The sequence below is a fragment of the Mizuhopecten yessoensis genome, unplaced genomic scaffold (genome assembly GCF_002113885.1).
Source record: "Mizuhopecten yessoensis strain PY_sf001 unplaced genomic scaffold, ASM211388v2 scaffold2681, whole genome shotgun sequence".
NCBI lineage: Eukaryota > Metazoa > Mollusca > Bivalvia > Pectinida > Pectinidae > Mizuhopecten > Mizuhopecten yessoensis.
In genome coordinates, this window is record NW_018404667.1 from 58452 (window position 1) to 191005 (window position 132554).

General features: G+C 35.3%; 4 protein-coding genes across 5 annotated transcripts; all 4 read right to left on the reverse strand.

Moving 5' to 3' along the window:
• Positions 1–2120: 2120 nt before the first annotated feature.
• LOC110446358 lies at positions 2121–36393 on the reverse strand. The gene is made up of 11 exons (XM_021491472.1): positions 36283–36393; positions 23995–24428; positions 21967–22350; positions 20833–21009; positions 19607–19707; positions 12110–12435; positions 10306–11188; positions 10018–10060; positions 8891–9211; positions 6792–7076; positions 2121–4514 (listed from the first exon to the last, which is right to left on the reverse strand). The coding sequence occupies exons 2-11, from the start codon at positions 24416–24418 to the stop codon at positions 4495–4497; spliced, it is 2964 nt and encodes a 987-aa protein (XP_021347147.1). The 5' UTR covers positions 24419–24428; positions 36283–36393; the 3' UTR covers positions 2121–4494.
• Positions 36394–41762: 5369 nt separating this feature from the next.
• LOC110446349 lies at positions 41763–48743 on the reverse strand. The gene is made up of 8 exons (XM_021491463.1): positions 48397–48743; positions 47980–48098; positions 46277–46626; positions 45300–46191; positions 45091–45118; positions 44414–44722; positions 43726–44030; positions 41763–43260 (listed from the first exon to the last, which is right to left on the reverse strand). Exons 1-7 carry the CDS (start codon positions 48626–48628, stop codon positions 43726–43728), a joined length of 2235 nt encoding a protein of 744 aa, XP_021347138.1. The 5' UTR covers positions 48629–48743; the 3' UTR covers positions 41763–43260.
• Positions 48744–50125: 1382 nt separating this feature from the next.
• Positions 50126–53707, reverse strand: LOC110446391 (ankyrin repeat domain-containing protein 7-like). The gene is made up of 2 exons (XM_021491523.1): positions 53630–53707; positions 50126–50530 (listed from the first exon to the last, which is right to left on the reverse strand). The coding sequence occupies exons 1-2, from the start codon at positions 53663–53665 to the stop codon at positions 50126–50128; spliced, it is 441 nt and encodes a 146-aa protein (XP_021347198.1). The 5' UTR covers positions 53666–53707.
• An 8342-nt stretch (positions 53708–62049) lies between these two features.
• LOC110446359 lies at positions 62050–117892 on the reverse strand. 2 transcript variants are annotated; one of them, XM_021491474.1, is made up of 14 exons: positions 117773–117892; positions 89334–89398; positions 85470–85848; positions 84892–84942; positions 84028–84246; positions 72053–72478; positions 70874–71146; positions 69945–70063; positions 69201–69550; positions 68202–69093; positions 67554–67581; positions 66919–67227; positions 66066–66400; positions 62050–65695 (listed from the first exon to the last, which is right to left on the reverse strand). In XM_021491474.1, the coding sequence occupies exons 2-13, from the start codon at positions 89364–89366 to the stop codon at positions 66096–66098; spliced, it is 3384 nt and encodes a 1127-aa protein (XP_021347149.1). In that variant the 5' UTR covers positions 89367–89398; positions 117773–117892; the 3' UTR covers positions 62050–65695; positions 66066–66095. The 2 variants fall into 2 exon arrangements, with proteins under 2 accessions (XP_021347149.1, XP_021347148.1); XM_021491473.1 differs by having other exon boundaries at positions 62050–66400.
• Between the last annotated feature and the right edge of the window lie 14662 nt (positions 117893–132554).

The window sequence follows — 132554 nt, forward strand, 5'->3', positions numbered from 1 at the left end:
TATTATCGGATTTAAAAGATACATTATCGTGTGTATCGTACGTTCATCTTTAAACAAAGTTTTACAGATTTCGTTGCGTTATGCCTTCTTTGTTCTTCAGTTATTTTTTTTATTGACAAAATATTTAATTTATATTTCAATGTTGCTTAAAATATTTTTTTAGCTCGTAGCTGCTGAAGCCCTGGTGGTGTTTTTCTGTTAGCGAGATGCAGATGAACATTGTATCTACGGAACTCGTGGTGGAATATATGGATCTACCAGCAGATTTTTCTTGAACAAGACAGTGTCTTGTTTACCCTGAATTATTGCGTCAATTTTGGCCTTTATCATTTAAAATCTTTAAAAAATCATCGGAATTTAGAAAGCAGTAACTGAAATTAAAAAAGAATAAAGCAAACTTTATAGATATTCTGGTTCCGTCGTAAATATGATTATATGATTATATTGTAACATATGTTAAAGTTAATTTTAGAGTGGTTGTGATGAAATAATTTCATAGAACAAGTATATAAGCCAGTGAAAAATTATGTTTGTTTAACGTCTTTATTACAAAATATAATGTAATATAAGTGAAAAAGTCCCATCCGTATAATCTGACAGGCTGAATGGGTCAGAGATGACTTTCGCCCCTCCCCCTATGTGGCCTCACGCCGGGAGTATCAATTTTGAGGGCTATACTACAAGGTACCGCCCCGGGCTGAAGCTGGTACTCAGGGGCATAGACTGTGAGGTACAGAGTGGGGAAAAGGTAAATATACAAGTATGGTATTTATCAACATATGTGCTCTGTTGTTTGACAAATTACGTAATGAGGACGCTCTGCCTCAAGGTTTGCAACAGACACCGTTCATATTTCACGTTCGTCATCATAAGATGGTTTTATTTCAATTTGATTATTAAGTTATACTTTTCGAAGTACCATTTATATATTTGTGTTATTCTAATTCTAAAAATATTTTCTTTTGCGCTGAGGTTAATGTCATTTTTCAATGGCTATTGTGAAAGAGTAGAGTACTGTGCAGGGTGATTTCGGCATGGAATGTAAGTGAGGTTGCACCCTTAATTGATCATCCGACCAGAGCTATCGCAAGGTGAAGAATACACCAAGATACCGTCGCAACACACAAACGCGCATATTTGTTAAGGTAAAGGGTACAAGTAGATTACCAATGTTGCTATTGTAAAATATTCGTTTAAGACCTTTTCAAACACACAATTCCATAGCAATCACATATTTTCATCCTTTTAACAGATCGGTATTTGTTTAAAATTTAAATAAACTTGAAAAGTGTTCAAAGCGTACACTTTACCGTTTTTACCACAGTTACCATTTTTACCACAGCATCAAAACTAGTATCCATTATATGGGTCATAAAGCATACGAAAAAAACTTGACAGACGAAGTTACTCTAAGCCAGCAAAACTCCTAAAGGTTGCCTCGTCTTCTATATTAAAGGGGGAATACTCCAAGTCAAAGAAAACTCTGAGTGAAACTATTTGCCTTAAAAACCGATGCAGTGGTAGCCTTTGCCTTAATCTTAATATGGTGCTAAAACTAATAAGACCACACTAAATGGGCGGATTAGACGAGTGGTTAACACTAGAATGGTTTCATGTATACGGGCCCAGGTAAGGTATTATATGAAGTATACACATCACTCATACTAGCATACCTGTCCAATGTGCTCAAGTCTTTACACCATTTGTACTTATTAATAGTGTGTGTACACGTATGAATATACTTCCATGTTCAGACAATCAAGAGTCGTGTGTGAGGATAGTATCTATACGCAGATAAAATGTCTCAAATATAGCAAAGAACGAGGTATGGGATAGAATTTGTGTATGGTCAGTCAACAATTAGTCTTGTGCCGTATATCGTAAAGATTCATTACACCAATATACTTGTTTGTGAAATACATACGTTGTTTCAGTCAAACGGGCTGGGAAAGTAGGGCTGCAAAATTTGTCCCTAACATGAATCTGGATTGCTTTGTAATTGACATGTTAATAAAACTATGGTAAGACAAAATAGCGCTTAGACATCGCTAACTCTCTTTTATGTAGAAAAGACGGTGAACATTGACAATAAAGAATAAAGGAATACATAATCAAATTGTTTATTAAAAAACAAATGGAATACTTATAGATAGTATAGATACATAATGAAACGTATGTCACACCAACAGTGTGTAGTTATCATAAATATTTAGACACATTGATTGCTTTTCCAATGCATAATTACACACACGTAATCAATTCCTGAAATTGTGTTTCAAAGCTAAGAACAACTTAGAAATCCGCTTGTCTCTCATTTAAAAGATGCAACAGAACAAAAACAAAGAACAATAATGTATTTTTTGTTAAATGAAAATGGTACTAAACATACATTTGTCGTTCATATTTTAGCGGGCACACTTTTTTACGTATTGTCAAATTTTGACAGATTAACGCAATGATGTTTTGGCGCACTCACAATGGATGTAATCAATTCTGTTCACAGAAATTCAATCATAATTTAGCGCGATATCCAAGGCCCGAAATGCGCTAAAATAAAAATACCGCTAAAATACATGTATGTACGTTGACAACATATGATAATATATCTTAAAAGAAAGAAGATTACATGTATACATATTTCTATACAAATCAAAAAGTAATTTATGATTGTAATTTATCAAAAAAACAATTATTTCCATTGTTTTAATAAAATCTATCATTCGAATTAAAATAAAAATAAGACAAGGAAATCTTGAATTAATGTCAAGCTCCGTTTCGATATTTTATCAAAACTCGTTGAAATCTGAATGTGTATGAATAATACAAGTAGTTTGCATATGGTAACATTTTCATATGTTTCTCTAGCCTTCCCCGAGTACCTTTGGCTTGGTATTCTTGCTGGCTGTTTGTCTACAAAGCACATTTGTGTCCGGAAGCTTACCGATCAAAGGGAATCAGTAGTCGAAATAAAGGCGTCACACTAGCTAGAGTATCAGGGACCTGGATTAATCTGTATATTGCAACTTCATGATCTGTTTTCCCTGTGTTACTCTTAATTACTGACTCAGTGCTTAATTATGATAAGATTTTTTTCAAACATCCACAGACTTTTTGTACAATAAAGATTGTGTAGATTCAATATTTTCGCGTCGAAATGATTGCTTTTATATTTAAACAAACGACGATTGGATGAATGTAGTTTCAAAAGAAATAGTCGAAGCGTCTGGTTCCATTATTTATGACTGAGACTGAGTTGTGCAAATAGAGAAGGAAAACATAACGTTTAAGATAAACAATTTTTTTTATATATTACATAAACAATTAAAACAAAGTGAAGTTAAAAAAGGGATATATATGTTTGTTTTACAACCCATGAAATTGTATTGCATTTGTTTTTGATGTTGCAGTTGTTACCTATATTTTTGGCAAATGTGTAAAATATTATGATAATGATAAAATGTTGATATGTGTTAGTCAAGCGTGTTTTGATAAATAACGTCATAAATGGAAACTGTATTAAAACATATATCCGTCAATACATTGATGAAATAAATACGTCTTAGGAAATATTTTACATTCGAATGACTTTATATTTTGATGTCCTGGAATCATAGTCTGATATGTTGATCTATATATGTGTTTATCTAATTCCAATGAAATATATATCCTGGCAAACAGTTGCCGGAATGATCAAGATACAAATGTTTGAATCCTGTACATTATTTTATTATTTTATGATAATTTTGGAAAAGTAAACGTTATACAGTATCTATAGTTTTTTTAATTATAGAACATATAACATGATATTTTTAATTTGACATTTGCCTGCAGGATTTCATAGTCACAGTAAAACACTTTCCTGAAAAAGATATATAGATTTTTTTTTATTCTAAGTATCACTACTTGATATTGTTAATATACAAAAATAATTAATTGATGACATTTTAACATACTTGTTTGATTCCCAACTTGTAATGCTGATTACATATCTAATTGACAACACTTTCTCACTGACATCATACATTTTTAACATGTCTTACTGATTACATATCTCATTTACAACCTTTCTCATTGACATAATATATTATTGATAACAAACTTGACTAATGTAATTGACATCATGTATCATTGACAACCTGTCTTTTTATTAACGAATATTCTTCATTAATCAAGGAGCACACATTTGCAAGTGAGATTGTCGTTCTTTGGTGCTACTTTACACGAACTTGTGTCAACGCTGTTAACCATCTAGTTGCTTGTCCCTGGAAAAGGAAGCTTCCTTTTTTTTTGTGTGGACATGTGCTATACTAGTAAAAATATGTCCAGGGTTTGCCATCATACAGCAACGTAAAGACACAGACGTTGGTTATGCTGAATACATTCATATTACAGACCTACGCAGATGAACTTTTTCGCAGTGGGCAATGTGCTATCGTTCATAACCCGCATGAGTTTTCTCTCAAGATGAGTCCAGGGAAGACGGTCCTTTCCATCTCATTTTGGACGCAACTTGTCTAAAGAGAAAAAATAAATAGTTTCAGCATACAAACGGGTCATTGTTTAGATTGCAAACATTTATATGTATAAGTCTTCATTGTTTTACTTTATAATTAAAGGATCCCCGTGCCTCAACTACAAAAATGAAAATCGTTGGATTATTTTCCTTGCATGATTGTAGCATTGATAGCTGCTAAGAAAACAATACCTTGGGGAACTTGAATAATAATAATAATGATGAATAAACGATAGCAATCACTGACACTATTCTAGGTTAAACGATGTCATATCAGGATTCAAACTCTGGACCTCATTATGCTGTTGCTCTATCTGACTGAGCTATCATGTCTTCGTACAGAATAAAACTACTGTGGAATTATCCAATATCATGATCGAGTGGGACAGGGATCTAGTGGTGTGAATTTCAATGTCATGACTTCATTTGTTCCTTTATGCCCAGCATTTGCATATATTGTTTAGGGGAAGGGATCTTAACCATTTCAAAGTTATTACCCAGGGGTTAATTCTGCAAGGGTTAGGCAGACCCTTGTATCAATTCTAATGTCATGACTGCATTCGTCTATTTATGCCAAGCAATTGTATATATAGTTTTGAGGAAGGGATCTCAACTGTTTCAAATATATTACTCAGGGGTTAATTCGGCAAGGGTTGGGCAGACCCCGGGGTCAATTCTAATGTAATGACTGCATTCGTCTCTTTATGCTTTGCAATTGTATATATAGTTTTGTGGATGGGATCTTAACTGTTTCAAAGTTATTACCCGGGGGTTAAGTCTCCAAGGATTGAGCAGACCCCGGGGTCATCCGGGAAATATATGTGCATTTGTCTTTTTTTTCATACTCACCAATTGTATATTTGATTATAAGTTCGGGATCTCAACGGTTTCGAAGCTAAGGCTCAGAAACAAGGTTTGGTAAGACCATATGATCAAATCTTATATCATGACTGCGTTCGTCTCTTTATGCCCAGCATTATCATAAACAGTTTTGGGGTGGGAATATTAACCGTTTCAAAGCTATGGCCCAGGGGTAAAGTTTGCAAGGGTGGGGCAGACCCCGGAACCTTCCAATAATGCATATGCGCATTCGTAGCTTTATACTATTTACATATATATAAAGGGTTGGGATCTGAACATTGTAAAGCTGAAATTCAGAAACTAGGTCCCTAGTTGTGTGGCCAGACCCCTGGTCCAGTTCTAATACCAGGACTGCATCCGCTCTTTATGTTCACCAATTGTATATAAAGTTTTGTGGTTGGGATGTCAACCGTTTCAAAGACTATATCTCCGAGGGTAGGGATAGACCGCAGGGTCATCCTGGAAGCATAAGCGCATTCATATGGTCAACCATTTCAAAGCAAGAAACTATATTTGGTCCCACTTCTTGGTCCGTGGGTCAGCCTGTCCATTTGTGCAACAGTTCATCCCACCACGAAATGATGCTTAAATATAGTTGATATCAATTGCTGAGTTCTAGAGAAGGTCGATTAAAGCAAAATAGCCAAATAACCCTTTTTGGACCCGTCCCTAAGCTTCCTTGGGGGTCAGCCTCCCCATTTCTACAATTTTGAATCCCTACCTTCCTTGAATGCTTCCGGCCAAATATGATTTATATCCAGTGCATAAATGTAGTTCTACAGAAAAGGTCGTTCATAGCAATATAGCCAAATTGACCCCGGTTCGGCTCCGCCCCTCAACCCACAGGGGGAGGGGGGGGGGAGCCCCCCATTTGTACAAATTTGAATCCCAACCACTTATAAATGCTTCCAGAATAAATTAGATAAAATTATATTGTTTGGTTAAGAAGAAGTCGTTTGAAAAATTGTTGAAGTACGGACGGACGACGGACGAACGACGGACGCCACGGTATGGCATACGCTCACCTTGGTCCTTCGAGCCCGAGAGATTACAAATAGAGTTCAAACAAAATATGTCATATTAACTTAAAACGATATGATAACGTCTGTCAACGGATGCTGACAGTTTTTCATTCAATCCGATTTCGTATCATTACGTTATGACATTCATAGTTGTATGGTTGTCAATTGAATTAGGTAGACTTGTAGAGGGACAAAGGTCATGCAACTCCATATGTGAACAAGTGACCTCACATTTAAAGATTTTCTCATAGAAGTTAAAAAAGCCGGATTACCGAAGAAAAAAGACCGTGCTTATGATCGTAGACAGTCAGACGCATTAACCATTCCGCCACTACGGTTGTTGTAAAATCAAAATGATATAATCCTATGCATACATGTAATCAATGTCAACATACCAGCTAGTTCTTTCCAGCCAATGATGTCACATTCCCGTGAAGCCATCATTATTCTATGGACGGAAGCTTCTTTACCGTTTCGCTGAAGCCATGTGTGCAGCAAGTGCATTTTCATATTTCTTGCTTCGCCATGGTGGTTTAACTCGGCCTCCCTAATTATTTCGTCTTCTAAATCAAGATGTATGAAGAAAACAACGTACATCGTTCCAATGGAACGTGCAACAATATCCACCTCGACCTCACGCAGACGTCTTTCCGGCAAACACAGATCGCATACTGACTTTTCTGTACAAATAGTCAAAAAAGAGGTACAAATTGTTGGATAATTACATAATATTTGAAGTATGCAAATTCATTAATCTGTCAGAATTAAATACAATATACCATTATCCGTACATTAAGGAGAAGTGTTGTATTTTTAAAGTGTTTTCTGTTCAATACTAAGTACCATAACTCTAATATGCATATTTTTGCACTACTTCTGCTCAATATCATCATAAAATAAAATAAAGATATCCAATGCACATGCACCTATGGCAAACAGCTTCTTTTTTCTTAATTCTGAAATGATATTCATAACTAGAAAACCACGCCAGCTGTTTTATGTTATCAAATAACTGCTGCTGTATTATATTTACACGTCTTAAAAATGTGCTCGGGTGGGGCAGCAAGGTTCGTCGAACAGCTGGGGTTGTAAGCTTAGGAGCATTTTAGAGTGGAATTTGTGCTCCTGTCCTCAAGTCCTGTCTTGTGTATTTTTTTTACTATCTCCTTGTACATACCCTCCGGTTTTCTTAAAGATCGGTTGCCTAAAGAAGACGTCATGCAATGCAACCTTACGTCTGGCCTGAAATCTGTGTTGCGGACAGTTGTAGCACTTCATTTTTGTATGAGGGGTAAGCATATCTTTTTTCTTAAAAGCCAAGACGAAGACGATACGGATGGCGTCAAACCTTCTACTAAAGTAAAGTCGAGTTCCTGACCTGATCTTTTCCTACGCTTCACTATCCTGTAGTAATCGGACTCAGAGCTGTCCGTTGCCGGGTCGGACGTAGGCCCTTTTGTTCTCGCAACAAGCACGCATGTAAGTGTAGATGACCCCTTGTCAAATTTGCAGGTACACGGTTGTGCGGCTTCTCTTTTTCTTCAATTGAATGAAAAAACTAAAACATCGGGATATTGATCAAGAAAAGGCTCTGGCCATTAAGGAAGAAGTGCAGACTATGTTTTGCCCATGCAGTAGAAGAGGTTTCAATGTCGAGAAGAACTTCGATGAATACAGGTACTTGGCGCTCGGGCTCACTACTTCACTGTTGATTTGCACATACGTGTTGCAGGTCGTCCTTTAATCGAGTCAGCGAATGACTTAACGTTCTTGTTGACTGTTGGGACAACGCCCTTCGGTGACGATATTTTGTACATGCCAGGTCCCGTCATGACTCTGTATACAGATGATTCCGTGATGTGTTAAGATGCTTGCTGGGACAGGAACGTCATAGACTTGGGAGTAGTCCATGGATCAACTCATGGAGTACAATGAACTCCGGAAGATGAAAATAGTCTTGTTGGCTGGTTTTGTAGTTTCTTCGCGAGTTTAACGATAAGATACATTTGTCTATAAAGGTTGTCTATATGCTCGTCGACCGTTACTTATATATTGAAAGCTGAAACCGTCGGTATCCAAGGCGGTTCGTGAGGGTTGGGAGCACCCTCACATGGATGTATTTGCCACAGGCGCTATGAACAGTCAGTTGTCCACACATCTCACGGTCCAACGCCATGATTTGAGGTCCTCTGATTTCCTAACTATGTTTGTGGAGGATATCGCAACCCCATCCTCGTTATCCTGTGATTTATCAGAAGGCTTTTGTTTGTAATAGAAGATAGTAGTACGCCATACCTACCGAAGCAGGTAGGACAGAAGAGTATGACAAGGGGAGTTTTTGCATACCTTTCTTTTATATTATGAAAAAAATAACAGAGTGCCTTAAATATGATGATTACGTAGCGAGTTTTAACATGATATTACCATATTAAGTATAAAATATTTAAAATCTAGATAATGGGACATTATTTGATCAAATGGTAAACAGACATACTTATCTTTTCCGCCTCTTGTGAATTTGGTGACAACTCTGACATCATTGCCGCGGAATCCATATGAGTAGCATTCATAGCATCAACAATGGCGGACAAGGTGACGTCAGACTGGGACCTACTGTTCCTCCAGGCTATCAATGTTCGTGTTATTTGTGACCGAAAATCAAGTGCGGCATTGGTTTGGCGTACTTGCGTAATGGTATTGTTCTTCATTCCCAACTCCAAGAAGAAGAGTACATAGCCATCCCCAATGTGTTTCGCTATGTGGCTCATTTGCTTCAGAGATGGTTCTCTTGTTAAATCTACCCCACTAGTATTACCTACAAATCATGGCTCGTATTGATTACTCAAAATTGAATATCTGTCTCTGTTTATGTCTGTTTTCTTCCTCATCTCTGTGTGTGTGTGTGTCTGTGTGTGTCTGTCTGTGTGTCTGTCTGTGTGTCTGTGTGTCTGTCTGTCTCTGTCTCTGTCTCTCTCTCTCTCTCTCTCTCTCTCTCTCTCTCTCTCTCTCAAATTAAACTATGTTACTTTCTGTCTGTCTGTCTCCCCCTCTATGACTCTTCATGTTTCTCCCTTTCTCTCTCCCTCTTTCTCTCTCCCTTTTTCTCCCTCACTCTGTCTGTCTGTCTGTCTCTATCTCTCTATATATATTTAAAATAATCTACTAGCATACATACAAATGATTTATAAAGAATTAAAATATATCAATTGTCAGCTATAAAAAAGTTTTGAAAACAAATATATCTAACAAACATTTCGTTACAAACACATTCACTGCCATAAACTAAGTAAACCATATACTTGTTAGATAAATATTCAAAACATAGTTTGAAATGAAAGTTAAATTTGCTAGAAAAGTACTTGCTTCGGGGTTTCACTTTATTCTTATGTATACATCAACACAATTGTAAGGTTCCTAAAACCATTTTCTTAGGTTGAAAGTTTGAAGATTTCGCTTTTGATTATAATCTAATTCGGCAATTTAGTAGCGTTATCAACTTAATTGCATCATCTGTTGCTGCCAAATGAATTGGTAAATAATTTTCTGAATAGTTTATTGTCAATTTGTTAAAAAATATACGATATAATAAATATATGTTGAATCGAAAAAAAAAAAACTAACCTGAAGATGCGTTAGCTCCTTTCCCTGCTGTTTTTGGTCTTGGCTGTAAAAGATATTAAAGAATTTGAGCAAAATTACATTAGAGCTGCCTGTTCTATGTATACTATTTTTTATCATAAATGCGCCGTATAAAACAATAAATTATTTAGCTAGGGTTTCCATCAGGATTATTGTTGACATACATATTTTTCATATTATAAACTGACACAACAAACATTAGTCTATTTAAAATGTAAAAAAAAAAAAAAATTCTTTATAAACATGTCTTGTTTTTATTGTATAATTTACCTGCATTGTAAACCAGAAGTCATAATCTGCCTTGGATAGTTTCGTTGTCCTGTCTGAGTGTAGCATTGATTTGACTTTGGATGGTTCCAAAACGTTATCCTCCTGCAGAACTTCGAAATTGTGATGTAGGTATGCCTTATAAACAAGATGCAGCTGGTCGTTTCGACGTAAAGTTGAATCCAGGAGATCTGTGACAATGCCTCTTAATTGTTTGCCGTTGGTAAATGGTTGAGGTGATGGATTTTCAGAGAAGAGGGTGATTTTGATCATTCTGTCGCGGCAATGAGCAATCATCTTCCAGTCGCCTGTCAACAGGAAGCAAGCAATACCCCGTTGTATACACAGGGACGTGGCGTCATCAACTTTAAACCTGTAAATCAAAGACGCTAGAAACTTGTCACAGACTGCTTCTGGCACAAACTTGTCCTGGAACTGAATGCAAAGCGTCGAAGATGTTTTTGCATATTTGTCCTTGAGGTACTGTCTTACCAAGTCTGGATCAGCTGGCTGCAACAGTGATGGCACGATGTATGTGTCTACATCCGTCGGGATCCCGGTTGGTACAGGCTTGACAATCAGCTCGGATCTCTCTATGAAGTAGAGAAGGGTCTCGCTATGTGACAGAAAACCTTCCTTGACGTCGTGCATTCTCCATATGCGGTCAATGAATTCTCTCTTCAGTCGACGGGTTCGTTGATATTCTATCAGCAAGGGGTCATCTTTTTCTAGATTCTGTAGGTGGAATTTGAGAGCTGTCACAATCAGACGGAATGCTCTGATCATCCAGGCAGGATCGAGGATAATCTTCATGTCCAAGGGAATGGGTTGACCTGGCTCGTCATCGGAGGGGAAGCTGAGGATAGTCCTTGACGTATGCATGTACCTAAGATATTCAACACATACAATATACAAAGGTATCGTACCGCCTTACACAAAGTTATTTCAACAGCTCCAATATGTACTTGATAACAATGATAACAATATACATTCTTTATGTAGGATAAATACATGTTTAGCCATGGGCGAATCTTTCACATGGTCCTCTTAATAAAATACATGTAATAATTATGAATTACATTATAAATAAATATATATAAGAAAAACACAATAGCATAAGATATAAAATATCATAACTTTTTAAGACACATTCACCTTAAATTGATCATCACAGCTGTCTTACGTTAAGAATGTCACAGAATGCATAATTATCATGCAAAATCGTTTCATAAATCAAATGGCACATGTCTAATTTACATGTATGCTAACATAGCAAAAACATAAAAATTGACCTACTTATACGTTAATGTAGCATAATTCAAAACAAAATTGGTTTCACTTCATTAAAAAAGCTACTTTTAAAATGTATGAAAATGTTTGACAAGTTTCTGTTTAAAATTACTAAATATATCAACATTCTTTAACTCTTCTGGAAGTCCATTCCAAAATTGAGTGCTATTAGAAAAATAGTTTTGAATAAAATGTTGTTCTGTGTTTTGGAACACAGATGTTAATTGCATCTGAAAACCTAGTACTTCTTGTATGGACATTCCTAGTTAGACAAAGCAATCAAAGGTCAAACGATCCTGCACTCGGACATATGGTGGAACGTACGACTACTTTTGCTGCCAAACTATAGTAAACAGCTAGTTATTATACTTCTTTATCGATTTAAATCCGAACTATTTAAGAGTTGGACATGTTTTAATGATAAACTGATACCAATGATAAAACTGTTTACTCAATTAATAAAACAATTGTGTTTATTTTCTATAATAACAAGTAGTCTACATTTTGCCGAACATACCGAAGAAATCCTTCGACGTCCACCACACCAAACTTCGTTGCCCGCTCTTTCAATTCCTTGAAAGTCATGACCCTTGTTGAGCTATTCCGTAAACGCATGATGTCATGTTCGAGAGATATCCAGCTTCCAGGCAGTAGTTGACCCCACTGTGCCTGGTATGGAGCACTCTTTAGGATGGCCTTCCAGATAATCTCTCGTTCTGAATCAGTCTGCGTCTTATTGCCGATGTGGAAAAATTCAATGATGTGATTCTGATAGATTTCGTCAATCTCCGGGTTATTTCTGATTATGTCAATGACAAACTTCAGAGTGTTTTTTCTATCCGCCTATTGGAAGATGTAATCGGAAATGATTTTAGTAATAAATAACTTAATGAACCCTTTATATATGTAAGTTGTTTTATCAAGCAAAGAAAGACAATAATTATTATACTTTTCTCAACCGTCTTCATGATAAACACATTCTATTCTGACAGGAAATACTAAACACCCAATAACATCTACATTAACGATAACAAGCTTTTCATTAAATATAGGCTGTCATTAAAACTGCAGATTTGTAAACAATACTTATAACTACCAGACAAAAATTCAGCAACTGTATTTTTCATCTTGTAAAGTCCACCTTTTTGTAGAGTTCTTCAACTTACTGTGAAATCAAATATTTCCGTGGGGCACAATTTCGTGGTTTCCCGAAAAAAACTACACAATTGTATTGGCACAGGAATTCGTTGATTACGAAAACCCATTCTAACAGAGAATATCTTTAAGTCAAACTTTCAACTACTTCGTGGACCTATGTAAAAGTGGCTGAAGTTTTCCCAAAACCCAACGAAATTAAAAACTCCACAAAAATTAGTTATTTTACGGTATTTTATTTTTATTTCTTCCATTGGCGAGGATAGAAATCATGTATGACCTTAAAAGAAACGACATTTGTACAGGGAATGCTTATAAATATAACGAAACAAATATAAGTAACTGTCGAACCGGAAATGGTCAACATATTGCAATCATAATTAGGACGTTGCTATGGCATGTTGCAATTACAAACATTAGGATTATCTTTCCCAGACAACTTTGGCGTTTTTATAACACCAAAAACGGTTATTAGATTCACACATTTCATGAACGTATTAGACATCTGGATATGCAACTTGACTTGACTCTGGATTTCACAAAGCTAAGGTTTATGGATCTCCCAAAATTGGGTTTATGGATCTCCCAAAATTGGGTTTATGGATCTAACAAAATTGGGTTGATGGACCTTACAAAGTTGGATTTATTGATCTAACAAAGCTAGGTTTATGGATATTACAAACATTGCTTTACGGAGCTTACAAAGTTAAGAGTATTGATCTAAAAAAGTAAGGGTTATGACTTTAATAAAACTTAAGCTATGTATCTAACAGGGTAAGGTTTAAGGATCTTACAAAGTGAGGTTTATAGATCTAACAAAGTTAGGTTAACGGATCTGACAAAATTAAGTTTATTGATTTAGCAAAGCAAGGTTTGTAAATAAAGCGTTAGTTTATGAATTTAACATATTAGGTTTATAGACCTAACACAGAAAGGAGTATGGCTCTTACAAAGCGAGTCTTATGGATCTAAAAAAATGAATTATAGATATAACAAAGTTAGGTTTATGGATTGTCTTTTCAAAGTTAAACGTGGTTTACGTTTCTGACAAACTAAGGTCTTTCGATATTACAACGTAAGGTTTATAGAACTTACAATATTAGGTTAATGAAATTACCAGAATAAGGTTTATGGATTGTTCAAGTTTGCAAAGTTAAATACGGTTTATTGAACTAGCGAAGTTAGGTTTACGGATCTGACAAACTTAGGTCTATGGATCTGGCAAATTTAGTTTAATAGATTTAATAAACTTATGTTTATGTAACTTACAAAAATAGGTTTATTGGTTTAACAAAGTGAGATTTGTGGATTTAACACACGGTTATAATAGTTGATCTAACAAAGTGAGGTTTGTCGATTTAACACATTTATAATAGTGGATCTAACAAAGTGCTGTTTGTGGATTTAACGAAGTTATAATAGTGGCTCTAACAAAGTGATGTTTGTGGATTTAACAAAGTTATAATAGTGGATCTAACAAAGTTAGTTTTGTGGATTTAACAAAGTTATAATAGTGGATTTCACAAAGTGATGTTTGCGGATTTAACACAGTTATAATAGTGGATCTAACAAAGTTAGTTTTGTGGATTTAACAAAGTTATAATAGTGGATTTAACAAAGTGATGTTTGCGGATTTAACACAGTTATAATAGTGGATCTAACAAAGTTAGTTTTGTGGATTTAACAAAGTTATAATAGTGGATCTAACAAAGTTAGTTTTGTGGATTTAACAAAGTTATAATAGTGGATTTAACAAAGTGATAATAGTGGATCTAACAAAGTTATAATAGTGGATCTAATAAAGTGAGGTTTGTGGATTTAACACAGTTATAATAGTGGATCTAACAAAGTGATGTTTGTGAATTTAACACAGTTAAAATAGTGGATCTAACAAAGTGAGGTTTATAGATCTAACAAAGTTAGGTTAACGGATCTGACAAAATTAAGTTTATTGATTTAGCAAAGCAAGGTTTGTAAATAAAGCGTTAGTTTATGGATCTAACATATTAGGTTTATAGACCTAACACAGAAAGGATTATGGCTCTTACAAAGCGAGTCTTATGGATCTAAAAAAATGAATTATAGATAGAACAAAGTTAGGTTTATGGATTGTCTTTTCAAAGTTAAACGTGGTTTACGTTTCTGACAAACTAAGGTCTTTCGATATTACAACGTAAGGTTTATAGAACTTACAATATTAGGTTAATGAAATTACCAAAATAAGGTTTATGGATTGTTCAAGTTTGCAAAGTAAAATACGGTTTATTGAACTAGCGAAGTTAGGTTTACGGATCTGACAAAGTGATGTTGGTGGATTTAACACAGTTATAATAGTGGATCTAACAAAGTGCGGTTGGTGGATTTAACACACGGTTATAATAGTTGATCTAACAAAGTGATGTTTGTGGATTTAACACAGCTATAATAGTGGATCTAACAAAGTGACGTTTGTGGATTTAACAAAGTTATAATAGTGGATCTAACAAAGTGAGGTTTGTGGATTTAACAAAGTTATAATAGTGGATCTAACAAAGTGAGGTTTGTGGATTTAACAAAGTTATAATAGTGGATCTAACAAAGTGAGGTTTGTGGATTTAACAAAGTTATAATAGTGGATCTAACAAAGTGAGGTTTGTGGATTTAACAAAGTTATAATAGTGGATCTAACAAAGTGAGGTTTGTGGATTTAACAAAGTTATAATAGTGGATCTAACAAAGTGAGGTTTGTGGATTTAACAAAGTTATAATAGTGGATCTAACAAAGTGAGGTTTGTGGATTTAACAAAGTTATAATAGTGGATCTAACAAAGTGAGGTTTGTGGATTTAACAAAGTTATAATAGTGGATCTAACAAAGTGAGGTTTGTGGATTTAACAAAGTTATAATAGTGGATCTAACAAAGTGAGGTTTGTGGATTTAACAAAGTTATAATAGTGGATCTAACAAAGTGAGGTTTGTGGATTTAACAAAGTTATAATAGTGGATCTAACAAAGTGAGGTTTGTGGATTTAACAAAGTTATAATAGTGGATCTAACAAAGTGAGGTTTGTGGATTTAACAAAGTTATAATAGTGGATCTAACAAAGTGAGGTTTGTGGATTTAACAAAGTTATAATAGTGGATCTAACAAAGTGAGGTTTGTGGATTTAACAAAGTTATAATAGTGGATCTAACAAAGTGAGGTTTGTGGATTTAACAAAGTTATAATAGTGGATCTAACAAAGTGAGGTTTGTGGATTTAACAAAGTTATAATAGTGGATCTAACAAAGTGAGGTTTGTGGATTTAACAAAGTTATAATAGTGGATCTAACAAAGTGAGGTTTGTGGATTTAACAAAGTTATAATAGTGGATCTAACAAAGTGAGGTTTGTGGATTTAACAAAGTTATAATAGTGGATCTAACAAAGTGAGGTTTGTGGATTTAACAAAGTTATAATAGTGGATCTAACAAAGTGAGGTTTGTGGATTTAACAAAGTTATAATAGTGGATCTAACAAAGTGAGGTTTGTGGATTTAACAAAGTTATAATAGTGGATCTAACAAAGTGAGGTTTGTGGATTTAACAAAGTTATAATAGTGGATCTAACAAAGTGAGGTTTGTGGATTTAACAAAGTTATAATAGTGGATCTAACAAAGTGAGGTTTGTGGATTTAACAAAGTTATAATAGTGGATCTAACAAAGTGAGGTTTGTGGATTTAACAAAGTTATAATAGTGGATCTAACAAAGTGAGGTTTGTGGATTTAACAAAGTTATAATAGTGGATCTAACAAAGTGAGGTTTGTGGATTTAACAAAGTTATAATAGTGGATCTAACAAAGTGAGGTTTGTGGATTTAACAAAGTTATAATAGTGGATCTAACAAAGTGAGGTTTGTGGATTTAACAAAGTTATAATAGTGGATCTAACAAAGTGAGGTTTGTGGATTTAACAAAGTTATAATAGTGGATCTAACAAAGTGAGGTTTGTGGATTTAACAAAGTTATAATAGTGGATCTAACAAAGTGAGGTTTGTGGATTTAACAAAGTTATAATAGTGGATCTAACAAAGTGAGGTTTGTGGATTTAACAAAGTTATAATAGTGGATCTAACAAAGTGAGGTTTGTGGATTTAACAAAGTTATAATAGTGGATCTAACAAAGTGAGGTTTGTGGATTTAACAAAGTTATAATAGTGGATCTAACAAAGTGAGGTTTGTGGATTTAACAAAGTTATAATAGTGGATCTAACAAAGTGAGGTTTGTGGATTTAACAAAGTTATAATAGTGGATCTAACAAAGTGAGGTTTGTGGATTTAACAAAGTTATAATAGTGGATCTAACAAAGTGAGGTTTGTGGATTTAACAAAGTTATAATAGTGGATCTAACAAAGTGAGGTTTGTGGATTTAACAAAGTTATAATAGTGGATCTAACAAAGTGAGGTTTGTGGATTTAACAAAGTTATAATAGTGGATCTAACAAAGTGAGGTTTGTGGATTTAACAAAGTTATAATAGTGGATCTAACAAAGTGAGGTTTGTGGATTTAACAAAGTTATAATAGTGGATCTAACAAAGTGAGGTTTGTGGATTTAACAAAGTTATAATAGTGGATCTAACAAAGTGAGGTTTGTGGATTTAACAAAGTTATAATAGTGGATCTAACAAAGTGATGTTTGTGGATTTAACAAAGTTATAATAGTGGATCTAACAAAGTGAGGTTTGTGGATTTAACAAAGTTATAATAGTGGATCTAACAAAGTGAGGTTTGTGGATTTAACAAAGTTATAATAGTGGATCTAACAAAGTGAGGTTTGTGGATTTAACAAAGTTATAATAGTGGATCTAACAAAGTGAGGTTTGTGGATTTAACAAAGTTATAATAGTGGATCTAACAAAGTGAGGTTTGTGGATTTAACAAAGTTATAATAGTGGATCTAACAAAGTGAGGTTTGTGGATTTAACAAAGTTATAATAGTGGATCTAACAAAGTGAGGTTTGTGGATTTAACAAAGTTATAATAGTGGATCTAACAAAGTGAGGTTTGTGGATTTAACAAAGTTATAATAGTGGATCTAACAAAGTGAGGTTTGTGGATTTAACAAAGTTATAATAGTGGATCTAACAAAGTGAGGTTTGTGGATTTAACAAAGTTATAATAGTGGATCTAACAAAGTGAGGTTTGTGGATTTAACAAAGTTATAATAGTGGATCTAACAAAGTGAGGTTTGTGGATTTAACAAAGTTATAATAGTGGATCTAACAAAGTGAGGTTTGTGGATTTAACAAAGTTATAATAGTGGATCTAACAAAGTGAGGTTTGTGGATTTAACAAAGTTATAATAGTGGATCTAACAAAGTGAGGTTTGTGGATTTAACAAAGTTATAATAGTGGATCTAACAAAGTGAGGTTTGTGGATTTAACAAAGTTATAATAGTGGATCTAACAAAGTGAGGTTTGTGGATTTAACAAAGTTATAATAGTGGATCTAACAAAGTGAGGTTTGTGGATTTAACAAAGTTATAATAGTGGATCTAACAAAGTGAGGTTTGTGGATTTAACAAAGTTATAATAGTGGATCTAACAAAGTGAGGTTTGTGGATTTAACAAAGTTATAATAGTGGATCTAACAAAGTGAGGTTTGTGGATTTAACAAAGTTATAATAGTGGATCTAACAAAGTGAGGTTTGTGGATTTAACAAAGTTATAATAGTGGATCTAACAAAGTGAGGTTTGTGGATTTAACAAAGTTATAATAGTGGATCTAACAAAGTGAGGTTTGTGGATTTAACAAAGTTATAATAGTGGATCTAACAAAGTGAGGTTTGTGGATTTAACAAAGTTATAATAGTGGATCTAACAAAGTGAGGTTTGTGGATTTAACAAAGTTATAATAGTGGATCTAACAAAGTGAGGTTTGTGGATTTAACAAAGTTATAATAGTGGATCTAACAAAGTGAGGTTTGTGGATTTAACAAAGTTATAATAGTGGATCTAACAAAGTGAGGTTTGTGGATTTAACAAAGTTATAATAGTGGATCTAACAAAGTGAGGTTTGTGGATTTAACAAAGTTATAATAGTGGATCTAACAAAGTGAGGTTTGTGGATTTAACAAAGTTATAATAGTGGATCTAACAAAGTGAGGTTTGTGGATTTAACAAAGTTATAATAGTGGATCTAACAAAGTGAGGTTTGTGGATTTAACAAAGTTATAATAGTGGATCTAACAAAGTGAGGTTTGTGGATTTAACAAAGTTATAATAGTGGATCTAACAAAGTGAGGTTTGTGGATTTAACAAAGTTATAATAGTGGATCTAACAAAGTGAGGTTTGTGGATTTAACAAAGTTATAATAGTGGATCTAACAAAGTGAGGTTCGTGGATTTAACACAGTTATAATAGTGGATCTAACAAAGTGATACTAGTTGATCTAACAAAATAATAACATTGGAACTAACAAAGTGGTGTTTGTGGATTTAACAGTTATAATAGTGGATCTTACAAAGTGATGTTTGTGGATTTAACACAGTTATAATAGTGGATCTAACAAAGTTATAATAGTGGATCTGACAAAGTGATGTTTGTGGATTGAACAAAGTTATAATAGTGGATCTAACAAAGTGATAATAGTGGATCTAACAAAGTTAGGTTTGTGGGTCTAACAAATTTAGTTTTTTGGATCTAACAAAGTGAGGTTTGTGAATCTAACAATGTGATGTTGATAAATTCAACAACGTCAGGTTTATTGATGTAACAAAGTTATGTTAATGGATCTGAAAATGCGAGATTTATCGATAAACTTAGGTACATTGGTTCTTACAAAATAAGGATTAAGGATCTAACAAAAGTAGGTTAAATAAGATTAAGGTTAACTTACGGGTGGAATTTTGTCCATGTGGGTTCCAACAAGAATGACCGGAGGCTTGTACTTCCCATGTGAATATGAGGCGATGAATTTCAGCCAGAAGTAGACTCTGTCTGTTCAGACACATGACTAGTGTTAATGTGCCTTGCATTATTAGTGTTTTATAGAATGGTACTTATACCTAAATTGAATGTAGACTATTAAAGAGCTCGGATCGGTAACAGGTAATACAAATCTTATTTAGACAAACAATAGTCTATAACGATCGGTAAATCGAAAACATGAATTTTGTCCAACCTCTAACGAGAAAAGAAATGCAACGGTAAACGCAATGAACCGCACCATCACCGCGCTTAACCTGTGTGGAAAAATGATGATGCTACTCTGATGACGCTGCACCGAGTGATGACGCGATACTGACACTTTCAATATTAATAGCACGTTCTTTTGCTAGCTAGGTAAATACAGGTTTTTCTCTTATGTCCCTGTGTGTAAGATAGAGCTGAGCAAGGTAAGAAAGGGGTGAAGGGGTCCAGTCCAAACGCATTTTTTTAGATTTCTAAGCTTATTCGGGTGGTTGGAATGAGAGTAAAATACTATTTTATGCCCTTGGGTAGAGCCTCGAGTTTTAACAAATTTGAAAAACCCTCGGGTGGAATTTCCCTATCCTGAATACGAAAGAGTCTTATAATGTTTTCACAAGCAGGTATATGATGGCAGCGGTGAATCTCGGGAGAAATTTGTATTCAAATGATTTTTCATTTCCTGTAAGTAATTTCTATCGAAGTGATTACTGAAAACTATATCCTGAATTTCAAGAAAGAAAAGTAGTTAATGACAAAAGTATCCACAAATAATCATAAATGAGGTCGTTGTAGTGTACACAAACTTTTAACCTAAGTATACTTCATTGCAAAGACTTCAAATGTTTTACGGATATATAATGAACTAGTGGTTTACTTAAAAAAGAAAATACAAATATACATTAGTCAAGAAAATCATCATTATATCGCAATATATGATCAAATTTAAAAGTCACTTCGATTCACGGATATAAGAGTTGTTTTGAAACGGTAAAACTATTGATCACTTTTAAGATTAAAATAATCAATTTTGCAGAAAAGAATTTTTTTTTCTTTTGTATTCGGAATGAGATTCATCAATTGGAACACAAACAGTAGTTAAATACTAGGGGGAAAAAATACTGTTTGTGGTCAATTTGTAGCTTATTTACATACCCACAATTGCCAGCTCATCAAGACAGTTGTGCAAGCTGAAGACGAGGATAAACACAGCATCATCATTCAGAAATATGTGTTGGAAGTTGGTGAACAACGATTCTCCACCGAAGTCGAAGATGTTTACGTAGGCCATATCTCCAATGAAACAGTTGTTTTCTCTCTGTGGTGGCATATCTGAGTTAAAGGAAAATCTTACTTAAATACGTACAAAGTTCACAAGGTTTATGTATGTTATCTTATTAAGCATTTACACGTGTATTGGTATGTTTCTAAGTATCAACAATTTGATATTTATGTTTATTATTATTGATTAATCATGTTAGTGATTCATTTATTGTTTTTTTTTTGTTCTATTTTATTGCTGTATATTTATTTTACTTATTTTTGATTATTTATTTTTGGCATTTTTGTAAAATTAAAGTTAAAATTGAATATTATAAAAAAGACATTTCTAGGTCCATTAACTCGGTTCTGGCATACTGTGCCCATTAGTCTCAAACCTTCAACCTTTGCAGGTTCGAATGCAGAAAATACCTGCTGTTTCCCACAGCATGCGTACCGTAAAAGGCGAATAATGTTGGGCCCCCTACATATTCTGGGGTTTTCTTCCGTGTCCTCTACCAAGGGAACATGAATGAGACCAAAAATGATATGCTGCCCTCATTGCCATACATTTGATTTTTGTCGTTTCCTTTCTTTCCTGTCTCCTATATTTTCATTTTCTTTCTGTTTCAAGCTATGTCTCCCTAGACGACCGTCCTCGTATGATTTGGTTGGTTGGTGGTGCATAGGGTTTGAACCTCCCATTAATAGCTAAAGTCGTTCAAGGACGTGCCTACATTTGTGTTGGTATATGATAGCATATGTGAATGTGTACCGGGTATGATGGTGTAATTGCCTTATTGTGAGAGTGCAGATCTGATGCCGACTTTACCCTGGCTGTTTCGAGGACGCTAAACAGAAAACAAACAAACACACAAAAACAAACTCAAACACGCAACCATGCATGCTACATATCTTTCTTGTGCAAGTAAGTAGTGTTATGTGATGGCAACTAACCCCACTATTTAGCATAGGTTGGACAACGTTACAATGATCACATGTGGAATGCTTCGAAACGACAACACGTACCTGACAATGTTAAATTCCCTACCATATCTCTGAGTCTCCTATGACAAAGGGTTCTCCCAACATCATGTTCTGGCAAAAACACTACCTCCCCTGTCGCCTTGTTGATCATCAGGTGACTAAGATTCACTTCCATGGTATCAGTTGACCCCGGCCCGCCGTCCTTGACCTTCTGACCGATCAACCAATGGCAAAGAGTTGTCTTCCCTACTCCTTCATGTCCAAGAAATATGATACGAATGTTTGCAGACTTTTCTTTTTTCTTTTTCAGTTCTTTCTCGAACCTATCTGCAAACGTGTCGTCCATGTAAGTAAAGGATCGTAGAAACTGCATGATGACGTCATTCTTCGGAGTGGACTGTTCCTCCAAGACTGCATCAGGAAGTCCTAATAACAAATGGCGGCTCAACAGTAAATTACCTTAATACAAACAAAATGAACATGTGTAATTTGTCACAATGTAGTTCAGTTATATTTCAAGCTCATGCAAATGCGATTTTTCAAGAATATATCGTAACATTGAACACATTTCTATTAAAATTGTTTTAATTGAAATATTGGTTTTGTTTAAATTTTGCTTTATCTACATTTCAGTTTTTCCATGGCAAACATCAAAATAAAAAGAGGATGTGAATCTTGGCGTCTCTAGCAACATAGGTCGGACTTTTGAATAGGACAAAGACATAATTAGAAACAATCAATATATGGGCTAAATGTAAAACAGTCGCTTATTATTTATCTGAAGTTTAAAGATATATATATATATCATACATTTTCTGGGTTATTACGGAGGGCGAAACAGGCGAAAATCAATCTACAGCGAAACTCCTCGGGTATACAGCATTTACTGAATATTTTAGTTGTCATCAATGGATTAATAATTGATTTATAATAACAAATAAAACGCGATAAAAAGGCGCTCGTTTATAAATATATACAACAATATAAAATATGGAAATCGTATCCCATATGCTACAAATTGGACACATACACACATTTATTAATTCCTGTACAAGTATTACTGCGTTTTCTTTCTTTTCAAGTTTTGTGTTACCCGAATAACCCTTACCACCCGGAAATAATTTTTCTTTTAGCTTTCTGATGTTTGTCTTTTCACCGTTCGGATATATCTCTCTCTTAACCGATCAGATATAAGTGTCTGATGTACTGTATACCGGGAAGTTTTCGCCCAGTCAAACGTTCGCCCTTCGTCGGTGAAATCCACATTCGCCCAGTGCTAGTTTCGCCCCTCACATTTAGTTACTATGAATAATATATTGTTTTCTTATATTCACTGTAGTGATACATTCGCCCTCATTACGCAAGGCGGAAAAGGCGAACATTGAGCTCCAGCGAAATTTCCGGGTAAACAGTATTCTCGCTCCTCCGACAGAGATATCCCACTTCATACCCCATGCTAGATTTATCTATCTCGTCTTATCTGTCTTGCACTTTTACGTGACATTTCGCGGAATTTTTACACTGCGATGTATTCATTCGCGCGTTAACTGCTTGAAATTGACAATTTGCATTATAAACGTTCTAGTTTGTTGTTATATGTATAGTTTTGATGTTGTTAGATATTTGGTGTTGTAGATAAAATATAGTCTACACTGTGAAATACGTTGTTATCTATGTAAGAACGGACTACATTTTTACGCGGAAGCATTCAAATGAATATTAAGTAGGGAAGAGGTCATTATCATTTGAGGCACCAGATACTTGAAGTTTTTCAGCAAAACATTTTGTTTTTCGAACTAACAGGTTCGAACATATTTTTTTTTACCTGTAACTGAGCAAGATCGGGTTATCTCAGTCTCGAGCTAAGATTCTGTAACGTCCCAACCTTAGCTTCCGCCTCGGTTGGTATTTGTTACAGAATATTAACCCTCGACTGAGATAACCCGATCTCGCTCAGTTACAGGTAATACATTTTATTAGTCTGTCTTGTCCGTTCGTAGGTAAGTGTCATTCTTAACTTTCTATTCAGATGACTGTCTATAATTTCCGTTATAAATATTTTGCACTCACCAGTCGTATGTAGCCTTCTCCAAGACAGGTAGTTGCGCGTGTTTCTGTCGGAAGTGACGTCAGTACATGACCGTCCATGTGAATCTCTGTAAAGGAGGTCTCCACCCAGCCGCACGAATGCGTCAATCAAACGAATGTCGGGAGGGATCGGCTTACAGGACATCATAAGGGGCGTGGATCCGTCATTTGCCGTTTGATGTATCAGTGTTGTGATCTGTGTGTGTTCCAGCACGATGCTTCTATAAAACGCATACTTGTTGTGATAGCCAATGTGATGAAGAATGTTCCATCCATTTTTATCTAACCCTAAAACGTTTGCGCCTTTTTTCACGCATTTGTTGAATCGCGCTACATCCCCTTTCTCCACGGCTTGCAGTATTTCGGGGGATAAATTATCTGGAGCTGGTTTCTTTCCTGTTGCCATGGCGACATGACTGCAAGACAAATGTTCACTTTATTAAAATTAGTTCCATTTATACTATGAGTATCTAGGTCTTTAAATAACACTCATTGTACATGCCAGAAAATGTAAACCAGGGAATTTTCGGTGAGTAAGACTTTCGCCAGTGGGGAACGTAGTGGGTTTCAGCCTATCCCCAGCGCCTGTATAACTGATAGCATCCACTTGCATTCCCTAAAAAGGTCGTCGCGGGAGATTTATATGATTGACTCACGCTGCTTTTTTTAGGGGATTTTAAAGAAACCATAATTGATCTGCTTTGTTTCCTTATCAACAATATGGATTAATATTCTCAAATTTCTTCTCTTTCCTTTTTGCATGGCCTCTTAAAGCTTCCTTCCTCAAGTGACCTTCATTAATGGAAAGACGTTTATAAGTTTACGTAATGTGTAGTTGTTTAAGTCCGTGGGGCTAATATTTCGCGGTTGTCCAGATCACAAATAAGTTCGCAGGAGTTACAAATAACGCATGCATGAGGGTAATTTTGTATGTTGGTGATGGGATTTATTTTTCGAGTGTTTTTTGAATATAAATTAGATAGCGAAATTGATGTTTTTCCTATTTTCATTACTCAGTAGTTATGGGAACAGATCCTTTTCTTGTATGTACATATTCACATATATTTTAATTCCCGGTATCAATCTTGGCTTGGTATTTTATTTTGCCCCATATTTGGTGGCCGCAAACATAGCGAATATAAATCCGCATCCAATATCAACTACTATACATTATGCTGCCTGTTTAATTAGCATACATATGTTATTTTTAAAAACTAAGATTTACGTATATTTCCCCTTATAACAGATTCCAATCTATCGTTTTTAACATTTAAGGGTGTGTATATCGACACATAGTAAAATATAAATAGCTGTCCAAATGTTCGCTTGTGTAGAAGTTCGCGTTGTGACCTTTAAACTGTTTGTGTCATGAGAATTTGCACGCTAGCAGTAGAGCGATACATATCATATGGCATAGTTTATAATTGAGCCTCAGTATGCACGGTGTATACCTAGTTTATAATTAAGCCTCAGTATGCACTGTGTATACCTAGTTTATAATTAAGCCTCAGTATGCACTGTGTATACCTAGTTTATAATTAAGCCTCATTATGCACTGTGTATACCTAGTTTATGATTAAACCTCTGTATGCACTATGTATACCTAGTTTATAATTAAACCTCAGTATGCACTGTGTATACCTAGTTTATGATTAAACCTCAATATGCACTGTGTATACCTAGGTTATAATTAAGCCTCAGTATGCACTGTGTATACCTAATTTATGATTAAACCTCAGTATGCACTGTGTATACCTAGTTTATGATTAAACCTCAGTAAGCACTGTGTATACCTAGTTTATGATTAAACCTCAATATGCACTGTGTATACCTAGGTTATAATTAAGCCTCAGTATGCACTGTGTATACCTAATTTATGATTAAGCCTCAGTATGCACTGTGAATACATAGTTTATAATTAAGCCTCATTATGCACTGTGTATACCTAGTTTATAATTAAGCCTCATTATGCACTGTGTATACATAGTTTATAATTAAGGCTCAGTATGCACTGTGTATACCTAGTTTATAATTAAGCCTCAGTATGCACTGTGTATACATAGTTTTGAAATACACCTAGACTTGTAGGGCGACTGTGAAGATATTTTGTGGTGGATTTTATGTTAAAGAAGTTCAACAAAAGTTTGTAAACCAGAACGAAATGTATTCTGAAGTTTTACAGTACGCATTTATATTTACTATTTGTGTACTTTCCCCCTACTACTGTCTACTACCAATCCCTAAACAAACTTGGTATCGGTCCTACAACTCATCTTATTAAGAGGAACGACAACTCCGGAAAGCGAGTGTCTTGTGACACAGTTATATATCTGTATATAATCTAATGACCAACTACGCATGTACCATTATTATTAATGATAGGTTTATGGACTTAATGGTTGGTAAGGGCTAATGACCAGCTCTGCATGTACCACAATGTAAATATGACCTAGCAATGACCTCAATTATGTACGGCTAGAGTACGCCTAGAGATGGGCTAGATATAGTATGGATATAGTACGTCTAGAGATGGGCTAGAAATAGTATGGATAGAGAACGCCTAGAAGTGGGCTAGATATAGTATGGATAGAGAACGCCTAGAGGTGGGCTAGATATGGTATGGATAGAGATAGTACGGCTGGATGACGTCTAAAGATGGGCTAAAGATAGTCCGGCTAGAGTAAGGCTAGAGATGGGCTAGCTATAGTATGGATAAATATAGTACGGCTAGATGACATCTAAAGATGGGCTAAAGATAGTACGGCTAGAGTAAGGGTAGAGATGGGCTAGATATAGTACGGCTAGAGTACGCCTAGAGAGGGGCTAGATATAGTATGGGTAGAGATAGTACGGCTAGATGACGTCTAAAGATGGGCTAAAGATAGTAGGGCTAGAGTAAGGCTAGAGATGGGCTAGATATAGTACGGCTAAAAGACGGCTAGAGATGGGCTAGATAAAGTATGGATAGAGAAAGTACGACTAGATGACATCTAAAGATGGGCTAAAGATAGTACGGCTAAAGTAAGGCTAGAGATGGGCTAGATATAGTACGGCTAGAGTACGCCTAGAGATGGGCTAGATATAGTATGGATAGAGATAGTACGGTTAGATGACGTCTAAAGATGGGCTAAAGATAGTATGGCTAGAGTAAGGCTAGAGATGGGCTAGATATAGTATGAATATAGGACGCCTAGAGATGGGCTATATATAATATGGATAGAGATAGTACGGCTAAAAGACGCCTAGAGATGGGCTAGATATAGTATGGATAGAGATAGTACGGTTAGATGACGTCTAAAGATGGGCTAAAGATAGTATGGCTAGAGTAAGGCTAGAGATGGGCTAGATATAGTACGGCTAAAAGACGGCTAGAGATGGGCTAGATAAAGTATGGATAGAGATAGTACGGCTAGATGACATCTAAAGATGGGCTAAAGATAGTATGGCTAGAGTAAGGCTAGATATGGGCTAGATATAGTATGGATATAGATAGTACGGCTAGATGACGTCTAAAGATGGGCTAAAGATAGTACGGCTAGAGTAAGGCTAGAGATGGGCTAGCTATAGTATGGATATAGATAGTACGGCTAGATGACATCTAAAGATGGGCTAAAGATTGTATGGCTAGAGTAAGGCTAGAGATGGGCTAGATATAGTACGGCTAAAAGACGGCTAGAGATGGGCTAGATAAAAAATGGATAGAGATAGTACGGCTAGATGACATCTAAAGATCGGCTAAAGATAGTATGGCTAGAGTAAGGCTAGAGATTGGCTAGATATAGTATGAATATAGGACGGCTAGAGATGGGCTAGATATAGTATGGATATAGATAGTACGGCTAGATGACGTCTAAAGATGGGCTAAAGATAGTACGGCTAGAGTAAGGCTAGAGATGTGCTAGATATAGTACGGCTAGAGAACGCCTAGAGATGGGCTAGATATAGTATAGATAGAGATAGTACGGCTAGACGACGTCTAAAGATGGGCTAAATATAGTACGGCTAGAGGAAGGCTAGAGATGGGCTAGATATAATATGGATAGAGATAGTACGGCTACAAGACGGCTCGAGATGGGTAGAGATAGTATTGCTAGAAGGCGGCTAGAGATCGGATAAAGATAGTAAGGATAGATATTGTACGGCTAGAGTAAGGCTAGAGATGTGCTAGATATAGTACGGCTAGAGAACGCCTAGCTATGGGCTAGATATAGTATGGATAGAAATAGTACGGCTGGATGACGTCTAAAGATGGGCTAAAGATAGTACGGCTAGAGTAAGGCTAGAGATGGGCTAGATATAGTACTGCTAAAAGACGGCTAGAGATGGGCTAGATAAAGTATGGATAGAGATAGTACGGTTAGATGACATCTAAAGATGGGCTAAAGATAGTATGGCTAGAGTAAGGCTAGAGATGGGCTAGATATAGTATGGATAGAGATAGTACGGCTGGATGACGTCTAAAGATGGGCTAAAGATTGTATGGCTAGAGTAAGGCTAGAGATGGGCTAGATATAGTATGAATATAGGACGGCTAGAGATGGGCTAGATATAGTATGGGTAGAGATAGTACGGCTAGATGACGTCTAAAGATGGGCTAAAGATAGTACGGCTAGAGTAAGGCTAGAGATGGGCTAGATATAGTATGGATAGAGATAGTACGGCTAGACGACGTCTAAAGATGGGCTAAATATAGTACGGCTAGAGGAAGGCTAGAGATGGGCTAGATATAATATGGATAGAGATAGTACGGCTACAAGACGGCTCGGGATGGGTAGAGATAGTATTGCTAGAGGACGGCTAGAGATCGGATAAAGATAGTAAGGATAGATATTGTACGGCTAAAGGACGGCTAGAGATTAGCTACAGATAGTAAGGCTAGAGATAGTACGGCTAGAGTAAGGCTAGAGATGGGCTCGAGATAGCACGGCTAGAGGACATCTAGAGATAGAACAGCTAGATAACGTATATAGATTGGCTAGAGATAGCACGGCTACAAGACGGCTAGAGATGGGTAGATATAGTATTGGTAGAAGACGGCTAGAGATGGGCTAGATATAGTATGGCTAGATATGGTACGGCGAGAGGACGGCTAGAGATGGGCTAGAAAACGTATGGCTAGAGAAAGTATGGCTAGGGGACGGCTAGAGATAGGCTAGAAAACGTATGGCTAGAGATAGTATGGCTAGTGCGGCTAGAGGACGGCTAGAGATCGGATACAGATAGCAAAGCTAGCTATAGTACGGCTAGATATAGTACGGCTAAAGGACGGCTAGAGATTTGCTACAGATAATAAGGCTAGAGATAGTACGGTTGGCTAGAGTAAGGCTATGGATGGGCTAGAGATAGCATGGCCAGAGGGCAGCTAGAGATGGGCTAGGTATAGTACAGCTAGAGATAGTACGAATAGAGAACTGCTATAGAGGGGCTAGATATAGTATGGCTAGAGATAGTACGACTAGAGGACGGCTAGAGATGGGCTAAACATAGTAATGCTAGAAATAGTACGGCTAGGGGACGGCTAGAGTTGGGCTAGAAACAGTACGGCTAGAGATGGGCTAGAGATGGGTTAGAGATAAGCTAGATATAGTACGGCTAGAGCACGCCTAGATATGGGCTGGATTTAGTCGTACTAACTCTAGCCCATCTCTAGCAGTGCTCTAGCTGTCCTAGATACAATTGTAGTACAGCTTGAGTACGGCTAGAGAAGGGCTAGAAATAGTACGGCTGGAGGACGGCTAGAGATGGGCTAGATGACATCTGGCTAGATATGGGCTAGAGATAGGCTAGATATAGTACGGCTAGAGTTAGTACACCTTGAGTACGGCTAGAGATGGGCTAGATATAGCAAGGCTAGAGAACGGCTAGTGATGGGCTAAACAAAGTACGACTAGAGGACGGCTAGAGATTGGCTAAAGATAGTACGGCTAGGGGACGGCTAGATATAAGCTACACATAGTACGGCTAGAGCACAGCTAGTAATGGGCTATAACTAATACGGCTAGGGGACAGCCAGAGATGGGCTAGAAATAGTACGGCTGGAGGACGGCTAGAGATGGGCTAGAAATAGTACGGCAAGAGTACGACTATATATGGGCTAGAAATAGTACACCTTGAGTACGGCTAGAGATGGGCTAGAGAGAGGACGGCTAGATATATAGATGGGCTAGAGATAGTACACATTGAGTACGGCTATAGATGGGCTACAGAGAGGACGGCTAGAGATGACCTAGATATAATACGGCTAGTTGACGGCTAGAGATAAGCTAGAGATAGTACGGCTAGAGTACGACTATATATGGCCTAGAGATAGTACACAATGAGTACGGCTAGAGATGGGCTAGAGAGAGGACGGCTATATATCTAGATGGGCTCGAGATAGTACACATTAAGTACGGCTATAGATGGGCTACAGAGAGGACGGCTAGAGGACGGCTAGATATCTAGATGGGCTAGATATATAGATGGGCTAGAGAAAGTACGGCTAGAGAACGGCTAGAGATAGTCGTGATATATCTAGCCAATCTCTAGCCGTCCTATATAGTATATCTGGAGTACGGCTAGATATTGGCTAGACATAGTACGGCTGGAGGACGGCTAGAGTTGGGCTAGAAGCAGTACGGCTAGAGATTGGCTAGAGATGGGCTAGAAAAGGTACGGCTTGAGGACGGCTAGAGATGTACTAGATAAATTACTGCTAGAGATGGGCTAGAGATGTACTAGATATAGTATTGCTAGAGGACGGATAGATATGGTCTAGATATACTACGGCTAGAGATAGTACGGCGAGGGTAAGGCTAGAGATGGACTAGAGATAGCATGGCTAGAGGACAGCTAGAGATGGGCTAGATATAGTACGGCTAGAGATAGTACGAATAGAGAACTGCTTTAGAAGGGCTAGAGATAGTATGGCTATATATAGTACGGCTAGAGGACGGCTAGAGATGGGCTAAACATATTAATGCTAGATATAGTACGGCTAGAGGACGGCTAGATATTTGTTACAGATAGTAAGTATAAAGATAGGCTAGGGATAGTACGGCTAGAGCACGGCTAGTGATGGGCTATAAATAGAAGAGCTAGAGGAAGGCTAGAGATTTGCTACAGATAGTAAGTATAAAGATAGCCTAGGGATAGTACGGCTAGAGCATGGCTAATGATGGGCTATAGATAGTACGGCTAGAGGACGACTAGAGATGGGTTAGACATAGTACGGCTAGGGGACGGCTAGAGTTGGGCTAGAAGCAGTACGGCTAGAGATGGGCTAGAGATGGGCTAGAGAAAGTACGGCTAGAGATGGGCTAGAGATAAGATAGAGATAGTACGGCTAGAGCACGCCTAGATATGGGCTGGACTTAGTCGTACTATCTCTAGCCCATCTCTAGCAGTGCTCTAGCCGTCCTAGATACAAATGTAGTACAGCTTGAGTACGGCCAGAGATGGGCTGGACATAGTACGGCTGGAGGACGGCTAGAGATGGGCTAGATGACATCTGGCTAGATATGGGCTAGAGATAGGCTAGATATAGTACGGCTAGAAGACGGCTATAGATGGGCTAGATATAGAACGGCAAAGATGACGGCTAGAGATAGGCTAGAGATAGTAAGGATAGAAATAGTACGGCTAGAGGACGGCTAGGGATTGGATAAAGATACTCAGGCTAGATATATTACGGCTAAATATAGTACGGCTAAAGGACGGCTAGATATTTGCTACAGATAGTAAGGCTAGAGATAGTACGGCTAGAGTAAGGCTAGAGATGGGCTAGAAATAGCATGGCTAGTGGACTGAGGGGTTAGAAATAGTATGGCTAGATATAGTACGGCTAGAGAACGGCTAGAGATTTGCAACAGATAGTAAGGATATAGATAGACTAGGGATAGTACGGCTAGAGCACGGCTAGTGATGGGCTATAGATCTATATAGTACGGCTAGAGGACGGCTAGAGAGGGGCTAGAAATAGGACGGCTAGGGGACGGCTAGAGTTGGGCTAGAAACAGTACGGCTATAGATGGGCTAGAGATGGGCTAGAGAGAGTACGGCTAGATATGGGCTAGAGATAAGCTAGAGATAGTACGGCTAGAGCACGCCTAGATATGGGCTGGATTTAGTCGTACTACCTCTAGCCCATCTCTAGCAGTGCTCTAGCCGTCCTAGATACAAATGTAGTACAGCTTGAGTACGGCCAGAGATGGGCTAGAAATAGTACGGCTGGAGGACGGCTAGAGATGGGCTAGATGACATCTGGCTAGATATGGGCTAGATATAGGCTAGATATAGTACGGCTAGAAGACGGCTATAGATGGGCTAGATATAGAACGGCAAAGAAAACGGCTAGAGAAGGGCTAGAGATAGTATGCCTAGGGGACGGCTAAAGATGGGCTAGAGATAGTACAGCTAGATATAGTACACCTTGAGTACGTCTAGAGATGGGCTAGAAATGGGCTAGAGAAAGTAGGGTTAGATGACGGCTAGATATAGTGCGCCTGGAGTACGGCTAAAGATGGGCTAGAGATAGTACGGCTAGAAGACGGCTAGTGATGGGCTAGACAAAGTACGACTAGAGGACGGCTAGAGATTGGCTAGAGATAGTACGGCTAGGGGACGGCTATATATAAGCTACATTTAGTACGGCTAGAGCAAGGCTAGTGTTGGGCTAGGGGTAGTACGGCTAGAGTACAGCTATATGTGGGCTATAAATAATACGGCTAGGGGACGGCTAGAGATTGGCTAGAAATAATACGGCTGTAGGACGACTAGAGATGGGCTAGAGATAGTATGGATAGAGGACGGCTAGATATGGACTAGAAATAGTACACCTTGAGTACGGCTAGATATATAGATGGGCTAGAGAAATTACGGCAAGAGAACAGCTAGATATAGTCGTAATATCTCCAGCCCATCTCTAGCAGTCATATATAGTACATCTGGAGTACGGCTAGAGATGGGCTAGAGAGAGGACGTCTAGAGGAGGGCTAGATATCTAGATGGGCTATAGATATAGATGGGCTAGAGAAATTACGGCTATAGAACGGCTAGAGATAGTCGTAATATCTCTAGCCAATCTCTAGCCATCCTATATAGTACATCTGGAGTACGGCTAGAGATTGGCTAGAGATAGTACGGCTGGAGGACGGCGGCTGGAGATGGGCTAGAAAAAGTACGGCTAGACGACGGCTAGAGATGGACTAGATACATTACTGCTAGAGATCGCCTAGAGATTGTCTAGATATAGTATTGCTAGAGGACGGCTAGATATGGTCTAGATATAGTACGGCTAGAGATAGTACGGCTAGAGGATGGCTAGAGATTGGCTAGATATAGTATGGCTAGATCACGGCTAGAGATAGGTTAGAAAATAGAATGGCTAGAACACGGCTAGAGATGGGCTAGATATAGTACGGCTAGAGGACGGCTAGAGATGGACTAGATAACTTACGGCTAGAAATGGGGTAGAGATGGACTAGAGATGGTCTAGACAAATTACGGCTAGAGGACGGCTAGAGATTGGCTAGACATAGTACGGCTGAAGGACGGCTATATGTTAGCTAGATAAGTTACGGCTAGAGGACGGCTAGAGATTGGCTAGAAATAGTACGGCTGAAGGACGGCCAGAGTACCTCTACAGACGACAGAGATCGACCCTAACACTTGACGTAACCAAAATAAACTTCCACCCCAACAATTAACACGTAGTTCAGTCGTATTATGTTACAGTCTGTATTACCCTAGACTGTTATCAAACGCATCAGTGACAAAGAAGCATAACAAATGTTAACCGTGTACTTTACGTATGTGTCAAACATCATTGTGACCGTTTAGACTATTAAGTCTCTATCTGGTTTTTTTTTCTATTATGTATTTATTAAATTCCCATTATTCAAGCTGTTTCTTCAAATTGATAGCTAATACAAACTCAGGATGAAAGGACAACTATTGATATCATGATTATGTTTTGCAGACTGACAATACTTTGTTTACCCAGGTGTAGATCTGTCGACAAGGGTCGTCATTATTTAATCGTAACCTATCTACATGTACATGCACCAGGCAATTAAATGCGTCAAGTCTTATCATACAACACATTTAAAACCCGATACCGACACTTATTTGTTATCAAAGGATCGCACAAGGACAGGACACACATACACATCATATAAAAGAAGGCTAAAGTAGTTCAATTTAATTTTTTAAGGATGCCTGTCCCACTGAACTGCCCTTTTCCTTATTTATAATAACATCTCCTTAACTTCGGTTTGCATATAACTGTAGACCATTTTGGCATGCACACTACCGTTGTCCAGGTACCTCAATCGGTTTCAACAAAGGGATAACAAAATATGAAATCCAGGGTATGCATCCCGGTCTTGCCCAGCGGAGTAGTTTACACTCAGGACGTGTTTGTTGATTATATTTTGGTCATTTCATAATGTTCTCATAAAAGTCCCGCAAGATATGCTTTTCTCTTACAATGGTTTATCAAAGACATAATGAGGGCGAAAATAAATGGAATGCAAAGTCTCATTTTTTTGGCAGTGGTACGGGGATCCTTTAAGATGTCTATCTCTCTGCAATTTTTTTTCTTATATAGTCCCCTTCCCTTACCTTCCGTTTGGATATAACTGTATCACTGTTAGCCAAGACAAATGTGTTGACCAGATAGTTCAATCGGTTAAATCGATTAAGTCAATCGGAAATCTAAGGTTCGAAACCTAGTCTAGCCCTTCTGATTTCTTTTTTCTATTCAGAACACTGTTGTTGAATATATTATTTTTTATAAATGTTCTGTTATTTCCAATACAAATCCGGCAGCGTATGGTTTTCTTTTCAAAAACAAATTATCAAATATAGATATACATACATAAACCTTATTTCTTGTATACCAATTATGAAACAAGTTTATACAACTTATTTTATTCACTCTTGTTAACCCGAATGTTAGCGTGCGGTGGGGTCTTACTGTGGGAGGGAATCGGAGTTCACGTATACAACCCACGTGATTTGATAGGTGACCCCATACCTTTTCACGACCGTTCGGTAAAAGACAAGTGCACTATCCACCGCGCCACCTAACCAGTCAATTTTGGCAGTTTTCCACACTACGTTACATTGTTTGGCAATGATACGGGATCCTTAAATTGACAATTGTGATATAGCAGTATATGTTACCAATAACCTATCTTCAGGGTCCCGATGTTCAAAGCAAGTTTTTGAAATGTATTTTAGAGAACTTTCCAAACACTTGAAAGGAATTGTGTGTTTGTTATCATTGAGTGAACATGTTAAATTGTTATTTATACATTTTGGTTTTGAATTTCAAAGTTTTTGACGTTATTCTAATTCAATGATTATGCGTTAAGCCAACTAGTCCTTTGCCAAACTGGGATCTGATGTGTAAATGCGGTAGGTGTTTTTTTTAACAACCAGGAAGTAAACCTATAATACAGAACGAATCACAATGTTCCAATCAATTGTTTACCTTGCTTCACATGTGAACATATTTATAGTTCAGTGTACAAACTATGTGTCATGACTTAACAAAGGCAGTTTGGGTGACAAGCATTTTATACACATGGAGTTCATACAAAACATTGATAACAATTACGGGACTTTGTCATCCATTGTGTTTAGTTTACCCCCATCGTACTTCAAGTGCGAAACACAAAGATGGTCGAAACCGAAGCTTAAGAGAATACCTGACAGGCGGTTTGGAATTTTACATGTTTTGTATCTACCATACAGGTATATGCTTATCGATTTAACACAAGTTATCAAACGGCATTTCCCCCTCTAGCTTGTGCAACTTCAGGCGAAGACATTGTACATATTTTCCGTCGATCCTAAACTTGTAGTATGACGAGATCATAATCAACAAATATATCACTTAACAATATCTATTTTATGAACAAAGATACACGATTAAATGGCAAACAACTACGGTAAAACCTCGATATAGTGCCCCTTTTTTCATTTACCGCCTCGTTTATCACCGATATAATTCAATGTTCCTTTTTTCGTTTTCTTTAGAATTCCTGTATACCCAAGTTTGTCGGCATTCCTCTTAATAACAGCAATATTTATCTAGACTAATGTTGGCAGTATAACTAGGGTTTCTGTTTTAATGTAGTCTTAGTTCCTGTTTAAATAATAGAAAGAATAAGTCACAGGTTCAGTAGAATTTATATTAACAGTTTGTTTTCTCTCCTTAGCAGCCAACGTTATGACAATGATAGTTTTATTTGAAGAATGTTATAGTAGAAACGTATTACTCACATCTGTTATTGTCCCTGTCTTCAACCATCGACATAGTATCAGTATCTGATGTGTTAGGCATTCGTCTGGTAGCTATATGTGTGCCTGTGTGAATACCTGGTAGTGTTCTGCCTGTTTCGTCGAATGCTATTTATATCATGAAGAACTCACGCGGTGAAAAATATACAAGTCATTATTGTTTATTTCAGTGTCATATATCAAAATATCATTGGTACATTTTAAAAATGTACAATTGTTTAGTATAAATCATGAGTAACATTGCAGGGATCAATACTCTTGTATAAAATATCGTTATAATAGTTATGACAAGTCACATGTTAATATGTTGACTAAAATTATCACAGATAATTAACAGTCCATGGAGCAGGTTGATTGGGACAGCCCCTACCTAACCAGCTCTTTGGATATTATGCATGCCATGATGAATACATAGTTTTCTTCTACATGTATTGCATTTAAACGTGATGAAATTATGTCCAAGGGTAAAGAGAACATATAGTTTACAATTTCATTCAAATATTTGTCGTAAATTGTTCTTAAAATCCTAAAATTCCGCGATTTGTTTTCTCAAACTAAATGAAACCATTAGAACACTGGCTGATAACTGATAAGTAATGTATTACAGTAAAGTTTATTCCTTTAAAATAAACGTTTACTTTCTAAAAAAGCATTTACATTGCAAGAATGTCATCCCCCATATCACCAATCAGTGCTAAACATCATTGTGACCGTTTAGTCTATTAAGTCTCTATCTGTTGTTTTTTTCTATTATGTAATTATTAAATTCCCATTATTTAAGCTGTTACTTAAAATGAATAGTAAATACAAACTCAATATGAAAGGACAACTACTAATATCATGGTTTTGTTTTGCAGACTGACAATACTTTGTATACCCAGGTGTAGATATGTTGACAAGGATCGTCATTATTTAATCGTAACCTATCTACATGAACATGTACCAGCCAATTAAATGCGTCAAGTCTTATCATACATCACATTTAAAAACCGGATACCTACACTTATTTGTTATCAAAGGATCGCACAAGGACAGCACATACATACACGTCATATAAAAGCAGGCTAAAGTAGTTTAATTTTTTTTTTTTTAAGGATGCCTGTCCCACTGAACTGCCCTTTTCCTTATTTATAGTAGCATATCCTTAACTTCTGTTTGCATATAACTGTAGACCATTTTAGCATGTACACTTCCGTTGTCCAGGTCCCTAAATCGGTTTCAGCGAAGGGATAACAATATATGAAATTCAGGGCTCGAACCCCGGTCTGGCCCCCGGAGTGGTTTTCACTCAGGACATGTCTGTTGATAATATTTTGGTCATTGCATTATGTTCTCATAAAAGTCCCGCAAGGTATGCTTTTCTCTTACAATGTTTTATCAAAGCCACAGTCATGGCGAAACCAAATGGAATGCAAAGTTTCAATTTGTGGCAGTGGTCGGGGATCCTTTAAGACGTCTGTCCCTCTGCATTGTGTTTTTTTTTTTTTATATAGTCCCCTTCCCTTAACTTCCGTTTGGATATAACTGTATCACTGTTAGCCAATACAATGTTGTTGACTAGGTCGTTCAATCGGTTAGATCAATATTATACCAAGCTGAAGTCTAGGGTTCGAAAACTAGTCTAGCCCTTCCGATTCCTATTTCCATTCAGAACACTGTTGTTGGTTATATTTTGTTAATGTTTTTTGGTTATTTCCCATAAAATTCCGGCAATGTATGGTTTTATTTTTCAAAAATAATTTATCAAATATACAAATTGATGTATTAACTTTATTTCTTTTATAACAATTATGAAACAAGTTGATACATCTTATCTTTATCATTCTTGTTGGTCCGAATGTTAGCGCGCTTGGGGGGTCGTAATATTGGAGGAAACCGGAGTACCCCAAGAAAACCAGCGTGGTCGTGAAGGTGACCCGTTCGATCTTAGAATCGAACCCCGCCCGACTTGGTGACAGGCAAGTGCACTATCTACTGCACCAGCCGACCACCCAGTTTGTCAAAGCTATATTCATGCCCGGATAAGCATTTTCCCGCACCACGTTACAAGTTTTGGCAGTGATAAGGTGATCCTTAAATTGACAATTGTATACGTGTGTACAAAGTTACCGATAACCTATCTTCAAGTTCCCGATGTTCAAAGCATAGTAAGCTTAACGAATCGTCAATACAAATTTTTGAAATGTTTTTTTAGATAACTTTCAAAAAACCTGAAAGCAAATGTTTGTTTGTTATCATTAAGTGAACATGTTAAATCGTTATATATACATATTTGGTTTTCAATTTCAATATTTTTGACAATATTCTAGTTTAATGTTTATGCGTCTAGCCAACTAGTCATTTGCCAAACTGGGCTCTGATGTGTTAATGCGGCAAGTGGTTATTACAACCAAGAAGTGAACTTTAAATACAGAACGAAAAACAATATTCCAATCAATTTCTTTACCTTGCTACAAATGTTAAATACATATCGGACAATTAACACAAAATATCTGTCATGACTTCAGAAAAAGCAGTTTAGGTGACACGCATACTACATTGTATACACATGAAATTCATACAAAATATGATAAAAACTACAGGACTTTGTCCTCCATATAGTTTACCCCCTCCGTGCTTCAACTGCGAAAAACAAAGTTAATCGAAACCGAAGCTCAATAGAATACATGACAGGCGGTTTGAAAAATTGATATTTTTTGTATATTTTTTGTATCTACCATACAAGTCTGTCATATGTATATGTTTATCGATTTAACACAAGTTATCAAACGGTATTTTCCGTCTAGCTTGTGTTACTTCAGGCGAAGACATAATACATATTTTCCATCAAACGTAAATTTGTCAGGTATTTGAAATTGGCATCACAAAGAAAATGTAGTGTTACCATTAAAATGTATTTCCTTGATTAACTGAAATATTAACTTTGACTTATTGTTTTCTTTTATGGTATTGTCCGAAAAAAAATGTACAAAACGCATCGAGTATATTAAATAATTATGTGTTCGTTGTATAAGAAGGTTTGGACAAGGAAACGAATTAAGTACGAGGATCTTAAATAAAGCCACATTTGTATCACAGTGTCCTAATATCTTAGTTTTCGTTAATTGCAACTGTAATGATAAACAAAGTAGAACGTAGTTAAATAATACTGCACAGACTAATTTATCCGGATCGTTCATTACAATAAATTTAAACCGGACAGCTAACAAAAATCTATAGAAGACCTACTTAATATGACACATATATTCTTTCATAGTGGAACACTTTTGTAGTCAGTGGTGTAATAAACAACAATAACATAGTTTAGGGCCGTGTTACAAAAGTAGGTTTTCCACAATGAAATCATGATGTGGCAAACATGCCAATGCATCCAAATAAAACATAAGGTACGATTCAGACATCACGTCCGCGATATTAAAACATCCAAATTACATATATGGAATGCTTTGACTGCCCATGGTAGTTCATTTTTAAATGAATATGGATTCTAAGATATTTGTGGCTGAAGAAAAATACTTAATTGCGAATAACAACTCGTCTGTTTTAATGACAATGAATATTCTATATAGCAGGCATTGGAAGACGCGTTTATTGCCACAAACACTATAATGAAATGTATAGATATAATGGTGTGCTTCAATTAACATATCAGCAGAATAACAATTGTTTTTTTTTTCCATATCACAACCAGTATCAACCCGAGGGCTGATATTGGTCGATGGATGATTCTGGGTATGATGTGGAAAAAAGCGTGTTTTTTTCTGTTTATTACATACTTACTAATAAAAACTACAATCTTAAGATTTATTTGTTCTGTTGAAATATTAAAAAAAAACGAAAAAAAAAGTGTGATTCGGGTTTTTCGGGCTGATACGGGTTTTAGGGTGTGATACGGCGGGGACTGATACGGGTTTTGGGATGTGATACGGCGAGGGCTTTCAAAACCGTGTACCCTAAACAATTACAGGGTTGAACACGAATAATTACAGTAAAAAAGGTAAAAATACTGTAAAAAAATATTAATCGTTATGTATCTACAGAAAATGCACCTATTCATTAAAAATCAAGAGGCCAAAATGGGCATGCATCGCTCACCTGGTATAAATCTAACACGTGTAACCTTAAAAGTGATCTAAAGTAAAGCTACAGGCAAAATATCAAAAGACCCATTTTTTTTTTAACATTCCACCCCTGTGATTGAAAGTCGAACAAAGTAATTATGTTGGAACACATTTTATAGCCTTTCATCTCAGGATGCAATTTGCAAAGTATCAACATCCTGGGACCCATGGTTATTCAAAAGAGGTCGTTTACAGAATTTAAACAAATTTGACTCCTGTGACCTTGAATATAAGTCAAAGTCATTTACTTTAACAAACGTAATATTCCTTGCTGCCTTGACTAAATATCAACATCCTGAGCCTTTTGGTTATTCAGAACAAGTTGTTTAAATATTTTGAACATGTACTTGTGACCTTGAACATGATTCAGGGTCATACATTTAAACAAAATTGGTAGCCCTTGATCCTTGTATGCTACTGACTAAATATCATCACTCTGGGCATTTTGGTTATTCAGAAGAAGTTGTTTAAAAGTTTTTAACATATTTAACCCCTGTGACCTTGAATATGGGTGAAGGTCATACATTTGAACAAACTGTGTAGCCTTCATCTCAGCATGCTACTGGCCATATAGCATCACCCTGTGCATTTTGGTTATTCAAAAGAAGTTGTTTAATGTTTTTCACATATTTGACCCTTATGACTCTGAATAAGGGTGAAGGTCATTCATTTGTACAAACTGTGTAGCCCTTCATCTCAGCATGCTACTGGCACAATATCATCACCATGGGCATTTTGGTTATTGAGAAAAAGTTGTTTAAAGTTTTAAACATATTTGACCCATGTGACCTTGAATATGGGAGAAGGTCATTCATTTGAACAAAGTTTGTAGCCCTTTATCGCAGCATGCTACTGGCCCAATATCATCACCCTGTTCAATTTGGTTATTCAAAAGAAGTTGTTTAAAAAGTTTTTAACATATTTGACCCTTGTGACCTTGAATATGAGTGAAGATTATTCATTTGAACAAACTTTGTAGCCCTTCATCTCAGCATGCTATTGACCCAATATCATCACCCTGGGCATTTTGGTTATTGAACAGAAGTTGTTTGGATTTTTAACATATTTGACCCCTGTGACCTTGAATATAATTTAAGGTCATTCATTTGAAGAAACTTGGTAGCCCTTCACCTCAGCAAACTACTGGCCAAATATCATCTCCCTGGGCAGTTTGGTTATCGAAAAGATGATGTTTAAAGTTTTTAACATATTTGACCCCTGTGACCTTGAAAATGGTTGAAGGTCATTAATTTTCACAATTTTGTAGCCCATTATCCCAGTTTGCTTCTGGCCAAATATCTACACCCTAGGCCTTTCGGCTATTAAGAAGAAGTCGTTTAAAGTAAAATATTGACGCCGGACGCCGGACGGACGGACGGACGACGGACCAGGTGAGCTAAAATAATGTGTCGTATTCTGGAAGTGAATCAAACTTGATAGCGTTACAAGTTTGGTAGAGTCGTAGTAAAGTTTACATGAATTGCTATCAAATTTTAAAACTCTATTTTGCGAGATGATTTTGGAAAACAATTTTGAATGAAACATACTGTATATCACTTTATTTCTGGAGATATTAATTTTCACATTTATTTACGGATTGGAATTTTCTGCTAATTTTAATTCCATTGTAATTAATATCAGTACTATTTAAGCCAATTGCGATATACAGCATTCGATGAAATAACTTGATAAACGTTATTACGGCACTTCGCCGTAACCAGACAGTTCACCAGTTAGACCAGTACCATCCCTTAGTTTTAACATGGAAACGGATTGATTACGATAATATGAAGTAAACTTAACGGCCCATGGTCATGCAACTATACTTATTGACACAGCCCGAAAAGTATACAAATTATATGTCTTCGATTATACCTTTCAAAAATGTTGTGCATTATCCTGAATATTTAATAAAGTAAATATCCTATGTACATAACATGTATTTACACACAGACACCACATTAAACATGTACGTGTGGATTATGACTTACTTATATATTTGCTTTTGCTTAGTATTACAAGCCAGCTTAACATATAACAACTAAAATGGTTCACCTAATTCTTAGACATAAATTTCAATAAAAAAGAGAAACACACAAGAGAAACATTTTAAAATGAAATAGAGAAATATCTAATAGAAACAAATGATATCTTTAAAAAAATGACATTATCTTGATATGCAACTCGGATATAGATTTCTCCATTGCAAATGTTTTTCCTAAAAAAATAAAGATATCCTTTTTTCCAAATATATACGGTTTGTTATAGATGCATTTTTACATAAAATGACCAAACTGTCATTGAATTACATCTTGCTTTGAAGAATAACATATATCTTGAAATGTACAAAAGACAGTTCATACATATACGACGTTAAGGGATATATGCTGTTTACAAAACATTATATCATGTGTGTGTATTGATTAGCTTATATCCCATTGAATACATGATATATTTGTATTTAGTTTTAAATATTAAAGGGTGACTTTTCAGTTTTGCAAATTATACATTACATGTCTTATTTACACAGCCAATGACAAAATGTTGACCATTCATAATACCACAATTTGTGTATTTTACTAGTATAAATACTTCCTAAGTCAGCAACACGAAGCTTGTAACTACATACCATGTTATGCTCAGCTACTGTACAGCAAACAGTTCATCTGCATTTGATTACACATTTAGGCACAAATATTAACTATGATACAATCGTCCTAATTACGCCCTACTCCCATGGGTTCAACTGGTGCATCACCTCCTAACCAGGTTTAGTTGATAACCGGTATATCTTCTATCACGTCTCCAAGACAACAGACGTCACTAAAACATCCTGTATCTACAATCAATAAAACGAAAAGAATATTACTATGAAATGTACATATATATATGCTAGTTTGAGAATAATTTTGTTTATAATTCAAAACAGTTTTATAACATAATACTTATTAATTAGGATCACGACAAAATTGTTCATCAGGAAATATACTATCAGTCAGATATGTATGATAATGAAGTTATCAAACAACCATTACGGAATCAATAAGAATATTACATTGATAAGATTTAATTGTTGGTCTTGTTTTGGTTGTCTTGATACAATACGTTTAAGTGTTCTGTTGTCATCTTTTACATAAATTTATTACTTCAGATTATGTTAATATAAAATTATGAAGCGTCGATCTGAAGGGAGAAAGCGTTTCTGTATATAAGAAATAATATGAAGCATCTCAACATTTCAAGTATATCTAGACAGTTTGAACATTTTGTTTTGTTTCTCTCCAAATAGTAAAATGTTCAGTACCTATGGAGGTTTTAATCCTCCGATCAGGGATTCGGTGTCCATGTCGCATTCATGCATCGCCAGGAGTATTGTGTTGACCGTTGGACAGGGATCGGTCTCTTTTATGAACGCTTCCAGCATGGCAGTGACCTTCACGCGAGTTTTTATATGTCTGTATTGGTCGTCAAAGTCATCTATCTTTGCGGGTGAAAAACCGAGTTCCAGGAACAAGTTAAAATATGTCTTGATGTCAACATGGTCAGAAATGATCGAAGCATCCTTCGTAGACGGGCACTTTTGCAGCACGCTAGCTGGCGACGTCTCGTCTGGAAACAAATAATATCTTGGTGCATTTGAAAAAGAAAACAACAAAAACGAAAACTTGTGATTCTTCCAATATTTCTTAAATGAAATCGCTCATTGTGTTTCATCGATACTGTCTCGATGAGCTCGAGAAGTACATGTATAATGAACTTAAGTTAGAAGGTACATTACGCTGTCATTACAACACGGAACAAATACATTCCGGGGACGAACGCGAGACTAGTAGACACAAGAAACAACATCTAACGAGAACCACTGTAAAGACTAAACACGTTTAGGTGAATTATAAAGGTGCGACATCAGACAAAACAGAAATGTTCGGAAAAGGGGATAGATATAGATTCCCTACACAAACAGTCAGACTATAACGAAACTTTGTAAATACCATCAAAAGTAACATTCCTGTTGGAGTCCAGAATGTTCACGAGCTTGGAAGGGTCAATCCCGTGTCGTGACATCGCATCTGCTATAGCCAAGAATCTAGTATCCGCCTTCGTTTTGAGGAGATGAATAAAGACCTTTGCTATGCGAGATCTAAAAGCGAGGTGGCGGTGCTCTTCCATCTCCTGATCAACAAGCTCGACCGGACAGTCCAGCTCGGAAAAGAACGTCTGGTATGTTCTGCCGATGTATCTAGATACTCTACCAATCTCTTTGAATGACAGTTTTCTGTCAGGTAAACCCTTCATTTTGTCTGCAACATGTAAAATCCCATAAACATAGTAGTTTTAAATGGAAAAGCATACTAACATATTTTATAAACAAATCAAAAGACAATTGCAAAAACATTTGTGAAATTCTCCTGATTGTCGAACACTGATTATAAACGATTTATTTAGTTGCTAAAACATTATATGCAATAGCGAAATTTTAAATGATTATGACAAAGTGTTTAGATTCACAATTATTGTATTGATCGATAGGGATATTAGTAAATTGTTTCAACTTGTAATACTGATTTATTGAACAAATGATATTTACAACGATATATACAATATGCGTAAAAATTAAAGTTGATCATGTTAGTAAATCACCCATATAAGTCCAAGGTCAACAACTTACCATCGTTACGACTATGAGCCTGTTTCACCTACAAAACAAACAAAATGTTGTTTTTTTGTCGCCGAACCATTTTCTGACAAGATACAAAATATGATGAATTTCAAAAGAGCATGGACACTTAATATTTCAGCAATGAGAAACCATAATATATAGAACTTATAAGCACGATTGCGTATTAACTCTTATGGAAAAAAGTATAAACTGTTTACCTTGTGATTTGGATCTTTAAACCAGACGTAAAGGTCGTCTCTATCTATCCAGCCAGGTCCTTTTAAACCGTAGCATATTAAACGTGGCGTGTCTAGAAGATCGTCCAACTTCACCAACTTATCATCGGTTGAGAACCGGTAGTCATTATGAAGGTAGAATTGGTATCCTAGATGACTTTGGTGATTCAACTCAAGAATACGCTTGAGAAGAAATTCAAGAACGTGGAGCAATGGAATTCCAGTTCCAGTTGGTATTGAACGATCTGTATTCTCTTTGAACAATGTCACTTTCATGGCATTGTCGCTGCAGTTGATGATCATGTTCCATAAGCAATCCACCGAAAGGCAAACGATTCCGCGTCGGATGAACTTTAAACCATCAAGTCCGGGCTGTTCAAGTCGCTGAAACCTGTGAATACAGGAGGCAATCATCTTGTCCCACACGGCCTGTGGGATGAAAGGGTTGTCGAACCTAAGGCAAAGAGTGGCAGTGGTAACAGTGTCAGGTTTATCAAGCACTGGGCCAATTATCTCGGGATCTGCAGTTTGTAGAATACTTGGAACTATGAAGTAATCCACCTCGGTACCTACCGACAGTGGTTTAGATAGTAAACCGAGAGTTTCCAATGCGATGCAGAGTCTGTCTTCTTTTTCAAGAAACCCAAATTTCTTGTCCTGCCCCCAAAGTTGTCTCATGAAGTTTACCGGTAAAATACCAGATTTTTCATATTCCGACCACTGAAGTCTCTGCTTCGCCGTTAGTTTGGAAGTAAACTTTCGGTCGGTTATAATGGCTTTGAATGCATCTATTATCCACTGTGCTCGAAGAACGATGAATGGTGATTTGCTATGGAGATCAAAGCACAGAAAAGATCCGAAAAACTTCAGTTTCCTGAAATGGAAACATCTTTGTTAGAAAAATAATATAAAATGGTAGAAGCCTAACTAAAAAAAAAGCGATGCCGATTTCTACCTACCATATGAATTGGATGATGTCATCTTCTTCTAATGGCACTGCTAACTCCCTGTTGATTTCCAACAAATCAGCATATGTCAGGATAGCATTGCTTTCATTTTTCAGTCTCACCAACTCGTGTTCAAAGGCGACCCATCTTGCAGGTACGGGTTTCATCCACTGAGATTGGAGCGGGGCAACCTCTATTATCTTCTTCCACACATTCAAGTAGGTAGTTTGCTTTCCAGTTGAAATATTTAGATGTGCAATGGGAAACATTTCATGGACGAGGGTTTTAATAATTCCACGAATTTCTGTATTCTCGTTCAGCTGTGCTATCACTGAGTCAAATAATCTTGTTTGATCTTCCTTCTGTGTAAAAAAAAATCGTTGGAGGACGTTAATTGATAAGCCTTCGTAAATTTTAAAGTAGCAGATATTTCTATCTAACTTTTGATTTCAGTGTTAAATATATATCAAAATTATTCCTCGAAAGAAACAAAGACATTAATAACGGGATTGAACAGATGATTTGTATTATTCATGAAGATATGTAGTGGGGCGGGATGGCTTAGTAGAAATATTGCTCAGATTTCAAATGGTAAACTATCCATTTGATTCCATCTGGGGAGAGGATTGATAATTATAAACCGGTTAAAATTAAATCTATAGAAAAAACTACAAGATATAGGAAATATGACTGTGTTGACGCATCTGTGATAAGCAGTACTTGTAACGACTCTTTTTTGTGCATACAATAAAATCATATTGTTTCTTTATCCTAATGTTTATTGATTTTTATTCGAATTTAGCATCACGAAATGTTGTTTTTTTCTGCAAGTAATCCAAGTTACTTTTTACAGCGACACTTACAAAAGGTTTTTTAAAAAATGAAAATTTAAAACAAGCATTTGTTATCAACTTAACAAAAGCATGACTGTGTTAATGCTTTCCTTTAACGTCAAATTTGTCCATAAAAGATAACTAGCATATCACTAGTCAATCAAAATTGCAGATTTGAAAAAAAATAAAACAGAACAAACACATTTATTTAAGGTATCAATATATATATATAAATATTATAACAGCGGAAACATCCTTTACGGACAAAGATATTATTTAAAATGAAACTCTTAACAACACGTCTTTAGCGCTTTCATCTCACCAAGGAAATTCTTCAGACTTTCCATACAATATATGTATGTATGTATAAATAAAACAAAACACGAAGATTAGATTTCGATTGATTTATGACGTCATAAATGGAGTACACGTACTTAAGACGTCAAAAATAATGACGTCATAAACAAAGTACACATAATATTCCATTGACGCATTTAATGCAAGTACATTCATGTTATCTTTTAAAGTCGTTGCAATTTCTAGACTTTCGCCTTATGTGTACTTTGTTTATGACGTCATTATTATTGACGTCTTAAGTATGTATACTCCATTTTTGACGTCGCAAATACATTTAAATTGCCTGAAGAGCTCCAAGATGGGCGAAAGCGGTAGCCGATTATACTAGTCTTCGTGTGTTGTTTAATTTATATTTTTACCATCAGAAGGACATTTAAAACGATTTATCGCTTCATATATGTATATAAAGCTTAAAGACTTGTTGTTTAGATTTTTCCTCTTTATCTTATTTCTTCGTCCGTAAGGATCCCTTTCTTCAGTTTTTATAATATATATAAATGTATATATGTGCTTTTAAAACCTTACATTAGAAGAAGCAATGTCCATGTGTGATCCCACGAGGATGATAGGAGGAGTTCCTTTACCATGTGCTGCTTGGTCAATAGCATAGGTAGCGATGGACCTCAGCCAGAATTCGATTCTTTCTGTAAAACACAAATTACGACGCTAATAATAGCGACTTGGTGCAGCAGGCCTGAACAGGGCATGCGTCATTAATTAGGCCGCCCTTCGTTACTTGTGTCTCTGTGTTATTTATCCAATGCATAAACACAATGTTTCCTATACACTATTACATATGGTTGATCAATCTTGAATATCAGAGAAAATATATTGTACTAGCTATCGAAACGTCAGACAAGCGTATTATTGATTGGCTATATTAGCTCTAAAACAATTATTAGTAAGAGCTTTAAAAAAATATAAAAAACGTTTAAACAGTACCATAGCCTTCCCTTTTTCGGCTTGGATCGAGACACATAGCGACGTCGAACACCAGAACGAAGACCATGTTGCTTGACATGAAACAGTGGTGCGTGTTGTAGAACACCTTCTCCCCTCCAAAGTCATAGATTGTGACGAAGCCCTTAACCTTTTCAGCGCCATCACCATCTATGTCGGTGCACATTATATTCTCTATAACGATCCTTTGTTTATCGGGTATTTCCTGGTGCATATGTTTTTCTGAAGGGAAAACATGTTTTCTAATTTGTTCTTGAGGTATGTCATCATGTTGAACTTCTGAAGAAGTAGGATTTCCGCTGCTTTGTTGTTGAGGTATTTCTTTTTGGTCAACTTCTTCTGAAAAGAAAGGGTTTAATAAGATATTGAAAATGAAGTTATGTAATGCAGATATAAACTTTTAACCATTGTATATCTTAATATTCTTCACAGTTACGTTCACTGATCATAAATTGAAATTTGTGACATGCATGTATTTTGTAAAATAGAAAAGCCATATCAATTGATAAGTTTTTGTTTAATTATCATGCATATGAGCTTGATGTTTAGCATCCGCTTGTATCCTGTTAATCGTTGGTGTAAAGTCAGTAGGCTACGTTTACCTTTTGGAATGACTAAGGCATCTTACCTCTTACTTTTGCTCTCACTTGTTTCGGTGTCTGTTTGATACCTGAAGAGTAAATGCATTAAGATTGTTTCAGTAACGCTATAGCAAGTATTACACATCACAATTTTGTTTAATCCATCTTCGATACTCATAAGCTTTAAGTGATATGTTTATGGTATACTCCACCCTCATCTACTGATGGTTTAATATTTTAAAGCAATGATAGGCTTGCAAGCGATTGTGATAGTTGCATTGCTAAAAATCGTTCTTAAAAGATAAAAGGTATTTACAAATCTCTACTGGCTAAATGCGTCGTTACAGTTACCTGTCTTTTTCCTAGATACAGGCGCATCCAACGTTAATGCATTTATTGATGCCACGAGTAGATCTGGTGTATTTGGTGACGCTTCTTCTTTATCATGGTGACGACCTGGTGCATCTGCAGACGGTTCCACAGATGCGTTTTCCTCTTTTTGGTGTCGGTCAACGATCTGTCTTAGTCGCCGACTACCCATTTTAATTTCCCCATCTTCATGAATTGTCTGTCGGAATCCAGTGTTCGGGTCGTAGGCTATATAGTTGACATAGACATCAGCGGTATCTGTCGCACCAGGTCCGCCTTTTGGAATATATTCCTCTTTGAGTTGTCGAACAAAACAAGACTTGCCAACTCCCTGGTGACCAACGACAGTAATGGTAATATCACAAGGATTGTCTATATTCTTAGCTATTCTTGCCGTATATTGCTGATGCTGCTTTCTCTCCTGCTGTATCTGCTCATGTTGCTGCTCCAATTGCTCTGAACAAAGCAACAGTATTTGACATTTAAAAAGTGTGTAACGTATTCATTATTATTTGATAGTAGAGTCTAAACTGGACACGCGAAGGTTTTTGGAAGAGCTTTGGTCTGTTGAAAGATAATACACACTTGCGCATGGTGTATCGTCCTATTATCAATAGTGATTTGCCAATTGAAAGGGTCGTTACATCACAAGCATTGCAGAATGACATTTTAACGTCACTAAGTGTTGTTTATGAATAGGTGTGGTCCTGTATATACGTAATAAAATATCCTAGTATGTACATTAGTGTGGATCAATATAACTACGACTGAGATAACTTACCGATAATTTTGTAAACACGTCGACTTCTTCTCCTTGCAATATCTTTCGATCGAAGTCCAGTTTTGTCTGTCTGTTGTAATAAATTCGGACACATACTTGATATGTCCTGCATCAACTGTGGCCACGGACGATCAAGGAATGCCATCATATGTAACACATTGCGCTGGGCGTTGTCCATCACATTCAAGTCCTGATAACTCATTTTTTTTGATAGAAATTCAGCAATATGTTTATAGTCTAAAGCTACGGCACACATCAGAGGTGTATGCCCTAAACTATCTCTTGTCCCAAGATTCGCCCCAGACCTAACCAGCTCATGTACTTTTTTGAGATTTCCATGACAGACGGCATCGTGAAGAGGTGTAACTGAAGACATGGTTGCCGTCTGTAACATATTGCAAGAAATAATTGACACTCTACCTTCAACCTGTCGATAATTTTGGCATATATAATACAACACCAATTATAATGTACTCATATATTTATGAATTTAAAATTAGGTTGAACAACTATGTAACAAAGATATAATTCAGAAAGCAACTAAAGTGATATTTGATATTGGGTGAGTTACATTATTTTTATTTTTGTATTTGCTACTCTCACTTCTGTTATCACGAATGTCGTCATCATCAACAACAATCCGATGGATATAACCAACGCAGTCAAGGAAATCCAGAGGATATTTTAGCTCGACATTTAACCAATACTATTTCTACCAGGAGTTTGATATTGATTAAAGTTAAATACAAAGGAAAGTAATGTATACATGCTGAGATGGTTACATTTATTAACTGTTATTACAACAGCCTGTAATATGTTTGAATCGATAAAAAACAAGCTTTGTATAGTATACGATAATTTATAGGAAACAAATGTTTCTGTTAAGAGTTGTAAGATATGTACTGATAAAATGTGTTCTTTTTAATTTATTTTTACATACAACGGAACACTTGTTGCTATGAATTTAAACATATAATGGTTACATGTATTCACGTGTATTTAATTATATAAATAGGAAACGTGTTTCTATGTATAGTATTAATTATATACTGGTAACAGGTATTCCCATGTATTTAATTATATAAATAGGTAACGTGTTTCTATATACAATATTTAGTATATACTGGTAACAGGTATTCCCGTGTATTTAAATATATAAATAGGTAACGTGTTTCTATGTACAGTATTAATTATATACTGGTAACAGGTATCCCCATGTAATTAATTATATAAATAGGTAACGTGTTTCTATATACAGTATTAAGTATATACTGGTAACAGGTATTCCTGTGTATTTAGATATACAAATAGATAACGTGTTTCTATGTACAATATTTATTATCTACTTGTAACAGGTATTTCCATGTATTTGACTATATAAATAGGTAACATGTTTCTATGTACAGTATTAATGATATACTGGTAACAGGTATTCCAGTGTATTAAATTATATAAATAGGAAACGTTTTTCTATGTACAGTATTAATTATATGCTGGAAACAAGTATTCCCATGTATTTAATTATATAAATAGGTAACGTGTTTCTATGCACAGTATTAAGTATATACCGGTAACAGGTTTTCCCGTGTATTTAATTATATAAATAGGTAACGCGTTTCTATGCACAGTATTAAGTATATACTGGTGACAGGTATTCCCGTGTATTTAATTATATAAATATGTAACGTGTTTCTATATACAGTATTTAGTATCTACTGGTAACAGGTATTCCCATGTATTTGACTATATAAATAGGTAACATGTTTCTATGTACAGTATTAATGATATACTGGTAACGGGTATTCCAGTGTATTAAATTATATAAATAGGAAACGCATTTCTATGTCCAGTATTAATTATATACTGGAAACAAGTATCCCCATGCATTTAATTATATAAATAGGTAACGTGTTTCTATGTACAATATTTAGTATCTACTGGTAACAGGTATTCCCATGTATTTGACTATATAAATCGGTAACATGTTTCTATGTACAGTATTAATGATATACTGGTAACGGGTATTCCAGTGTATTAAATTATATAAATAGGAAACGTTTTTCTATGTACAGTATTAATTATGTACTGGAAACAAGTATCCCCATGTATTTAATTATATACATAGGTAACGTGTTTCTATGCACAGTATTAAGTATATACCGGTAACAGGTTTTCCCGTGTATTTAATTATATAAATAGGTACCTTATTTCTATGTACAATATTTAGTATCTACTGGTAACAGGTTTTCCCATGTATTTGACTATATAAATAGGGAACATGTTTATATGTACAGTATTAATGATATACTGGTAACAGGTATTCCAGTTTATTAAATTATATAAATAGGAAACGTTTTTCTATGTACAGTATTAATATATACTGGAAACAAGTATCCCCATGTATTTAATTATATACATAGGTAACGTGTTTCTATGCACAGTATTAAGTATATACCGGTAACAGGTTTTCCCGTGTATTTAATTATATAAATAGGTAACGCGTTTCTATGTACAGTATTAAGTATATACTGGTAACAGGTATTCCCATGTATTTAATTATATAAATAGGGAACGTGTTTCTATGCACAGTATTAAGTATATACTGGTAACAGGGATTCCCGTGTATTTAATTATATAAATAGGTAACGTGTTTCTATGCACAGTATTAAGTATATACTGGTAACAGGTTGTCCCGTGTATTTAATTATATAAATAGGTAACGCGTTTCTATGCACAGTATTAAGTATATACTGGTAACAGGTATTCCCGTGTATTTAATTATATAAATAGGTAACGTGTTTCTATGTACAATATTTAGTATCTACTGGTAACAGGTATTCCGATGTATTTAACTATTTAAATAGGTAACATGTTTCTATGTACAGTATTAATGATATACTTGTTACAGGTATTCCCGTGTATTAAATTATATAAATAGGAAACGTTTTTCTATGTACAGTATTAAGTATATGTATATACGTCTGCGCAATAAATGAATGCTTTTTGATTCGTTACAAAAACACAAGTGTGTGGTCTTGCTTTTATCACATACCTTCCGTATTTAGTAGAGATCGATACACAGATTTTAACAACTTTGATATTTTTTGCAAATACCGGAAACTTCTCACTTCACCATGGCAAGGGGATTCCCATTAAAAGTAGCTTCGGCTAGTAGGTAAATACAACATGAAGATGACAAGCTGGCAGACATAACAAACCTATGAATTCATTGTAAACAATAGACATATTACACAAATTAATAGAACACCTACATATGTTAGTGAGGAATACGATTAAGATATATTTCATGATTTTCAAATCATGCTGACTGATATATTATTGCTAACCTTTTTTAGTTAAAAGTCATTATATAGAAGGAACACGAAGGAAATGATCATCGTATTGACCCTTAATGACAAAGTATTCTCCTAGGCTATAAAGAGTGTCTGAAGATTATAAATCCCTTTCCTACAACTCATCGTACCTGATCACTTGATTGCGTTGACTCTCCCGTCGCCATTGCTAAATTGCAGTCTGCTCCAGTTCAGTGTCCCGAGTCCTGAAAAAAAGGAAGTTGAAAATTTCAATAATTTCAATAAAAATGCCAACAAGTATATTTTGACGTAAGAAAATCTCTGTAGAAATGATATAAAGTCAACTCGAATTTATAGCCGTGTATCGTTAATCAGCATATGTAGAAGTCATGCAAGCATCATCACTAATGAACTGATCAAATAACAAACTAGAGGTATGCCGTTCCCATGTAGTCTTATTTCTTTGAAATCCCGCCCATTATCTGTTGTTGTTGTTGCAATATTTTACCAGCTTATCGTTGCACAGTGTGTTCAGATACTCATTGAAACATCTTTCTTTGTCGTACAGTCTAACCATGTCGTTGCTTCCAATCAATATTCTTTATAATTGCATTACAATTGCATTACAATTGCTTACATGTTCTTATATAGTTTGCTTAAGCTATGTATCACAATTTATGAATAACTAGAACTGTCAGCCAAAGGCTTACTAATACCCGCCGATCCTATATAAAACAGAACTGTAAGATAAAGCCCTCTAAATCAAATCATTGCAAAGCAATCTATAGTTTCCCATCTGTGAGGATTTTTGTATTTATTGCAAAGTACAATTATTTCAGTATATAGGTCACTGACATGATTCATGTTCTCTCTACCCATGCCACAACATACTTTCATACTAATCGTGTGAGCCCAGATGAACTAGTTTAGGAAGAGTTGTCAAAACAGATATTTTTAATAAGGGCCATAACTCCTTAAAATCGGTCGAAATGGAGAGAAAAAAAAAGAAATACCTGGTGCATGACATCAGGGAGTAATAATCATATCTGTAACCTTTTCAATGAAATCGATCGAGTAGTTGAGGGGACAGCAACAGTTTACCTCTTTCAACAAAGGATGAAAACTCCTTTTAAAAGAGTCAGAATGAAAAATGAACACACTTGGACGGACAATGTCATTGTGGCAGTAACCATATATGTAAACTTTCTTTGCAAGCGACCCATTAAATTAGGAAAAATTGTCAGGACAAGATCTGTTCAACAAACAGTTATCATACCTGGAAACTTTCATTTGAATTGGTTTATTACTTGAGAAGGAATTGTCCGGACAATTTTTTTCTACTGACAGACAGTCGGACAGACGGACAAACTGATTCCAGTTTACTCCCACCCCTTCTAACTTCGTTACAAGCCGACAAGATCACAACGAACTTATAGATTTCATAAATCAAACCATAAACATATATAATTTTTAATGTTTATTATAAACAATACAATTTGTAATAAAAGTGCTGAAAACTAGCAACCCATTTCCCTTTTACTAATGCCGTGCGTGTTAGTCAGAACTAGACGATCAAGAACAACTTTCTCTTGATTACCAAAAGCCCAAAGGTGTTCATATATGGGTAATCAGGTTTGTTCCAATGAAGGATACTGACTCACTTTCTATATCACAGGGGTCAAATGATTAAAGAATATTCAGACAACTTCCTTTAAATAATCAAAAGCACCCGGGCGATGGCATTGTAGCCTGGTCTACTCTTTATGACAGAATACCCAATACTATGATTTCATTTTAGTGGTTTATTTCTTATTACAAAGAAGACCCTACAATAACACAAATATGCCAAATACAGTACTTTGTACTTTTTTGTATTTTGTGTTTGTTATTTTTTTATATTTTTTTGTTTATTTTCATGCATTAACAAAGATATGTTACATAGCATATGCACATACACGCACTACTTTTCCACGCATACACACCATCATCTTGTACTGGACAATGACAAGATATACGTTTCATAACTGGGAAAGCATTTCAAACTTGCTTGAATTATAGAATACATCCTGTTTAATTGTATAGCGCCTTCACTGCACACGTGACCTTATGAGAATCATCAATGTTTGCAACATATCTAACCATAACAGTGTTTGCTGTCAAAAATATATTTTTGTAATACTTCCCTGATATCTTTATAATTACTTATAACGTCATAAAAGAAGTAAGTCAACTATAGGTAAAGGTCAATAACTTAGGCAGATATAATAGTCAATATATGGGGTATATCAGTATTTGTTGCAAGGTATTGTTTGCTTTTTAATACCTACTGATAACGGCATATTTGAATTACGTTATACGGGAAGAGAGTCATATTTTTATTGTTTTGTGGTGTATAAGTTGATGGTATGCCGTTTGTCCTGTGCTATTTTTGTGTATGTCAAACCACGTATGCGGAGGACATACTGTACAGTAAGTGTACAGAGAAAACAGTTACACGAGCTCAGGACACAGGTAACCAAGCGTCGCCATAACCTCATGTCTCGCGTTTGATACTCATAGCGCAGAACCTCACGGGCTAGGCAAAAAAATCACTATAGAGGGTAAAACATGTATGGATGCCGTGTGGTGCCAAACTGGACGCTTACTCTATGTTTGCTACATGTTATGCTAAATATTACAGAGCCGTGAAATATCATGTTATTATTTTGTTTATAAATTATTGCTTGAATGGTGAGAGTATTAGTTGTGATGATTGTCTTATGTATTATATCCATGCATCAATATCTTAGGAGAATTCAAAAGATAAGTGAGAACTGCACTTCAACATTAGGTAAGAGCTGGCATCAACAACTAACATTAAAAAGGCACCTGGTCAACGGCGTCAGCTTAACTGAAAATGTTGTTCCACACAGAAGAACCTGGGTGCATGTCGTCATAAGTGTAGGGATAAGAGCAGACAGGAAATAAAATAAGATTGCATGTGTAGTAAGAACATAAACTGGTACCGTGCAGGTAGCCGGATTTGGAAATGGGAACTGAACTGTTGAATGGAAACCTGTGAGTGGAACTATGTGACGCGTGAATGGTTCACTTAAAGTAATTTGTCAATATTAATGATAATACGAAAAGACTATGAAAAAAGTACATTTTGATTTTGAAATACTTTTTAATCAATACTTTCCAAAGGACCACTGACTAAACACACACAATAATAATACATGATACCAAAGTATCAACAAAATCATAATTCTTACCAAAATTGATAAAACCAGGGCAGACAAAGTGCCACATGGAGACCCTTGAAAGGAGAATAATACCATTTGTTTCAAAAAATGTAACAATTAAAATCAAAACAATCAGTAGATATGCCATCACGAGAGTATCAAGACAGTGTGTATCACAGAGGGCAAATGCAGGCAATTGTGGTATAGCCCTAACAGATAACGAGTCTGGTTTGCTAAAGGTATTTTTTATGAAGTTTTATGATTTAAAGTGGTTCAGAGTTCCTCATGAAATTACCTTTATAACAAAAATAGCATCATATAAAACAGTTACTTACCTAAAGTATACACGGTGACCACAAACACACTTATTTACACTCGGTTTTCTTTTACATTCGGGTTTTCATAGTGTGACATACACGGGTAGCTGCATTCTGCAAATTGACTTGTAGAACAAATACATTTAAGCCAGTGCTCCTTGGTGACGATGATACAAGGACTTTTAAAGTATAAACATAACTCCCCATTGGTCCGCTTTCCTCCAACGTGTCACCATGAATGATATGGCTGACATTCCATTGCGCCGACTCACAAAACAGATAAAAGGTTTAATCATATGACGTATCAGATCAATCGATTTGAGATTATTTTTTTACAACAGACGTGACATTAGCAAAGTAGTATATCTATACTCCCGTGTATTAAGGAATTCAATGCTCTACTGACCGCAAAAATACAAAATGTTACGATAAACTTTGACACAAACTAAGTTTAATACTTAAATCAAACAAAAAGCGGCACGGTTCGTATAGAAAAAAAATACGATAAGGACATGTTATCTTTAATAACGACTTAGCTATATTGTAATAATGCACTGTCTTTCAACGTGATAATAAGTTGTCATTACGACATAACACTCTTTTTGAACGAGATAACTAATCCTTTTAGATGAAAGTTTAAGTCGGTTTTACAACTTAAATTATTCCTCCACGTACAAACAGTTAGACTAATCCTTGGAATGTTACTTGGAACATCTACTGTAATAAAAAAAGAAAGTTCAACAATTTAGTTCTAAAAATGTCTTAAATAGTACCAACTATTTCCTGCTTCCTGATAGTGTACACATTGGTCTGCAACTAATGGAAATAAGTGACGTTTTCAATTTGTGAGGAAAAATAAGAAAAGATTCGCTGTCAGTAGATGGGTACATAAGACGATGTTTTTTTACTTTTAAATGCTGAATCATAATCACGTGGACTTTTGCGATTTTTGATATTAACTTGGCGTTATTATTCAATTGATTGGCTATAATCAGAACTCTCCATTTCTTTTCTGTTTTACAAGAAACAATTATATGTATTTCCTCTAGCATATCTTAATTATTCACTTTGCAAAGACTACCATTTAAAGGGACACTCAAATGCGCCTGATTCACAAAACAAACATAATGCAATCACATGACATTAAGATAAATCGATCAGCGATAACCTTTTGCGATAAATCTAATATTAACAAGTTTAAGCATCTATTGTAATGTTTTGAGACCTACAACTTACTCAGTCTTATAACAACAAAACATTATATATAAACGTGACTGTTACGAGATGTTAAATTATCATTCCGACATAAATATTTCTTTTAATACGAGATATTTTTGTCGTTAGTACGAAAAAGGAAGTCGGTATCACGACAGAACTCTTTCTATAAAACAGAATAGCTGTATCGTTTCTACTAAATACGGCCAAATCGATGACTCTGTCAACGGCTGCGGTTCAGTCAGAATTTTAGGCATTTAACCGGTTTTTACACATTAACCCCGTAGACAGTGCTCCCTATGGTAACGAATACCATAATGTAGTTGTTATAATTATGTAAAAACCTGTTTTCTTGTAGGTTCCATCAATAGAAATGTACTACATTCAGCAATTTTAGTAAAACTCATTCTGGAAATGAAAACATTATATGCTGTCAAACACTGATTATCAAATTTACAACAACAAAAAACGACAACAAGACTGAGATAACATATCTTCCGCTTGTAAGCATTTCTTATGTGTTGCTGACTTTTAATCATATTTCATCATTTTTTCCAAATCAAACTGTTTTCATTGGCGGCAAGTGTAGAATGCAAATACATTTAATTCAGGAATTCGAAAACGTGTTATCAATTCGAAGCCATGTCCCTTCTTTCCAGTTATATGTGACTTTTGTTCTTTGGAAAGTGGAGTAAATCACCTTTTTATGTTCAATATGCAAAGTTTAATACAGTACGCTAGTGTAATAGTAAATTTAGTGTATACAGGAGATACAAACAAATATGAAATAAAAGTATTGCCAAAACTTCAACAAAAGCATTTCCAATGATTAAACAAAAACGGCACAATGTATCGTTCTGGTATGGACGTGTTAGTTTTACGATTCAAAGCAAGAGTAGATTACGGGGTGGTTACCTAAGACGTATGTGGGTGAGTTGACAAAAAAAGGGATATTACCTTGGGTAAAATATTGGTATTTAAGGACAAGAAAAGGTCAAGGTCATGGATGTCGGTAGCACATGGCTGTCGGTAGCACATGGCTGTCGGTAGCAGTTGTGTGTCAGGTGTGCTCCTGATTTATCTAGCTTTTAGAGGTGGTCTTTTCCAATATGACGTACACTAACTTTCCGTATAAAAGTGTGGAAGTGTTACCACTAAGTATAAGTGAGCATCACTTTATATTTGCCGTTCATAAGCTGCAACAAAACAAATCCTCAAACGGACATGCTTCAATTAAATTTAGGAATTTGAAAAAAAACCTAGACTCAGATTTGTTTTCAAGGGACATGAACCAGGTTCCGTGGTCCATTTTAGAGACTTTCGATGAAGTTGACGACGCCTGGCAAACATTTACTGAACCTTTTTTTTTGAATTTGTAGACAAACATTTACCTTTAAAGGAAAAACGTCTAAGTCCAAAAACAAAACCATGGATAAATGATGAGTGAAATGTTTAACCGAGATTATTACCATAAAAAAGGCCAAGATATCAAAATCTAGAGCTGACTGGCAGTTGTTTCGCGCATCTCGTTATCGCGTTCTTACCAAAATTAAAAATGCAAATGCAAATCCAATTCAATTTGTTTTCTTCCTTCGAGTGTCAAAGTTAATGGCAATGACGTTACAAATGACTTTGATATTTCAAATTGTTTCAATACATTTTTATTACAATTGGCTCTGAAATTGGAACCAAGTTTTGACGACAGCCTTCAACATGTCTGAAAGTTACTGAAATTGGCTGGTGATGCTGTAAATAATTCACTTGTTTATATTTTAAATTAATCTATTAATTCATATACATTTCCAAAAGAAGTCTGGTGATAAGTCTCATGTCAACAAACACAGGCCTATCTCTGTTTTACCTTTTGTAAGTAAGATACTGGAGAGACAGGTGCATGTTTCTCTCTGTACGTATATCTCTGAGAACAGTCCGTTGACTGACAGTCAGTTTGGGTTTCGTCCAAATCACTCTAGTGAGTCGGCACTTGTCAGATTATTTGAAAAGTAGTTTAAGTGGCATTCCACACAGTAAACCACCATCTACTTCTTCACAAAATCAATTAAATGTGTAAATTATAAAGGTAAATTGTCCAATTTTACACCCGTGACAATTGTTGCTCCTCAAGGATCCATCCTTGGGCCCTTTTTATGCTTTATATGAATGACTACAGTAAACATGTTTATCATTGTTCTGTCACTATGTACGCTGATGGTACCTCACAGGATGCGGCGGGGACTTCTGTAAACGATAATGAATTTAGTCTGTCAGAGGATCTGAAGCGTACAGTAAAGTGGATGGACCAGGACAAACTAGGTTTGAACCTGAATAAGACGCAATGCATGATGATTGGCTCATCCGAAAAGCTATCAAAGGTAAGACATTGTAAATTTGAGATCAATGGTCATGTCATTGAAACTGTGCATATTGCCAAACTTCTTGTTGTTACTATTGATGATTGTTTTAGCAGGGAGAACCATATATAATATGTATGTAAGAAACTATCCAAGAAGGTTGGTGATTTTAAACGTGTAAGACCATTTATTTCCATCTGTTTGGCAAGAAAAATGTACAATAGCATTGTTTTACCACACTTTCTATGTTGTTTTGGAATACGGTGTACTTAATCTAATATGGAATATTTAAGCAAACTGTGTATGCTTCAAAAACGGGCAGCAAGAGTAGTTCTTCAAGTTATAGAATGTTTTACCCAAGCCTCTGTACTTTTATAACATTTAAGATGGCTTCCTTTGCAGAAATTTTATGATTTTAGGAAAACGCTTATTTTTGTATATGACTTTACATGACCAGACTGTACCTGTTCTTAATCAGTAGTTAACCTATGCTAACCAGGTTTCTACCAGAACTACACCACGATCTTTTAACAGCACAAAACTTTATGTGAAAAAATGTAGAACAACTAATTATGTGAGATGTTTTAGTTACTCTGTTAGAATTGTATGGAACAGTTTAGAAAGCTTACTGCATATTTTACCTAGTGTAGAGTCTTTAAGAAGGCATACCTGAAGAAGCTTTTATAGATGTAACAAAAAGTTTTATACTTTAACTTGTCAGGATTTGCATATGCCATTGTATATATCATGTCCATTGTAAGTTGTGTATTAGAGGGCCATATTGTAAATTAGATGTAAAGCTAAATATGTAAACCTGTCTATATAAAAAAAAAAATATTATTATTTAACCCAAGGTAGGGAACGGGCATGTTACCTTCAAAACAAAGACACAAAAAAAAGAGTATCAGTAGGGCATACTGAAGATTTGACTTATTTACGGCAAATAAAATGTCTGTAAAAGTTTACAAATAAGGATCCTTCACAACACTATTTTCTTTGAAAAACCGATACAATGATCAAATATATGTTTTACAAATCTGGAATCCGAAAAGCATAGTCAGCTTTAACTGAAGAATATATGAACTATTTTGTTTTTTAATTAAATTAAATTAAATACATTACTGGGGACAAAACCCATCGTCTTCCCTTCAATGACAAACGCTCATTGTAAAGGCCAATAATGAGGTATTGAGAAACACGGCAATAGGTAACAAAATCGTTATCGGAAAGTTGAGAGAAAGTATAAACATTTCGAATGTTGCAGCAGACCGAATTTATATCTTCAATGTCCCCTTAGTGATTTATCAGGGGCTTCCCATAATCGCTTTTTACGACAGGTAGGAGAACGTTTATATTGCATTCGTTTTCACAATATTCACAAAATCCCTATGAATAAAGAGTACGGATACATCTATGATATAAAATGTTCTTTAAACAACTGTAATTTATATGACAAAAAATACAAAAACGAACGTGACAGTTTTATATTTTTTATTAAGGGTAATATGAAGAATGAAGTTTTTACGTTGCACTGCGATAACACATAAAATATTATAAGACTAGATGCTATTTTTCGTAGCAAAGACAACAATAAACTTCTACTATTGCTATTACTCTCGCATGCACTTATACATCACAAAATCGCAACACCATAATCAAATCACGGTATATTCAGAAATGTTTTACTTACGCCATCGTTTACATATCGATCTGGGGTAGACATAATTTTTAGATATTTATCTGCTGCCTACTAATACAACAGTTATCTAACACTGATAAGACAGCACATGTTTTGGTGAAATATTGATCATTATTCATAACATAGAAGTGATTCTTTTTACTCAATGAAAAACTCTTTTGCTGATTTTACCCAATTAAAACACTGATTACAAACTACAATTAAAAAGCATACGACTCAGAAAATTTGATATCACAAAACTTGGCCTGATATCAAAGCCTGGTTAACTTAACGATAACGTCAAAGTATCAACAACGTGTAGTGATCCGAATTGATCTGATGAGACAATATGAACCGAAGTACCTGCTATATTAAAGAAAGTAATTACAGGAATTTCAAAATGACTTTTTATGTCGGCACATATGGCTATATGTTGTCGTGTATGACTGTCAAGAAATGCTGATCCAGATCAAGTGTTGTCAGGTTGATGCAAGATTTGTGTATTAAAATGTAAAAAAACCCCAAAAAATATTACATTGTCATCAGTTATACCACAGATAATTATCTCGTATGTCTAATATTTTTTTTTATATTGCATTTATTCTGCATCATCTATATGTTCACTAGCTATTAGATAACATTTTACCTAAAATCATACCTATTTAAAAAAATGTATAATTTTGAGATTTTTACTCATCAGGCATTTGTTTTACAACTAAATTGCCATGTTGCTATATATAGTTCAGAGGAGGACCATTTACTGAACTGTTATCGAAAAAAGTTTGTTGATTCTAACTGTCACACATAAATAAAATATGTGTCAATATTTCACTCATATTAATGCTACAGAAGAACCTCCTTAATCAAGCCTTACAATTTTTGCTATTTGAAGCAGTAATATGTCAGTATTGTGAATACATTTGAATATAACGTTTTACTGTGAACCTGTCTGTTCTGACACCATCTATGAAAAATTCACATAAGATTAGACAAAGGTCTAAATTGGTAGTTTCCAATAGTAATGAAGTGCCAGAATGATGCTATATTGGACCAGATGTTAGTATACTTTGAGATGCTTTGAGATCAGGTTAGACAGGTTTAACTGTATGTTTCATGACGATGAAAGTAATTCAGACATATACAATATAATACACAAGATGTCATTGACTTTATGTGAAACATACGTTAATAACTTTTCCAGAATGATTTGATGGCCATCCATGCAATGAACATAATATACTGTTATATTGCAAACCTGTATAGCCTCATTGACTAAGCGAGCATCGTCAAGTGAAAAATGTAGAAATTATTCCTAAAAAAGATATTAAATTACACACTTTGTTGTCAAAAGGATAAACAGTATAAGATTAACAAGAAAATATAAATACATGTTTCAATGTCCCCATTTTTTAAGCAATGACACAATATGGATACTTGTAAAATAGTGTGATCAAGATTGTATAGCAGTGTAAAAATTGGAGATCTCAACATCGAATGAACTATTTGTCTTAGTGAACACGTTAAGAGATATAATAACGGTATAATGTGAAAAATAAAATACAAATAAAACTACGAAATACTACATTGGTTTTCGCTTCGTAGCCCGATCATATCTATACTAAAAATATACACCACTAAGAATTCTAAAAAATAAGAATGTGCATTTAAAATTTGAACAAAAAACGTTAAATGCAGCGGGAAATTTATATAATCAATGTAATATAACATTACATGTGAATGTAATGTTTTCCATATTATTGCTTCATTTCAATATATGGCGCACATGCAAATCCATTATCCATCTTGTATTTAGCTCTCATTTTGTTTTACTGTTGAACTATGTAAATGCTCATAAATTTATCAAATACAAAATATTACTTAAAACATGCAAAAATTTTAAATCGTCCCACTACACAAAGTTTATTTTAATGGTTGAATATGTACGCAAGAGTTTGCCCCACAAATCGTGATTTCTGTGATTGATGTTGACTGATGACGAACAAACGTACAACACAGGGTTTCGTTTCCTAAGATGACGGATGATGAATAGCTTGGACAAGTTTGATAGTCAAAATCAGGCTGTCGCAATAAAACATGGTAATTTGTTGTGTGAAATGGAGGTCGATACTTTTGATAATAATCATCAGAAAGCCTTGCGAGTTTGGTGTTGTTATCAAGTTATCGATGTGATGATGTGGCATAGCTCGGATTTGACCTATATCAAAATGGCGGGTGTCGTCAATGATACAATTCCAGAACACCGGTCTCATTATCCATGTACTTTTTCAAGGATCTCCATGTAAATGTTACTTTTTCCTTTCATACATTGCCGTAGTTTAAACGATTTTGACGTTGAATTATGGTTTTGTTAATGCCTGGGTATACTGTTGTTAGGTATAGAGCATGTAAGAACTACACCAAGATGATTCATTCACACGCATACATTGTGTGACGGATAAAGTGCCTGTGTATATACAGATACGAAAACAGGTACGCTATACAACCATCTATAATCTTATCACTTACTAACTATTGATACAAGTAATATGTAGCTTTTGTTTTTGTTATATACTGGCTCAATAAAAGTCATGTTCACTATTAAGGCTATGTTAAAGAAAATGATTATACATTTGGAGCTTTTTCAGATCTCTTAAAACCAATATGTATAAGTATAATCCCTTTATAACATAGTCAGCATCCTAGTTATGTAGACTGTATTTACATCGTTGTTACACTAAATATCCAAGTTATATAGCCATACACCCGTTAACATACAGTCAAATTCTAGTTATATACACTGTAGTCTGTAGTTACGAACTGTTTATGGTAAATGCAGCGATAACTTGACTTAACATTTTAACTGACTCACAACATCGGCTAAATACAAACAATTCAATTAGCCAAAAAACGTACCTTTTACAATCTGAATGATCATACATTGTATGTACTCTGATTTCCGTACATGTCTAACGGTAAGTAGAACAATGTCTCCCTGGTAACGCAAATCCGTCCTTACCATCACAGTAGAACAGCATATACATGGCAACACACAAGTAATTACCATCACAGTAGAACAATGCTATATGGTAACACACGCCAGTCCTTAGCATCGCAATAGAACAGCCACTATATGGCAATTCACATCAGTCTTGATCATCACAGTAGAACAGCGTATATATGGTAACTCACATCAGTCCTTACCATCACAGTAGAACAACGTCTCTATGGTAACACACACCAGTCCTTAGCAGCACACTATAACAGCGTATATATGGTAACTCACATCAGTCCTTACCATCACCGAAGAACAGCGTATCTATAGTAACACACATCAGTCTTTACCGTCACAGTAGAACAATGTCTCAGCGGAGAACAATATTGATTTGGTTACTCAAACCACAACAGAACATCGTCTGTTTAGCAACGCACGCCAGTCATAACAGTCCTTAACCTACAATGGAGAAAATTATTAAATATACTTAGGGGACACAATAGATCATTTATATTTAATGCACGATACGAAGTATTTAGATACAACATCATGATATAATATGATATTCATTATAATGTAGTAGAGTAAATATTTCTTCCAGATCAGAGGGCTGTTGTTGTTTAAAAGGGATGTTGATTCATCCGAGGGAAAATGTCATTATCGATGCACACATGGAAGGAAAATATCAATCCATTTTCCCCGAATAGTTAGACATTCACATCTAGCCATTAGAAGATCTTGAAGCATCTGATCTGGAAATGTTTTTTCTTGCTAAAAATAACAAATAAACATTTTTCAATGAAAATACAACATCATATTTTTAACATACTGATTCAACTTCGAGCAAAGGTAGCACAACCTATGTTGGATTTAGGGCTCTGATGAGATATTCGGTGTCCATGTCGCATTCCCGCATCGCAAGAAGAATTGTGTTGACTGTTGGGCGGGGATCGGTCTCATTAATGAACGCTACCAATAAAGCAGTGATTTTCTTCAAGGTTCTCTTGTTTCTGTATTCGTCATCAAAATCATCCACTGTTCTTGGTGTGAATCCAAGTTCCAGAAACAGGTTAAAGTATGATTTGATGTCTATATAACCAGCGATGATTGGAACATCATTGATAGACAAATACGTATTTAACCATCCATTCGACAATGTCTCGCCTGAAAAGAGTAAGCAAAAGGAAAAAAATAATGATAAAAATACAAACAAACTATAACTGCATGAGAATCGTTATCGAGAGTCAAAGACAGAAATAATACAATAATGATATTGATACAGATACAGATTAAAAACGGAAAAGAGAGGAGAAAGCTGAGGAATAAACAAAATGAAACTACAGAACAAGTTGAAAAAAGATCATATGAAAGAAACTCTGAGTCAAACATATCCTAGAAATCCGTTGACCATTGGGTATTTTATGACGTTATTAAAGACTATGTATGCGCAACCTTGTGGGTGATACAGGTAGGCTAGTATGATTATGTGATAGAAATCAAAGAAATGGCGTGCTAGAGTAATGTTAGGGACGAGTCTATGGTGGTGTAATGTCATATACAGAAGGACATATAGAAAATGTCTGTTCAGATGATAGTCTAAAGATAAAAATGCCATACAGAATTATATGTGGGATGAGAGAGAGGGAGAGAGAGAGAAAGACATATAGAGATTTGCTTAGTACCTGTAAAAGTCATATTCCTGTTGGAGTCGAGAATGTTTATGAGTATGGTAGGGTCCATTCCGTGTTGTGACATTGCATCTGCTATAGCCAAGAATCCAGTATTTGCTTCCGTTTTGAGGAGGTGAACGAATATCTTTGTGATGCGAGATCTAAAGGTGAGGTGGCGGTGCTCTTCCATTTCCTGCTCTACAAGCGCGACTGGACAATCAAGCTCGGCAAAGAACGTCTGGTATGTACTGCCGATATATCTAGAGATTCTACCAATCTCTTTGAACGACAGTTTTCTGTCTGGTAAATCCTTTGTTATGTCTGCAACAGTCATAGTTCAATCGACATAGCTAGCATGAATACAATAACTACGCATGCACCTGACTGCACAATACCAGAAATACAATAATCGTGAAAAAATATTAGAGAACTAGTATACCCAGTTTTGGTAGACGATACTTACTTATCAGGAAATATTTTATTCACAAACTCATCACACCTATTAAGAAAAGGATTACTGAAATGGTGGAACAACGGACGAATGAGTTTAGTTAAGGAGAATGTAAAATTGGTTGCATGGTCATAAAATAAAATATCTTAACTAACACCTGTTGTAAATAAGAAACAAAATAACACTGATAACTTACCAAGATAGCGCGTATGGATCGGTGTTTTCTGCAAAACAAAGTATTTTTTAATTGGCAAGTACTTGACGATGAAAAAGAAGATAGTTGTGAACAGCATACGGAAGTTATTTTACGGATTGGTGTTTTCTGCAAAACAAAGTATTTTTTAATTGGCAAGTACTTGACGATGAAAAAGAAGATAGTTGTGAACAGCGTACGGAAGTTATTTTACTAGCGATGAAACATTACATAAATACTTTTTAAGTATATTATAGATTTTATCGTAGTTTTGTGAACAGTGCATGTATGGAAATGTTCTGCCTCTGATCATTTATCTTTAGTGCTTTTATACAAAAGCGATATACATTGATAATGTTACGATTAATACAATTGAGCGACGTCCTATCTAAATACCAAGGTAATTTCCCAGAATAATGTTGGAAATAGAATGTGTTAGCAAATAAGCAAGATATAGCAAAATGTAATGTTAATACCATTACTCCCAGAGGTTACCTTACTTAGCAAGTGCATTGATGGAAATACTCGGTAAGAGCCAGTTGACAATGAACGCTGAAATATTCATGTGTTTATTGTATACCATCGGCGATTTGTGTTTTACATGCGCAAGTGTACATATCTTATTATAAATATGACGTATAGACTGTATACCTTCTGGTTTGGATTCCTGAACCATATGTGTAGGTCGTTGCTGTCTATCCATCTCGTTCCATTTGAACTGTAGCATTGTAGACGTGGTGTTTGTCGAAGATCGTCAGCCGTCACCATTTTCTCCTCTGCTGTGAACCGGAAGTCGTTGTGGAGGTAGAATTTGTATCCAAGATGACTTTGGTGATTTAAATCAAGAATCCGCTGGAGAAGAAACTCAAGCACTTTGAGCAAGTTTATTCCCGTTCCAGTTGGTACAGAATCATCTGTATCCTTCTTGAACATAGTAACCTTCATGGCATTGTCGCTGCAGTTGATGATCATGTTCCACAGGAAATCCACAGACAGGCAAGCAAATCCGCGTTGGATGAACGTTAAACCATCATGTCCGAACTCTCTCAGTCGCTGAAACCTGTGAATGCAGGAGGCAATCATTTTGTCCCAAATGGCTTGTGGGATGAATGGGTTGTCGAACTTGATACAAATAGTGACAGTTGTGACAGTGTCAGGGTCATCAAGCACTGGATGAATTATCTCGGGATCTGCAGTTTGAAGAATGCTTGGTACTATGAAGTAATCAACCACTGCATCTACTGATATCGGTCTAGTTAGTAAACCGAGATTCTCCATTGCGATGACAAGTTTTTCCTCCTCGTCAAGGAACCGATATTTCTTATGACGTCCCCACAGTTGTCTGGTAAGTGCCCGTGATAAAACGCCGGATTTGTCATACTGCTTCCATTGAAGTTGTTGCTTGGGTGATAGGTCGGCTATGAACTTTGGGTCAGTGATGATGGCTTTTAATGCATCTATTATCCACTGTGGTTGAAGAACAATGAAAGGTTTCTTGCTATGAAGATCAAAACAGAGGAATGATCCGGTAAATCTCAGTCTCCTACCAAAACAAAATGAAAAATCAAATACAAAAAAATTACACTTTTTCAGATTTTTTTTTTTATATACACATTTCTGATAATGCACATGTACGAAATTTCTACCTACCTAAGGAAATTCATGATGTCATGTTCGGGTAATGGCACTGCTGTTTTGCGGTTTATTTCTAGCAGTTTATCATACGTAAGGATAATGTTTCCTCTTTTCTTTAGTCTGAATAGCTCGTATTCCAAGGCGACCCATCTTGCAGGTACTGGCTTCTCCCATTGGGACTGGAGTTTGGCAATCTCTATGATCTTGTTCCATATTTCCTTATACATATGTTGGTTTTTATTGCAATCATTTAAGTTAGCAACTGAAAACATTTCCTGGACGTGGGCCTCAATAATTTCACAGATTTCAGGTTTCTCGTACAGCTTTTCTAGCACTGAGATGAATAATTCTTCCTGTTTTTCTTTCTGTGTTAATAAATAAGATGTCATGTAACATTTAGTATGCTCTCTATATCACTAGCATGCAGTTAATGTGCAAATGTGTTGTTTGTTTCAGTTTAAGACATATAAAACGGTGACAACAACAACAACGTGTTTAATCATGACCTATACACATAAATACACACTGACCTATCACATGTAGATGTTACAATTTTCCACAATTAATCACATCTACGTGAATTGTAAAAACAGCAATATGTTCTTTTCTAGGACATTTTATTTTGAGGGAAACATATTGACTACTATCTATTATTCTTCATATTTAAAAAAAAAGCTCAATACTAAACTTTGTCAATTTGTAACTATTGGTGAAAATAGATTGTTTCTCAAACAAGATAGAACAGATTTTAACACCTACATCAGAAGAAACAAGGTCTAGGTGTGATCCAACAAGGATGACAGGAGGCGTTCCTTCACTTTGTGCTGCTTCGTCAATAGCATAGGTAGCGAACACCTTCAGCCAGAACTCGATTTGCTCTGTACATTAGAAATACTACAATTATTCTTTACGCTAGGAGAACAATTACAATGGCGATGTGTTCAGATATTCAATTTTCCTACTGAAACATCCAATAGTACCAGCTTATGTGAAAGTCAACTCTGAGATAAATGTAAAACGTCTAGTCTTGTTAATTCCTCACGATGAAATTCTTATTTTTTTCACGCTTGGAGAACAATTACAATGGCGAAGTGTTCAGATAATCAATTTTCCTACTGAAACATTTTATAGTACCAGCTTATGTGAAAGTCAACTAAGAGATAAATGACAGGACATCAACGTCTCGTCTTGGTAATTCCTAGGAGGTTTTTTTTGGAAATTAATGTTTTGAAATAAAGGTATCAATTACAGGTACCCGAAACATATCTTATTCACTGTTGAATGAATGGGCAGCATTTCTCTATAAAGTAAATTACTATGAGTCAGTAAATAGCTTTAGAAATGAGCTCACTGTGACCTCTGTTTGTCATTTGATTCTTGCCACAAGTTATAAAAACACAGGTTTCTTAAACATATATCATCCACTCTTTCATGAATTGACATCTAACTTTGTATATAACGAACATCATTGGTATGTGATTTGACACAACCTTATACGATGTCACTTGAGTATTTTATTGTCACATCTACTATACTAGCGATACCAGGATTGGGTGTGTCGCGCTTCAAGTTACATTTAGTTTATAATATCAAAGTATGTGATGCGATTTGGTAAGTCAAGGTTTACTTTTATACGTTTTTGAAAAAAAAGTGAAAACCTTGTAAAGGATTAATTGTTAAAATATTACCGTAACCATCCTTTGCTCTGCGTGGATCAAGACACATAGCCACGTCGAACAACAGGACGAAGACCATGTTGCTTGACATGAAGCAGTGTTGTGTGTTATAAAACACCTTCTCTCCTCCGAAGTCATATATTGTGACGCGGCCCTTTAATCCAAAGGCATTCCAATCCTCCATTTCTGTGCCCATGACTTCCTCAATGACGTGTCTTTGTTCATCAGACAGTTCCTCTGAACGGGAAGGATTTCTGTGCGATATTTCAACAATTTGACTTTCTTCTGTAATTGGAAGATATTATTCGATAATTGACAATTTGAACTTTTTGAATAATTTGATGAATTTACTCATGATTAGATTGCTTACCGGAAAATTTTGCACAGGCAATATTCGTTGTTTGTGGGAAATTTCGATATTCGACCAGTAAAAATGTCGTTATTCATATTTGAGTATAATACAGGGATTAAACGGTGCTTTTTCTGATTTATTTGTTCTTTAATATAAAATTCATTAACTGCGTTTTTTATATTCGTCGTCCTTTAAACGACATTGGCAGAACAGACTTATTTAGATAAGATGTGCTCCAAATGATAAACACACTGTCATTGCGGTGGGCGAACAAGACGAGTAAAAACGCGACGTAATTTTCCGGTATTCAGTACTTCATAATTCCTGACGTTACACCAAAAAATCCCGTACGGGAAGTATGCGTTGCATTTAATGATGCACGTTACAGCATAAATAATCCGATTACGATATATATATACATTTACTACCATGTATCTATTTATTTGTAAGTAGGTAAGTCACTATACCGATAATACGATACAGGAATTATGTGATCACAGATAGCTCACCTTTTGTTATACTTTTAAGTAGTGATTCCGACAATAACTTTTTTCCACTTTTGTATGAAACTTATAAAGCAAATATATTATGATTTTCTCATTGGCGATACAGTTAGCATAACACTACACACAATAAACGTTATTGAATGTACATATAAATAAAACAGACAATCAATATATCATTTAAGTAATATATTTTCCTATATTTAGAGCGGTATTGTTTGAAAACCTGATTAAGATTTGAGGTACTAGGTAGATGATGCTTTGCTGAATACGTTCATTGATAAGTTTTGATATTTCTAACATCTCTATTATATTAAAGTGTGTCTTTCCAGCTACCTGTCTTTTTCCCAGCTGACGACACAGATGGTTCCATAGTTGATACTGCTGCCGCGGAGTCATTGATTTGCTGTGGTGTGATCGCAGACGGTTTAGTATACGTTTTATCTTGTTGATCAATGATGCGTTTAAGCCGCTGACGACTCGTCTTGATTTCGCCATCCTCATCAAGTTTTTGTCGGAGGCCGGTGTTCGGGTTGTACTCAAAGAAGTTGACATATAGATCAGCGGTATCCGTCGAACCCGGTCCGCCTTCGGGAATATATTCCTGTTTTAGTTGTCGGACAAAACAAGACTTGCCGACTCCTTGGTGTCCAACGACAGTAATGGTGATATTACAAGGGTTTTCCATATTTTCAGCTATTCCTCTGGTGTAATGTTGTTGCTGCTGCTGCTGTATCCGCTGCTGTCTTTCCTCACATATCACTAAACAAAGCACCATTATTTCACATTAAAACAGTGTTATTTTAGAACGCCTCCATAAACATCATTTCTGAATTTCATGAAATCTAGGAATACAAATGTGAATTATATGGGTTTTTTTAAAATATAAATTATGTGTACTGAAGATAATCAGTCAATAGTCATGCAATTATTTAGTGATTTATTGTAAAAAGTAAAGATGATATTCCTGCAATAATTACAATTCTCATTTAAGTCGTCATCATCACTGGACGTCTAAAAAGGTCAAGGTCACAAATGACCCTGTCTCAGGGAAAGCTTAACAATTTCAGTGTTAATCTTCAACATTAGGAAAACAAACTCTTTTGATAGAGGACAAAAAGGTCAATAAGAATAAAAAATGGAAAGACGAGATCATACCTGCGACAAGAAAATCGACACAGATAGATCAGCTGAGACAGTTTTCGATTTGGAAAAAAATAAGAAAGAATCAAGAATATTACGGAAGATGCAGAAGATCCAATTGAGGTCAACCTGACCTTCTTTTATGATAGGACACACCACCTTCTCAAGATGAACATACTTAAACAGTTTGATGTCCATTCCTGACACAACAACAACATTATGCTCTGCAAACCATCATTTCAGTAATCGAGGTCAAGGTCAATTGTTAAATAGAGGTAACAATGAACTTGTTTTAGGAAGCCTGTAAGATAGTTAAACCCAGTTTATGTTATAGCAGCTGAGATACTGTGTAGCAAGAAAGTAATGGGGAGCTTCAATTTCGCGATATGGACGTTCTATAGCTATATGGTCAGAATGAATGGCCAAAGTTTAAAACAGCCAAATAACATGTTGCCAATAGTTCTCCTTCCGCTTTCATTTCATATGCGCTCGAGGCTCAACTGCTTCTAATCAGACTTAGCAAAATTAACTGTTCATAAATCACATTTTGAAATGTAACTTTCCAGTTATAATGGCTGAAGTGTAGTGTCAGTTTATAAGTTTGTAACGCCATGTTTTGATTAACATTTTTGGACCAGTTTTAAAGCAATGCTTCTAAATAAAACGATAGCAAAGTATTATGTGTCATTATTCATAGAAATGTTACTGGTTATTATGTCATACTGTCTTGGAAACCGTTTAGGGAGACTATATTACGTTCGCTATGAGTGCTACCAGATGTTAGCTGTACAGAAAGCAAATATAATTACAAATCGTTTACTAACATATAATGCAATGAACTTTAGCGCCAAATTAATTAAACCTAAGCTTATGGCAGATCGCCAAATAACAAAAAAAATCAATATTTTAGATCAAAATATCCTTCCCAGGAAATTTGATTTTTTTTTTTTAAACTTCTCAAAAAATAACCTGGGATCAAAGACTTCAGTAAGGTAGGAAACAATGTAGCTGAACTGGACTGGGTTGTTCACCGGTGACCAGGTAGGTGTTAGAGCGTCCGTCTACAGTTTTGAGGGTTTCGGGTCTAAATCCTGGTATGACAATGCATTTTTCTCTCCTGTTAGTGGTTTTAAATGGATACATTAAGCATTATCTAGGAATATTTGGTTCAGGAGAGCTTGCATGTATAACCATACTATGAAGGAATAGTGTCTTTGGTATATATATATTAGTATGTGTTGATTACAGCACTGAAACATATGCAAATTTGCTGAAATGAAGGAGTGGGATACTAGGATACATTTAGCATTATCTAGGAACATTTTGTTCAGGAGAGCTTGCATTTATAAACATGCTATGAAGAAATAGTCTCTTTGGAATATATTTTAGTATGTGTGGATTACAGCACTTTAACGTATGTAAATTTGCTAAAATGAAGGAATGTGTGTGTAAATTTGATTAAACTATGAGGCAAGTAGTAGCTATAAAACGCAAAGCAAAGAACTTGAAAAATCCTTACTTTGAAACAAAAACAAATATCATGTACAGTGTACAGTAGATACTGCCAGGATGACGATAGGCAACACATTTTATATTTTTCAACATTCCTGTATCGCTGAAAATTAAATCAGAATTATGTGGATAATATTTCATTTTCCTTTGATATTTTAACTTTGATACCCTTCCAAATCTTCGCACCTTTTTATAAATTGCATAACTCATCATGATGCTTACTAAATTTAATTACCTATGCTTGAAATATCATACCAGCATAAATTGAAACCTTTCTGGAAGGTTTATAACAGTATGATATAAATGACTAATATTAGCCCAAGTTTCCTCTGGACCTGAAACCAAACCTAGAAACTGTGAAAGATAAATGTCTGGTATGGAGCCAACTACTAGACTACTTTCGATTATCGCATTCCAAACAGTTTGACCGGTTTGACCAAAGAGGCTCATTGCAAATGTCTAATACACATATGCTATACTGATATAGGTCACAGCACACATACACATAGTACTGTGACCTATATCAGTATATCATATGTGTATTAGATCTCTGTAGTCGGAATTAGTTATATGATGCTGCTTTATCTGATAGATGACATCGATCCCTAATTGATAGAACAAAATTATGATTGTAATGTTCTAAGTCACATATCTAATAATGGTACCTTTTCTTCCCGAACGACCCTAACTCCAATACGGTTATACTGTATGCATGCTTACTATTTATTGTAGATCTTGGTCGGAGCTAACTTTTTCCCATGACATGCATGGTATCTGAGAAAAGATCAAGTTCAAGGTCTCCCTAGGAGGTCAAAGAAAGATTTAAAATGAACATCTCAAAAACAGTTCATGTTACACAACGCAATGAATAGCGTGATCTAATGAAAATATTTACAAAGTTTCAGATCAGAGTATCGAAAATGACGAAGATACGTAACTTTTAAATAAGCATTCCCTCGAAATTAAAAATAACAAAAAAAAAAAAAACGTTTCTCTTCCGTAACCCTGAAACATACAGAATTGGTATTTAACAAATTCATAGCATATAAGCTTGGCTACAAAGCGTATGCAAATCGTTCATCTTGACCTACATTCACGGACACAGGTTAAACAATAAAAAAAAGTTTTTTCAAAACTCTTTAAAAATACTGTTGTTACACCACATTTTTGGTAATACTTCTTATGATGAGATTTGAAAAGATGGAATCATTGTGCCTGTAAATAACCATATGAACACTACAAAATAACGCTTAGGATGCCAATTTATTCTAAAAACTGTACAAAGGGGAATACTGCGAACGTATAACTCAAACTCGGTTACAAGTTTGTCTACAAGCGGGGAATGTATGTATGCATATTTACATTTGCATGGCATTGGCACTTTATAGCCTCTTTGAAAGCTGTGTCGTTGATGGGACTTTAATTACCATACTTCACGAGACACAATTATTAGCGTATTAATACAACACTGACCGGAACAACAATTTCCAATATGAATAAACATGAAAACTGCTGAAATATCGCTTGGCATTGTGAGATTTGACCAAGGTCTGCAATGTCGTACAAAATGCACATCGGTTAAAATTATATATGCCGGCATTGGAAACAATTTTAACGCTCATGCAATTTATCAGAAATATCGTCTGTTACACTGCCCTGATCAACGGGGATTCGTTACAAATATCTGAAATACACATATTCTATAGACCTACTGACACATATGTTACAGAGCTATTGATATGAGTCACAGAACACATAAACATTTCAGGCATTTGTAACGAACCTGTGCTCCGTCGCAAGATCACTCAATTCAAACGCTATCGGTTTCACACGTCTCGTATCCACGGTTCCCCAGTATCTGACGACATGTCAAATAACGAGGATGTTATATAATCTACCGACTGTTGCCATGCAATCAGCAAATACATTCACGCCTTGGTTGTTCACAAAATGAGCAAAGAGAACATTTCGAATTAACTTCCAAAAATAACTCCCTCATGGAGGGCAAGGTCGGATTTACGGTGTTCACTGTATTGTCCATGCGCGAAATTTGTTCCAGGGAAAAATCGAAATAATTTCAAATCTAACTTCCATCTCAGAGTTCTAGTGATAAACCTAAATCACCCTATAGACATATCATACGCAATTGTATTGGTACTGAATTGTGGAATACAATTAAAGGGTTTGTTAAAATTTCAAAGTACTACTTTGTTTGTCAATCAGCACTCGACTATACGCTGTTCAAACTATTGAACGAAATTGTGTGGACTGTCGATAAGGCGGGCATTTTTAATTTTAAATATAAATTATAAGTTAAAAAAAGAACATAAGAGGCAGAGAAAACGTAAATAGAAGTATTAAACTGTTCTTGTATGGTATTTATGATTTATTTGTATGACACAGCTAGCGCGCATTATGTTGTTTGCTTGCAAAGCTGTATCATTCAAATATATCGTAAATACCTTAAAAAAAAACAAGCAATGCTACAGAATGTGTGTGGGTTGCTATGAACAATTTAGATAAGAAAGTGCAGCAAAGCTGCTTGAAATCAACTATTGTGCTTACACAAATAAAATAAAATCAATTTTCGCAGACACAATTACCAAACAAGACACATACACGGAGACTGCACACGATTCAAAGTAGTTAGGATCTACACACGGATTAGTCAGTAGTCGTCTTTTATAGTTTGAACAAACTTATAATTGGATTGTTGAATATAATGCGCTAGCGCATTATGATAATTTTGCTTGCAAATTTGTATAATTCAATAAGATCATGAATGCCATACAAAATCAGTTTTTCCGCCTTTCACGTTTTTTTTAAACTTACAAATTATATTTGAAATATTCAATGTCCGCCTTATCGACTTTCTGCATACATTTGCTCAATAACTGGAATAGCGTGTTGACGAGTGCTGATTGGCCAAACATATTGTGGTGCATGTCATTGAAAGTCCCATTAACGAGTCAGCTTTCAAGTTGGTTATTTAGTGACAATGCCATGCAAATGTAAACATAAAATGAGAAAAACACATCTGAATCAAAAACCTATAAAATATATAATTCAAATATTATTTAATATCGGGTACAATGGTTTAGATATGTCACCAAGTGAAGTATAATGACATATCACTCAGATGTATGTGTGGCGAGGTAAATATGTGTGTACGTTTATGTGTTTGAGTAATTATCTCCAGTGCATGTTATTATAATATTGAAAAATCGTGATTAAATTCCTTCGATTTCAAAAAAATATCGATTTGAAAAAGCACACAACCATTTACTTTATCTATTATATTTATAGTATCATTTTATCTATTTTAAACCTGATCCGCGTGATAATTTCTAAACAGACTCGTCAACAGATTGGCTAGCATGAATTCGTAGAAAACAGCATTGTAGAAGCGTGCATCATTAACCGATTTAGCTGTAACCGGGAATACTCCGACCATCTGGAGAATGTTTTAAATATTCACCGTTGTAAATGTGACCTCGAGTATTTGAAAACATTATGAGGCACGTGATGTGACTAATATGTTGATAAATGTTTAATGAAGTGATGATCGCAATCAATATACTTGCATCAGATTAATATGAAATATTCATGATTATAAGTTCTGAAAGAACATCACTGTTACTTTCTTGACAGGATCATCATTCGACCCTTGCACAATTATAGCTTAAAAGTTGCTACAACCAGGCGAAACATTTCAGTTTATATATTGTTGATGGTAATTACTCACATAAATAAATATATCGTCGTTCAAAGGCATACTTCTCGCAATCATTCCAGTTTCAATCCGTATGACATTTATCGATTGACAGTCCAATATCAGGCGTTTAAACAACAATGACCAATATATCATCGCTTGGCAGTATCCATCAGATTGAAGCGGACAACGGTCAGATCGAGATTTAGCAAATGATAGAAATGTACATGACTGGTGTGGAACTGATTTTGCTAACCTGTTTCATTTCATCATTTTTCCAGATTTTATCTTGTGCTTTGTTACAGGATATGTGACTGGTTATTAGTAGCACATGTGAACCAAAACGGAGCTGTTTATAATAGTTTGAATGGCTGTTTTTCCCCCATTTGACTGCTTTTAAAATTGTCCAAATCTCCATTTTTTTCAGTAAGTAGTTAAATTGTCGTTCGATTTGTCTCCCGTTGCATCGCTAGATCTACTGTTTATCATTATTTTGTATTTTTGATCTTATAAGTATTAAAAGTTTTTTAAAATAAATAAGTTTGAAACTACAGTAGACAATGATAACAATAGTGACACAATATATCGTATAATGATAAAATAGGTCGGCAACAAGTAAATCTCTTGATTCAAATCTATATATTCGAAAAGTCTTTAAAACACGTTAGTCTATAAGCCTCAAGGACACCCAGTGATGTTGTACTAGGGTTGGGTGTTACTCGTCCGCCCATGAATTATATTATACTGAGACTCATGTTGGTCAGGAGTCTCCGTCTCTGTGCAACACTCTTTTATCACATTAAAGAAACTTAAAAGCTAAAAAAGTAAGCGGAAATTAAATAAAATGCATATTTATATATATATATATATATATACATGCAGGTATATGATCTTCCGATAGGCAATGGCTTGCTGCAACGTCTTTGTTTCGACCACAGGCTGGGAGTTCTGTTCTATAGAAGTGCCTCCCGTTCATTAGTGATCTGGAGTCATTTCGAAAGGTATCAACACTTAAAAACTTAAAGAACTAACCAGAATCTAAATAAAACACGTATACATAGGTATAGGATCTTCTGATAGGCAATGGATTGTTACAACGTCTTTGTTCCGACATCTGGCAGGGAGTTTTGTTCATCAGAATTGCCTCCCATCCCACCGTGTTCAACGTCTTATCAAATGAAACTAATTTTTGTTTCTCCCCTAGTTATTTTCTCTTTTTTCTTCTGAAATATAAGTATACGCGCTGCTTTATTTAAGTATGCTTTTTATATCTTGTCTGTATGCTTACTTCTATACTCACACACACTCCAGCTACTATACAGTACACATCAAAACCCCCATTCCCACCCAGGGGTAGAAACACAACAAGCCCCTCCCCCATATCGATCTCATTATATTCATTGATTACGATATTTTTGCATGTATGGTGTTTGGTTACAGGTAGGATCGAAACCCCATCGAACCCCGCTCAAAGACAATACCCCATACTTTTCTCTACAATTCGGCTACAGGAAGGATCAAAATTCCAATCCTACTTTTGAGTAAAATCAACACAAAATATCATGGTGTATATTGCTGACCAACCGTTTTTGTTCTGGTCTCAGCCTAACATACACAATGAACACATCCGAATATTCCAAAATGGACAATACCTCCCCCCCCCCTCCCGCCGCAGGCCACTGCCTATCCCTACTCGGTCCCCTATTATCATCCCAATCCCTATTGATCTCGGCACACACCACCACAGTCCCATTCACCACATCGTAATCCCTCCCCCATATCACATATATTTTCCCTTCCTTTAACTCTGTCGAAATTACAACCTCCACTACTATAATCCTGTATGATATCCAACAACCCCCTACCCCCACCTTAAACTAACATTCATAATATGGAAAGGCAAAGCCTTAAAAGAGCGAAGGCATTCGAGTAAATTCGGCCCCATTGGAATCAGCTTAATTATGACGTTATAAAGCATGCAACGTCAGATTTTACCGCCAATTTTACGACTTTTTTTATGTGTGACATGGGCCAAACTTGCCACGGTATCATTGACCGAAACTGTCCAGACCCAAATTGATATTTCAATAAATTCTTATCGTAAATTCTTATCTTATCGTGTGAATGCCCAGCCAACTAGCCAACTAAACTGCCAAGATCATTAAAGTTGTAAGTATAAGCTAAAAAACAAAAATATCAGGGGTGGCCGAACTTGTCCCGGTCTCCCGTATGTATTTTTTTTTTGTATCGTTGATGATTGGTAAAAATGCATTTGCAATACATTTTTTGCATTAATGACGCCATTTTCAAAGCTAAAGTAGATATTTGTTCTTGTCCGTAACGTATATGATGGGTCGGGTGGCGCAGTGGATAGCGCGCTAGTCTTCACCAAAATGGCCGGATTCGATCCCGGCTACCTGCCCGACCACGCGGGTTTTATCCGGATACTCCGGCTTCCTCCCATATTAAGAATTAAATCTTCTGCGTGCTTCCGTCAGGTCACAAAAAGAATGATTGAAATAAGTTGGAGAAAAACTGTTTTGTAATTGCTATAGAAACAAGAGGCCAATGGGCCTTAACGGTCACCTGAGTCCTACAGTATTTATTATTGTTGTTGAAATATGTACCAATTTGAGTAAAAAAAATGTTAAGTATAACGTTAACCTCAGTTTGTCAGGACCATGAGCTAGACCGATTTTCAGCAAGATCGGCCTATTAAAACTTGTTTTTAAGTTTGAAATAGGTATTTTCAAAATAACGGCCATGGCAGCCAAAGAGTATTTCTGATCGACCCGAAAAATAACAACACTTTGTCAGGACCATGAGACGATCATTCCTACAAAGTTTCAGTTCAATCGGCCTAGCAGAACTTGACTTTCAGGTTAAAAAAGTTTTTCAAAATGGCGGCCGTGGCGGCCATATTGGATTTCTGATCAACCAGAAAAATAACAACACTTTGTCAGGACCATGAGTCGATCATTCCTACAAAGTTTCAGTTCAATAGGCCTAGCAGAACTTGACTTTCAGGTTAAAAAAGTTTTTCAAAATGGCGGCCGTGGCGGCCATATTGGATTTCTGATCAACCAGAAAAATAACAACACTTTGTCAGGACCATGAGTCGATCATTCCTACAAAGTTTCAGTTCAATAGGCCTAGCAGAACTTGACTTTCAGGTTAAAAAAGTTTTTCAAAATGGCGGCCGTGGCGGCCATATTGGATTTCTGATCAACCCGAAAAGTAACAACACTTTGTCAGGACCATGAGTCGATCATTCCTACAAAGTTTCAGTTCAATAGGCCTAGCAGAACTTGACTTTAAGTTTGAAATAGTTTTTTAAACGGCGGCCGTGGCGGCCATATTGGATTTCTGATTAACCCAAAAAATAACAACACTTGGTCAGGGAGATGTCAGTAACCTTCCCATGAAATATTAATGAAATCACTTTGGCATAATTTCAGCTTTAGTTGAAAATGTAAAAGTTAGCGGACGACGGACGATGGACGACGGACGACGGACGACGGACGAAGACGTATAGCTAAAGCTCAGGTGACCTAAAAAGTGCATATGACATATTTGACGATAAGTCTATAAAAATAAATGTATAGAGATGTTAGTTAAACAAATGAAATTAAAAAAAGAAAACATTGTTATACTTTGATGTAACTGAGATTGTCGTTATATCGATATTTAGAAGTCCTGTTCTATCCAGAAACGTGAAGCGTGATAACGCCGGCACAGCGAACAGCGAAGAGTGTTTTTTAAGACTATGCTAATGAATTAAGAGAATTAGAAGGAATTGCAAATATAGAACAAAACCAAAACACATTAGAGAGGGGCTTGGACCACTGGACAGTCTGGATATGGTAGACACGCCCTCTTCCTACTTCCGTACCGTACTAGACATCTTGATGCAATGCGGCTAGCGTCAAATCAAAATTAATTTAACAACTTTTCGGAGCAAGGAGTCGTCTCCCCNGAAGGCAACTCTCCTCACTTCTACAAAACACCGACCTCTGTCACTGAGACGAAACCAGTATGAATTGAGCCATGTAGGCGAAAAAACATACACCCAACAACTAACTATATATTCGAATTCGAACGCGCCCCTAGTTACGTTACATATGTACTTACTATGCACTGCAAGCTTTTTCCAGTAACACTATTTATTTGATCAATCATTACTACAAAGTGAAAGAGACATACCTTATGCAACTTTTTGAAAAAAAAAATTGAAATAAAGAGGGAAAAGTAAAAAAGGTCTGAACGGGTTTCCTCAGATTATTATACTAATAACAATTCTAATTCATTTGAGATGTGGCACGACATTTGATTGGTCAATACAAATAATTTGCAACAGTATATACCGTCCACAAACTTCTCATTTGCATAGGAAGCCCGTGTAGCGAAGGTTAATGATATCAATGACCCCGACTGACCCTGACTCGTCATGAAATGGATTATCCATGACGTCACGAACAACAATAGCGTGACCCCAAAAGGTCAACGTAATTCTGCCTCACCTCCAATACTCCTGACGTCACCAATCCGGGGCAGAGTGACCAAAAATTATTTAATGATTGAATCTTACTTTGGTCGATTTCATTGGCTGAGTAATTGAGTTGGTCTTGAAACAAATTTAATGAACTGCGTATCCATTCTGATCGTTTATATCAGGTTCTGGAGCATGTGCAAGTCTACGTATTGACGAAATGTGAAAAAAAATAGTCCGTCATTGAAGGACCATTATGCAACATGATGGTATACGTTGATAGTTCAATACAGTGAAATTATTTAGAAACAAAACACACAACCATATTTTAATTGTCATAATTATTTTTTGTTGATGAATTCATAAGATATCAAAATTTCTGATGCGTTATCGCGGAAGAATAATGTCTAGACGCGATGCACAGGCTCAGCTGCGAGTATACGGCAGCCATCTTTTTACTAGCTCGAAGTGGAGAGCCGCTATATTTCGAGGTTCTACATCTTCTGGAATGTGAAGCTGCAGTAACTAAATGTCGAGGTAGACAGGAAACCAGACGTGGCTTGAAATGACGAATCATTTGATATGACATTTGACTTTTTTGAATGTATTTCATATAAGACGGGATCACATGGATCCAACACATCCACAGGGGTTCGTTACAAATGTCTAAAATGTACACATTTTATATATACTGACATGGTCACAGCACACATAAACATACATTTATACACACTGATATGGGTCACAGCACATTTCAACATCCATTTATCTGTATATTTATGTGTGATTAACCCATATCAGTTATATCATGATATGTTATATATCAGACATTTGTAACGAACTCCTGTGGATCTGCGTTCAATTTGTACCGGGAGTTGATACTTGCACAAAGCAGAATAGGTAGCTTGAGGGATAAATTATATGTCACTACTGCTAGCAACCGTGAACTGATAATATTTTGCTGATTGATCGTTTTTGGTTGTTTGAACAATTTCTTTTTTGCTTCAATAAAAATGTGAAATCTCATCAAGTGGTATCGGCCCAGATCCGCCCTCCGGCAATAAACGTAACATTCAGATCGGACCGAATCGGCCCTCTGGCAATCCAATGGTTAAAGCATGCCTCAGTTTTAAAAATGATGTTTCAATTTACTGTCAAAACCTTAAAGAAATAGGTATCGAACGGAATTGAGAACGTATACTTATGAAAATAATATCATAGACAGATCCGAACGAGCCTTGTTTTTTCTTATGAATAACTGAATTAGATTAACAAAAATAAATTCGTTGAATATAACTGCGACCATCATAAAAAAGGTGAATGCTTTAAGAAATGTGTTCACATATAAACTCCACTGGGTGTTCTGTATTAATAAGTGTGTTTTTGCATATATAATAATACATCTGAATATGTGAATAAGTGAGGATCAACATAGATACGGCTAAGCATACTTACCGAGAATGTCGTAAACACCTTGACTTCGTGATAATTCTTGTCTTGCAGTATCTATCGGTCGTCGCTCGTATATATTTATATGACTTATATTTCTTGCAGTATATATCGGTCGGTCCTCGTCACTATCCTCCTGCTGCAACAGGCTAAGACAGGGATCAGCTAAGTCATGTACCAGATGCCGATATATCGTTTTTGGTTGTTTGAACGATGTCTGTGTTGCTTCAATAAAAAAGTGAAATATCATCAATTGGTATCTTTGTTAAAGCATGTCAAAAGTTATCTCCCTTCGCAAAATCATACGCACAGGCAATGTTAATGTTAATCTGGTCAAATTCATCGGAAAATGAAACGGGTTACAGTTGGTAGTTGCATTGAGTCCAACTTGAGTAGGAATTGAAATATTTATAAATGAACCTCAAGTTAGGTTCTCAGCTTTCCTTTGGTACGAAATTACATCTTCGTGCCGATATAGTATTTAATAATGATTGAAAGTTGGACATAAATCGCCTTATGGAACAAACAGTTTCCAGCTCGTCTCATGTCACTCGTCACGTTAAAGGTAATTTAAAGCCGATCGGCCCAGATCCGCCCTGCGGCAAACAACGTAACATTCAGATCGGGCCGAATCGGCCCTCTGGCAATCCAATGGTTAAAGCATGCTTCAGTTTTAAAAATGATATTGCAATTTACTGTCAAATCTTAAAAAATAGGTATTGAACGAAATTGAGAACGTATAAATATGAACAATATTATAGACAGATCCGGACGAGCCGTTTTTTAATAAGTGAGTTTTTGCATATATAATAATACATCTGAAAATGTGAATAAGTGAGGATCAACATAGACACGACTAAGCGTACTTACCGAGAATGCTGTAAAAACCTTGACTTTCTGGTAATTCCTGTCTTGCAGTATCTATAGAATGAAAATGAAACGGGTTACAGTTGGTAGTTGCATTGAGTCCAACTTGAGTAGGAATTGAAATATTTATAAATGAACCTCAAGTTAGGTTCTCAGCTTTCCTACGGTACGAAATAACATCTTCGTGCCGATATAGTATTTAATAATGATTGAAAGTTGGACATGAATCGCCTTATGAACAAACAGTTTCCAGCTCGTCTCATGTCACTCGTCACGCCAAAAGTAATTTAAAGCCGATCGGCCCAGATCCGCCCTGCGGCAAACAACGTAACATCCAGATCGGGCCGAATCGGCTCTCCGGCAATCCAATGGTTCAAGCATGCTTCAGTTTTAAAAATGATATTTCAATTTACTGTCAAAAATCTTAAATAAATAGGTATTGAACGGAATTGAGAACGTATAATTATGTACATTATTATAGACAGATCCGGTCGAGCCTTTTATTTAATAAGTGTGTGTTTGCATATATAATAATACATCTGAAAATGTGAATAAGTGAGGATTAACATAGATACGGCTACCTTGACTTCGTGTTAATTCTTTTCTTGCGGTGTCTATCGGTCGTCGCCTGTATCTATCCTCCTGCTGTAGCAGGCTAGGACAGGTATCAGCTATGTCCTGTATTACCTGTGACCACGGACAATGATATAAAGCCATCATATGTAACACATTGTCCCCGTCGTCGTTCACCATATTCAGTTCCTGGACAGTCATCTTCTTGGCAAGGAATGCCGCGATATCTTCTTTTCCTGATACCACGGCTTGTATCAGAGGTGTATATCCGTTACTATCTGTTGCCCCGAGGTCCGCCCCAGAACTGACCAGCTCCTTCACTTCATGGAGATCTCCCGACTTGACCTCCCAGTGTATACGTTTACATTTAAACATGGTCCGTGATATCTGTAACACAAAACAGGGAATAGTGGACACTAAACCTTCAACCCGGCGACTAGTTCGGCATATAAAATACAGCACACATTGTTATATATGTAGATAAATTGGTATATGAGATAAACAACTTTGTAACGAAAACATATTTCAGAAAAGAGCTGTATGCACATTCGTAATTGGACGAAGTGTATGCTTGCTATTTATTGTCATTGATCTATTGAATTTATTATTGTATTTTTATTGCAACTGATCACTTTTGATATAAGGAATTTTCTTGATAACAACACATATGACTAACGAAGTCTAGAATATTGAAAACATGACATTTTAGTTCAACATTTTGACAACCGATTCGAAAATGTCTACTCTTACATAGCAAAAAAAATATAGCAAAGTTAAGTCCGACATGTATTCGTTATTCCTTTTAACGAATACCTTAACTTTACATAACTTTTAATTTCGGGGCGGGTATGCAGGTAAATTGAAATTGATCCTGGTGCCAAACTCTTGAAAGATTCCACGCACAGAAGATGTCACAGATCCTTTACACCTAGTTTATGTAAGATTGAAAAAGGTATTTACCCAGGCAAGGTTCATTAACATAGAATTGAACGAACTCTCATTTTTTCAGGTATCGAGTATAGGGGGTCTAAAACCCGTTTCTCGCGTGCAAGGGGTGCCACAGATATCATTCACACCCTTTCGCTGCCACAGTGAAATACTTGATTTTCTGTCAGGCCAAGATTTCATCGTGACTTTCAAAAGTTTTCTGAAGAAACGTACTGGAAAAATACCTTCATATTCAAAAGATCATATCAAATTATTCCTGTGACCTAGAACCACATGTTAAACCTCCACGGCAAGCTGAAATCATTAGATATTACTTCATATGGTAAAATGTAAACCATTGTTCAGTGCGCATGTTGTTATACCAGCAGGAATAATGGGATATTGTAGAAACTCTTTTTTTTACTTTTAATGTATGACATCGAAGTAGAATATGTATACGATCTATTGTACACAATGACAAAAAAAGTTTGATTTCGAAGATACGTTTTCAGAAGAGTTGTAATATTGTTGACGGTACTCGTTTTGAGTTAAACGTTACTTATTTCGTACTGGTATTCGTCTTCCAATCACAGGCAGATACTGCCAATACAGCTACTCATTATAATATATACACAGTGGTGGAGTACTAGGTGGTAGCACATTGTCAGACGCTTGGCCATCGCGGCCCCTATCCATCAAAGACAGAGAGAAATGAAATTCCGCTAGTGGCACCTGTGCATCGTTAAAATGCCCCAACATGATGCTGAATCAGTTGAATGACAATTTCAATAAATATTGACTAACATCTTATCAAGAATTTGTGAGATAAACAAACAGGTGAGACATTACTGTTAGTAATCAATGGTTTGATTCAGTTAACATTACAAATAAAACAAAAGAAAGAACCCAATATTTTAGTCGATATTGTATCGACTATTTGATACACTACAATGTTTTTATTGACGTCTTTAATTCGAGGTTCTTATATACCGCTTAATCAAAACCTAGTTCGAAGGTCTTCTCAAAGCGGGTCACAAAGTATTATCCGTGGTTATGGGGCCTCTGGAACCAGCCAATATCTGTCCCGACTCTATGTGGAACATACAGCCGGTGTTGCCATTTCAGCGCTCGCAGATAGTATTCTGCAATTCTAGTACTTCCCAACCACGTATTCATTTACAGCTGAGTATTCAGGAACAAACGGAGTAAAGTATCTCACGAGCTCGACATTCTACCACCAGACTACTGTACCTCTTTGAGTTCATTAAATCATTACCTTTTCTTGCCGAGTATTACTTATCGCCGTGGTACGACGGTATATATTGTTAAACTAGGTCGCAACTTAGTAAACGTTTTGAAGCAACTTAGAGAATCACAGCTCCTTTTAAACTGGGGTATTTTTAAAAGAACTCTGCGTACGTTAGCGCAGTGCACGTACGTGTCATAGCGAAAAAGTGGCGTAGCGTACACCTCTTGATTATATTCCTGTAAATGTCATTATGTTATCATCGAGATAACTAATGAATCGTGAACACAGGAAATTTAAACTTTATTTATTCACAAAAAAAAACCAAATTAAACAGGTTTTTTCCACCTAAAGTATTCACTCTTGTTTGCACGTTGGCACGGGCGAAGAGCGAGTGCGCTGTTCACAACGTCACCCGACCACATTTTCCCGAAACTTATATTGCAAATTACCGAGTGTGATTTGGACATTAAGGTAAAATAAAAACATATTTGCGTTTATTTTTAATTTGGGATCTAAAGCTTCTAATTTCTTATCGAACTACCTAATCAATTCGACCCACTTTGGAAGTAAATCCGAATTAGAATGCGTTATTTTGATATTCTCATTGTAATTGACAGCAGAATTGTCTATAAGTTAAGCCCTTCGTGATATCTCCCATCCCTTTACTGTTTTGTAGATTTAGTTCGACGATAACCGCGTGTCCATTTCGACCATATGGTGAGGTCGAACGCAAAGACATGCTGAAGGGGGGAGGGGGAGGGGGTGTATTTTAAGGTCGTCGACAATCAGCTGGTGTAAAATTTGTATGAAGCTAAACAACTACGAATCAACGATTTGATATTACTAAGAAACGAATTGGAATCTTCTGGATCTAATTTGCCGGATAATTAGTTTCGATGAACTTATTTTAAGGATTAATACCTTTGTGATTAAACCTGACCAATAGTCGGTACACTCGACCTTCCCCAACAACACAGGTTTTAAAAAATCTAATTTTTGCCACACATTTGATTTAGTGAAGTAAACAAACAACTTTCAAAAGGTCACCAGGATAAATTTCATTTGAATACTACTGAGATGGTTCAAATATAAAACAAATATATGTGCTGTATGATGCAAAAGAGTCTGTTTCACGATCCAGTGTAGGAAGAGAAATGGGAATTCTTATTTAGAGGGAGTCAAAGCAATGAGATTAATAATAAAAAAAAAATGAGTACGAAGACATAAATCAGAACAGGAGGGATTTTTTACTATGAATAGGTGGCTTCAAATAAAAACAGGTTTATGTTTTCCTTTTACAAGCAAACAATATACAGTACTTCAATTGTATTTGTATCTGCTACAATACCGAAACCGTTCTTTTAATATTTGTTCCTCGTGACTGAACATATAATTTATTTATGTTTAAGTGTGAGTAGCATTTCCTCCGTAACCGTATATGTGATACATGTTATAGAACATTTAATCTTTGTAGAAATAGAAAAAATAGTGGAAGTGATGATAATAATGAATAGTTAGTTATCTTCAATAATTTTAAAGTTGAAAGTGAATATTTAGAATGGACACAAAGTAAACAGTAATTACAATATCCCTGAAAGTCAAACATTTTGCCTGGGCATACTCATAGCATGATTATAATTTGTCTTCATGAGACAATTAAATGACTAGTGCACATCTAACACAGATGTAAACCTACCTCCTCAGATATTGATGAACCTCCCGTCGCCATTGCTAAACCTGGGATCGCTGCGGCTTAGTCTCCTGAAAGATGAAAAATACAATGTTTTTAAGTATGAGTATTTTGCTTACTACATGGCAACACACATTGACTTTGCCGTGATCACTAAAGAAAATTGAAGTAGAATGTTACATAGATGCAGTTAGCGCTTATATAGAGAATATATCCTGTTGGGTTTTGTTCTCTCTCAGAAACCCAAAACACCGCGGGAGATAAGGCAGTTACATTATTAAAGCAGTGATGCCTACCGTAGGTAGGTAAGTATAAACTCTGCTAAATTGACTTGGTTTCTTAAAAGAACAGGGAGTTAATCACATATAACAATAACGGATTAAGGATCAAATTAAGAACAAAATTGATCGTTGCATTTTGTGACTGTATGTGAATAAACAAAATAAAAAGGCAAATATTGATCACTATACTGATTGCAAAAGCGAAAAAATTAGATGCGGAATCTGTGCATATCTGAAACTATTATAACAAATGGTGACATCATTTCAAAAGCGACATTTTATTTTTAGTTTAAAATGTCCAACTTTGCAATCGGTGCTATATGCATCTAAATTAATCAATAACAGAACAATAACAATTGCCTGGAGATTGACACAAATCTTGAATTTTACCTGCCATCTGTCGCTCGTTTTGTGTTTTGTATGTGTTACAGTAAATATGTATAATCAGAAAATGTATGCGTTAACAGGTAAGAATTGTAAATTTGCTACAGACAATCAAATTCTAACAGGACTTTAAAACATAATAACTGATTATACGTCTTTGGATACCAGAAAGGGATATTTTAACAAGACTTAATTGATCGCACCTTTGGTTTCTCAATTCATGATATTATCATTGTATGTATTTGGAAAGATGAACGCAACACACACACAGCTGACTGCAAAGAAAGGGAATAGATAGAGAATGCCAAAATAAGTTATACTGCACACTACATTATACTGGTTTGTCCTTCTAGGAATCATCGGTGATTCTGATTAGAGCTAAGAATTTGGAAATCGAAATTGTTTATAGTACTGTTAAAACAGAGGGACATGTGCGTAAGACTCCTAGATTAATGAATTCAAATCTTAGAGGAGTACCGATTAATTTAAATTCAAATAATATGTAATGTGTGTATATTATGAAAGTGACACTACCCAAACGAGATGTGAGTGGCCACCAAGGTCCCAGAAAACCTCGGGGACTAAATATACACCAGCAGAGTCAACCATATTGACAGATATATCAAACGTGTTTATCCCCATACGTAAAAAGAAAAGCATGTGAGTATGCTTAGTATATATGGATTAGGGTTATACATTTTAAGTTATTATTTGTACTGTTCACTTTTACGATGATTAATCTAGAGACAAATTTACACAAATGTGCACGGTTATCTCTAGTTCGCGATGTCTTAATGAAATATGTGTCTTCTTTACAACGTCAGCATTAACAAAGGTTCTAAATACATAAGCAGACAATATATTGAATTATATTTCCAAATAAGAGGTTTATACATATACACAAGCTACGTTTCAGTGGGTCTTGTGATAGGAATATATGCATGCAACACTGAATCGTGATAACTCATTTAACTCTGACAATACAACGGACGTAACATTAACAAAGACGGTGTTCTGTACGTGAGTGTATACAAATATTTCAGCATGATACCAAACACAAGCTTTCCTGTTTACGACACGGACCTATCATTAGTGATTATATACGCGTCCGTGAATTGGGTTGGTCTGCATGTGTGAAATTATGCTAGCTGTACATAGGCCATATCCGGACCAACCTATTTCTGCACGTACCAGCCCCTAACCCCGTGTTGATAGGGATGTCTCGGAAAGAAACACACATTCTAGCTAATAAGGCATTACACGTATGCACACTAATAGTTTTCCAGCATTCACCGAAATATAACAGTCGAACTGTTTCTAAGGCATTTAAAGTAGCTGCTGGCATTCTAATTTGTAATCACAATGAATTACCGACCAGATTTCTTCTCAACAATACCGTGTGCTTTTGCTAGAGACGCGTTGATCCTACAAGGAACAAGACATACCGTAAAGATAAGCTATCATTTAATATCAGGTCACTGGTAGGTTATACCTGATATAGGGTGTTATGTACAGGCAGTGAAATTAAACTATGGAGAGGGTATACATGTAAGAAGATGTTGCGATAGATAACGAAATTAAACTCTGGGTAGGGGAAAGTTATTAATATACGAGAGAACAAACCAGTGACGTAAAATACGAACACATATTGAGTACGATGAGGTCACCGGATGCTTAGAGTTAAACAGTTCTCTGATGGAGAAGGTACAATTGACAGTTTTAATGATACACACACACCGCAATAAATGTGAATTTATATTCATCGTTTTAATAACATTTTGTGTTAAGAGAAAATATTAAAACAAACTTAAAGCAGAAATTAGGTTTTCGGTTTCTTGAGATTTAAGATTCATATCGAACGTATTAACAAATATAAATATTAAGTAAAAAATACAATTTTCTTATTGACAGATGTTGTAACGAGTTAAGAGGTCGTTTGGAATCGTTTACGCGTAATAATCGGATTAAAAATGAAAACATTATACAAAACATCGGGAAAATATTACAACAAACTTAAAGCAGCAATTAGGTTTTCGGTATCTTGTGGCGTTTTCTCGCGAGAGTGAAGGGCATTGATCTATGTCTTTGCTAGCAGTAAATAATTAAATCAGAATACAATTAGTCACATTAGTATCAGGAAATTAGTTTCCGAGAATCTGGAACCCATGTGACAGAGGGAACGTAATACGAAAGAAGATGTAGGTATTATTAACGCATTGTGAACAGGTGACATAATTATACATGTTGATCGTGTAAATAACCCATATAGAGTACCGTGGTGTGATCCAATGCAGGAACCATGGAATACAGAGTAGATTACCTATGTAGAGTACCGCGGTGTGATACAGGGAACGAGATGGTTACATTAAACTCGGGGTTTAGTACACAGGAAAGATGGTAAATGACAATATATGTGCGTGCGCTTGCCGGGTGTGAGAGTATAACAGACTGGAGTAACAAAAATGCCCTGCAGTGCAGTTTTATCTTTTAATAATATTACCGGAATATATCATATATTCATATATAACTGGTATTAAACAGGGTTAACAGTTCTATTATAGGTATCAGAAAAAAGGATGATCAAGATACTTACAATACATTTTCATGTCTCATTATTGTACTTTTTTCAAATTTGATATATAATTGTAATTAGTTAACAATGTAAATAATCATGATTAAATATATTTACCGCCATTAACTTGTGGTTATTAGAACTGAATGGTTTTAATTGGGTACAGACAGGATATGCCGTTTTGTTATTGCTAATAATGGTCTGACTTAATAGTTAAATGACTTGTGATTATTAGAACTGAATGTTTTGTATTGGGTACAGACAGGATATGGCCGTTTTTTGATTGCTAATAATGGTCGGACTTAATAGATACGTGATCAGTCCCTTATGAAATGACTTCAAAATAAAAAAGAGTAGATTGCAAAGAAACCAAATAAAATCCCCATATCATAATATTTTTTAATATTGTATTACATGTAAAAGCGCATACCTGAATAATAGACAGTGACCGTGTAGACACATTTCTTTCACACTCAGGGCTCCGTAATGTCTATATATACATATAGCTGTATTCTATATGTTGACTAAGTAAAACTTGTAGTCAATGGTGCCATTTAAGAACCGATAGTTAAGGTCTGCATACTGACCTATGTTTTCACTACAATCATAACACCGCATTGTTTTTCACCAAAAATAGCTATAGGGATCTCCAACATTTAACTTAAAAACAACGGTGTAAACACTGCCACTATGGCTATACGACAGACATTAAAATACTCTAGTGAATGGTGCATGCATATGCTATCATGTTTGAATCGACTTTTAAAGCCAGTTTTCAATAGTTCTTAAATTAAAAACGCTCTTCTATTCAATGCGATACACATCTAATATAAACACATAATACAATACGGAATCCTGACAGCTTAATCATCCCTTACAAACATATATAGCACACGTATTATTAACAGGAAAGGGTCTTACTTAATCATAATTCGCTATAATCATAATACGGTATCGCTATTCTCAAACGTAGCCGTAGGAATCTCCTCCAATATGTCATCACATATAAAGGTGTAAACAGTGTCGCTAAGGCAATAAGTCAGACATTTTAATGCACTAGTATAAACAAGCAATGATGCATTCACATGACAAAACATTTAAATTGACTTTTTTTAAGACCAGTTAAGCGATAATACAGAAATGAACATATAATCGTAGGTACAGCGAAAAGGAAAGTTATACGCGGGAGTTATCTATAGAAAATTAGGTTGTAAGCTACAGAAAACTTCGTTTTTACATGTTGTATATAGAAATTGAATTTTCTAGTATGGCTTTTATCAAATGACGAGGACAGATTTTGAAAAAAGGCGTGGATTAAGAGGGCTTTTACGATCACCACCCACCGCTATTCCTTTGATCCCATTACATTGTTAAACTAGCCTTTTTGAGGTAAAATAATCATATCTGTTTTTACTAAAATATGTTTCATGAACAATACAAGAAATCCTAATTTAAATAAAGATCGATCTTGCTCCTAGGCGATTTAAACGTTCGATATGCTGTAAATATGTATACATATATATTTTTTTCCAAGTTTTAAACGAATCAAGCTGAACATATTGTGTCTAAATGTAATTCGCCCAGATGTGGAACATGTAAAATAATTATTGAAGGTTCTACTTTTGTTTTCAAAAAATGGATTTAAATTCACTGTACGTTCTAGTATGAATTGTAAGTCGAAGAATGTTATATATGCTATAGAGTGTGTTAAATGATTGGAATGTTATATTGGCCAAACTTGTCTACCTCAAAAAGCTATCCCGACTATTGAAGGGGATTACAAGGAGGGTTGATGGTGGTTGTCGGAAGCCCCGTTTTAATCAGCGCCACTCTTCTATATCTTTTCTGCCAATACAATCAGATCAAATCAAGCGTTTTTTTGAGAACATACTTAATGGTAGAGCGTTGTATACTATCATAAATGTAAAATGTATGACAGAAATAATGTATGCGGCTTACATGTTATTAAAACAAATGTGTTTACCTCAGAGTGACGAGGTAAATATGCTGTTATGTGAACTTTTGTTCGAACGGCAAATATCTATCAGACACCATTCGGGAACTTGCTTCATAATTTGAATTTGAGGTCAGGCAATGATTTAACCCCAATTGCTCAAAAAGTTAGGCGGGGAAAAAAACGACCAGTTTTCGATTGGAAAATATTCACTTGTAATCGTTCTAGCTCTTATTATAGTATAACAATAGGTTCGATTGGTAGCTTGTTCTAAGACTGAACAATGGAAATGCAAATATACACACGTATCTCCAGTTTTGCCAGTTGATTTCCTGGAATAATTCTTTAAACGCAGAACGTCATAATAACATGATACACCTGTAGCAAAAAGCCAGCATGCCAACCTTGTAGACGAAACAATGTTCACTAGTGCTTTTCATACTGATGAAATTTAAGTCACATCAGGACCGTGTAGACACATTCCGTACATTCGGTATTTCATTACTGATACTGCACATGTAGCCGGAGACGGATTACCATCAGTCAGAGCTTCCTCTGGTGGTGCAAAGCATGAACTAACTTATGTTACACTGATGAATCGTCTGTTCTTTTGAAAACCTGTTTTCAAACAGGTTATATTAATACACCTACACTACCTTCTGCGATCACGGTTAAACCCATACCGACATGTAATACAATATTTGCATCGTGACACGTCAGTAGCCCATGATAATTTCTAAGACCGACGTAACATTAACAAAATGAAGTTTTTTTTCTTTATTGAAATACTTAGCGATATTAAAATTTTATATTAAACACGGGTTTACTGATTACCTACAGACACCGGGATATAGTCGATATTGCCTTGCGCTGATGACCCAGAAAAGGATAGGTAGAAACAAGGAAAGAAACGAAGTTAACCGAAACTATATAAGACTTGTACAGACTTAAAATAATATTAAATCGAGTCTTAAATAAAAAATAAATAAAAATAAGTCAATCTATTTCCACGAAGACCTTGTAGACGGACACTCTACAATTTGAGTCCCTGTTTGTATTTCATACATTAGTAATTGTGGTCTACACGATGACTTTGTTGACGGATACTCTACAATCTGAGCCCCTGTGTGTATCCTATACACCGTTTATTGTGGTCTACATAATGACCTTGTAGACGGATACTCTACAATCTTAGCCACTGTGTATTTTATATACCAGTTATTGTGATCTACACGATGACTTTGTAGACAGATACCCTACAATCGGAGCCCCGGTGTTTTTTATACACCAGTTATTGTGATCTACACGATGACTTTGTAGACTGATACCCTACAATCGGAGCCCCGGTGCTTTTGTACACACCAGTTATTGTGATCTACACGATGACTGCGTAGACAGATACCCTACAATCTGAGCCCCGGTGCTTTTTATATACCAGTTATTGTGATCTACACGATGACTGTGTAGACAAATACCCTACAATCGGAGCCCCGGTGCTTTTTATACACCAGTTATTGTGATGTACACGATGACTGTGTAGACAGATACCCTACAATCGGAGCCCCGGTGCTTTTTATACACCAGTTATTGTGATCTACACGATGACTTTGTAGACAGATACTCTACAATCTGAGCCCCGTTGATTTTTAATTACCAGTTATTGTGATCTACACGATGACTTTGTAGACAGATACCCTACAATCGGAGTCACTGTATATTTTATACACCAGTTATTGTGATCTACACGATGACTCTGTAGACAGATACCCTACAATCGAAGCCCCGGTGTTTTTTTTTATACACCAGTTATGGTGATCTACACGATGACTGTGTAGACAGATACCCTACAATCGAAGCCCCGGTGTTTTTTATACACCAGTTATTGTGATCTACACGATGACTGTGTAGACAGATACCCTACAATCGAAGCCCCGGTGTTTTTTTATACACCAGTTATTGTAATCTACACGATGACTGTGTAGACGGATACTCTACAATCTGAGCCACTGTATATTTTATACACCAGTTATTGTGATCTACACGATGACTCTGTAGACAGATACCCTACAATTTGAGCCCCTTTGATTTTTAATTACCAGTTATTGTGATCTACACGATGACTTTGTAGACAGATACCCTACAATCGGAACCCCGGTGCTTTTGTATACACCAGTTATTGTGATCTACACGATGACTTTGTAGACAGGTACCCTACAATCGGAGCCCCGGTGCTTTTTATAAACCAGTTATTGTGATCTACACGATGACTTTGTAGACAGATACCCTACAATCGGAGCCCCGGTGCTTTTTATACACCAGTTATTGTGATCTACACGGTGACTTTGTAGACAGATACCCTACAATCGGAGCCCCGGTGCTATTTATACACCAGTTATTGTGATCTACACGATGACTTTGTAGACGGATACTCTACAATCTGAACCACTGTGTATGTTATGCACCAGTTATTGTGATCTACACGATGACTGTGTAGACAAATACCCTACAATTTGAGCCCCGTTGATTTTTAATTACCAGTTATTGTGATCGACACGATGACTTTGTAGACAGATACCCTACAATCTGAGCCCCGTTGATTTTTAATTACCAGTTATTGTGATCGACACGATGACTTTGTAGACCGATAACCTACAATCTGTGCCACTGTGTATTTTATACACCAGTTATTGTGATCTACACGATGACTGTGTAGATAAATACCCTACAATCTGTGCCACTGTGAATTTTATACACCAGTTATTGTGATCTACACGATGACTGTGTAGACAAATACCCTACAATCTGAGCCACTGTGTATGTTATGCACCAGTTATTGTGATCTACACGATCACTGTGTAGACAAATACCCTACAATCTGTGCCACTGTGTATTTTATACACCAGTTATTGTGATCTACACGATGACTGCGTAGACGGATACTCTACAATCTGAGCCATTGTATATTTTATACACCAGTTATTAGAGAAATTAGAACCTACCACTGTCTTTAATAAACTTCTGTACTGATTTGAATACATGGATGTTTTCCCCAAGCGACAAATCAAAACTACCATTTAATAGTAAGTCTAAATTTATAATACCATATACAGATAATGTAAGTAAAAACAATCGCCTTTCTCTTTCATATAGATTACAATCGAAAAAATAATGAAATGAATTTTCATGTTGACTTCCACACGTAAAAGACGGACTTTCTATAATGTGTACCCTATACAGATCATATCTTAAAGAACTACATGCATGTCTTAATCTTGTATGCAAATTATTAAGTTTTTTATTTCCATATTCAAAGTAGACTGGCAGTATGTTCAAATTATTTCTATTAACTATGGATGACTTAAAACTATTAATTGTTGGTTTGTCACGTATAGTGTCACTCAAATCATTCCACAGTCGTATAGTTGATGGGATGAAGGATGATTTTGTTAACGACAGTCTGTATAGAGGAGTGGTGTAGTTGTTTCTGTTTCTGAGTCTATATTGTGTTTGTTCCCCTACTTGTATAGGAAGTAAGTCATTAAGGTACGATGGAGTTGGATTATTGTGCATTTTGTAGAATAATATTAATTTCTTGCGTTCCCTTCTTATTGATAAAGGTTCTAAATTGGTTTCTAGATATAGTGTTTCTATTCTGGCAAATGATGGTAAACCTGTTATGACCCTAGCTGCTTCCAACTGTACCTTTTCTAGATGGTTAGCATCTGCAAGTGAGCAGCCATCCCAAACTTCACTGGCTGCTCAGTACAGGTAAAATAAATAATTTATATAATTTCAAAAGAGTTTTCCTGTTTAAAAGTTATTTTAGTTTTCTTAGTACAGATACTTTTTTCATGCAAGAATTGTTTATCTCATATATGTGTTTAGACCATTTTGCAACTGCACTAAAAGTAACTCCTAAATGTCCGTGTTTTTGTGTGAATGTCAATAGGGAGTTTCCAAATGGTAAGCTAATATCTGGAATATTTCTAGAGTTTGTTATTAGCAGAACTTGTGTTTTTCTGTATTGAATGTAGTAAGCCATCTTTTAGACCACTTGTTTAGATTTTCAAGATCTGCATTTAATGTTGTTTCTAGTTCTGCTGTTGATGCTGATGCATATGATAGTGATGTGTCATCAGCGAATAGCCTAGATATACTAAGTATATTATCAGCAATATCATTGATATATATTAAAAACATCAAGGGGCCCAATACGCTACCTCGAGGGACACCAGCTCTTAAATTTCCTGTAGTAGAATAGTTTTTATCAAGAAGCACTTTTTGTTGTCTATTTGTTATATAACTTGTTATCCATTCTAGTATTTTCCCCTTAATCCAATACGCTTTCAGCTTTACTATAAGTCCCTTGTGCCATACTCTATCAAATGGCTTTGAAATGTCACAAACAATTAAACATGCATGCTTTTTCTCTTCAAATGAATGGCAGATAGTATGATATATTTCAATGAGTTGATGAACTGTGGAATGATTTGCCATCAAACCTGATTGGAAAGTGTAAAAAAGTGAGTTATCTACAAAGTAGTTATGGACATATCTAAAAACAACTCTCTCAAATATTTTACTGACACATGATAATAGCGATATTGGTCTATAGTTTGACACTAAATGTCGATCACCTTTTTTGAAAAATTGTAAAACAATAGCTTGTTTCAAGTATTCTGGAAAAATTGATATCCTCAATGACATGTTGAATACAGTTAAAGGCCTGGCAATGGAAATTGCAGTATTTTTAAGTAGAGTATGACTTATTTTGTCGTGCCCGGACGCTTTTCCTAGCTTGAGAGTTTTTAATATATCACTAACATTTTCATTTGTGATGACAATTGATTCCAGTACAGCAGCGGTTCTGGATTCAAATATTGGTATATGTGTTTCAGTATCATCTATATCTGATATTGAACAAAAATATTTGTTAAGAATATCTGCTTTATCAATATTATCAGCAGCAGTTTGTAGATTAGTAGGGTTTATCAATGGAGGAATAGTCTGTGATTGGCCAGATTGTTTAATTAAACGTCGCATGAGTCTCCAATATGACTTTGGATCGGTATTATTATAAGTGTCAATTATATCATTAACTTTTTCATAGAATGTTTCCCTTGCATATTTTTTCATGTTATTGACTTTATTTCTTTGACGTTTTAGTTCTGCTAATACATCAGGGTTTTTATACTTCTTAAATATTTTATGAAATTTATCTCTTATTCTTATTTCCCTGCGAATTCTGATGACGTCCATGGCTTGTCATTTGATCTTATGGTCACAAGTTTGGTTGGAATGCATGCTATTGACATTGATAATAAAGTAGTTGTAATTTGTTCACATGCATTATTAATTGTTGTAGAGTTATGAAATAAATTTTCCCAATCATAGTTATTGATTCTCAAATTAAGTTCATCATAGTTTGCATGTTTATAAAGCCATATTTCTCGTTTAAATGATTTTGGGTTTGTATAAGAGCTTTCAATAACTACTGCACATGCATCATGATCACTTATACTTCTATCAACGTTTATTACAAAGGAATCAAAACATTTAGCATTCTCACTTATAATGATAGGGTCGAGTAGACTATTTATAGTGGTTCCAAACCGTGTGGATTCTGTTATGACATTTGTCAGGTCATATTCCATCATAATCTTGTGCAATACATGATGCTCTGGTAGTAATAGCATATCTACATTTACATCTCCTACTATTATCAAATGCGTTGTAAATTCGACTGCTTTCTCTATAGAATATTTTAAATTGTTCCAAAATTGACGGATAGCACCTTCCGTTCTATATAATGTACATACAAGTAATTTTCGTCCCGGTAAATCTACATGTACCCACATACTCTCAATATTTCCAAATTCTAGATCTTCTCTACGATTTCATTTTAAACAATCTGATGCATAAACTAAAATACCACCTCCATATGAATTTTTGTCTTTTCTAAAGGGTTCGGTATAACCAGATAGTGCTATATCATCAGTTGAAAATGTCATGGCTAGGTGAGATTCAGTTATGCATATAAGGTTAAATTCATTAGCAATATCTTCTACATACCCAATCTTATTCCTAAAACTTCGTGAATTTAGATGAGATATTGACAGTTCATTCTCATTTGGGCCTGGGTTTGTCTCTATATCCATAAACATAATGAGGAGTAAAATTAAGATAAGAGCAAAATTTATATTTTTGAATTGCGATTGGAGTAAAAATAGGAAGGGTATTGCAAAGCATGCCTTACTGCTTGCTAACAGTAATTCCATGAATAAGTTATATTCATCATTGATAAAAGTCTTATTAAACTTATAATGTACACGTATATTATGCCTCTTGAGGGAACAACATCTGTATGCTTAAGTGTAGAAGATACCGATCATGACCCTATGGCAAACCGCCGATACATCGCCTGCTAGCCGTTGTCATACATGTAGTCTACCATAGGGCCCCCACCAGTATCCTCCATCGTAGAATAAATACAGATTTCAAACAATATATATATTGATAACAACTGTATCAATAGTAGTGGCAGTTCGACAGAAAAGAAAAATATAATTAAAAGAGTATCCCAGCATCCATACATGGTTGCCTGCTGGTATATAAAAGTTGGATTTGAAAAAAAAAAAATAATAATAATAATTAGGAACAAACTTAATTAGCGTTACCATATCATTCAGATACATGTGGTAAACATAACATACATAATTTGTAAATTTCGTGTACATCTCATGGATTGAGAGTGAGGAAAGAGAATGCTCATATTTGCATGCATCGCATATCAATTATATTATACAGCTTTGTAATACTTTAAGTTGTTTATGTAACCTCTAGGACAAAAGGATGGTTTAGTACAGGTTGGATTGCTTCCCCTGATTTATATAGAGCTTCAATTATTAGCTCAGTGGTTTATTCCATATTATGTAAGGACAGGATGTAACAAAGCAATACCTCATAGTCATATTGTAAATGAAGCTTTTAACATATAGACATACTAATTCAACAAGGCAAAATATAGACATTCCTTTGTACATGTACTTTGATTATTGTGCTACAAAAGGTAACAGAAAGATATCTTATTGTAGATGTTTTACACATCAAGGCACTGAGACTAATTGGGTATTGATTAAGATATGTTGCATGTTATATTTGGTCATTTATTTGTAAATCTTGTGTATTATACATTTATATTACCCACGTTCATTGAAATTTGAATAATACCTTTCTGTGTAGAAATAAAGAAAAGATTAATCAGGTGCAATCCATGGAAAACAAATTATTAACCCTATATATTAACATACGGTATATTAGGGAAAAATGATGTGCTTTTTTAGTTTTTTTTTAATGATTTTTTTTTTTTTTTCATATTGACATGATAATTTTTCAATGAGCTTTGCATGTGGGGTTACCTCCACTGACTTATATAGAGCATTGATAATGTACCAGATTCATCACTCCATAGTCTTAATGCAAAGATTATATCATTATTTACAAAATAATAAAAAGGCAAAATTAAGCTATTAACATGTAGACATACAATGTCAACATGGCATCATATATACATTCTTTGACTATTGTGCTACAAAAAGTAACTGAAAATATATATTTGGAGCTGTTTTACACATCAAGGTAACGAGATAAATTCAGTGTTGATTTCGAACATATTAACCTCTTTCATTACAGTACATAGTTGCACATAGAATGACTTGAGAATTTATTATGCTTTGCTCCCCTGACTCATTTAGAGCATTAATTATTAGTACTCAGTGATTTACTCAAGAATGATATAAGGGCAGACTGCAACAGATACATTACTTAATGCTAAAAAGCCCAATTTATTATATTACACAAATTAGTTACCCTATGTCTTTAACGAAAAATTGGTGCTACCTAAGCGAATGTTCTCGAATTTACACAAGGACTTAGAATACACTGGTTCATGTGGAGTTACCTCCACTGACTCCTACACACTGTAGAGACTGAGTATTCAGTGGGTTACCCCAAATGATATAAGGGCCAAATGCAACATAAACATCACCATAGGTGCATGTAGAGTTATCTCCCCTAGGCTCATATAGAGTAGCTGCTATAATATGTAACATGATAGCTCGACAGTACTGACTTCTGTATAATGATTAAGCTATGACTATAGTTCAATCGTTATTTGTAATAGTTTTGCCATGTTCATGCTTGTAAATGATGAGTTAACATGAGTTTGAACATACATTAGCTGACAGTATGACATAAACTCTGTAAAGCTGTACACATATACATGCATTGTAATGTAAATACCCCTAGTGAGCTGTGTACTTAGGGGTGGTGTGGGGTTATTAACAACCGTAAAAAGGTGCGACCAACGGTATTACATAATATAACTTAATTTACAGAAAATGGTCCATTGTGTTGCACTATTTACTTAGCACCAGTTCATGGTCTCTGCCAAGCATTCTCGACTGGTTGTGGAATATATTCTGTAATGTCCCCAGGGTGTCGCACAAGTTTCTTATCGGAGTCTTTTGTTATTTTATAGAATATTCTGCCGTCGTTGGTTCAGTATGAGTCTATCATTCTTGCTTTCCTAGATCGAGCTAGGTCAGACACACTTTTTTGTCTCTGTCTGGTTAAGTCCTCAGATATGAGCACATTGTATCTATCCGATCTCTGTTTTTTTAGGGCCTTCTTAGACTTGTAGATGTTATTTTCTATCATCCAGTTCCTAAAACGGCAGATGATTTGGCCTTTTCCTTGTTGTATTTTCCCAATAATGTGTGAACGGTTAATGTCCTCTTTGGTAAGTGGAGGAGACAGATGTAGTTTATCGTAACATATCTGGATTACCAGGTCATTCGTTTTATATAGATCTCTCGCCTCCATCGGCACACCATGAAATCGTAAAGATGTTTTCCGGCCATACTGTTCTAATTCTTCTAATCCTGACTCCAGTATTTCAAATTTAATGTTGAGACTTAATTTCTGTACGCAGTTCCTTATTTTCTCACTTTACTGCTGCCAATTCAGCCCTGTGCTGTGCATTGCCGCTTGATATCTCGGACTTGAGTGAGGCTAATTCTTCAACAAGTGGGGTGACCACATCTTCTATCAACTTGGTAAGAGTTGGGGCTATAGCTGTTGCCAGGGTAGGACCAAAGTCAGGACTCTGAATGGCTGATGTAATGAGATGCTTAATGTCTATTTTGCTTAAATCACGTGCCGCCTTAGCTGCCATGGTAATATCTTCCATGGAGTTCCGTCGCCTGAGAGGAGGGGGTGCATTTATGTGATCAGAGTTCGATAAATCTGATGGGCTCACGGTTTCCTCGATGGGTCTTTAACAGCAACAATAGGGGTTTTAGGTAGGCTTATCATGAGTGATATTGATCAGAGCACATACGATTTTGGCTGGTTGTTTACAAATCGTACGCGTGCAGGTTGTTGGTCAATGTTCGTACTCACCCATGCGTAAAAAAAACATCGCTCAGATTTGGGGTCTGGCTGATAGAAAAGTCCGATATATAGACAATAATACACACCAAGTGGATGAACTAGCAGCAACAAAACCTTACGTTGACATTATCGTAGTACCATGTTAAGTTTAGAGTCCATTCCCTACTCCATACTCCAACAAATCCAACTTTGTTTTCCGTCGTCCTATAATCCACCCATTGATGTTGCCATTCGGAACACGATGACTGTGTAGACAGATACCCTACAATCTGAGCCCCATTGATTTTTAATTACCAGTTATTGTGATCGACACGATGACTTTGCAGACAGATACCCTACAATCGGAGCCCCGGTGATTTTTTATACACCAGTTATTGTGATCTACACGATGACTGTGTAGACAGATACCCTACAATCTGAGCCAATGTGTATTTTATACACCAGTTATCGTGATCTACACGATGACTCAGTAGACGGATACCCTACAATCGGAGCCAATGTGTATTTTATATACCAGTTATTGTGATCTACACGATGACTCAGTAGTTTTCATTCATATCCTTTATACCGGTTACCGGGGGTAACACGATGACCCGGTAGACGAATATTCTACAATCTGGGATAAATTGTATTTGTTTTGAAAACCTGTTTCCATACAGGTTCTATAAATACACACGTACTACCTCTATCTGCCTATAATAAACACATACCAGGAAGAAGGACAACAACTGAAATGTCGGTTAACTATGCTGATCATATAAGGCTTACGTAACGTTAACAAAGGAAGGTTTTATACAGGGGACACTCAAGTATCACATTAAATACGGATTAGGATTTCCCGGCCAGACAGATAAGCTCGGTAAATACCCTGTACTGTTAAAAGATCAAAAATCGAACGAGAGAGTAAACATACCATCTTTGTTAAATCTTTTAAAATTTTAAACTAAGATATACATAAATGCCATTTCTTATACACGCCAGCACTGTTAAAAATCGAAACTCAGTTCAGAACTAAATTGGGAGGTCCATAAAAAGAACATAATGAACCATCACTCAGTTGTGTGACGGTTACCGCGCAGTTTTCACCGTGCGCAAATCGCACACTGTGTTACATTGTGCAACCAATCAACTGTAGAAGACAGGGGGAAAACAAAGTTGACATGTCATATATTTAAGACGTTTACAGTCATAAAATAAAGTTTAATTGATCCTTAAATAAAAAGGTCAAACTATTTCCATTTCTCATTAAGGAACAGCTGTCATCACGCTGACGTTCACAAGAATGTTTTAGATTAACAACTACAGCAGTTTGTTTCATGAATTATAAGAACAAATGAATAAAAACAAAACGATAACTTGCTCTGTTTAGAGTATACTATCAAGATTATGTCATATAGGTTAAGGCGTGTTAATTTAAACCAGAGTAATGAGGAGGGTATAGAGTAAGGGGAAACTAATGGGATTAAACTTAGGGAGGTTATTTATAATTATAACTCAATCTAAAGTACGAAGGCATGGACCGTCGTATAATGTAAATACTATTGATTACGCGTAGGTGACTTTGACTAGATACATCGTTGTATAACCCCGAACAGTTATATCACGCGGTGAAGGTGACACGAGGGACCTGAATACTAATAGTGTATAGGAGACCCTGGATACAGAGGAGTGGGGCAAGACTATGAGGTGACGGAACGTACAAGAGATACATGTACAATGTAGTATAGAAATGAACATTTAAGTTTTGGTAGGGCGAGAAAGCCAGTTGTACGAGAGAGTGATATATAGAACATTAGACTATAATCTACAGAAAAAAAAAAGTTTTTACATGTCGTATATAGACAAGAATTAAATTGCCTGATTATGTTTTTTTATCAAATGATGAGGACAGATATCGAAAGAGGCGTTCATTAAGAGTTGTTGTATAACCACCATACCCCACCCTTCATCTAACTCCCTTTAACTGTCAAGCTATTTTTACTTTATTGTTCGAAAATGCATATTATGATTTAAATACATGTTCAGAGCCACTCTTCCCTTTTTTGCCATCAAGGAAACTTAATTGAAAAAAGCAAGCTCCCAGGCGATATACACGTTTGGACATGCTGTACATATGTATACATTTTATATATATTATATATTACTATATATTTTTATTTTTGCGGCGTTGTTTTTGCCGCGTCTTTCTCGGGAGGATTCCAACACGAACTAAACTAGTGTTTGAACGTATTGGTAAATATTAATACTAAGTAAGCCATACAATTTGCTTTATTTAAAAATATTATAACGAATTAAGAGGTTGTATCCAATTGGAGTCCCATTACATTCACGTCAAAATCGGATTTGATAAAAAAAAAAAAAAACACGTCGAGAAAAAAATAGGCCCTAGATCCAAGTATAGCTTATTTATCCCTCGTTGTTAACATAACAGGGTACTTAGTGTGGTTTATGGTGAAAATATTGTCTTACTTACCCAAGTGATCGGGAAGGTGAACCCATACCTGTTCACGTCCGATTGGGAAATCGAACCCCAGCCGCCTTTATGAAAGGCGTGTGCGAGGTGGGATTGAATCTTACCTCAATATTTACCTGAACTTCCCTATTTAGCCCCTACCCTCTGCTTTCAGGGAAAACATCCTCCATTTTTACCAAACTGATTTCACATTGCCTAAGGATGTTCTTAACCATATTTGGACAAAACCCTTTAGTCTGTTGTATTTGATACAGTGGTAATTACGACCTAAATATTGGCCTTGTAGACGGATACTCCTCAATCTTGGTTCCCGGGTGTATTTTATACAGTGACACTTGAGACCTAAATGTTGACATGGTAGGCAGATACTCTACTATTAGAGCTTTTGCTTTTCCATACAGATGTAGAGAAATGTTTACACGATGGCCTTGTTAGGTATATAATTTCATTGAAAGACAGGTAAGCGAGGTTTGCGGGTTAACCTCGTAGGAGGTTCCTGTCAGCCGGATCTTCCTCTGGTAGTGCATAACATGATATAACTGATAGCTCTTTTTTGTTTTTAAACCTGTTTTCACATAAATTCTATAAATGCACACGTACTACGTTTAGCTATTTCTATAAAGCAAACAACAGGAAGTAAGACAACAATGCATTCATGAAATGTCGGTGAATTATGATAATTATATATGACTAACTAACATTCACAAAATAAGCTTTTTTCTTTACAAGGTTTGGTGTTTACGGACCAAGACGACATTCTAAGTCGATGGCTTACTTGGATAAACAAGTAGATTTTTTTTTCAAATGTAAACCCTGTGGGAAGCTGATGTATCTGTCACTTTGTAACATTTACTTGTTAAGTGCATAACAACGGTTCCATGCTGTATTACGCTTTGGTCATGCAATATGTCTTTTTTTTTTGTCTCAATTACTCTATTTTAAAAGAAAACTGTCATACCCTCTTTTTAGTGGTGTAATTTATATCCCCATTATATCATATTGTTTTGTAATTGTTCCGCGAAATAGTTTCAAGGTTCAATGTACACCGGTGAAGTAACATTATTATAATGCCAACTTTAGTCATTACGTGAGACTGACCCCATGACCTTTCATAGGATTTCCCTCTCAAAGGGTTCTGCATAAAATCCGTCCCTCACTCTATATTTATAGTAAATCCCTCCCTGACGGGGTGGATCAATGAGGGACCATTAAGGGATGAGGGACCAGGTTATTTTTAGGCCAGTGTGGAGTTATCCAGTACATATAGGGTCCCTCCCATAGGTATATATAGGGATCACTCACTGACGTGAGGTATCATAGTGAGGGACCAGGTTATTTTTAGTCTGGTGTAGGTTTTTCGCATGTATATAATCTACAATGAAGATGAAATGTCCAAACTTGCATCATTCCTTTAGATAGATCCGCTCCACACATTCCTTTAGATAAAAACAGATAATAACATGTTCAAACTTGAGATAGTCTCGGTAAGATATAAGGGGAGGTAGCACCTTACGATGCCATATCCTTTCCTATGACATCACCGGTGACCTGTTTCGGCGTTATCATCACGGTTATTTTAAGAACAGACGGTTTTGTCCATATTATGATATCGTATACGTAGTGAGCTGAGGGACCAAGGTGTTGAAGTTGTCCACACAGCAGACAGCTTTTGAGAAAAAATAATGAAAACCAGTCGAGCGTCTCTTTACCTGTAGAGCGCCATCATCTCGCTGTCAGTCAACGTCTATATCAGCTGTATATACACAAGTAACAGTGTCACTATCGAATGAAGATGGATAGACGTCATATGTACATAATGTAGACTGTAGCTGAATTAGACAAATGGGTCGTAATCAACGGTTTGTCCCCAAATTTAGACACGGAGCTCAACTTACGCCGCCTTTTTCTCCTCACCCAACAACTGTCAGATGATAAAAATACGAAAAAATCCAATTACATTTGTGTTTCCTATTGGTTTTGTTAGATATGGTTGTAAACAGAAATTTTCGCCAATAAACTTGTACAGTGAACACTTAGAAGATGAATCTATTTTTTCTCAACATTCTTGCTTAAATATATCACACATTCTGTTTTAATCATATTCATAATATAATCGGATGTATTGGTATCTCCATATTGCCATATGTACCCTACTCCCATTCTAAATAGCTCGTTTCTTACTTCATTCATCCATTCACTACCGTTTCCTAACATTTCTTGTTGACATGCATGTAAAACACAATTATCAGGTTATTTTAATTTTAACCAGTATTTAAAAATTCTAAATATCCTAATTATTTCCAAAGGTAATCTTCCTAATTCTTAGTAAACCATATGGTAGATTTCTTAACCCCTAATAATATTTTACAAAACTTAAATGTAAAAGCCCCAAACTTCCGCTGCATAATTAAAAATACTACAGACATATATTTCGAAAGCATGAAGCTGAGTTTCAACGTTAAAGTATTTTTTTCTTAGACACGTTTGATACTGAAAACAATGCGTTTCTTCCTTGTTCAGCAATTTGTTTGTTTATTTTTGTATTTACCATTATAATTCATTAATATCCCCAGGTTATTAAATTCATCTACAGTATCAAATACACATCCATGAAAGTACAACTTATCTTCTTCTCTTCTTTTACCTCCGCTACGGAAAACCATCACCTTGGTTTTAGAAGTATGAACCGTAAAAGTCCATTTATTTGTATAAAGTAATAATGTATCTAACATTTTCTGCAATCCCTCAGAAGTTTCCCCAATAACACCGTCTGCATATATCATTAAAAATAAATGAATATTTTGTAGCTCTATAGAAGGACACCCTTCTGTCAAAACAATCATTTCACAATCATTGACATACAAAGAAAACAATAGAGGAGACATAATTTCTCCTTGAAATAATCCATTTTTACACTGAGAAAAAACATTTCAATCTCTGTACAAAGAACGTTTACTACTCAACATCTTCCCGTCTATACCTTCTTTGACAAGTTTGTACCACAAATTCTGCCAAAAGTGGGGTTTTTTTTGTAATCAATAAAACAGCATGTGCTACCGTCGGGGCGCGTTTGGTCGTGATATATCAGCTACAATGTCGAAACATTTAGGCTTCGAGAGTATTGCTTCTGGCACAGAGTCATAGAGTGCACTCTCCTATATAACCCTTGCCACTACCCCACAACACACTGCAGCACCAACCTAACCGTGTGGTACCATAATGATGCGCACGGCTTTTTCCGCGCTTAATCTATATTTAGATTCTGCAGATTTCAAACGGATCGGTATTCCATAACCGTCTCGAATGCTAAAATAAAAACGAAAAGACGGTTTTATGTTATATGAATAAATAAATCAAGATGATATTAGTACAAGTGTCATCTACCAACCGTAGTATGGTATAGGGACGATCTGTATCTGGGTGGACGTCCTTTTCCCCGAAAACGAGGTCTTGAAATGAGACCTTTCTAGAGTAGTTCACTCTCCTACAAATCAGCTATGTCTAATACGCGTATCCATAAGCTAAATTGATCCATTTTACATATAGACCCGGTAGAACTGTATTTAGCTGATCACTCACGACGCTGTGAATGAAAGTCAATCGGCCATAGGAATTTCAAACAGGGGAAATCCCTTTTGTAATTGCATTTCATAGAAAACAGTTTCGCGCATGGATTCACACTACCACTACTCTCATAACTTTTTATGCTACTAATATGTGGGCGCTATAGCTAACTCATCACTATTATATAGCCAATTATTCGGATTTCGGTTACATATTTTGAATATGTCAGACATGGTTTCGTTCTTTATATTGTTCTTTTTCCCCCTAAGCTTCGCTTAAGTATTCCACGACCTGTCTGTATCGTCGAAACACGGGATTTCTGTTGACGTTTCCATTGTGATTTTGTTCATTCCAAAGCAGCAATCATCGGTGTAGTTTGAATAACTTCACTGTCCCGAGCGGAATCATCATCATCCATGTCAGTATTTACCTCAATCCGAGACCTAGGGTTCTCACCCTCCAACACTTTCTGGTAATATGATCTTACATTATAATTGGAAATTGAGGTAATTTGTCATAATCTTATATTGTAAAACAAGAACCTGGTGGTCTAAAAAGGTAAACCACTCATCAAAAGACTGTATTTCGAAAAGCATGTGTAGATGGAGGAGGCCTCACACTAAGGGCTTTCTTAAACAGAACAGCCACCCCACTACCACGTATGCCGAGTCTAGTAGTGTGGAGAATTCCATAGCATGTTTGTATTAGCTGGTCATCGATATCTGAACCTAACCAGGTTTATGTCAACGCAGGAATGTCAATGTCATGATATGTTACAAATATATTTTATATGAGGGTTTGCACAAGATTTTAAAATGCTTACCCATTTACCTTCTGATCTTAAAATCTTTCTTATCCAACTTATTTTCAGAGCTTCAATAAAATACATCAAATTAACTATTTTAAGCTCTCCTTCTTGATAATTTCGAATAATTGTGTCCCGTTTAATCTTATCAGTTTTGCTATTCCATACAAAAACAAAGAACAGAATTGAGCATTTTATATTTTTTTTCAGATGGATTAATGATATTAAGTCTACCAGTAGGCATGGGCGACCTTCTACTCCAGCTCTTAATAAGAGCTTTGAGTTTAACTAATTTTTTATCAAAGTTCATTTTAGGTATTTTGTTAAGATCTACATCGAAATCTATCCCAAGAAGAGTGCATTTATCAACTCCCTATCTAAGAGTCATATTTGGAAGGAGAAAATCATTGCTGTATTTTGTACTGCCTATCCAGACAACTTCAGTTTAACCTACATTTACTTTAAGACCCGACATTTTCGCATAAATATTTAGTTCATCAACCGCCTCTATCAGTGATTTGTTCAGAACCATATAATACCAGAGAAGCGTCATCTGCATACTGATAGTTTAAGATGGGAGAGTTATTAACATTTATACCAGTTATACTCTTATTATTTCTAAGGCGGATTACTAATATTTCTGCACATAGTATACAGATATATGGAGCGATGGGATATCATTGACGAAAACCACGATTTATTTTGAAAAATGCTGATAAATTACATATGTCCCCCCCCCCNTGATTTTGATTGTATTGATACATTAACTTTGCAGAAAATAATATTTCAAACGCAGAAAGCCGAGAGAGGCTACCGAGACGGGTAAGATATACAGGGGTCAAAAACCGACTGTAAACAAATAATGGCGTATATCCAAGCAGCCAAGATAATAAATTGACCGCAAATGATAATAACAGTTAGTGTAACACTACAATAACGTAATATGTAAGACAGATAGAAAAGCAGGCTTTAAGATACAAATACAATGGTAGGTGATATTAACTGACTAGAAATTCAGAAAACACCAGGACAGGTGTGCAATCGCGAGAGACGAAAGGGTTGCATCAAAAATTTGCCACATGAATAATATAAAAATTCAGAAAAAAAACACTACGTTACAACAACAACAAAAATATGTAGACAACCCGCCCAGTGGTAAAATTTTGTCTTCTGATATACGAAATGAAAACCAAAATAACGACAAAGTTTCAAACTTAAAAATTCTATTTATAGATGACAAATTATCTCGAACTATTTAAATGATGATGTGGCAAACGTCAGCTACTGTTGGTAAGTAAATTCATGAAAAAACACCAAATTGTTCTTAAGCTTCTGAACAAGCTTACAGGAACAAGCCTTATCAGGTGCTAACCGGAAGTCCTGTTAATAATAGGATTTAGCTGCGTACTTTTAAGCCTTTCTAATTGTTTGTTGACTTACAATCATGTTAACGAGATGTGAATCTTTCTTTTGCACTTATATATATAGTTACTATGGAATAAATACGTTATCTATTTGTCTTCGAGTAACAGTACGGCTTTGTACCGAAAATATCAGTTTACCACAAGTGAATAAATTTATACCACGTTGAAGATGTTAAGATTCGCAAAGCCCTGAACACTTTATGTGGAAGTACGTGTATGATGTGAACGTGTTAAATAGTCTTTTACCACGAGGAGTGTTACTCGACACACGAGCTTATGTCATATTCCAGGTACAAGGTATGTAGGGTACTGGACAGTAGATTACAGAAAGAAGATTAAGGACAATGACGAGTACAAGCATGGACCATATATAGCACATGAAGAAACATAGAGTACAAGCAGGTGTTTCTGATAAGATAAGTGGGATTACGTTGATATAACCTAGAGTGAGGCGAACGAGAAACAATGATAATAGTGCAGATAGCTTGGCTTTAATCTGAGGTGCATGGGTGTATCCTATCGGGCGGTTGAGAAGCATAAACTGCAGATATGCGACATAAATTATTTAAATAGGTCACAGAGAAATTGTAAACGTAGATTAAGGGCTGATAGCACAACCTCCCTATTATTTTCCCTTTTTTGTGTTACACAAATAGACTAAGTCCGTTCTAACGCCCTCTTGGTAACATTCATACTCACTTTTAAATACTTAGACAGGCCTGGATACACAAAAATGCAGGGGTCAGTTAGAGAGAGTGAGGAAACACCGTTCTCTTCCTTTTTAAATCCTTTAAAATATGATTAATAAGCCAAAATGGTTAAAGGCCAGCAAACCTCCGATTGTAGATTCAGCATGTCTCCCTTTCCACATGTATAAAACGCATTAAGCGACATTTTGTAACGTCAATAATTTTCATTCAGAAGTAGCTGTGCCAGTAAGGTGTTTGCATCCAGAATAGAGCTTGCGGAATAATTTGATATGAGGCCAAAACAATTAAAAAATATATTTTCAAGAATAGCGGGCTAACACCATTGGTGGATAATGATCAATATCATATATAGTTTACCGTTAGGTTAACACACATGGCAGGTCTGAGCTTAGTGGCATCAATTATTATGAGTATATGGATAGGATAATTGGATTTTCCCTAATATATTATTGACGTTTGACGAAGGCTAGATAACTCAATACGGTTATTACCTCCGTCTTAGAGGGAAAAGTCTGAGCATGACTGCCGAATAGTCAGAATACCTCAATATGTATTTTATATTATGGCTAATGTCGTTATTATTTAGAATTTAGCATCACTAGTCTAGATTATGTTTGCATCGAAATCATGGAAGACAGCAGGCAAATAATTGTTGGTCCGTGCTTTTGGTTAAACGTTAACTTTCAAAGTGTGACTTTGCCATTCCACTTTTATTGTGATGACAATCTTAGTCATACTTACCAATCTGGTGTCTTGTACGTAGAAGTTTTAAATAGACGTGTTATTATGATAATGGTGCTCACCTAGAAGGTAACCAGGCTTTGCCCTTCATGTCAGTTAAATAGTGTGACCAAAACATTACAACTTGAGATAATATTCACGACGGATTACACAAAACCTACTGTATCTAATATTGTGATATGATAGATACACTTTCTGACCGGATTGCGAGATAATTGTGTTTGATTTGAATACGTTAGTATTAAGTAAACAAATGCACGACAGCTTCATTTCTGTTGTATCTGATAACGGGGTGTTTTAGCAATCATTTGTAACGATTTATACACTATGTTGCCATATATCTAATAGTTTATATCGATCTTCTGTTGAGGCCAGGTACATGTAAATATCAGGTACGTTGGTGTTATCCAGCATCAATTAGAAAATTAGAGTAATAGGTCGAATCAATAGATGTAGTTGTAGTTCATAATTATTTCCTAATTTATCAGTCAGCGGTCAAAACAGTTTCCTCGGGGTGTTAAGACCCACCAGATAAATTACTTCCCCAGGCCGGGGATAAAGTTTGAATAACAAAAGTTAAAATATAAAGGCTAAGTTTGTTTTGAACACAAACAGGAGTTACAAATGTATCTTGCGAGCTTTCGTTTATTCCCTTGGTCAAAAAAAAAAGTGCAAATGACCAGAGTCTGGATACATTGGGCCACAGTAAGTTGATTTCAGCGGTGAAGAGTCACCACATAGTTGCACTCTTTGCTGGACAAAGGATAATGACATTTTCGAAAGCTCGCAACATAAGTTATTAATTCATGTTTGTGTTCAAACCAAAATTAGCCTTTGAATTTCAGCTTTCTTTTTTGTTTAAGAATCGGTCTTACATTATCTAGACAATACATTATTTTCAAAATTATTTTGATTTAAAATATCAAAAATGTCAAAATATACATAGGTGTTTGTTTCCATATGACCTTTGCAATTCCATTAGAGTTAGATTGTATTTACAATATCTTTGAACACATCCACAAAGATCATGAAAATATTCCGGAGTATATAGCATTTAACAAAACAATAAAAGTAGCGCAAACATACTATATGATAATAGTTTTAAAGTAAAAGATATAAGAAATCATGAATTTCATAAAACATAAACATATATATCTCTTAACAACAGATATTCAAATCGATGTGCTTCAAAATGTGAAGATATGACTTAAAGAATTGAACAATCAGAGTGGAACTTTCTTATTACTGCATTCCAAGCCGTATAACTTCAGTTTCAGATGGAGATAAAGCAAAGGTAAAAACAGTCTTTATTTTGGTACACCTTTGATAGAAGCATTGTTTTACTTAAGGAAATATACAATTCATATAAATGTCGTTGGGAACATTTTTATCATATTATTTTCCCATTCACTAGCGCAGCATATTGCTAATAATCCAAACTCTTTGTAAATATATATGATAACGGAAAACTATTCAATATCTTCTATGTTTCGTATATACCCTCCGACACATAGTTGTTTACACTGTTTATATTGTCTACCTAAAGCAGATTTCCCGACAATTTAAATAATTTCCTTTTGACACAATTGCAACAAAAAAATAAAGTAATGATTATTGTAATGGTGTAAGCATATATGTTCGTTGCTGAGTGATATATTTACCTTTCCATTCAATCATCCCGTCTATCCTTCGTTAATGAACATTTTGTTTAAACAGGAAGTTCATAAATGTAAGTAACGGGAACTTACTCCCAGCAGACGAAAAAATCGGCATAACTCCAGAACGTATAACTTATCATTCTCAGCCAACAAAGTATTACTGTTTACGACTCAAAGATATTCAAATGGTTAACAACATTTAACAATGCTTTGTTAAATGACAACAAAAAAAGTTTTTCATAGATGAATTTTTAGTTCATGTCATTATAACAAGGGGAACAAATATACAACATTGGCACATTATCATTTCTATTGGATCAAAGGATATACCTGTTACGTCTGTATGACTACGTGTTGAAATTGTCCTTCAAATGTTGTATAATTTCACAATAGCACGCCGGGTATAAAAATGCCAATAAAAGAATTTAAAAAATCGACCACAAATCCTTTCATGCAACGTTGCCACATTGAATTATTTTCAATGTCGATAATATCAGTCACCTGGAACAGATTTGCTTCTTAATACATCCCTTTAAATCACAAACAATCAACCGGCAATATAATTAACCCATAAACAATTGTCATAACAACACTTTTATAAAGGGTCTTTTAATTTACAAACAATCAACCATGTTCATGAATCATGTATTTTACATATCAACATTCCAAAGGTGGTTAATTAAACGCTTAGAAAATATTGATTCATTGTTATTAAACATACAGTAGTCTAAGCCCTCCGAAAAATCCCTTCTCAATCCAAGATGGCGGCTTACATAGATAAAGAAAGAAAAAGGTGGTCTATGGAGATGTACTAGACTAAACAGAGGGACAGGTAATTGGAAATATAGAATAATTGCTTTACGGAATAGATAAACTAAGAATACATAAGATCGGACAAAATATAAGATATAATAATCAGATGGAGGGCAAAACAGACTGATTAGAAAGAAAAACATACAACTATTTTTCAACACAAACAGCACTTATAATAATTCCGTAATAATTGAAATGTTCAAACAAAACAGTGCAAATAATATCAAAGTAGGAAATAAATCATAAAAGTAAAAGACAAAAATGAAAAAAAATACATATATATATATATATAGATAAATAACCATAAAGTAGAATTGTTATCATGAACAGCATGATCTGTGAAATATTTCAGTTTCGAAAGTTTATATTATAAAATATATATTAGAATGTTTATGATATTTATGACATGATTACATTAAGAATGCGATTTTGAAATAATTTATTGAAAACTAAATTTATTCAATATATGGAAGGACTAATGAGTCACAAATGTGATTAAGAACCATTTCGAAATATACTCAACTATAAATACTTGTTTAGATATTAACCAAGGGAGTGACCACTTATGTATAGTTAAGGATTAACTTACTATTTAGTTTTAGTTACCGAGTGATAACTACAATGAAACTCGGGTAAATTGATTAATCGGCAAATATGATGACCCGAATTCCAATGTAGTTATCACCCGATAACCTACACTAAATAGAAAAGTAATCCTTATATTATTTTTTTTAGTTCTTGCAAGGTTTTCCTTAAAACACGTTCTTTTAACCGGACTATATATCCGCGGAAGTATTACATATATTCAGTTCAAGCCGGATGTGTTATACGGTTACGCTTCGCCGGCGTCTTCATTGTTGGTTGATAGGAGCAGCTTGTAAACGATGAATTTGTCAACACACCGGACTGAATTGAAGACAGAACCGACGCATTTGAGATGGAAGTTTGTGCGGGAGCCCTCTCAATGCCGGAATTACTTTGTGTGGGATTCGTGACTGTGCTAGATTTAGCGATTACGTCAAAGTTCTTACGAAGAACAATCGCCGTTTTGCCGTCACTCGCGTCTGCCTTTCATAACATGCGAAATGACATCGTTTTCAATTCTATATGCGGGATTTTTTCCGTGATTAATGGAAATCCCGGGTTGTTGACGTGCATATATGTACACAGTGTATGTATCACTATACGCACGAGGTGTAACTAAGTTATTAAGTCACTTGAAACTGTAAAAAATATATTAGAAAACGGGACTTTGTGTCAAAACATCAGACAAATATCCCCAAATGTATTTTTTGTCTGTAATTTCATGAAAAATGAAGATTATCAAGCATTTGTTTTTGGAATGGACTTGGATGCTAAATATATTTTTTTAGAAAGATTCATGCAGCACAACCAGTGTTTTTTTTATATGAGATGTTTCTCTGACTAGAATGGTTTGTCATATTCATCAGATCAGAAGTGTCTACTGTCCATACTTACTAACCCGAAGAAATGTTTATGATAATCGATGACATTTGGCAAATGCCGAAAAACCGAAAATTATCACAACAATAATAGAATATTCGGTCACTGTTAAACTGGAACATTGAAATATAGAAAATATATATATTTACCGGTCTGGTGACTCGAACTATCGGATAGAAGAAGAAGATGACGAAGGTTCTGAAGATGATTTCGATGCAGCCATGAATGTCATATCAATAAGCGATGTAACGTGATCAGTACATGCACACTGTAACATCAAATAACATGTATATCAGAGTGTGCAGTAGTTGATTTATATAACGGTTTGTTCGGCAAACTTTGACCGAGATTGGAGATCACGTGTTTATCTAAATATAAATAGAGAGAGTCAACAAATACTGGCCACTTTTGTTGCTGTTTTATCTGATAACTCAGTCTGCATAAACTAATTTCTAGAACATGACACTTTATAAATATTAAAACCTGTGTGATTTAGATTTGTTGATACTATCACCCTTGTAACTGGTTATCGATTGAATCGTATCAAAACAGTCACAGTAAGGTGTGCAATGATCTGTATATTTCGGCGTTTCTGGTGAACATATGCCCTCAATGTCATATTGATAAAGATGTGTCACCCAAATTCTGGTCAAAATAAAATGTTCTCGTACGTAAATATATAGTCAAATTCCTTAAGCGCATTGGATTTAATGGTGTTTCCCAATCTGCTGATCATACGTGTATTCAGAAAAAAATACTTAACTTCTCTGGCCGGCAATTCGGCTGATTTTTTATCTTTTATTCGTGTGTTCGTTTTGTACTGTTTAATTTGACGTGTGGTTATGTAGTTATACCCAGCAACACCATTAATAATGCAATTTTTAAAATAAATACTCGCACTATGACGAAATTGTCAGAAGACCCCACATTGGTACACCAACAATCACGCCAGTGATTGACAAGGTAACTATGGTAACAATAAAGACGAAATACTTCTTGAGTCGACCATTCCTTATAGGAATAGCCAGACATGAAGGCAATGCAGAGAAAAGAACAGCGTTTTTCGTTTGAAAATGATAAACTTCCTCCGTAGGTTCTAGCAACAGCATGATAACAGCATTGTAACAATACGCAATGTGTAAGAGCACATGTGTTTTTCAAAATAAATGACATTTTCGCCAATTGGTCCAGGCATACAAATTGTAAATATACCGTGTGACTAGAATAATACAACTTTATATCACGTATATGATGGATTACATCCGGCTTACCTTGTGACTTGGTTGTGAGATAATGACGATTGATTTGACTATGTACACATTAAGAAAACAGATAAAAGATGGCTAAATTTATGTTTTATCTGATAACGCCGTATATTAAACCATCCTTTTGAACGATTTTTTGGCATTTCTCTATTATTTTATACTCAACTTGTTTTCCTGCCATGCTGCCATCCATATGTTAATAACAAGTGCGTATCAGCTGTAATTCTGCATGAAACACTAAAAAGGTGGAATCGAATAAAAGACACAGTAGCAGTAAAATATGTTTAATTTCTTACTATTTTATATTTTTTCTCGATGTTACTTTGTTTCATCGTTCCCCCTTTTTATGCAATTCAATAACGTATCTGCTTGTTTCTATGTTATCTTTGACATCATTAACATGGATAAGGCTTTTAACATCTACATAAGTAAATATCATAAATAAGTCGATAAGTCTAGAGCAAATATATCAATGTCTTGTACATATCCTTATATGTATAGATAAACTGTTGACGCTGTCGACTTTTAGTATACCTGCGATGGATACACAAAATCATATAGCCAAGCTCTTTCATCAATTGATCACATTAAAATTGCCTTTTTGAATGTCCCATTGAAACAGGCAAGACAATTATTTATAGTATCGAGAAATATACATCCCATACACCAATATTTTATATATGATCATTATAATCCAATTATTTGTTATTATTCAATACATTTTAGAAGGTCAAATTGTAGGGATAATCCAACCTCAACTAGCATATTGTCAATAATAAATCATCTTTATTAACAATACTATATCATTTATTCAAAGGCGATACTGGCTTTCTGTTTAACTTCAAGAAAATATATTAAATTGACGAGACGAATATTTGGTATTAATTATCAACTATATGAAGCACCCTGGTCTACTAAGTGTAACGGGAGCACTTTATAATGTGTTTTTCGACAAAGATGTATCAAAATACTAAGGAAAACAATTTTAATAGAACTGCAAGTAGAGGAAGACTAAATAATAGTTGTGTCGGTAAACTGCTGTTAACGTATGCCGAACTATTATTTTATTTGCAATTGACAACAAAAGAGAGTCTACAACTATACATTTATTTATTATATACAATATCTATCAAAGCATACTCTTTCACACTCACTAACAACTCTCATACAATTTTACATTGGAAATATATATTACAATTCAATTCCGTCTATAAACAGATACATATATATATATATATTACACCTAAAACCCTAAAACCATTATATACTGAACAGTCTTTTTAGCTTTAGACAGGAACAGATCACAAAGTTACGTTAATGTTAACTTCCTTCCCGTCTTCTGGCAAACACAAATCAGTAGTCAAAACACTCTAGGAATGTCATCCTTGTCAACTGGCAGATGACATATATGGCTGAACTGTATTTCAGCTGCTGAAGTCACAGTTGTTGTGTCGGAGTTCAACTCCACACAACTATTGCCGGGCCTCCATACCACAGTATGTCACATCATGCTCCCGGCCTCAGTAATAGAGTGTTATGTCTCCATAACTAAGGAAAATATCAACACGTTCCCTGTCTGGATAATCATATCTATATGTATAAGGCAGTTCATAGAACTGCTGTCTCAGTGCATCGTAGGTGGAAAACATTTACAATAACACCGTCGGCCATTACGGGTTTCCATACTTTTGTCCTCAGACAAAACTGACAGGTCTTTCACTGGGAAATGAGCTACAAAATGTAAATAACGCTTATAACAACATAATTCTACACTATCATAGAAAGTATCTACAGTAAACGCCTTACTACATATAACATATTATGCAACATACATTATGTAACATGCGTATACACACCTCATCGCTCACTCATCTATACTCAATCGTAGAAATTAATTACAACAGTAGCATTGATATATTGTTACATTTGTATAATGATAAAGCTGCTATGTTTATTATATATGAATACAACACAAAAGTCCTAATTCAATATGTAAACAACTACCACACCAACACGTTCGCTATCACTGCGATCCGTTCAATTTCGCACCTGTTTACTATCTAACAAATGCCGTTTATTACACGGTCAAACATACACAGAATCAACGATCTAACTCACAAGATACACACAGATTTATCGATGATTAAAATATAACTTACCGTGAGCTGTATTGCACGCTAACTCCCGAATACTTCACAATAACAGAAGCAGTTAGAAAAGCAATGGGTCACGCCAGTACACCTGCCTTTCACACCTGTCTAAACAACTCTGCGCGTACCCAGGTAAATATAAAGTTGGCGCGCTTTTCTTTACCCACGAAATACAAATACAGATAACCTACCATCCATATTTAATACTCACTCATACTTACCGCTTGGAATATTATTTAAATTTCGATATGTGACGACTGCATATACAATTCCGATTCCAAAATTAAATGACGAATTGTTAACAAAGCATGATAATATGATATTTGTTTTAAAGTAAACAATAATATTAGAAAATATCGATGAAATAATTTCACTATTTATACCTGAAAGGACAACTACAATTGCAGCTCTAAAATCATCAAGTTATTTAAGTTGTCTAGGCAAAAGTTTTTGATTGAAATGTATCTTTTTAATATTTATGACGGTATACAGCATTGTAACGTTAAAACATTTTCCTTGCGCTACCGCAAATATTGGAACACTTTTGACTGAATTGTGTATCATAGATACTCGAAGAATGCACTTCAATCCTTACATGTGTATGTACTTGAAAAAAAACAACCGGATATTGTATTTATCTCTCTTTGCGTTTATGTTTAGCATATGATACATTTGTCAAGTATCGCTTTACATACCGGTAGAACGAACAATATTTGCACAAATGAGGTCCAGTGTTGTCGGCTACAAATGTCAATCCATGAGCATTTTAGTTTCTGCCACAGCATTAAATTAACACCACTCCAGCATCTGTCTCAAATTAACCGAACCGTATGACAGAAAGACTTGCATTGTTTCATATATCAAAACATTGGCATGTATTGGTTTAAAACATTATGTTTGGTTGGTAGTGTATCATAGGCATATACAACCCACGATATAGATAGATATGTAGTTAGGTAAATACATAGCGTATTTATAAATGACCAGTGACTCGAAAACAAACTGGCGTTTAACATCTCTAATGAGTGTTGTTTATAACATTTTCTCCGGATTATACTTTGTAAGTTATTACTTCTAACCAGACAGTTTATTATTGCGAGAGAAAAACCCTTTAAAATATCATTGAAAATAAAACGTGTTCTCTTACAGTTATAAGTGACTTTAACAATTATATTTAATTAAGGTAATGCAGGTTCATAGATTAAGTGTATTGGTTTGAGGAAAAAGATGGATGTTTGATAAGTACACAGATATACATGTAAATTACACTGTATTTCGGTAAAACGGTGTTGTGGTCAGGAATATACGACAGCAGGCGCTAATTGTGTTATCTGTTATAGGGAAAAGAGTCAACCGGCATATCATCTGGGAATGCATTGGGATCCTAAACTTTTTTAAACATACTTTGATATTATGGATGATATGTAGACAGTTTCTGTAGAGCAACTAATTTGTGTGGTGTTTTGGTGACTAGAGCGGTATGAAGTCTGTCACCTGCATTAGACAAATGCTGATGACAAAATACATACTGTACTAGACATCGAAACATCACACATAAACAACTACTTGTTGTACTACATGAACCTTTCTACCGTACACACCCACCAACCTGAACTAATTGTTTATAAGTATCATTGATATTTGACAGATATGCAGGACGCCAGTAACCTGAGTTAAAGAAAACCTTTTACCGTAACAAATACTAAAGTTTACAAAAAATATATAGACCAGTCTGGAGTATGAGACTAACGGAGGCTAATAGAACATGAAGATGACGAAAATTCTAACGCTGATATTGAGCAGCCATGACTATCACTTAGCGATGTGGCCTGATCAGTACATGCATTGCAACTTCAGACAACATATACATCAGAGTGTGCAGTAGCTGATTTACTCGGGAAACTATGTCGGAGCCTCGATAATTATTTATTTATTTATATATGTTAATCAATCCAACCGGCCATAACGCCCACTTGCATGTTGATAACAAATAACAGATCACAATGCATTGCATACTACAATATCACATACCAAATGTAAAATTATTAAAAATACATACATGATACATACAGTTTTAGTTTCTCTAAAAAGACTATCTGGCTGAATATTGTGAATGTTGAGGAAGCTAAACTTTTTCTGACACCTAATTAAAACACTGTGTTTCCTAATGTTGGTGGGATAAAAAGCACCGTACAACTGGACCTTAGTGATCTGTTTGGGACCGTAAAATGAATTTGTTAAAAAAAATATGGACAGTCGAACACACTGTTTACACACGTAAAAGGGAACAACTGATCTAAATCCATTCTACGTTTTAAAAGAGGCGGTAAATTAAGATTAATACATATTTCTTCATAAGATAAAACATCAGTCATTCTTTGCTTTAAAGCATAAAGATTTAAGAAATTTCCTCTGAACTACTTCTAATTGATGTGCAAGACTAGTTCGATATGGACCCTATATTTCACGAGCATATTCAAGTTGATTTCTGCCCATACTAATATATAAAGAAAGGATGACAGACGTATCAGTAACATTACTGCATGTACGTTTCAGGAAGCCAAATGTTCGCATTGCTTTGGATACCACTTTTTTAAATGTGAAAATTAAAATTTAAAGTAGATGACATCCATGCGCTAAGGTAGTTCACACAACTTTCCCTCCTTAATGCTTTTGGAGTTTTTTGTTTTATTTGTAAAACCAATTTGACAACATTTCTTCATATTCAGTGACATTTTCCCAGTCAACACACCATTTGTACACCTTGTCAACATATTGCTGTAGAAGTTTACAGTCAGAAGCTTCTCCTACTGATTTGTATGTTTAAGCATTATCTGCGAATAGCAAGGATTTTGAAAACTCTACAACAGATGTCAGGTCAATGATAAACATAAAACAACAGTTTTCGTCCGATTATAGAACGCTTGGGTACACCGGCAGTGACATTACACCAACCCGAAGTTACTACATTTATTATTACGCGTTGAACTATGTCACTTAAGTAACTCGTTAACCATTTTAACAGATTACCATCAACACCATATGTCGACGGTTTGTGTACTAATAATTGATGATTAACTTTGTAAAAAGCTGTAGTGAAATCTGTGTATATGGCATGCGCTTCCTTCTTTTCATCAAAAGATTTTGTAATGAAATATGTGAAACAAGCAAGGTTTGTACTGGTTGACCTTTTTGGCATCAAACCATATTGTTCATGAGCTATCAAAGGATCAATGAAAGCAGATGTTTGTTTTACTATTTTTTCACAAACTTTTGATAAGACAGGTAATAAGGACACTGGTATATAGTCGGAAACGTCAATCCTTTTACCAGCATTAAGAATTGGTACAATGCAAACTTTTTTTTAAATAGACGGGAATATACCGTCTTTTAAAGAACGGTTAAACAGATTACACGGTAAGCACAATTCATTTGCACAGTTTTTGAAAATAATTCCACAAATGTTGTTATAACCGCGAGCCTTTTTAATATTCGTGTTTTGTAAACTTAAAACTGAAGTGCAATTGATCACAATCATTCTGATCAGGTTGCAACAGTCATCGGTAATTGGAACTGTTGGGAAATGTGTTACACAATCATAACAAAAAACATGTTTAAAAAGCAAACTAAAAAGATTTGCTGACTAAATATTGTCAGAGGGCTTCGGAGATCTAGTAGAGTCAATAGCATTCTTAGCTAAGGAGAGTTTAACGTGCCTAGGATATTCTTTGTATTTTGCCGTTTGTAATTTTCTAAGTTCTTTCCTGGCAGTTGAAAATGCTATATTGAGCTGGGAATCAAGGCACTTCGCAGCTTTGACATAATTATAATGTGCGAGTTCCTTTTTGTTGACGGCCACAATGACGTCGTTTGCATATCATACAGAAAAAAACGACGTTTACTTAATTTCACTTTGGTACAAAACCTTTATTGTGGATTGAAGAATATCATAAAAAAGTTTTAAAAGCAGTGTCAACATGTTGAGATACATTTATAGAAGGCCAGTCAACATGTTACGCATTTCGTCGAAATTTGCACGCTGGTAGGTCTTCTTTACAGTTGCTTTGATTATCAGGTATGCGCACGTCCCCGCTCACGGCTCTATGACCAGATGCAAATATAGGATCGGAGACGTCGAACGTTACTGTTTCAATAGAACTCAATACCCAGTACAAAATCCTGTCATGCCTGGTTGGCAAACTACAAACTGGTTGAGTAAGTGTTCACTGAGCGAATTTATAACAGATACGGATGTCGTCTTTGGTATACTGGGTGGGATTCTGTTGATGACTTTTTCAACATAATAGCAGGTAGATTAAAATCACCGAAGATCATTATATTGTTGTTGGCCTCCATAGCATCGAACACTTTTCGATAGATTTGTGGAATTCATTTATATAGGTAACATCACATTCTGGGGGAAGATACACACAACACACATAGGGTGGCCCACGGTATATAAAAAAAAATTAAAAAAAAATGTAATTTTCAAAGTAAAATACCTGTTTTATTTGTGACAATAAACCCAATGTGACTATGTTGTTGACATAACCTATATACTTTTTATAACAACAGTAAAAATGAAAGGATATCTCAAAGATTGCGAAAATGACTTTCAATGCAAATTATCGCATCGCATAAACTAATTTAAATTAATTTCCCTAATCACACTTCTACAGTATCCATCCTCTCTAAATACATTGATTTACATATATACATTCAACAAATACTACAATAATTAATGAAACAAGGCTATTATAAAAAAAAAAACTCTTAAAACTATTTTAGAAAAAATAAAGGGGCATAATTCTTAAAAAATGAGGGGGGGGAGGACTTTGGAATATTTATCAATCAAAATATGTGTTCATGATAGCCTAACATGTCAACAAGTTGAAGGTCTTTGGATTTAGTTGAGTTAGTAGAATTCCTATCATTCCGAAACAGGTTAAAATATGAGGAATCGCAGTCTGTATAACGCATCTTAGAACATATTTTGGGTCGTTTTTTACAAATTGTTTACATCCTTCTCAACGGGTTTTTATTTCCAATTTGATCAACTTCGAAGGTTTTTTTTTCATACCGACCTTTTGAAATGTACAACTGAAAATAAAGTAAGTGGTTCCTTAAGGATAAATATTGTCCGTCTCCGCAACGATAACCGACAGTAAATTTAAATAACCTGATATTATTGTAACCAACTCAAAGTAACCATTGGGTATTGACAATGAACCAACAAGACTCACCAATGAGCACAATACAAATTGACCTCCTAACATACAAGAAAATAAGATATTTCGTACGAGATCGTGATGGCGATCAAAACACCTATCCGTAGTCTTCATCAACTTATATTCCTCGAAACTTTTTAATTTGTCCCTCATCAGTCGACATCTCCAATGAAAAAATCATGATTGGAATATCACGTTCTTGTATACATACCGAAGCAACTGTTACATGTAAAAGCAATTGTTGTGGGAGCAGGTATGCTACTATCAAGGTTGAGACGTTGTTCTGTTTATCATATATATATATATATATATTACGAGGAAGCCGTATCTGATAGAAATGTTGTAAGTAAATATCGAGGTAAACGGCACCTAAAGATGCGTCTGTCGTTCTCCTGATTTCAAAATAAGGAGGATATACACAATGAACATAGACGATACATCTCTTGCTGTTTAAGGTAGCACTTCGTTACTATATCTGAAGGAGAAATTAGATGACTTGGCAATGTTTAGCTACTACTCCTGATTAGCTCTTCGGTACATTCAGCGTCAGTGGGAAAAACAACTATGCCGGCCTGTAGAGGCAATAGCATATTTAAATGTAATGGCCAAAAGTCTGCTGGAATATCTTGTCATCGAACTAATAGAATCTTATTGTCCACATGGACCTAAGCCAGTATCTCAATTTCATCATCAATATCTTCAATTATCGTTCAAAAAGTGTATTTTTTTGTATTTTAACCATCGTTTTAATTACCTGTAAAACATGCTCATTCAAGTTGGTAAGAGGTATGGAAAATTCTTTCCATACAGATCATGGACTGTGGCTTGAAAATGAAGGTTAAGAAATATATATTACGATTTGCATCAGATTGATTTCAAGCAGCCAAATGCTTTTTGAATGGCGGACCAGGTAATTTAAAGTCAACCTTAACGTTACTTTAATTCAAGACGCTCTCCTTTTGTCTGGTGTAGTTTTTGATATAATTAAGAAATCTTTAGATGTACTTTTATTTAATCACCATTCGTAAAAAAGAACTTTTCATTTTCTATATATGTATGTATTTATACTACAGAGTTATTTATTAATTTATTTGATAACTATGTGCGATATATATGATATAATGATAGCTTCAGATGCGTTAGCGATACTTACAGTAGAACACGTGACTTATAAATTTGAAATTAAAGTGAATGGTTATTATCGAGTAATCAGAACTTAACGATACCTGGCTAAGTGCTTAATACTTAAAACATGTTTTGTTTGTGACCATGGCGGGCATGATTCCATACAATGTTGACGGTGATACGTTGGGACATAGTTCGGTGTTTTGTTTATTTCACAAAAGATACTCCGATACATATCGAAACGAAGGTAATCATTCCTTTAAATTTCAAAACTGAAACCATGAAGTTTTTTTCTGTTTAAGTAGGGCTAGCATCGTACTTCATTAACGGTCAGTATCACCTTTGCAAGGGATGAAAACATCGGGAGACAAATGCCCTTCTGGATATACTTAGAAGAATTTGGTATTCATTTTTTGTCTTTTATTCGATAATTCTTGTTAATGAATTGCACATGTTGTTGAGTTATTCCTGATACCAGAATATATTCATTTTCTCTCTTAAAATTAGTAAAGCATGGACCAATTTGTAAAACAAGTGATCTTTTCTAAAATATCAAATAATCCTGTAAACTGTAAATTTAATAATACTTAAAACATTCTTAAAATATTCTTAAAACACTTAATTTTAGCATTACTTTATACTTAATCAAGAAAAAGGAGTTTGAATGTTCTCACAGAGCTAAAATATCAATCTTGCAAACAACTTAAGTAAGTAAGTGATCTAAAGTATTACAATCCTGATAATGCAGTAACCCTTGACAGAAGACGTTGTGTTCCATCCTCGATGACGTAAAAGCTCCTTCTTGAACACGTGATATGTGGTAACTGATTATGTAGATCCGTAATGACTGAACACCGTACACCTAGTTGAGATAGGAACGTTGTAGTGGATATTTTTAATATTTCAGCCATAGGTGATTATTTGTTTGATATGTCGTTGAATAAAAGTAATACCATCGATATAATCACACACATGTCTAATTTGTTCATATTTTCAACAGGGACATGAGCAATATGTGTTTTTCTCTGCTGTTACTATAATTTCCGAAAACCATAATTCGTCAACAGTTTGTTCACGGGAAATTCAGTGTCTCAATCAAATGCTGAACTGTCTTTCCGTATTTCGCAGAATGGGATGCTTAAATGGATATATCTAGTTTTGTCATAATACCAACAGCCATTTATAGTTTAGAGGTAAAAAAAAAAAAACAATGTCGAAATTTAGCAATTTATCACATAATGTCATTCGTGTATGATACAATGTTCTGTCACAATAAATGGGGGTGTGGTTAAAACATGAAGTCAAGATATCCAAACCATTGCTTAATAGGAATGAAAGGAAAATTATCTCAATGAAACATATTTAAATATGTATTGCAGCGCCATCGGCATCCTATAAATTATAACGTAGTGGTTCATAACTGTTGACTCAGTATCTACCTTTCGATCGCGTGGATCTGTTTTATGGCCTTTACCTCGGGTATAAATGCGTAAATAACTGTGTATATAATGTGAAACTAGACATTATTGACATGTCGTAATATTTCACATTAAATGCATATTGCCATACTCTGCATTCAATCTTTCTTCCAATCCACGCCATCAATGTTGGTGCTAAACACGTGCATTTGAACAAATGAACACTTTGAACACATGAAAATAGTAAAAAAAAATGACACTGACCATTGTTGATGAGTGATGCCTTGACCTTAACTTTGCTTTACTATAGGATTGTAACGACTTGTTGAATTGGCCATCTTCATGTCAATGTTAAAAGTTTCCTTTTTCATAACGATAATGACTATGACCTTGCCTTATTTAGTTTTATGTATATATTAATATAATAATAACGAGTACATATTTGTACCCTTCTTACAAATATATGTACTACATTATGTATGATATAAGTGTTGTCTGTGATCTCCCTTCATTTTAAAAAGGGTGCCTCCTTAATTCCTTCATATCTGTAGATGTTTCATATAACATATCTCTATCATAGTGCAATGTAATTAATGTTAATACTTTCATTCAGTATGAATTACGTTCTTACTCTATTGAAGCGTTACCTTTCTGTTGGTTGCCTGGAAGTATTACTTGCTTTGTATGATGTGCTATACCAACAGTAAACAGACATGGTCGTCACACAACTTGTTAGTGATTATTTGTTTCAGCACACTAAGACGTATACACTGAGGTGCTTCCTTCATTAAAATACAACGGTTTTTGATGAAACTATAATCGTCCTCTTAGCCAAAATTTAGACTTACCTCGTAAATTTGGGGCATAACTCCAACAGCAATGGCCGGATCTTAACCAATCTTAGATGCAGAACTTAATAACATCAGTTAACCTTTATAAAATTCGTTTAAAGAGTTATACAGGGCAAAGATGTGTATGCAGGCAGACGGACGGACGGACAGACAACCCCATTCTTCGTTTCGGGTATAATTACACAAACATTATACTGTTCAGAGTACGAAACTATCAATTCCATTAATACAATTCTGATTGATTAGTTCTTAAAATCAAATGTGCATCAAGATAAAAATGAACAAAACCTCATATAAAGCACTTTTTCTTTATTTCTAAATCAGAAAGTCATGAATGTGAAACTGCAGTGAAATAAACATGCAGTAAAAATAAATATGAAATAGATGACAAAAATAACAGTTTTTCTTCAATTGTGATTTATTAATTTACTCACACGACTTGCCATCTCCATATGCATGTTTAAATCAAGACGGAATTAAGCTTATTTTTTCGTTTACGTCAAGAAGATAAAAAAACATGAAGTGACAAAAACACTAGAATGTCGTTTGCCTGGACAGTTAGAGTAAATCAGCGTTACTTTGAAATGCTTCAAGTAATACAGTACAAAGATGACAGTAATAAACATATGTGATTGCACCTTTTACAATTTGTTGATTGGACGAGTACGCCAGAAATAAACTGCAATGCTTCATGCAGCTGTGTCGTCCTTCTCGGACCCATGAGTGATGATAGGGGCCAAAAAATTTGGATGTTGGATCAGAAGGACAAATGAATAGAACCCCGTAAGGATCTGCACTACAGATGTGTTATACATGTCCAAATATCATTTTGCTTTAGTGTAACAGGATTGTATTACAAACTAACCAAAAAAAAAAATGATTCAATTTCAAAAAAAAAAAAACATGCATCTGAAAAAATATGTGAAAAATGGATACTTTTTGTTTACAGAACTTTTTTATTTTACATTTGTTAAAGAACAACATTGAAAATGTTTTACTCTCTCACACAACATCAACATTCCAAATTGTTTCGACAATAACTAAAATTGTCCTTGCGTCGCTAGTTTTAGTTAACTGATTGCTGCTGTGCACTTAAATAAAGTTACATTTTATAAAAATATCATGTAACAAACTAAACAAGATTCAACTATTGGTCTTCGAATACTAATTTTGTAAGTGAAGCCCGTTTGTTTCTAATCTTAACTGTTACATGTATTCCTCACTGTGACATGTCCAACCACTAATACAGACATTCGTTTACACAATTTTGTTGCAAGAAATGTGGCTGAATTTTGTCAATGAACCTCGTTAATCAAGATCGCTACAACGATGTCGATACATATGGATAACAGATATACAGACATAAATACAATTAATCCTACCACTCATTTTGGTCAGACTAAACAGTATCAGACACATTTTATTACATGTTTCCCACTGAAATATTGAAAAGGATTCAATCTATTAAGGAGATATTTTTCAAAAATAAGAAGTATCATATTTTTCACTTAGTAAGAAATTTCGTATTTTTCAACAGTGAGAAATATCGTATTTTCACTATAAAATATCGTATTTTTTAGTAGTAACAAATATCAGTTTTGCTTTTTTGACCAATCAAAACATTGATTATAAACTACCATTGGGAAAAAGTATAAGTGGCCCATCTGATAAAATCCTGGTTAGCTTAACGATACGCAGGCCTCGAGAATAAGCACATGTTATCTATCATGGGATAACTATTCTCTGCAGGAAACACAACGTTTAATTATACAGTTAACTTTCATTTGCATGAAAGCCAGCTGACTATGCAGGACATTAATTATAAATATTTGATCGGACAAAAAATCTATCAAATGCAACATGGTGTCAGCGTCTCCAAGTCCAAAGTTGGGCTAAGCGGTTGGCAGAAAATATAGGAGAACCAGGGTATAACTTACATAGGTGGTGTTGATATTTTATCATCTGGAAAAGTGGTGACAAAACCGTCCCCATCCATTGTTGATTCGGGGCTTATCAACAACGCGAGTGATCTGAGATAATTTATCATTTTAACCATGAGTCGTGTTATCTCACAGTAAACATCTTAGTTATGTTGCCTATAATCACATTTTTGTTATAACAGTGTAAATATCTTAGTTATGTAGTCTGAATTAAAATCCAAATAATACTTCTGTAAATAATCCTAGGTATGAAGCTGATATTTAGGTCACTCTTATGGAATAGTAAACATCCTAGTAATGTAGCACATCTTTTCATCCATTATCTATGATATGACGGGGCTTTTTCTAAATAATTAAAATATTGAAGTAGTTTGGCATACTTTATCAAAAATAAGAGCTTACAAAAAAATATAATAAACAGAGTATCTAACAGTATCCTCAGTAATACGAAATATATTTTGATATATTTCACTCGTGCTGAGCACTCGTGACAAATATCAAAATAGTAGCCATCCTCTTGAAATAGATTTAGTATTACTAAGGACACTGTTATACATACTCTATATATTTGTTTATGATCTTTGGTACCGCTAATGAATCATAACTATATGACATAGCCATAATGGTAGTGAGAATGCATACTTTGATTCGACTCTGTACATCGCCATACTAAATATTTAAACAATAAATAATATTATTTTTACAAAAATACATACAAATACAACTTGTCCATATATACTGATACGCAAAAGAAACGCAATCTTCAATTTTCGGAAATGTTTTTAATATTGCATTCAAAACTTCCGTTTAAGTAACATAGCCAATAGAAGATACACATCCACTCTATTGAATAATTCAGTTAATTTAGCGCTAGCGAAAATCACTTAGGCAAGACAACAGTCAAGATTGGCCATTGGAATTCCCCGATTTCAATTACGAGTATGACCCCCTGTA

Coding starts and splice junctions, on each gene's coding strand:
- LOC110446358 (XM_021491472.1), bottom strand. CDS start 24,418: ATGGCAACAGGAAAGAAACCAGCTCCAGATAATTTATCCCCCGAAATA. Junction 11,189..12,109: donor GACGTCGAAGGATTTCTTCG/GTATGTTCGGCA, acceptor TGAATATCTTAG/GTACATGCATACGTCAAGGA. Junction 9,212..10,017: donor AGGAGCTAACGCATCTTCAG/GTTAGTTTTTTT, acceptor CATGATTTGTAG/GTAATACTAGTGGGGTAGAT.
- LOC110446349 (XM_021491463.1), bottom strand. CDS start 48,628: ATGCACCAGGAAATACCCGATAAACAAAGGATCGTTATAGAGAATATA. Junction 48,099..48,396: donor CCGAAAAAGGGAAGGCTATG/GTACTGTTTAAA, acceptor TGTGTTTTACAG/AAAGAATCGAATTCTGGCTG. Junction 45,119..45,299: donor TTAAAGATCCAAATCACAAG/GTAAACAGTTTA, acceptor TTTGTTTTGTAG/GTGAAACAGGCTCATAGTCG.
- LOC110446391 (XM_021491523.1), bottom strand. CDS start 53,665: ATGGCGACGGGAGAGTCAACGCAATCAAGTGATCAG. Junction 50,531..53,629: donor CAACGCAATCAAGTGATCAG/GTACGATGAGTT, acceptor AATATGTTACAG/ACGGCAACCATGTCTTCAGT.
- LOC110446359 (XM_021491474.1), bottom strand. CDS start 89,366: ATGGCGACGGGAGGTTCATCAATATCTGAGGAG. Junction 84,943..85,469: donor AGAATTAACACGAAGTCAAG/GTAGCCGTATCT, acceptor TTCATTCTATAG/ATACTGCAAGACAGGAATTA. Junction 67,228..67,553: donor GATCCATACGCGCTATCTTG/GTAAGTTATCAG, acceptor TGACTGTTGCAG/ACATAACAAAGGATTTACCA.